The sequence below is a fragment of the Hypomesus transpacificus genome, chromosome 13 (genome assembly GCF_021917145.1).
Source record: "Hypomesus transpacificus isolate Combined female chromosome 13, fHypTra1, whole genome shotgun sequence".
Taxonomy (NCBI): Eukaryota; Metazoa; Chordata; class Actinopteri; order Osmeriformes; family Osmeridae; genus Hypomesus; species Hypomesus transpacificus.
The window spans coordinates 5856458-5988393 of NC_061072.1; the positions used below are offsets into that span (position 1 = coordinate 5856458).

At 42.8% G+C, this 131936-nt stretch overlaps 2 protein-coding genes across 4 annotated transcripts; both read left to right on the forward strand.

The window, feature by feature from the left end:
* The first annotated feature begins 15478 nt into the window (after positions 1-15478).
* smarcd2 (SWI/SNF related, matrix associated, actin dependent regulator of chromatin, subfamily d, member 2) lies at positions 15479-96009 on the forward strand. 3 transcript variants are annotated; one of them, XM_047031620.1, is made up of 13 exons: positions 15479-16032; positions 18333-18520; positions 34798-34840; positions 34955-35077; positions 47186-47305; positions 52613-52708; positions 52819-52920; positions 53144-53305; positions 53646-53743; positions 53878-54013; positions 55124-55246; positions 80460-80561; positions 95340-96009. In XM_047031620.1, the coding sequence occupies exons 1-13, from the start codon at positions 15919-15921 to the stop codon at positions 95391-95393; spliced, it is 1461 nt and encodes a 486-aa protein (XP_046887576.1). In that variant the 5' UTR covers positions 15479-15918; the 3' UTR covers positions 95394-96009. The 3 variants fall into 3 exon arrangements, with proteins under 3 accessions (XP_046887576.1, XP_046887577.1, XP_046887578.1); XM_047031621.1 differs by having other exon boundaries at positions 53691-53743; XM_047031622.1 differs by lacking the exon at positions 47186-47305.
* Positions 96010-97751: 1742 nt separating this feature from the next.
* On the forward strand, positions 97752-111632 carry psmc5 (proteasome 26S subunit, ATPase 5). The gene is made up of 12 exons (XM_047032551.1): positions 97752-98134; positions 100145-100216; positions 100308-100377; positions 100517-100614; positions 100702-100758; positions 100955-101185; positions 104131-104257; positions 104393-104583; positions 110510-110608; positions 110760-110870; positions 110949-111035; positions 111454-111632. Exons 1-12 carry the CDS (start codon positions 98024-98026, stop codon positions 111505-111507), a joined length of 1308 nt encoding a protein of 435 aa, XP_046888507.1. The 5' UTR covers positions 97752-98023; the 3' UTR covers positions 111508-111632.
* The last annotated feature ends 20304 nt before the right edge of the window (positions 111633-131936 follow it).

The following is a 131936-nucleotide window of genomic DNA, read 5'->3' on the forward strand; positions in this document are numbered from 1 at the left end:
TGACAGTTTTTTCAATCCCTCTAACAAGTTTCCTAAACTGTTAACACAGCGAGCACACCATCCGTCTGTGTAGGCTATACAATTAACACATTTCTTGTTGCTTTGACACAAAATGCATAGAGTAAATACACATTTTAAATGCTTGAACTTCTTTTACACACAAGCTCAACCAAGACCAAAACAATCGATTTTTGCTGCCCAATTTACCAATGCTTTCACACTGTCAGCAAAACAGATTAAGAATTCAGATTAAAGTTAAACCATTTATTTCTTCACTTCATCAATTTTTCGCACTTCTCCAGATACAGCGTTCACTGCATGAGTAATAGCATTTTATTTACTGCTTTGTATCCACAGCTGACGCTATTAAATATGACGTGTCGTTTGTTGCTAACTTCTTGCAGCTGTACCTCTACTTCAGAATTATTATTACGTTTTTCTGTCTTTTGTCGAGGCCTCCACCATCTTTACCATGTCATTTTGACATTTCTCTGAGTGTGCACACGGCCCTGCCATATCATGCCCTTTTATGGGAATTAACGGGGCGTTAAACTATGCTAAATAGGAGCAACGGGGCACGAGCTTTCAATTTACGAAATATTGGGATTCATCATTCTAAGAACACACCTGCGAACAATTCTGCTGTTTAAGAACGCTTTTCTTAGTAACTTTTTTAAGAACAAATTTAAGAAATAACTTAGGAAGATATTGGTGAATGAGGCTCAGTGTGATCCTGGAGGAAACATCAGGTCCAGCCAAACATTCCTAAGTGCCGTTGTACTAATTGTTACATTTGTATTTTTTTTTCTATTTGTATTTTTATATTGTAAATTACGGCAACTTATATTTTATTTTGTATTTTATTGTATATTTTATTTTAATTCAAAATACACTTACTATTGTTAGTTTATGTACCCTTAGTATGGTTAGATCTCATATTACATTTATTAATATTCCTACATGTTTAAAGTGGAACTGAACTGATTTATGAGGTATTGGCTCAAATAATTATACATATAAAATCACAAAACTTGATCTGACAACTAAAAGAGCAAAATGTTCCATTTGTTTATAAAAACGTTTAAAACTTTACTATTTAACTACCGGGCGCGTCCATCTTTGAATCGTCATGTCTGTGACGTCATGAGAATGGTTAGGTACTGTGACTGCCGGTTGCTAGCAGTCATCAAGATAGACATTGATAGATTTTCAGAGAGAACAGAGGTAGAAATGGCTTTAAACGAACCAGCTAAAACAAGGTGCAAAGTAGGATCTTACTGGCTGGTTGTACAAACACATTTTGCAAGACAGAAGGCATTCACTATCATGTCCTACCCAAGCGGCAACCGGTTTTACGAAAATGGCTTGTAGCCAGACATCCTGCAGAGACTCATTTCCGGGAGGTGCCCCCCCGCCCCCCCCGGGATGCAATCTGCACGCATGATGTACCCCCTCAACCAGCTCATACAACCCCCCCCCCCCCCACGAGACACAATCAGGACGCGCGATATGCACTTGTTTCGACCATAAATGGCCATCGCGCTCGTTCTAAATACAAAATCCCCGAATTCCGGGAGATTGTATAACATTTGCGGGTGTCCGGGAGCCGCTATTGAAATGCGGGAGACTCCCGGAACTTCCGGGAGACTTGGGATGTTTGTGTAGCAGGGATTTCAAGTTTTGAAGACAGGCAAGAGTGACATTCTCCCCCCCCCCCCCCCGTCTGGGGGTTAAAAGTTAATTAATTAATTAATTGCTTTTTACCTGACATCTTTGAAAGGCAGCAACGATTAATGCATCCATGGCCAGGATATAATAATAAAATATGACATTATTTTAAAAGTTAAAGGAATAGTGTCTGTTTACATCCCGCACTGGGTTCGATCCTGCCACCCTCTGACATCCCAAGCGCCGCCACTACCAACTACGCCAACGAAAAGCTAGATAACCATTGATGCGGGTGGCCTGTTACTTACCTGACGAGTGAGTTTCACCGATACACACCGGCTACATCTATGAACTACTTGTTCTGAGCAGGTGTTGTCAGTGAACAGGCTGTAAAACTGTTGGTTAAGAGACTCGTGAAAAACTGATGCTAATTATCTGCGAAACATTTTAACAGCAGTCAAGTTGTCATTGTTTGTGTCAAACAAGTTGTGAATTTGTTGTAACATTAAAACAGGATATCATGACTGTGCTCAAAGTGATGCTCGAGCTCCAGCGGTTTGCTTTGTAGGTGAACAAAACTTTCGGAAGACGTAGCAGAATCCCGAAAAATGACAGGATATGCTTTTTTCCCATTGTTGGATTAAATCTTACCCAGATACAATGGTGCTATTTTCCGATTGGCTATTGTATAGACCCTTTCTTTTTTTTGATTGGCTGATAAGTGGCAGACTCGACTAAGAATTCCAGGGGAGACGCGCTTGACTGCCGGTTCCATAGTGAGAGTGGGGCGGCCAGAGGAATTTTGGTTGGGTGCTGCGGCACATTAAATATATTAGAAATATTTTTTTTCGCCGTGACAAATACAATGTGTGGCGGGAGGGCGTGACTAAAGACCGAAATGAGTGACTGTCACTCTCAATGCGTGACACTTGAGAGCCCTGGTGTAGCTATACAGCGCCAAAGCCTGCCAGTTTCCTCCGGATTCAGCGTTTGCAGGGATCACTTTACAGAAGTGGATTATATTTATAAACCTGTTAAATACGCTAATGTTACATACCTACAAACACTGGCGTTTTTGACATAGCTACGCTAGCTAGCTGTAGCTCTTAAATTCACATCTTTTGTAGCCAAAGCTAGTTCCGTTAGGTAGGCCTAACGTTTCCTACACTGAAGTTTGTTTAACCTAGCAGCGAACAAGTTATCAACTCAACCAGTGAGCATGTTTCACACAACTTGAAGGGGCTACTAGTAACTGAAACTTTGGCTACCAGCTATGTATAGGGCGCTCCAAACTTATTGTCAGATGCACAGAACAACACAGTGACCGAGCATAGGTATACCTATGATTAGGGCTGGGCTATATGGGTAAAAGATTATCGATATAGATATTTATATTTACATTCGTCAAGTAACTTAAGCTTTTTAAAAACTTGCTTTTTATCAATAGCCTACCTATCAATACCTTGGCGCAAACTCACACTTTCTGCATGTTCCAATGAGTGATTTTGCTTTAGGTGGTAAAAAAGTTTCTTATATATTAGTATTATAATTGGACCAATACGCTGTTCTTATTGGTTCAGAGACGTTCTAAGAAATCCGCAAAACCGTTTGCAGACGATTTACGGACCTAGCGAGCGGTTGCCTTGGAGATGTTGACAACTTGGCGTCTGCTCCAGATTCGTCGTGTTTGATTTGGGATTTTCCTACGTGTTGTTTTATTTATAAAAAAATAAATATGGACTTTCGACAGATCTACCAACACCTTTGTAAGCTGAGATTTGTTAAAACGTTTGTTAACCGAGACCGTAGGTCGAGGTCAACAAGAAGTCCACATTTGCAGTTTGTCGTATTACCAGACTTGGTAGCCACCTGTTTGTTTACTACACCAATTTGCACCAAACATTGCTCTGCTCTTTGTCGGATTTCAAAAACTTCCAAATAACTGAAGAATAAGAAAAGAATGTTTTCAGCAATAAGACTAATTTTCCGCGGTTAACATTAGCTACTCCACTCGAGGTGCTCAGTATATTTTAGTGAGCGTAGGCTAATATTTCTCCGCAACTGCCTGCTGGATTGCTGTTCCTAATTATTCTCTATCGATATTATTGGAAATTAATTAATGTTACGATATTTTTATAGAGGGAAGTCATTACTTCGATAGTTATTTTTATCGATTTATCGCCCAGCCCTACCTATGATAAGCTAACATAAAAGGTATTTCTCCTCACACAGCATTGGAAAGAGCCTGAACGATCATTTTGGTGGACCACCAACACCCAAGTCATGCAGGTCTGCCTCTTTGATCACATCGATTCTGTCTGTTGGCATTGTCTGCAGTTACGACAAGTAGCTAGCTATAAGTACACCACTCAGTGTTGTTCAACCTGTCAGTGTTAATTATATTTATATCATCAGACAAAACCACATATTCTGCATCATATGGAACAACTGCGGTCCTGCGGGTACATAATTACGTATTGGTTCGAAAGCATACGCCATAGGAGGAACAGGGATAGGTATGATGGGTCGATATTCTTCAATTTTTTATGCAGTTTGATGGTTTGAAGTTGAGCGCAACCATTCTCGTGACGTCAGATGTGTACGCAGTTCAGTTCCACTTTAATGTATGCGATTAAAACCCAGTCTGATTCTACCTAGCTTGCCCCGCCTCTCTCCTCCTCCTTAGCATTCAAAGCTACAGACTCAGAAACGGCACGCCCTGAGGAAAGCTCATTGTGGGACTGCTCATAGTGGCTGTAATTCTGCACCAAGGCTGAATTTCGGGAAAGAGACTTCAGATACAGTATTAGGGGACCACTAAGGCCTATTTAAAATCATCCAAAAACAGCATGTCATGGGACCTTTAAGATGGTAATAATGGGACTGCTAGGTGTTATTTAGAGATAGCAAGTTGTTATGAGACAAATTGTTAAAATAAAGTATGAGATTGTCATGATTATGATACAAAATGGAAGCTGGTGTTTGAGAACTGAACGATTAGATAACCAAGTAATTAAATATATGTTCATTTGTGTTTAACCTATGGCTGAACACAACCCTATATTAAACTTTATTACAGGCTCTAGGCCCAATAGCAAGACATACACCATTAAAAAAAAAAACAGAACAAATACATAAACACATACAAACATACTCTTATTCATGACAGTTTTAAAAGGCACCCATACCAATGTTTCCACAGATATGATTGATATCTGACCGAGCTACACCTGGGACTCGTGATCATCATTATAATACAATTTTGTGACTCATCAAGTCGAGACATAAACTTAACCATCAGGTTCCTCAATAGAGCCTGTAAAGTGCTTAGCCCTGAGTCAACAAAGAGCTTACTAGCACTGCTACACCTGGGCTTTTTCAGCAGTATCCTCAGACAGTCATTATATGCTACCTGAAGTTTGCGCAGGGTTTCCTTTTTGTAGCTGCCCCATAAAGGGGCTGCATACATGGGGGTGCAGTAAGCACGAAACAAGCTCACTTTCACATCATCAGAACAGCAGTGGAACTTCCTGACCAACATGTTTGCCTGGACATACAACATTTGTCTCTGCCTATACATGTCAGCATCATCTTCCATCTTGTCAGTGATGATGTGCCCAAGATAATTCGTACAGTTGGATACACAGAGGGATTGCCCTGACAGGTAAAACATTGGAAAGTGTAGCTTCTGATCTTCCTTGGTCCTGCATATCAACACAACACTCTTTTTTGCATTGTACTGTACGTCAAACTCGACCCCATACTCCGAGCATATATCCAACAGATGCTGGAAACCAACAGTGCTGGGGGACATAATAGCCAAATCGTCTGCATACATCAGATGGTTTAACAGAGTGTTCCCTATCAGACAACCTGTCTTACACTTCCCCAACTGCTTAGACAGGTTGTCCATGTACAGGTTGAACAGGGCTGGCGACAGAAGCCCCCCCTGCCGTACCCCATTGCCTACTCTGAAGGGTGAGGATAGGCTGTTTCCCCATTTGACCTGCATTCCTTGGTTAGTATACCAGTAAGCCAGGATTCGTATGATGCATCCAGGCACACCCCTAAGCATGAGTTTAGTAAAAAGCTTATGGTGATTTACTCTGTCAAATGCCTTGGAAGCATCAATAAACCCGAGAAGCATTGTAGAGCCCTGCCTTCTGTAGGATTCAACAGCTTCTTTCAAGGCATAGAGACATAGATCTGTACTGTGCTTAGACTTAAAACCAAATTGATTTTCTGTGGTGCAAATGAACTCACTCAGTCTATCTAGTACCATCTTTTCTAACACCTTTGAAAGAATGCTGGCCAAGGCAATGGGTCTATAGTTGTCTAAACTCCCTATTTTACCTGCCTTGTCCTTAATTACTGGCACTAATATGACTGTCAGCATGGTGTCTGGCAGTCTGCCATGTGTCATCAGCCCTGTGAGGCAGATGGACAGCAGTGCTGCTACTCTGGGACTGGCTAACTTGAGATGCTCTGCAGTGATGTTATCCTTGCCACTAGCTTTGTTATCAGCTAGTTGCTCTATAGCATGATAAACCTCTTTGGGAGTAAAATGAATCACTTCCTCATTTAACTTGCCCACACAATAGGGCTCACTTTTGATACAATTAAACAGAGCTGCATAGTGCTGCCTCCACTGCTCTGCTATATTGTCTGCACCAGATACACCTTCAATGTGGCATGGCAGTACTGTTTTGGCCCTATTTGTGGCTTTAACCTCTTTCCAAAACTCAGTGACATTGTTACTAAGCACGTTTTCAGCCATAGAATGAGCTCTTAAGGCTTGCTCATGCTTCCCAACAAAGCGCACTGCATATTTATATCTAGCATTAGTAAGCTTCTTGTGCTCCAAGTCAGGCCCCTGTCTGGGTCTACCAGCTATAACCCAGGTCCTATGAGCCGCCTTAGCGGCTATAATATCCGATCATTTGAATAATGTGGTTGATCCTGACTTTAGTCAATTGTAATAGTAATAATAAATTTTATTTGTAACGCACTTCTCATCTGAAAACTAATTGTCAAATGGTCCTTGGTGCACTGGGTCTTTATGATTCGAGCGTTTTAGTAATATATATATTTTTTTTAAACACCTGTTAGTTGAAACTGGTTTTGAGATATCTCGTTTGTATTTTACTGCAACTAGAAACACAGGATGGCAGGAGCTTCAGAACTTCAAAACATCACGGGTTAAGCAAATAACACTCATCGTCTCCAAACAAAGTCCTATGTCAAGGTCTGTTTCGTTGGATGCAGAAGAAATTGGCTGGATGAGCGACCTTGACAATCGTAGAATTGTTCTGGCCAGATGACTGGATCAGAGCATCTCTGAAATGGAAAGGATGAGTGAAGGTTGTAAGTTCCTGATGAGTAAACAAGTTATTCAATACTTCAGACATTTATTACAACTGGTAAACAAGCAAGACAGTTTGGAGGACCGGAACTTGACTGACCATAACCCCCGTAACACTAGTCTAAATCATGACCTCTGAAACCCTAACCACTGCACATGTAGACATACATGTAAAATAGTCCCTGGATAGTACACTTACATGACAGTATCTACCACTATTCAGATTGGGCCTCGCACCAGTGGGAGGAACACTCAGCCGGCACTCGCCCGCACTTGTGATCGAACCTGCCACCTCTGACATCAATCGCAACCATTATATACTAGCTAGTAGCTACGCCAACAAAAAGTTTGGAATTTGCTGGCGCGAGTGGCCTGTATAAATACAGGCCAGGTAAATTTTACCGGCTACACCGACAGTGGTCCAAGAAGGGACAACCCACAAACCAGTGACATGTTGTTGGCGCCCCATAGCCCACAGCTAGGCTGTGTAGTCCAAACTGACAGAACTGTGGCACAAGTCACAGGAAATATTAATGATGGTTATGTGAGGAATGTGTCACAACAGTGCATTGCACCCTGCTGTTTATCTGGAGACCCGTCAGAGTGCCCATGATGACATCTGTCCACCATGGAAAGCGCCGACAATGGGCACGTGGGTGTCAAAACTGGACCTTAAAGTAGTGGAAGAAGGTCACCTGGTCCGTAAATGGCAATATTACATGTCCTCATGTGTATTCTTAGTGTATAGATTGTTTCCATAAAGTAAATTACTGTGTATAATTTGTGTAAACAAGTCATTTGTGTTTTGGCTTATTGCTTTTTAAAATTTGAATAGGAAATTGCTGAAATTATGTAATTTCCCCGAGGGGATGAATCTTGCAAAACCAATCATTGAAGCTATTATAGCGGTTTGTTGAGGCCTAATACCGAGAGCGTAAAGCGTCATACTGTAGAGAACTTCGAGAGCGTTACATTGACTGCGAGTGATCAAGGCTGTATTTTATTGAGTTTAGCTAAAAGCTAAACTCATATTTAAGCCTTAAGCATATTTAAGGCGGTTAGCACTACAGAGGCAGCCTCGCCTGGCAGCCTCGGTGCACGAAGACTCAGTCGAACAAAGACAAAGGAGTCTACCTGCGGAGTCCACCGAGGAAGGCCGACGGGGCCGGATCACCTCTTCTGATAAGTATCAACCTATTCATATTCATAATTAGATTATAATCTACCTAGAACATATTCATAGCTAGCATGTGTTTCTTTAGCATTCCTGTTCATTACACTACCCGTAGACGTAGATATGTCACAAAGTATATTCGGTCAACTTCTAACCTTCACTTCACATCATCCAGATCTTCTCCACCTGCCCTCTCTCTTTCTTTAGGGCTCTGGAACTGCCAGTCGCTGTGAACAAGGCAGACTTCATCCGGGCGTTTGCATCCCATGCTTCTCTTCATGCCCTTGCGCTGACAGAGACATGGATCCGCCCAGAGAACACTGCAACTCCAGCTGCTCTCTCTGTCAACCACTCCTTCACTCACTCACCCCGCTCAACCGGGCGGGGTGGTGGGACAGGTTTACTTCTTTCCCCACATATTAAATACACATCCACACCACTCTCTGTTACTGCCAAATCGTTTGAACACCATTATGTGATGCTAACTGAACACCATTATGTGATGCTAACTGATCCTATCAAAGCATGCTTAATTGTTCTTTATCGCCCACCAGGACCGCTAGCTGACTTTGTGGAGGAGCTGGACATCCTCAGCGTCCTCCCGGATGATGGAACCCCCCTGATAGTCCTCGGGGACTTCAACATCCACCTCCAAGGAACGCAGGCTGTCGACTTCTTGTCTCTCCTGACCTCCTTCGACCTGACGCTGCTGAGCACACCGGCGACCCACAAGGCAGGCAACCAGCTAGACCTCGTCCTGACACGTAACTGTATCACTGACTTAACCTCTGTAACCCCACTGCACATTTCTGATCGCTACTTTATCAAATTCTCTGTCTCTCTCCCTCCAACCCCTCCTACCTCCCCTCCCCTCGTAACTTTCCGGCGCAACCTCCGCTCCTATCCCCCTCCCATTTCTCCTCTCTTTTAACATCCTCCCTCCCATTGACGAATTCTCGTCCCACCCCACTAACACTGCCACCAACACCTTGTTAACCACTTTAACTGCATCACTTGACTCTCTCTGTCCCCTGTCAACAAAGCCTGCACGATCTTCTCCCTCCTGCCCGTGGCTTACGGATGTTATTTGTGAAGAACGGTCCACCCTTCGAGCAACTGAGAGGAGATGGCGCAAGTCCAAAGACGGTCTGGACCTTGATAAGTATCACTCCCTCCTTAAATCCTTCTCTTCTCACATAACTGGTGCTAAAACCCTCTACTTTCTTAACAAAATTAACTCTGCTTCAAACCCCCACAAACTTTTCTCTACCTTCTCCACCCTTCTTAACCCACCTCCCCCACCCCCTCCCTCCACCCTGACAGCAGACGACTTCTCCTCCTTCTTTGAGAAAAAAGTCGCCGACATTAGCAGTCGGTTCCCTAAACCCACCTTTCCTACCCTCTCACCCTCCATGACTGACCCAACTAAATGTCTTATCTCTTCTCTCCCCTGTCCGAGGCAGAGCTCTCTGACCTCATTCTCTCTCATTGCCCCACCTCCTGTCCCCTTGATCCTGTCCCCTCCCCTCTCTTTCAAACCATCTCCCCCTCTATCATAACTTTTCTGCTCCATGTTCTAAACTCCTCTCTTACCTCTGGCACCTTCCCCTCTGCCTTCAAACAGGCCAGAGTTACCCCTCTACTCAAAAAACCCTCTCTTAACCCTGCCGTCCTCCAGAACTACAGACCGGTATCACTGTTACCCTTCTTCTCTAAAACAATTGAACGTGCTGTATCTAACCAACTGTCTAAATTTCTTTCTCAGAACAACCTGCTTGACCCCAACCAATCGGGCTTTAAGACCGGCCACTCCACAGAGACTGCCCTCCTTTCAGTCACCACTGCCCTCCAGTCTGCCAGAGCGGCTTCGAGGTCATCCGTCATCATTCTGCTGGACCTTTCTGCGACGTTTGATACGGTTAACCACCAGATCCTGCTCTCCAGACTCTCTGAGATGGGCATCACTGGCACTGCACTCCAGTGGATCTCATCCTACCTGTCGGGAAGATCATACCAGGTCTCCTGGGGAGGCAAAGTGTCAGACCCTCGCCAGCTCTCCACTGGTGTCCCACAGGGCTCTGTCCTTGAACCCCTCCTCTTCTCTCTGTACACCACCTCACTTGGACCAATCATCACCTCCCATGGCTTCTCCTACCACTGCTACGCTGACGACACGCAGCTGTACCTGTCGTTCCCCCCGACCGATCCGGGGATCTCAGCTAGGATTGAGGCCTGCCTCGCAGACATCTCCGCCTGGATGACCGAGCACCACCTCCAGCTGAACCTTGCCAAAACTGAACTTCTCATCATCCCGGCCAAACCCTCCATCTCCCACGACCTCTCAATCACCCTGGGATCTGCGACGGTGACCCCCTCATCCTCTGCCAGGAACCTTGGGGTTACCATGGATGACAAGCTCTCCCTCACGACCCACATTGCTGCGGTCTCCCGGTCGTGTAGATTCACCCTCTACAACATCCGGAAGATCAGGAGATACCTGTCTGAGCACTCCACCCAGCTGCTTGTCCAAGCAATGGTCCTCTCCAAGTTGGACTACTGCAACTCGCTGCTCGCCGGTCTCCCAGCATGCGCAACCTCTTCAGAGGATTCAGAACGCAGCGGCCTGCCTGGTCTACAATCTACCCAGACGCTCCCACGTTACCCCGCTCCTCATCTCCCTCCACTGGCTACCCATAACGGCCCGCATCAGATTCAAGACCCTGGTACTGACCTTCCGAGCAGTGAACGGGACTGCACCCGACTACATCAAGTCTCTCCTGCAGCCTTACACCCCCACCCGCCACCTACGGTCCTCTTCAGACAACCGCCTGGTGGTCCCACCGCTCAAGAGCGCCCGGTCCCAACACAAGCTCTTCTCCTGCCTGGCCCCCCAGTGGTGGAATCACCTCCCCACCTCCATCAGAGACACAGACTGTCTCTCCACCTTTAAGAGAAGGCTCAAGACACACTTGTTCCGGGAGTACAACGGTACTTAGGAATGGTTTGTTGAACCCAACGCTAGTTTCCTCAAGGATCACAAAGACTCTTGCTTAGACTGTTGCCCTTGTTGGTTAGTGGTAGCTGATTTAAACTGTTGTATTATATTTAATCCTATTTTTATTGCTTTCCTACAGGTACACTTGCACTTAGAGATTCATGTTGTGTATTGTAATTTGCTTAACTACATGCTCTTATGGTTTCTTCCCTTTAGCACTTATTTTTGGTTGTTCACAATGTGTACTTCTGTTTTTGGCTACCTGCAATGCTTTGAGGCTATCTTGTTGTTATTATCAGTGACCTATGCACTTTGTAAAGCTCTCTCTTGGAAGTCGCTTTGGATAAAAGAGTCTGCTAAATGAATAAATGTAAATGTAAATGTAATACCTTACTAATAAACGATTGTGATTTTCGTCACTTGACTGTAGATATCAGAATCAGAAGAATCAGAAGGGATTTTATTCGACATGAATGTTTGCACAAACAAGGAATTTACTTTGGCAGGGAGGTGCATACATTAAACATATAGGAATATTGAATCTTAAATATGTGGACTAACTATACAAAAGGAGCAAAGTCTAGCTAATACTAAGGGGGGTCTAGCTAATATTAAGGGAAATAAAAAATAAATTATAGCTGCAAGCAGCAATGTGGTGGCCAAGCAGGTTAGATGACCCAGAAGAAACTTTCGACATCTAGTGACTGCGGTTTACCTGGCTTCCTTTGCAGTGGCTTATAGTCTCGCTAAACAGAGAATCAGAGACATGACAAGCTTGTCAGCTTTGGCTGGATTGGAACCTCTGACGTTGACGTTGCCAGGACACACATTTATCCTAGTGAGTTATTCTCAGTGCTGGAAATCAGATTTCAGTGACTGCGTAAAAATAAAAGGAATTTTTCCTGTGGTTGTCAGATTTGTCCCAAGTTTAAACAGCTGTAATTCAGTCCTATTTTGATATGTCAATGTGATTGTGGTCTGAAGATAATCTGTGTTAAAGTTGGTGAATATTTGATACATTTTGTAGCAGGAGTAGGACAAAAATGTTTTATTAATTCATTCAAAATGCGGCATTCAATTTGGCTGGTATCAAAAGTGAACATGTGTCAGACATGGGATCGCCCCCCTAGAGGTTAGAAGACACATATCTGTAAAGCACAATAAATCTTACTCTTCTCGAGTATAGATCCCCTGAGATTGAAACATTATCATTACCATTATGATTATACTGTTAGACAGCTACTGTGGCATACCTGGCTTCACTAAACAGATAAACAAGTATCATGACATGCGTGATGACTGTGGCTGGATTCTAACCTATGACCTTGCACTTCAGAGGAACCCGTCTTATCCCAGTGGGCTATTCTCAGTGCTGGGAGTTATTGTGTTCAGTTACTGTATAAAAAAAAGTATGCCGTTTCTCCTGTGGGAAGCGTTGTCAGATTTGACCCAAGTATAAAAAGCTGTAATTCAGTCATATTTTGACAAATCAAGGTGATTGTAGTCTGAAAATGATTTGATTACATGTCCATGAAAACAGGAGCAACGGCGAACAAAAAAGTATGTTTTTATGAAAATTCCAATTGTCAGACGCCCGAAATGGTGGACACGGGAAAATGTGCTATATTTCGACTTGGTATGCCACGTAGAATCAGAAGAGACCAATCTTGTGATTTCTGACAAATCTGTTCAGAAGTTATGATGCAAGAAATCCAATGCACTGGCTAGATGAAGCATCATTATATCTACAAAGCACAATACATCTGACTCTTCTTGAGTATAAATCCACAGACATTTAAACATTATCGTGATCATTATGATTATACTGCTAGACAGCTACTGTGGCATACCTGGCTTCACTAAACAGATAAACCAGTATCATGACATGCTTGATGACTGTGCTGGATTTGAACTTTGACCTTAAGACCAAAGGAGCCCATTCTCAGTGCTGGGAATTGCTGTGTACAGTTACTGTATACAAAAAGTAAGCCGTTTCTCCTGTAGCACGTGTGGTCAGATATGGCCCAAGTTTGAACAGCTGTAATTCAGTCCTATTTTGACATGTCAAGGTGATTGTGGTCTGAAGATAATCTTTAGCAAATTAGGTGAATATTTGGTATTCACCAAAAACGTTTAATTCATTCATTCAAAATGGCAGCCACATCAACTCAGCTGGTATCACAATTTAACATGTGTCAGACACAGGATCGCCCGGTAGCAGTTAGATGACACAACCTTTAGTGGACCTCTTTGGAACAGGGTCCCGAGCACCTGTACCAAGTTTGATGTTGATTCAGCAAATATTTCCTGAGACTTCCTGTTTTGGCGGCTTCATCGCCAAATTTGATGTGCTTTACCAAAATGGTTTGTGAGGCTTGATCTGAAGATAAATGCTGCCAAATTTTTGCTTATTGCAGTGCCACCTAGAGGTGAAATGGCATGACCTATTTTGGACTTGTCAATGCAGTAAAGAGGTGCTGAGATATGACCTCACTTCTTTTATGGTGGCTTGGTTGATGACTTTGATTGGCTGTTCCAGTCAAAAGGTTTAGATAATCAAACTAACATGTGATGTCTTTTGTGAGGCTTGCTCTGAAGTTGATCTGTGCCAAATTTGGTGAAGATTGGAAAAACCTTATAGGAGAGGTAGCAAAAAAACGTTATATTCAAAATTGCGGCCACATAAATTCGTAACTAACAAACGGTTGCAAAAATCAAAGCTCCAGGGGATGTTTTTTTTAAGGCTTGGTCTGAAGATCCTTTGTGGCAATTTTGAAGAAGATTCGACAAGAATTGTAGGAGGAGTAGCAAAAAAACGCTTTTCCTTAACATTCAAAATGGTGGAGAATCTGTATAACTGGGTATGATGTCATAGAGTGCGTTGAACCCGTCTTGATCTAGGGAATCCAACAATACCTCATTTTGGACAATGCGGCATATGGTTCAAAGGTAACGTGTATAAACACACCTTCAACTTTGACCCATTGGTGGCGCTAGAGGGTTAGAATGGGAGACATGAAAATTGGTGAAAGTGATGAGGGAACAGGTCCCAAAGAGTGTGCCAAATTTCACAACTTCTGACCATACGGTTCTAGGGGCTGCCATAGACTCCCATGGCAGAAGAAGATGTATAATAATAAGAAGAAGAATACGTAGAAACCAAATATAAGTGGCCTAATTTACAATCTAACCTAAAAAATACAGATAGTGCAAAGAGAACGATACAATAGTGCAATAGTGTGTGTGCAGGATGTCATTGTGCAGATCGTGATTTAAAGTAATTGTGAGTCCTTGGCCTTGTTAAAGTGACCAACAGCGGATGGGAAGAAACTGTTCTTGTGGCGTGAGGTTTTGGTCTTGATGGAACGCAGCCTTCTGCCAGAGGGGAGTAGCTGAAACAGGGAGTGTCTAGGGTGGGAGGGGTCGGCCACAATCTTCCTCGCTCGCCTCAGGGACCTCAAGGTGTGCAGATCCTCGAGGGAAGGCAGATTGCAGCCGATCACCTTCTCAGCAGTGCGGATGATACGCTGCAGTCTGCTCTTGTCCTTGGCAGTGGCGAGAGGAACCAGATGGTGATAGAAGAAGTGAGGATGGACTCAATGATGGCTGTGTAGAAGTGCACCATCATTGTCTTTGGCAGGTTGAATTACTTCAGCTGCCGTAGGAAGTACATCCTATATACCTTTAAGGATTTTGTGTAATTATGACTTATTACAGACATTTCTAGCGGAAACTACAATACAAAGTTGTGTTTTGAAAACCTGGAAGCCACTCAGGGGGAAAGAAAATCAGATTCAAATCAGTATAGCTGCTTTTGATTATTTTGACAGTTACTCGTCAAATAATGAATCTATAATACCCAACAGCCAGTCATTTCAGGCCAAAGTGCAAGCCTACTAAAAGATCCAACGCGTCAAAGTTTAATAACCGGAGAATAAGAAACCAACTTCTGCCTTGTGCCAGAGCTCGAGAGCTCAACATATGAATTCAACCTGAACAGCGTGAACTACAAAATTACGTCAGAGGTAGGACCTCTGGTAATTTGGCAGTAGATTTTAGACTTTAAATTGTAATTGCAGATTCGATTTGTGTGTATTTAGTCTATTTTCTTAAAGGTGTTAAGTTATAATATTTTACTTAAATTGACTAAAAACAATAATAAAATAATCAAAGTTGTGTAGGCTATGAAAACGCATTATCATCCCAAAAAAGAGAAAATAACATTTTCTGCTGGAAGCAAACGTGGTGCTAGTCATAGCAAAAGTTGCAGTGTATTACGAAAAAGTTGAGTCGCGCTGACTACATCACACACATGCACACATAATAATCTAGCTAGAGTTATTGTTTATCAACTTCTTAATAACGAAATGTAATAAATTGCCCAGTCATATCCAACGATTGCAGTGAACAACATGTAGACCTACTCTAGCTACTTTTCACCACAACCTTTCGCAGTTTACGTAGAACTAAGCAAACTGACTCGGATTCTTGCTAACGTGTTAGCTAGCGTCAGCTAACGAACCATCCCGGAAATTACATTTGCTAAAAGTTACAAGCTTCACTACAGCAGCAGGATTAGGTCGTGTAGTGTATTTAGCTGGCATCTATTAGTAAGGAAAATAACTTGATCTGCTCACTGGATAGATCCAGTTTACTAGGGAGCACATTTTTTTGCTAACGACAAAACCAACTTGTTGAATTTGCAACTCAGGTCCTCTCATGAACCCCAGTGTAAACTCGATAATAGCCGGACATAAAAATGCTGCGATAAGGATGCCAACACTGGTCAACACAGGTTTACGATCCTTCAATCCAGTTTCGCAATACAACCAGGTAATTTACATTCCGAGCCACAAACAGTTGTCTACATTACTGGAAATTGGATTACATTTGTACTCAATCTACACGCAATACCCTATATTTACATACTAAAGCAGAACGTTTTTAGTTGTTGTCCTCAATAACATATTTTTGTACAATTAGGCAATCCAAATCCTTTATGACACTCGAAATTGAGAACTTCTACAACATGATGACTGAGTCTGACTGGCAAAATCAACAGATTTGACATGCTTTGTTATGGCTAATGTAAAATCGAACAGTTGTCAGTGGAACAAAATCCAGACATGGCAGCCTGAAATCGATTTGGGATTAATCGAATGCACTCTTTAGCACAGTGTTTATAAATATTCTTTGTTGCTTTGGGTATGATTTGTTAGCTAGCTAGCATTTTCCTACCTAGTCTTGGCCATCCTTCAATAATATACTGTGTGTTATTACTTGATTTATCATGTCATGTTAAATGCTTTTACAGGGCTTGAAATTGCGACCGTTTTGGTCGGACATGCTCCCAAAATTGTGTCCGTGTGAACTCAAGATATATTTGTGATAAGCGACCTGTGTTCATTTCTTTACAAAACGCTCGCTACTACAGTAGTGTATACAGTGACCGGTCCAAAGTTACATAACCAATTAAACTTCCTCTTTAAGTTCTCAACTTTAATGCAGATAAGTGTTTCCCCTAGAATTTGTTTCAGAGGAGGCAGTAGATTGTAAAAATATAGCAAAATTGTGTGTCTCATTCATTTTCATTTGAAGTCACGTGACAGGTCCCACAAGTTAGTGTGAGAAACCTGGCAGCCTGAACAGGTAGCCTAGCAAGAGAAGCGACCCGATTCTATGCGTTTATTAGGGCATTTGTGGACGAGCAACGTCAGTACACTGCCAGTCAAAATGAAAATAGCTATCATAACATAGTGTATGTTACACTATGTTATGGCCCTATGTCACCGATTCTGTTCATTACCTATATGGACAGAATTGCTAGGCGCAGCCAGGGTGTTGAGGGGGTCCGGTTTGGTGACCTCAAGATCGGGTCGCTGCTTTTTGCGGATGATGTGGTCCTGTTGGCTTCATCGGGCCGTGACCTTCAGCTCTCACTGGAGCGGTTCGCAACCGAATGTGAAGCGGCTGGGATGCGAATCAGCACCTCCAAATCTGAGGCCATGGTAATCGACCGGAAAAGGGTGGAGTGCCATCTCCAGGTCGGGGAGGAGATCCTGAACCAAGCGGAGGAGTTCAAGTATCTTGGGGTCTTGTTCACGAGTGAGGGAAGAATGGAGCGCGAGGTCGACAGGCGGATCGGTGCGGCGTCCGCAGTGATGCGGGCTCTGCATCGGTCCGTCGTGGTGAAGAAGGAGCTGAGTCGAAAGGCGAAGCTCTCTATTTACCAGTCGATCTACGTTCTTACCCTCACCTATGGTCACGAACTATGGGTAGTGACAGAAAGAACGAGATTGCGAATACAAGCGGCCGAAATGAGCTTTCTCCGCAGGGTGTCTGGGCTCTCCCTTAGAGATAGGGTGAGAAGCTCGGTCATCCGGGAGGGGCTCAGAGTAGAACCGCTGCTCCTCCGCGTTGAGAGTAGCCAGCTGAGGTGGCTCGGGCATCCGATTAGGATGCCTCCTGGACGCCTCCCTGGTGAGGTGTTCCGGGCACGTCCCACTGGGAGGAGGCCCCGGGGAAGACCCAGGACACGCTGGAGGGACTATGTCTCTCGGCTGGCCTGGGAACGCCTCGGGGTCCCCCAGGAAGAGCTGGTGGAAGTGGCCGGGGGGAGGGAAGTCTGGGCCTCCCTGCTTCGGTCGCTGCCCCCGCGACCCGATCCCCGGACAAGCGGCAGATGACGGACGGACGGACGGAACATAGTGTATGCTAGGATGTAAATTATATTCCCAGCACCATACGGAACCGCTGTTCAACATACATTTTTTGTTGTGGTCCTTAATAGTCAGTGGGTTCTCCTAAATATTTGCTGGTGCGCCTTTCTTTTTAAAGTTGGGAGCACCATTGCCGCCAATTAAAAAATAAAATTTCTAGCCCTTAGGATATTGCTGATTACTAAATTTGTCTGCATATGACATGGGACGTACAGTATGTCAATCAAAGTAAATTACTTAACATTCCTTAATATTATTCTCATAGACGATTAGCACCTCTGAAAATTCCCTTGAGTTTTTCAACATGATTGCACTTCAGTATCTGATGGATGAGATATGTCACTTTATTCGTTTTCGTTGCAATGCTAATGGAAGCTCCTTTCTTTAAAATTAAATTAATCCACTTTTCCTCAGCGTCTTGGACTGATTCCCAAGATAGCGATGGGGTCCATGGGGGGTCATCATCCTGGACCCTCTTTTGGTGGGAACATGCCCTCACGCACCGGAATGGGGCTCTCACCTATAGACGCTTCCAGAAAGAGGTTTCTTCACCAGCAGCAACAACTTCACCAGCAAGTGGGACTTGCAGGCCCAAGGCACGGGTGAGTGGTGCACACAGTTTGTCTAATGTGCATGATTTAAGAAGGTCAGTATTAGGGCTATCAAAATTGCTCAAAAATGACGTTCGAATATTCCCTTAAAAAAAACACATATTTGAATTTCTGGTTGCGCATTAGGTAAGTCAATAACAGGACAAGTTAATATAACGAAACAAAACTACTTGTATACAGTAGGTAGGCCTAATTTATTTCTACTTGTATACAGTAGGTAGGCCTAGTTTAAACATAGTTGAAAAATTACACACATAAAAACAAGTAAATTAACTAATGGCCAAGACCGCAGATCTTGGCCTCTCGCTCGCACACACGCACTCTTTCTTTCTCTCTCTCTCCCGCACCGTCGCGCTCTCTGCGCATAGCGGTGTAAAATGAACGACAACAATAAACAAATGCTGAGTTCTGATCAAAAGTTTTGTGCAAGCAATTTAAGGTTGCGATTCTTGTCCCAAATATGGCAGGCTTCATTCAGTGATTGAAACAAATATTATTAACATTGAAGTTTTACGGTATAGAACCAACATTGAACTAGCCTGGCTCTGCCGTCCTACATACTTCCGCTCAATTTAGATTTTGCTTCTGTTCTCGGTCTGGACATTCAGTACGTAAGTCAGATTTTGCAGGTTAATTTTTAACCGGCCAATCAGCAAACAGAGGGAGTGGCTGAGAACGATGACGTTAATGTCGTGCGCTAGTTTGTGTTGTAGTTCCGTAATGTCGGCGGAGAAAGATGCGAGCGAAGCCATTCGGTCCGTTGTGGCAGCGCTGCCGAATACCCAACAGCTAAAGCCGGAGCAAGAACAAGTTTTGCTGAGTTTTGTTGGTGGATCAGAATACAGTTTAATAGCCAAGTAGTTTACACAACAAGGAAATTACTTTGGTAGGGGCGGTGCATACTAGCCTGGCTCTGCCCTCCTACGTACTTCCGCTCAATTTGGATTTTGCTTCTGTACTAGGTCTGGGATGTCGGTTCTGAAGTCGGTTTCCAGAAACAATTTTTTTGTAGGTCCAATCAGCGAACAGAGGGAGTGCCTGAGAACGATGACGTTAATGTCGTGCACTTGTTTGAGTAGTTCAGTAATGGTGGCGGAGAAAGATGCGAGCAAAACTATTCTGCCGTTGTGGCAACGCTGCCGAATATAGGTTAAAGCCGGAGCAAGAACATTCCTTGCTGAGTTTTGTTGGTGGCCATGATGTTGTGGCCCTCCTCCCCACGGGGTTCGGGAAAAGTGTGATTTTCCTGCTACGGCAGCTAGCTCTGTTACAGTAGTGGTGAAGGAATAGGCTAAGGCGAACGCTATAGCGATTGGTTATGGCATATCAGAGTGGCTCTGGGCAGATCCAATAGTTTTAAACTTCAACAGAGTACCCGCCTGCAAGGAAGTCAACGCGTGTCAATGGAGCGAGGCCAGACTCAGTACAAATGAAATGTACGAGATTCTGGTTAGGACCAGGCTAACATTGAACACTGAGAGTGAGCTTTGCTGTGGTAAACATGGAGATGTAGCCTCAAGTTGCTAGTTGTTGAATGGTAAGCTAACTCTAGCTTACATAGTTTACACACTACTTAAGCTGTAGGCTCAACAAGTTTGCCATCAACTGACCAAAATTCGAAATATTTCCAGACGTCACTCTTTAGCATCTCCCTAAAGCATGACTGGACAGTTCAGAAATTGTCAAATGTGTGTTCAAACCTGTAGTCCTTTCCACAGATCACATCCTTTCAGAAAGTACATGGGTTAGGTGGTTGAATCTAGCCTGGCTCTGCCCTCCTACGTACTTCCGCTCAATTTGGATTTTGCTTCTGTACTAGGTCTGGGAGCTAGGCTCTGAAGTCGGTTTCCAGAAACAAATTGTTTGTAGGTCCAATCTGCGAATAGAGGGAGTGGCTGAGAACGATGACGTTAATGTTGTACACTTGTTTGAGTAGTTCAGTAATGGCGGCGGAGAAGATGAGAGCGAAACTATTCTGCGGTTGAGGCAACGCTGCCGAATATAGGTTAAAGCCGGAGCAAGAACATTCCTTGCTGAGTTTTGTTGGTGGCCATGATGTTGTGGCCCTCCTCCCCACGGTGTTCGGGAAAAGTTTGATTTTCCAGTTAGGCAGCTAGCTCTGTTACAGTAGTGGTGAAGGAATTGGCTAAGGCGAACGCTATTGCGATTGGTTATGGCATATCAGAGTGGCTCTGGGCAGATCCAATAGTTTTAAACTTCAACAGAGTACCCGCCTGCAAGGAAGTCAACGCGTGTCAATGTAGCGAGGCCAGACTCAGTACAAATGAAATGTACGAGATTCTGGTTAGGACCAGGCTAACATTGAACACTGAGAGTGAGCTTTGCTGTGGTAAACATGGAGATGTAGCCTCAAGTTGCTAGTTGTTGAATGGTAAGCTAACTCTAGCTTACATAGTTTACACACTACTTAAGCTGTAGGCTCAACAAGTTTGCCATCAACTGACCAAAATTCGAAATATTTCCAGACGTCACTCTTTAGCATCTCCCTAAAGCATGACTGGACAGTTCAGAAATTGTCAAATGTGTGTTCAAACCTGTAGTCCTTTCCACAGATCACATCCTTTCAGAAAGTACATGGGTTAGGTGGTTGAATCTAGCCTGGCTCTGCCCTCCTACGTACTTCCGCTCAATTTGGATTTTGCTTCTGTACTAGGTCTGGGAGCTAGGCTCTGAAGTCGGTTTCCAGAAACAAATTGTTTGTAGGTCCAATCAGCGAATAGAGGGAGTGGCTGAGAACGATGACGTTAATGTAATACACTTGTTTGAGTAGATCAGTAATGGCGGCGGAGAAAGATGCGAGCGAAACTATTCTGCGGTTGAGGCAACGCTGCCGAATATAGGTTAAAGCCGGAGCAAGAACATTCCTTGCTGAGTTTTGTTGGTGGCCATGATGTTGTGGCCCTCCTCCCCACGGGGTTCGGGAAAAGTTTGATTTTCCAGTTAGGCAGCTAGGTCCGTTACAGTAGTGGTGAAGGAGTCGGCTAAGGCAAACGCTTGCGATTGGTTATGGCAAATCAGAGTGGATCTGGGCGGATCCAATAGTTTTAAACTTCAACAGAGGACCCGCCTTCAAGGAAGTTAACATTTGTCAATCGAGAGATCCCAGACCCTCTGTACAAATGAAATGTACGAGGGTCTGGTTAGGACCAGGCTAGGTTGAATCAGGCACAGCCAAAAAAAGTATCAGCCATATACTCCATTTACCAATACCGAATTTATTATGCACGGGCAGCAAACTAACATGGAGAGAAGGACGTGTCTCTTGTCTCATTAAATAACATCCTGAGGGTATAAGCTTTCAGAGGATATGGTTTTAATGGTTGAATCAGTTTTGCCTTCATGTTACAGCCTAACATGTGGTAATGAAATGCTACGAATTGCCAAAATTACACGGTTACACAGCTCACGGTTGTTATGGCAATAAAAAAAAACACCAGCCATTTTAATTGTAGCTACTTGGAAAAAACATCCTTGTCATCTCTTTCTGCCTGAAACAGACGCGGGAGTTGAATCTGCGTGCGTGATGCCATTTTTCTAGAAAGCGTGGAGTGGAATTCTATTGCTATGGGTATTCTCCCTACTGAAAAAGTGGAACGTATTTGATTGTGAAGCAATGGAAAGATCGCTGGACTAGTAGACCAGTCATGCACTAATATTTTGATCGCAAATGTGGGGGGGTCCAAACAACTTTTTTTTTTAAGTGGGGGGGACTTGACCCCCCCAAGTTACATTGCGGCGTCGCCCATGCGTTGTGTCCTTGGGCAAGGCACGTCACTCTACTTCCCTGGGGGAATGTCCCTGTACTTAACGTAACGGTGCATTCACACTGCAGCAACGCGAAAACATGCTCTCCATTCATTTTCAATGGAGCCACAGAGAATGTCTAATAAAGAGAGAACTCCCACTCTCGGGAAACTTCCGGGTTCTGAACTAGTTGCAGTTCCACTCAAGTTCCATACGAGGGCGCTAACGGTCGAGTGCAGAATGAATAGAGGTCTATGGAGCTATACCCCTCAAAATCCACTTTTCTCAGGATATAATTTTTTGTCTGGTAATTTGAATTCTGAAATCGAAAGGGGAGGCAAAAAAAATACACACCACTGGGTGTTAGTTTTTTTTTAAAGTCGCCTTTTCTGTTCTAAAAAGCCTTTGAAAATGGCATTGACGTCATACACATCGTACGACCAGAGCTACTGCTTGACAGCAAGCTCTGGTTACTTCCACTTTACTCTCGAGGCATCGACAACACAGCTGACAGGTTAGGCTCTCCCTGTCAATACACATGCTAGAAAGAGTTTGGCTTGCTAATGTTGTTGCTAATGTTGCTAATGCTCTGATATTCTGGTTCTGCTTCGGATGCCATCAAGCGGGATCTCTGGTCATAGTCAGTCCTTCACTAACCAATCAACATTCGTTAGCAGAATGCTAGCGTGTTATGGGCAACAACGACTTACCCTGTAAGAAATCAACAGGACATAAGTACTCGTTCATTCAACTTTTGACCTGTAATCCATGTTGAACATGCAAAAACTATAATCAAATCTGAGATTTATCAACGACAATCAGGCGAAAGAGCCGTTTAGCTCCATAGACTCCCATTCATTTTGCACTCGACCGCGATCACTCCCAGTGGAACTCTGGTGGAACTGCAACAAAATTCGATACAATGGGGTATAATAGGGAGTGGGCAGGCTCTCCTTAAACAGGCTCTGGGAGCCAGGTGAATCGCTTGTGTGGTGCATTGTGGGTAGCGACGCAACGCGATCCAAGCGATTTTGAGTTGAGATTTTCTCAACTTGATACGAATGAGGAGCGATTTTCGCAAGCGATGACCAATCGGAGGGTTTCCTTGTTTCTCGTAATGTAGCAACCAGGGTAAACATTTCTAGCTTTCAGTTTTTAAGATGGAGGAGAAACTAATCGCCTGTGTGGCTGCATATCCAGTCCTATACGATACGTCTCTGTATTTGTATCTCTGTATCTGTAAGACATTAATAAAAAGAATGAGGCCTGGCGCAGGCTTGCCGACGTTGTTGGTGCTCCTGGTGGTTTTTTTGTACTTTCAAATTTAGTCTCTCGCCACGTAACTTCGATCTGTGGTAACTAGCTAGCTAGCCCGGCTAGAACTCCCCAGTCGCATCGACAGATTAGCAGAGACTTTGAGTAATATAATAAAATGTTTTTACTAGTGGTGGACCGTTATCGGCGTTAACGTGCTGCGTTAACGTGAGACTCTTATCGGGCGATAAAAAAATATCGTTAATCTATTCTCAAAGTCTATTCTCCACACTGGGTTGGGAGCTGGGTCTATACTATGCAAGCTATGATGACTTTCACCTTGATATTTTAGCGCGGATGTACACCTAGTCGAATTGCACTGTAGGGGGCGAGAACGAGTCTTCGAACCTGTGTGTATGCCTTGTGAATGAAATTATCACATCAAATGTGACGTGCTAACATGGATGCAGCTATGAAGCCGCCTGGTTTGCTTCAGGGAAAATGTATTTTTAAGAAACTTCCCAATGGAAACCTCGACAAGACTAAGGTTGTTTGCACCTTGTGCTATGTGGAATTAGTTTACTGTAGGAGTTCTTCCAGTCTCAAATACCACCTAAACGCAAAGCATCCCTTAGCTAATGCGGAAGATGCCGGGCCTAGCACTGATGTAGCGCAGAGGAAGAGTCGTCGTCAAACTACGATGTTTGAGTGCAACCGAGGCAAGCCCGTCAGCACAGCTCTATCAGCCAAGCCAACTAATCTAATAAACAGTTAATAAACACAAGTACATCTTATTAGATCTTATCTGAAGTTGCCCTTGGTGAGAGACGTCGAGCTGGGGTGGGAATACTGGTTTCCCCTCGGTTCGGCGCCTGTACATTGGGGTTCACCCCGGTGGACGAGAGGGTAGCCTCCCTCCGCATTCGGGTGGGGGGATGGGTCCTCACTGTTGTTTGTGCTTATGCACCAAACGGCAGCTCAGAGTACCCACCCTTTTTTGAGTCTCTGGGGGCGGTGCTGGAAAGCGCTCCTCCCGGGGATTCCCTCGTCCTCCTGGGGGACTTCAATGCTCATGTGGGCAATGACAGTGAGACCTGGAGGGGCGTGATTGGGAGGAACGGCCCCCCCGATCTGAACCCTAGTGGTGTTTTGTTGTTGGACTTCTGTGCTAGACACGGCTTGTCCATAACGAACACCATGTTCAAGCATAAGGGTGTCCATATGTGCACCTGGCACCGGGACACCCGAGGTCTCAGTTCGATGAACGACTTTGTAGTCGTGTCATCGGACTTGGGGCCCCATGTCTTGGACACTCGGGTGAGGAGAGGGGCGGAGCTGTCAACTGATCACCACCTGGTGGTGAGTTGGCTTCGATGGTGGGGGAGGACGCCGGTCAGGCCTGGCAGGCCCAAACGTAATGTGAGGGTCTGCTGGGAACGGCTGGCGGAACCCTCTGTCAGAAGGAGCTTCAACTCCCACCTCCGGGAGAGCTTCGATCATGTCTCGGGGGGGGCCGGGAAAATTGAGTCCGAATGGGCCATGTTCCGGGCCTCCATTGTTGAAGCGGCTGACCGGAGCAGCGGCCGCAAGGCGGTCGGTGCATGTCGCGGCGGTAACCCTCGGACCCAGTGGTGGACTCCGGAGGTGAGGGATGCCGTCAAGCTGAAGAAGGAGGCCTATCGGACTTTATTGGCTGGTAGGACTCCAGAGGCAGCTGATGTGTACCGGCAGGCCAAGCGGAACGCGGCCTTGGCGGTCGCGGAGGCAAAAACCCGGGCAGGGGAGGAGTTCGGCGAGGCCATGGAGAATGACTTCCGAACGGCTTCAAAAAGGTTCTGGACCACCATCCGGCGGCTCAGGAGGGGGAAGCAGTGCTCTGTCAACACTGTATACGGTGGGGATGGTGCGCTGCTGACCTCAACGGGGGACGTCCTGGATCGGTGGAAGGAATACTTCGAAGACCTCCTTAATTCCACCAACACGCTTTCCGACGTGGAGGCAGAGTCTGGGGACATCGGGGGTGGCCCTTCTATCTCTGGGGCTGAGGTCGCCGAGGTGGTTGAAAAGCTCTGCGGTGGCAGGGCCCCTGGGGTAGATGAGGTCCGCCCGGAGTTCCTTAAGGCTCTGGATGTTGTAGGGCTGTCTTGGTTGACACGACTCTGCAACATCGCGTGGACATCGGGGACAGTGCCTCTGGACTGGCAGACCGGGGTGGTGGTTCCCCTTTTTAAAAAGGGGGACCGGAGGGTGTGCTCCAACTTTAGGGGGATCACACTCCTCAGCCTCCCTGGGAAAGTCTATTCAGGGGTCTGTGAAAGAAGTTTTGGGCCTATATGTACAATGAATGTGTTTCAGGAAGAAGCTTGATACAATGTATGTTAATTCAACTCCATTTGGTAGAGATACCACCTGTAGTTTTATAACACCTAACTAGGAGACATGAAGTCTGGGTGACCTGAAAGGGTTCTTGTCACCTGGGGGGGAAGAGACAGTTGGTCTGAAGAAAATGTGGATTCAACTGTATTGTTCTAAGGATTTAACCAATGACAGAAGAGAATTGGTATAGCTTCAGGTCTGTAGGATGGACCAATGGCTTTTGAGAACTGTTGTATCTATAAAATGGTCTGTTGAAGAATGTTTTGGGGGGTTCAGGGCCATCAGCTGGGTAGTGCTGGTGGGCTGGATTCTCCCGGTTCCATTCTAGAATGCTAGATGGAGCTGTATGGAATTGTCTTTGTGTTATTGTCTTATGTTTGTGTGCTGATGATGTTATGTTGGTAACGTTATTATGCTTAAACCTACGTCAAATAAACATTAACTCTATACTTCACCCAACTTCAGCTTGAACAATTGATTGTCTGCAAAAACTACCACGACAGTTTTGGAGGGGGCACTAGGATGTCCATTGAAGTGCGACATGGACTCGTGAGTGGCAAGAACGGGATTCTTCCTCAGGGTCAGGTGGTTCAATGCGGCATTTTGAACAGGGGAAAAGTGGTGAGTTACTAAGATCGATTACTTTGAGTGAAGTTGTGGTGAGGTTGAAGTTGTTGTTTAATTTGATGGGGTTTTGTTTGAATGGTACAATTTTAGTCGGATAAATAGATGTGCAATTCCATCTTAATTCGGGTCCAAATTGTGATATTGCTACATTCCTACTGTAAATCCTCTGTGTTTAGTCTTTGAGTAGTTCAAAGATGCAGTTGTGGTCTGTGTTAAGTCTTTGATGTTGTTCAGAGCTCCAGACGTGGCCAGTTTATGTTGCTGCGCCAGTTGTCATATGCATTGTGCATATGGTTGTCCATCCATGGGTGTGTGGATGAGTGTTTGGGTAATGTGGAATGTTCTTGAAATTCACAGTGGCTGATCTGTGAATGGATTGGTTGAAATTGTCATATCTAGTTACCACATTTTTTATTTTCTCACAAATACATGTTATTGCGATATTTTAGGGAATTGTATGAGCTATCTAGGTCTATTGAAGTCATGTAATTACTAAAGTATACTAATACATGTTAAAGGGTTCGAGACCCGTTGCGTTGAAGTCGTACAAAGGATCTTGAGTCCCATTAGGGGTTACGAGTTCTGCATGAGTTTATTGCTACTGAGATGTGTGTGTTATGATTAATTCTTAGTTTGGTGGTGGACCAATGCGTGGCAAACATTGGTTAATAAATCCTAACCAAATTGACAAGTTGCAGATTGTCGACCAGAACTGAGATGGATGTGTAAACGGCTAATCTGATGTGGTGGTTTCCATGTTGAATTTGAATCCCGACTTTTCTTTTATGTGAGGAAGGAGAAGTTAAAGAAAAAGTGAGGAAATTGTATAAGTTTGTCTTATGTGTTAAATGTTTGTTTGAAACAACAAGGAGTATAAGAAAATAACTAATCCATAAAATACACATAATTTTTTCTTCCGAATGTTGCTAGTTGCTAGTCCGCCGTCTGTTGAACAATGTCTGCTAAAAATTGCCAGAAAGACAGCGCTTGGATCGGAAAGATCAAGGCTGTGGTTTCGTGAGTGTCCAGAGAGACAGGGAAAATTGGCAAAGGGATTTTTCACAGTTTACAGACAGAATCAACAGCGATGGTGGCAAAGGAAGAAATTGCAGTTTCAAAATTGATACTACGGAGGGGTAATTGCCTAACACATGCGCACACACAACCAGAGACGACAACTACACAATGACATTTTGTATCCTGATTAGGAATTGTATTGAAGCTGGATTTTTGTTTTGTTTTTGAAACTGTTGGATGACATTAATTGTACAAAAAGAAAAACTGTGGAAATGTGAAAGAAGTTTTGGGCCTATATGTACAATGAATGTGTTTCAGGAAGAAGCTTGATACAATGTATGTTAATTCAACTCCATTTGGTAGAGATACCACCTGTAGTTTTATAACACCTAACTAGGAGACATGAAGTCTGGGTGACCTGAAAGGGTTCTTGTCACCTGGGGGGGAAGAGACAGTTGGTCTGAAGAAAATGTGGATTCAACTGTATTGTTCTAAGGATTTAACCAATGACAGAAGAGAATTGGTATAGCTTCAGGTCTGTAGGATGGACCAATGGCTTTTGAGAACTGTTGTATCTATAAAATGGTCTGTTGAAGAATGTTCTGGGGGGTTCAGGGCCATCAGCTGGGTAGTGCTGGTGGGCTGGATTCTCCCGGTTCCATTCTAGAATGCTAGATGGAGCTGTATGGAATTGTCTTTGTGTTATTGTCTTATGTTTGTGTGCTGATGATGTTATGTTGGTAACGTTATTATGCTTAAACCTACGTCAAATAAACATTAACTCTATACTTCACCCAACTTCAGCTTGAACAATTGATTGTCTGCAAAAACTACCACGACAGGTCCTGGAGAGGAGGGTCCGTCGGATTGTCAACCTCTGATTCAGGAGGAGCAATGTGGTTTTCGTCCTGGCCGTGGAACAGTGGACCAGCTTTATACCCTCCGCGGGGTCCTGGAGGGTACATGGGAGTTCCTCCAACTAGTCTACACATGTTTTGTTGATTTGGAAAAGGCGTTCGACCGTGTCCCTCGGGGGCTCATGTGGGGGGTGCTCCGAGAGTACGGGGTACCGGATTCCCTGATCGGGGCTGTCCGGTCCCTGTACGACCGGTGCCAGAGTTTGGTCCGCATTGCCGGTAGTAAGTCGAACTTGTTTCCGGTGAGGGTTGGACTCTGCCAGGGCTGCCCTATGTCACCGATTCTGTTCATTACCTATATGGACAGAATTTCTAGGCGCAGCCAGGGTGTTGAGGGGGTCCGGTTTGGTGACCTCAGGATCGGGTCGCTGCTTTTTGCGGATGATGTGGTCCTGTTGGCTTCATCGGGCCGTGACCTTCAGCTCTCACTGGAGCGGTTCGCAACCGAATGTGAAGCGGCTGGGATGCGAATCAGCACCTCCAAATCTGAGGCCATGGTAATCGACCGGAAAAGGGTGGAGTGCCATCTCCGGGTCGGGGAGGAGATCCTGAACCAAGCAGAGGAGTTCAAGTATCTCGGGGTCTTGTTCACGAGTGAGGGAAGAATGGAGCGCAAGGTCGACAGGCGGATCGGTGCGGCGTCCGCAGTGATGCGGGCTCTGCATCGGTCCGTCGTGGTGAAGAAGGAGCTGAGTCGAAAGGCGAAGCTCTCTATTTACCAGTCGATCTACGTTCCTACCCTCACCTATGGTCACGAACTATGGGTAGTGACCGAAAGAACGAGATCGCGAAATACAAGCGGCCAAAATGAGCTTTCTCCGCAGGGTGTCCGGGCTCTCCCTTAGAGATAGGGCTAGAAGCTCGGTCATCCGGGAGGGGCTCAGAGTAGAACCGCTGCTCCTCCGCGTCGAGAGGAGCCAGCTGAGGTGGCTCGGGCATCTGATTAGGATGCCTCCTGGACGCCTCCCTGGTGAGGTGTTCCGGGCACGTCCCACTGGGAAGATGCCCCGGGGAAGACCCAGGACACGCTGGAGGGACTATGTCTCTCGGCTGGCCTGGGAACGCCTCGGGGTCCCCCAGGAAGAGCTAGGGAGGGAAGTCTGGGCCTCCCTGCTTAGGTCGCTGCCCCCGCGACCCGATCCCCGGACAAGCGTCAGATGACGGACGGACATCTTATTAAACATAATTTATTTTCATCACCAATTATCATAGTAGAACAGCTTTTTTTCAATCAATTTGTGATGCAATTTGGAAACAGGAAATTAGCTCTAGTCTAATGCGCCACCTAGCTTGAGAAACCCGTTCTCAAAGACTCGGGCTGTGTCTACTACCGCGCACTTTATGAAGTACACTGCAATACAGTGCCCTGAAAAACAGTGCACTTACATATTCAGTGCACTCCGTCGCTGATTAGTGCTGTCTCAAATGGAACACTTACGTTAAACACTTGGTGGAAGTGACGGACGCAAATCTGCTCGCCACACCCGCAAAACCTGCTAAAATGAACGCGCTTCTCCACTGAAGTGGAAAAAGCTGCCGAAAGGGCTCCTCCTTTTCCGCTACGTAGCCAAGATGGCGCCCGTTTAGGGCGAGTAGTGTCCATCGTTTTACACAGTTTTTTTGGACCGTTTGCAGTGCGCCATCCGGGTACTTTCAGTGCACTGAATTCTTCTGGTTTTGTGAGTGAAGCGCCCTAAGCACTGAAAGTCAGTGCTCGAAGTGCACAAGTGCGCGGTAGTAGACACAGCTTTACTCTTAGTCATTATTTTGGTAGCACACATATTCTGAATGCCTTCGGCGGAATTCAAATGAGCCATTTTAATCTAGATTAATGCCAAGATTACAGGGAGATTAATCTAGATTAAAAAAATTAATCTAAGCCCACCACTAGTTTTTACACAACGTGTCTGTCTATTAAACAGTTTTGTATTTTGATCGATGTTGCGAGGGGGGGGTTGTTTCATGTCAGACCGGCGGGGTTCGAATAATCTACAAAATCAACAACAACAAACAAATAATTTCTGCATATGCAGGTAGCAACGCTAGTGATAAATAACTATTTAACTGGTCGGCTCCATGACGCCGGGTAAGTAGCTCCTGAGACTTCTCATCAAAAGAACGAAGGAGAACCTTCGATCAAGACATGTCTGTAGGTACCTAGCAAAAAGTAGCCTCAACTTTCCTAGACCTTTAGCTACGGCACTAAAGCTGAAGGCTCGCTGATATAGCTGTCGGTCTTACTAGAACGGTGTAGGTATGTATTGTTGCTAACGTTTTGACTGTGCGTATGTGAGAACGCGTAAGTGACAGACAGACGGGGTGTGTCTACATCTGAACACTTTACGAAGTACACTGCAATACAGTGCACTGCACTTACATCCGTAGTGCACTCCGTCGCTGAGTAGTGCTGACTCAAATGGAACACTTCCGTTAACCACTTAGCGGAAAGTGACTGACGCAAATCTGCTCTCGACACCCGCGAAAACTAAACCTGCCATAATGAACGCGCTTCTTGCCATCTTCTTGTTCTTCGTTTACCCGTTTCTCCACCCCATCTGGAAACTGCGGCAGGAGCCTCCGCCTTCTGGCTGAACTCTTATTACTCTACTGGCACTTATTTGGTTGTTCCCAATAAATGCTTCATGTTTTGGCTACCAAAACATTGTTATGATCAGTGACCTATGCACTTTTGTAACGCTCTAGCTTGGAAGTCGCTTTGGATAAAAGCGTCTGCTAAATGAATAAATTACAAATCTGTACATGTCTCTAGATTTCAATGAGTTTTAAGAATTATCCACTGAAATCATAGGCATCATCTGTTGAGCTCACTCAGCAATAGGCCTACCTTGACTGACTGTACTTTTATACACATATCTGTTGTAGTTTTAAGTTGTAGTTAAGTTTACCCTGATACTGGAATCAATTAGCAATGGAACACACAGGCCTATTAATTATTGTTACAAACATGCATCCATTCTAATATAAATTAGAAAAGGCAATGAAAGACTACAAAACCTCAATGACTCAACATTTTGTTGATTAAATGCCACCCAGCCCCAGGCAACGCTGCCGGATCAATGTTTCAATGCCACTGGTGGCATTGTATTTTGATGGCCACAGTGACCTGAGGGTGGACTTCAGGCTCTCCAGAGAATCCTTCAATGCCCTCATGGCTGTGCTGGGCCCTGACTGACAGTTCCTGTGCCTTGGACATGCCCCGGGCCTCCGTTCACTGGGAGGTGCACAAGGGCGAGTGCGCAGATCACTGCGCTCCTGTACACAGTTGTCAGTGCATGATGCCAGGGTCCTGAGAAACTATCAATTACGAGCAGTCCCTCCACCAGGATACTGTATCCTTGGGGATGGTGGCTACACATGCCTATCCCAACCCATCTGCCTCATGACCCCCTTCAGGCAGCCTGTCCACAACCACCTCCAAGCACGCTACAACTGCTGCCTGTCAAAGGCAAGGTGTGTTGTGGAGAGGTCTTTTGGGATACTGAAGACGCTATGGTGGTCCATTTTCTTGAAGGGTCTGGAGGTGTATGTGAGGTTTGTGCCAGAGGTCATTGTGTGCTGCACTGTGCTCCACAACATCTGCCTCACCAACGGTGACCTGCTGGAGCCAGATGCGGATGTGGGGAGGGCAGCAGCGGACAAGCCAGCACAAGAACCAGCACCAGCACCTCCAGGAAACGTCTCTGTGGCAGAGAATAGAAACAGGATAGCCATTCAGTGCTACAATTATTTCTAGAAAGACAAATGGTGGATCCTAGCTTAGATACTGTAGCTATCATAACAGTATTAATTATCGGACAGCGTGTGTTACGGGCAGACGTTTGCGTTGTTATGTTAACCCATTAATAAACTGAGCATGTCGATTGTTTATCCATTATTAAACTTAGCATTTGGATTGTTTAAGAGAACATATCTACTGCTACCTAGCTAGCTAGTCTAGGTTAAGGTAACTGTCGGTATACATCGTTAACTCCACCAAATACTCATGTCGGTGGCTTTAATCTGAGAATGGCATGTTAGTAGAGCTTGTACATTTAATATCAGTACAGTGTTTAATTACCGCTGATACTTACACTTACGGTCTGTAACATCGTGGGCTACTGCTACTGCCACCGGCTCAGTCATTTTCGCCCGCCATTATTTTAGAAATGAAAAGCTGCCGAAAGGACTCGTCTTCTTCCACTACGTAGCCAAGATGGCGCCCGTTTAGGGCGAGTACTGTCCATCGTTGTACACTGTTTTTTTTACCGTTTGCCATCTGGGTACTTTCAGTGCCCTGAATTCTGCTGGTTCTGTCAGTGTAAGCGCCCTAAGCACTGAAAGTCAGTGCTCGAAGTGCACAAGTGCGTAGTAGTAGACACAGCCACGGAGGGAGAGCAGGGAAAGGAAATGCAGCTGAACAAATACGCTGCGTGTTTTTTTTACCAAAATAGTGTAGTGTTTTTTTACGAAACGCAATATGTGGCGGCCGGTGTTGATTCTGTGGCGGACCGCCACAAATTAATCTATGTGTGGGAAACACTGCAGCTAATCTGATAGCATCACGTTGGAAAGTTGGTGTCTGTCACAGGGTTCTCAAATTTTTTTTCAATAAGTTTGGCTTGAGATTACCATCGGCTACCCATCAATGTTTGGGTACAGAAATCCAGGAGATGGGGGCGGGCCATGCTTGCCTCCGTATGTCTGCCTCTTGTCCATTAATTGTAGCGGGACAAGTTATTCTTTAGGCTAGGCTACTTCTCAGCGTTAGAAAAACAAGGTGTTTTAAAATGGACACAATGGAAAAATGTTACGTGGACAAAGCCGCCCACCATAATTACATTCACTATTCATTAGCTATTGTGGTTTAAAACTAGCATAAATAAGCGCAGCTAGTTCAGGCAGGGCAATTGGGCAGCGCGCGTCATCCAGTTATCGGGGACGTAAGGCGTCTTACTCCACCTTCCTTTCTCCGCCCACTACCAAACCCCATGTTAGCAGTGCATATCCATTGGGCCACGTCCAATAAGGCGTCTTTAAAAGACGAGCGGATACGCACACACACGTACACACTCAGCCCATTTGTTGTATGATCAGTGCTGCTGCCGCCCTCCACCATCCCCTTCTCCCCCATGCTGTCTGTCCATCCATCAGGGGGATTATATCTCTATTGCTCCCTGCCTCATATGTCATGTATGCATGTGTTGCATTAAGGATGCGGGGAGTGCTTCCCTTAGATCATCCACTCTTCCAAAGTTAAATCTACATGTCCATGTCATGTAACAATAAATGCTCAAATCTAAGACGTGATTGTCTTGACTGAACTACATATGTGTCCTATCCATAAATACCAGTATAGAATTGTGAGATGTTGTGTTTAGAAATATATTAGTACCATAAGCTTCCCTGCATAAGAACAAGTAGTGACAGGAGGTGCGACGATAACGCTGATCCATATGCCTACCCAAAAAAACTATTTACATAAAAATTGATTGTTGGAAAAAAGAAAAAAGGCTCCGGGTGGCGATTTTTGCTTTTAAATCTATGCAACCTTCATAAATAATAAGTAGGCATTTTATATAAAAAATACACAAGTATCAGTAGTAAATATTACAGTTAATAAACGGACCCATCTGCAACCGACGCAAGTAAGCACACCCTACAATTTCCCTGAAATTGTACCCTCTCTAGATTTTCTTAAAATGTCATGACAATGTAATATGCACCGCTGCGGCTATTCTACCGGATTTGGATGGGGTACGGTAGGTGGGTCGCATAAGTTACATTTTTGCAGTGCTTTTCCATGGAAAAAGAGCTAATATGTAGCTTTCAACAGTACATTTACGGGATCACAAGAACTTAGCTCAATATTTGTATTGAGCTAGATTACAAGTCATTAAGTGGCTGAATATAATTATGTTGGCCTACAATAAACATTTCATCATTCTAACCAACCTGGCATCTTTTCTTGCATGGCTATACTCTTTCATACCAAATCTTTGACGTTCAAGTTTTTGTAGTCTAAATTTCAAACGTTGTGTCATTATGCTCCACTCAATCTGTGCAATACCGGTTACGAGGATGCGTAAGATTGCGATTTTTGCAATAAAGTTCTGGACGGTAATTGTGTGTGGCCTGGTGTTAATGGGTCAGTGACACATTTTATTTCTGGAAGAATCTTCTGCGGTTGCACAATATAGTCCAAATCCATATCGTAGGCCAAATTTATACCGGTTTATTTCTATACTGTTCATACCACCCACCTCTGAATAATAATATATATAATTTATGTATTTGTCTACTGTGTCTTGTAAGTGGAAAAAGGCGCAAGATGGCTGACAAGGTGCTTCCACAAAGGGTGAGTTGAACTTCTTCCCTTTAAAAGAAGATACTGCTAACATGTCTAATTAAACCTACACACTGGAAAAGACAACCGGAGCTCAATTATTGAAAACAATTGTTTTCATCATAGATCAGAGACCTTGTTCCTGAGTCCCAAGCCTACATGGACCTTCTTGCCTTTGAGAGGAAGCTGGATCAGACCATCGCACGCAAGCGCATAGAGATTCAGGAAGCCATCAAGAAGCCTATCACGGTAACGCTAATATTCTAACTACGTAATATGGGTAGGCAATTAAACCTTTTCCTAACTGTTCCCTGGAACTGTCCAATTCTATAGAAACACATTAACCACACGGCTCCAAACAAATTTGATGATTACGTGTATACAAGGGCCATTAGGGCTGACATTAGCACCTGCCAATCACCAGCCAATCATGTTAGGTCTTGTTAGTGGTTTAAAAAATAATTCTTATGAAAATGGAAAATTATGGTAGACTGTGATATAGTGGTAGAATTTGACTGCAGATCAAGGGCTTCCCAGTGGCTCACCAGTCTAATGCGCGCACCATGTAGGCTGTGCCCTGTCTCTCCCCACATTTTCTGTCCAAACACACTGGGCCTCATGTACGTACATTCGCAAACGTAACGTTATTAGCGCCGTTGACGAACCCGCAAATTGCGCACGCTGTGATACTTCAGTTTACGTCGTATTTACGAAACCTGCAGGTCATCGTGTAAACAGTGCCTTTCTCTGACCACTATACCGTACATTGCAAGCATTTAAACACGCAATCTCTTCCTATCCTGGATCAGCCAGCAAAGTCAAAACAGCGATGACTGTTTGAAATGATCATGATGCCAATATTTGTAATGTAGCGAAGAGTTTAACAACTGCTGGAATGGAATGTGAACGCTGAGTCGTAGATTCGATGTAATCTTTGATTTCTTCCAGTAACTGTAATATTGCATGGATGCTTAATCTGTAACGTGTAATGATTTTGTGTAGGTGATACGCGGGTTTTCTATACATAGGCTGTAAGGTGAAGCCGTTTTTCGTTTCATCCCGTTCCCATATTGTATTTGTTGTATTCGCTGTGAAATATTCTATTTTAGTTCATCTTATTTTTATTTTTACTGTTGCTTGCTTTTTCTACAGGTACACTTGCACTTAGAGATTAATGTTGTTTAATTGTAACCTGCTTAACTACATGCTCTTGTGGTTCTTCCCTTTGGCACTTATTTTTATTTATTTATTATATTTATTATTGTTGTTATTACCAGTGACCTATGCACTTTGTAAAGCTCTCTCTTGGAAGTCGCTTTGGATAAAAGCGTCTGCTAAATGAATAAATGTAAATTTTCAGAGATGAGCAATTTATTGGAGTTTTGTTTAAAACATTTTTGAAAATTAAAAGGTTGTGGAAGTAAGCCAGACTTTATTATAACAATCTGGTGTATATGTAAGATTTTTTGACACAATTTTGAAGTTGAGTTGGGATGATACTGATGAGTAGGGATGATGCTGATGATTAGGGATGATACTGATGATTAGGGATGATACTGATGATGAGGGATGATACTGATGAGTAAAGATGTTACTGATGATTAGGGATGATACCGATGAGTAGGGATGATACTGATGAGTAGGATTGTTACTGATGATTAGGGATGATTCTGATGATACTGATGAGTAGGGATAATACTGATGAGTAAAGATGATTCTGATGTGTAGGGATGATACTGATGAGTAGGGATGATACTGATGAGTAGGGATGATTCTGATGAGTAAAGATGATTCTAATGAGTATGTTACTGATGAGTAGGGATAATATTGATGAGTAAAGATGCGTGTTGTATTTTAGGTTGATTTTGAGCTGCAATTAATCTATTGTAGAATTGTCAAATGTTTGACATTATTCAGAATTAAGGGGGACTGGGTAGCATTTTGAGTCATTTCAGCCAACTTCGGCTGTGCTTCTTTTCTTTTTATCTTTCTGTGATTACACTGTGCCTACCGAACATTGTGAGGTATAAAACATCACAGTAATTTTGCTTGGTGCCAATCCGTATAAACATATTTTCTACAAATTCACCATATTTCATAGTCTACATTCACACTTGAGTATACTAATGCACCAATACCTGTCTGTGCCCAGTCTAACCTTGTGTTGCTCTGTGCACCTGACAAATAAAAGACTTGAACTTGAACTGTCTCAAATGTTTAGGTACATGTATAAATGACAGTTTGAGAGGTATTTTGTGTTGCTAAAATGACCCAAAATAAAGTGAGAATGTAAGGGAGAATGTCACTCTTACCTGTCTTCAAAACTTGAGAGCCCTGCATATAGATTGGAGAATGTGCACTAGGGGTGGGCGATATGGCCAAAATCTTCTATCACGGTATGAGTAATTTAATATCACGGTTACGGTATATATCACGGTATAGTATTTGTTCTGTAAATTCAATTAGGAAATGGTACAAAATAACCATACCATACATCATCACACTCTATTATTTATTTATTACAAACAAAAACAACTGCCTCACATGAGACAACACTTGAGTTAAAAACAAAAGACAAAAAAAAAGTTACGAGTACGAGCTTTCCGATTGGCTGATGCGCTCATGCCATCCGCGTGGTGACCTACTCACAGCTCAATACGGATCCGTAATGCCCTCCGACGAAAATTTCAAAATGAGCGAAAGCGATCACTCTGACTTTTACTATCCATGTAACTTCGGTTTCGGCGTACCTCGTTAAAGCTCGGTCAAGTTGTTTGATATTTCCCGGCATGACCTCACTCTCAGTAAGTAGTTAGCCTTCACTAGTCATCCTAGATCAAGAATGCTAGCAACGCCACCAGTGTAATTTTACAACAAGAATTTTACAGCGCGAGACATAAAACTTGAACAACAAATGGAATTGGTTACCTGCAGAATGGGGCATCAAATATATAAGTAATTAGCTTCGGCATGAATGTGGTCCGCTTAGACAAAATACACTCCACATCGAAAATTCCGTCAGACCAACGCAAATGTGCTTCAGGTCAAACGAAAATAGCAAATCAAATAGAAGTTAAACTACAATTCTAAATATCGCAAGAATGCGATTTATGTGATTGCTTATATACAATACAACAACCAGACATTTAATTGACACGTGTAATACAAAAATATAGTATAAAGTATACCGCGGTTGAAACGGTATAGCCAAATCTCTCCCAGTAGACACATTTCTACCGTCGCACGGTATATACGTCATACCGCCCAGCCCTAATGTGCACTTTAACCTTTGGAAAGAGCAACATGCAGAAAATAGTATAAACGATGAGTGATGACCGAATCATTATGTTATCACTGTGCCTGAAGTTGTGGAATGTATACCGTTTTAGGACATGTTTTGGTGGTTACTATATTTGTATGGTCCAGCTCATGTATATAATGTCCATCTGAGAGACATGTTTCTCACTCATGCCAACCACTTTGCCTGTCGTGGTGACCTGATCCGAGCAGCTTGATTAATAAACGAAGTCAACTCTTTTACATTGTGGTGCGTTCCTTGGCCCATCCTCCGACAGAAAATCAACCAGTACAGCAACAACAGTAGGGCTGTCCCCACTCATACCCCTTTTCCACCAACGCATTTTGGGTGCCGGTTCGGAGCCGGTGCCTAATCGCGAACCAGTTCTTCCTCTTTCGACAGACTGGGAACCGGAAAAGTGGTTCATACATGGTTCGCAACAAGCACCACTTCGGAGCTGGTCTAGTTTACGAACCAGCAAAGAACCGCTTGGGGCGGGGTTACCGTGACCAACAAAATGCTTTGGCCGCCATTGCTCTAAGTTTTTACAATTCATATTTCAGCTAAACGTTACTTGTAAATCAGAATCTGAATGAAAATGTATCGAGAAGGGGGCAATGTAGTTGCTGAAAATGTGCTTATTTTATTTATGAAACTGCTAATTTGTAAATTTGCTCCGACTTTTATTCTTCTCGATTGTAATGTAAACATTCGGGATGCGCGCGCAATGTGGCTGCAGAAAACCGGGAAAGGATAGCATTTTTTATGGCAAAATGACCACACGGATAATACAAATAGTTAGATTTAAAAAGACCAAAAAGGTCGAGGAGGACAACCTTTAAAAGAGAAAGCGATTTCCCATTGATCTGTCGCATCAGAATTTTGATTTGGGTCACGAAAGTCTTGAAATTTGAGTGAGAATGTTGCCCGGTACAGACCGCATAGTCGAGCGGCAACCATGTCTTCGTCATGTCACTAAGTTCATAATTTTACAGTTTTACAGTCAATTTTACATTTTAAAAGTCGAGAAGGACAGCTTTCAAGAGATATGGGAATTCTGCTTTTAGCCAGCTGGTCCAATTGTTTTTCTGATTTTTTTTTCAAACTGGCATTCTGAGTAAGACTGCGTCCCCGTTACACGTTTTGACGTTAGCCTCAGTCAGACTGGCTCACTGGCAGTGTGCACAATGTTGTGATTCACTCAATTTTACACCAGAGACGTCCGGGAGGACTGCCTAATGTAGATACGAGCCTGATGAAGATCTCGGATTTCTTTAACCAAGCCTGTTTAATTCGTCATTTGCCTGAGAAAGCGACCTCCGTTAGCCAGGCTAGTTTTGGCCGATCACTTGGTCAGGCTATTTAAGGGTATCGGGGTCAAGTGAATTTTGTGCATAGACAAGTGAAACGTAAATGTATTTGTCCAAAGGCCAAGAGCCTCAAAAAGCCTCAAATATCAAGCCCTGCAATCCAGTGGCCAGAGATATATGATGACCTGATCGACACTCCAAGTGTAATAGACCGGGGAGAAGTTCGTCTTTTACAACCGACATGCGCAGTTGAGACTGCTTGACAGTTGTGTGACGTAGGGTGATAATTGGTCTATATAAATGGCGAGTTGAACAAACACGTCGGATGCGCCGTGTTTGGATGCCGATGTAGGTTTGCATAACCATGAGCAACAACAGCAATGAAACGTCCGCCATTGTTGATGTTGTGTTTGGCGCTACCGCGCTAGCGTTGCTGGGAAATATGAGACGTACAGTGACGTAATGACGTGGCTCTGTGGTGGCTCTCGCCTGTGGAAAAGCAAACCGGTTCTTAGTAAGTTCCGTTCTTGAACCAGCTCCGAACTGGCTCTAGCACCAGCTCCGAACTAGCTCCCGGTTCACGTTGGTGGAAAGGGGGTATCAGTCGACTAGACGATTTTCTGGTCGATATGCTCTTGGTCGACTACGATTTTTTTGTCGAGCTGCCGTATGGCAGTGTGAGATCTGATTCGCGCTTGTGTCATCATTGCTGCATTAACTAAATGTTCTACAGAAATTGTAGATTATATTATTTTAGACACTTAAAGCAACTTAAAAAATATATAATTTAAAAGAAAAGGTGTTACTGTTTTACCTTTCGTAAATCTGCGCTTAGTTTCGGTTTGGTATTTTGCACACGGCACGAGCACAATTGTCTGCAGAACTACAAACTCTGCCATAGCCTACTTTGTCGGTGTTATTAGTCAAAATGGCAAAGAAATCTGTGGTATGGCAGCATTTCATCAAAGTACATTTACAAAGTACCGGGTGACTCAAAAAACGGTTTATTTTTCATAGTTTGACGTCGAATATGATGTAACCTACCACTTGAAAAATTTAAGTTGGCCTAGCCCTACTTCGCTCATGCTAACGAGCTTGGTTGAAAAATCAATATGCCTATTATAAGAATTACATCCAAATCGAATTACATTATTTTATCCGGCCAAGATAACAAAAAATTTCTCTGTTGCACCGTTTCCCACTCAGCTTCTATGTAAGTTCGCATGCTGCAAGTTTTCAGGCAGTAATAAGCGCGCTCTGATGATTTCCATGTTAAACAAACAGTATTTTTAATTTGCAATACATTGTAAGAGATACTAAATACCATCGGCACCAACAGGACTGGTGATACGATTCTTATTATTAGTAGGCTATTAGCGGCTGAATCTGCAATGTCCAGCAGCCATTGAGTCAGATCGTGAAAATGTTTGTACGTTTTTTTTTTTGTGAACAAGTTTCTGTACATACCCCGAAATACATAATTAGGCGCACTTTACGCATCTCCTCCCATCTCTTTATGGGAACTCTCACTTTCACCTTGACCCTCCCGTGAATGCATATGCATGACTCGGAAAAGCGCAATTTGCCATTTTCAGTTCCCGCGACAAGCAGTCTGCGCTTTACCCTCAGTGCGGCATGTTTGTACATACCTGTTTGTACATCGCTCTGGATAAGACCGTCTGCTAAATGACTAAACGTAATACCTCGCCATGCTTTTACGTGCAATTGCGAAACAAATATGCCTGAATTGGGCGCAAAAGCGTTACTACATGAGGCCCACTGTGTCCATCATAAAATACTAAATGTGGCAGAAATGCCACAAAAAAAAACTGTAAAAAGAATTTGACTCACAACATAGGCGTAATTCTATGGGGGGACATGGGGACCCCAATATTTCATCATACTGTACGATTATGCAGGCAATATAAAAAAAGTTTTGAAATGTATTTTCGTATTTTTTTATTCTCATCTGAAACTTTGAAAAAGTTTTATAAGATATAAATATAGTTTAAAAAGTATGAATGTTTCTTTTACAATGTTTTGCTTACACATTTTCATTTTCAAATTTGGCACTATTTCTGTGTCCTTTTGTTGTTTCCAGGTTTGAAACTGAGTATAACACACTCACATTTCAAAGAAATGCCTTGACATGGGCAGATATGCCCAGATGTGCATATTATGTGCTAAACATGCAGATAATCGAACAGCCATGCGTTTGTATGTCTTCCTTAGCCAAACATTTGTTAGCAATGTTAGTTATAGTGCAGATGTCCATACGGTTCGGGGTAGAGTTTACAAGCTATTGTTCCCACCCATTACTCGCCAATAGTGTGTAAAAGTAAAAAATCTTTCATGGGGATTTTCTACGCTTGTTGATTTGAGAGGTACCAACATTCAAATAAGCATATCTCATTCAAATATGTTCTGAATTCAATATATAATAGATTATTTGAAAGCTTACATGCTGCACTTTCCTAATGCTGGGGACACACCACAGGATAATCGGTCCGATTTCGCCCCTTCTGACAATCATAAATATTCAACATGTTGAGATCAGAAATCCTGATCAGAATTGGTGTTTATTCGCCATGAAAGTATGCACAGACAAGGAATTTACTTTGGCTGGAGAGCCTACCCAGGCAGCCATTTACGGCGCCAAATGTGTGGGGGGAACCCTGAGGACAAACCCCGAGTTTATCACATGAAACAAAACAATATCCAATCAGAAAGCAAGCTGAGTAATGGCGCAACACAAAGTTAAATGGAATTGATTTGTGGCAACAGCAAACCCTTTTCTTTTTTCTGTGAAAATAATTCCAAACACTATCATCGCAATTTCTTGCTGCATATACACCGCGTTCCACATTATGATGCAAATTAATTATATTGCTCAGATTTTCCTAAATAGTAATGCACAGTCAGTCAGTATCATTTTCAAGTCATCAACTGTTACGAGTATAATTCAAATTCTATTGAACAAACCCCCTAATGATAACAGTATTTTTTTCAAAAATACAAAACTCTAAATGCAGTGTTCCAAATTATTATGCAGAATTTCAGAGTTTCAAGATTGTTGAAACTCTGTAGGTTGTAAAGAACAAAATTGTCATTTGTTGAATTTGCAGCATTAGGAGGTCATATTTACTGAAATCAAGAAAAGTTTGAATCAAAAACATCTTAACAGGTCAAGTTACATGTTAACATAGGACCCCTTCTTTGATATCAACTTCACAATTCTTGCATCCATTGAACTTGTGAGTTCTTTGATAGTTTCTGCTTTAATGTCTTTGCAGGATGCCATAATAGCCTCCCAGAGCACCTGCTTGGATGTGAACTGCCTTCCACCCACATAGATCTTTTGCTTGATGATGCTCCAAAGGTTCTCAATAGGGTTAAGGTCAGGGGAAGATGGGGGCCACACCATGAGTTTCTCTCCTTTTATGCCCATAGCAGCCAATGCTCCAGAGGTATTCTTTGCAGCATGACATGGTGCATTGTCATGCATGAATATGATTTTGCTACGGAAGGCACGGTTCTTATTTTTGTACCACAGAAGAAAGTGGTCAGTCAGAAACTCTACATACTTTGCCGAGGTCATTTTCACACCGTCAGGGACCCTGAAGGGGCCTACCAGCTCTCTTCCCATGATTCCGGCCCAAAACATGACTCCGCCACCTCCTTGTTGACGTCTCAGCCTTGTTGGGACATGGTGGCCATTCACCAACCATCCACTACTCCATCCATCAGGACCATCAAGGGTTGCACGGCACTCATCCGTAAACAAAACAGTTTGAAAGTTAGTCTTCAAGTAGTCCTGAGCCCACTGCAACCTTTTTTGCTTGTGAGCTTGGTTTAGGGGTGGCCGAATAACAGGTTTAAGGACACTTGCAAACCTCTTGAGCATCCTACATCTTGAAGTTCGTGAGACTCCAGAGGCACCAGCGGCTTCAAACACCTGTTTGCTGCTATTCAATGGCATTTTAGTGGCTGCTCTCTTAACCCTACGCATTTGTTTGGCAGAAATCTTCCTTATTTTGCCTTTGTCTGAACGAACCCGCTTGTGCTGTGAATCGGTGACAAATTTCTTCACCGTCCGATGATCACGCGCAATTCTTTTGGAAATGTCCAATGTTGTGATACCTTGACCAAGGTATTGCACTATTTGCCGCTTTTCAGCAGCAGAGAGATCCTTTTTCTTCCCCATTTTGCCTGAAACATGTAGCTTGCTTAATAATGTGGAACATCCTTCTTAAGTAGTTTTCCTTTGATTGGGCTCACCTGGCAAACTAATTATCACCAGTGTCTGGGATTGATTTCAATCATCCAAATAGCCCTGAGACACAATACCATCCATGAGTTTAATTGAAAAACCAAAAAATGAATGTTTATGACCCTTAAATACAATTTGCATAATAATGTGGAACGCGGTGTAGTCCGTCATGCTTATTCTTAGGTCTCGACAGATTAAGCATGATTTCTTGTGTTAACAGTCGGGACACTGGTTGGAAATCTGTTTGTGTGTGGTGTGCTGTCTTTGTCAAATCATGGCACACCACACACTGTAGGAGAAAAACGGCTAAATCTAGGATTTTTTGTCCTCATGTTTGTGGTCTCTAAAAGTTTGAAAATCTTATAAGGTAAAAAAAATAGTTAAGTGTGTCCCCAGTAGTAGGTGAAACGGTACATACACATATCAAGCTACTTGATATGTGTAGTGAGCTAAGCTACCAGCTACTCTACTATAAATTTAGCTTCACTACACAGAACCTACCACTCATAAAAATGAGTATGTGTATGCGTGTATTTTGCTATTATATAGTCAGACTGCCGGCGCAGGCGCTGTGTGAGTGAAGATGAGACGATGACAGCCCTCGCAGTACTCAGCTCTCGTGAGATCGGTTGTAACGTGAACTACAGAACGGGATATGAGATGCTTTTAGAGGGCTTTGTCAACACAATAATCCACCAAACTTATGTATGAACATCAGAAATGTCCAGGAGAAATTAGCTTTCGAGGACGCTTCTGCGCTACTTGATCAATAAAAGAGCTTAGCTACTAAAAAGTTACTTGGTTTCATAAATAGAGACGTTACCGCCAAGCTACTGACAAATGTAGTTAAGCTGCCCTCACTGCGCGCGCTACGCTGGTCGACATAATGACACCGCCATTGATTAGGGGAAGGTGTTAACGTAGGTGGACTGTTCAATTCAGTAGGCTGAGAAAAAGTGAAAATAGAACTTGTGAGCAGAAAAAGCGTTGTTTGGCAGTACTTTCAGTCAAAAGAAGGCGATTCAAGTTGAGCTACATGTTCAATTTGCAATGCCGCTTTGTCTCGTGGTGGCAAGGACCCTAAACGATACACAAAATCTCCGATGTTAAAACATTTGCGTTATGAAACATCCGACAGAAATTCAAGAAATCTAAAAGGTTAATATTTTGGATATTGATTGGATCTTGAGATAGGGTAAACATAGGCACATGGTAATTGTCTAAATAGTTTTTCCCACTTGTCTTCCAGGCATTATGTTGCCGATTCTATTTTTTTGCCGTAAAAAAGAAAAAAAAGAAAAAAACACTGCTGTGGAAGTTGTTTACTTCATTTATGTGTTTACTGTGTTAATGGACTGAGGATGGGAGTAGGATTCGGTTTCGGAATCTTAACCAGTGGATTCGGTATTCGGCCGAACCCAAAAAAATCTGGATTCGGTGCATCCCTAACTGAAACAGAAACAGCTGTGTAGGAGGAATAAAACTGGGTGAGGAACTCACCTAACTCAGCTAACAAGGTGAGGTTGCTGAAGACAGTTTATTTTCAAAAGTCATACACCATTGCAAGACTGAGCTCAGCAACAAGACACAAGGTAGTTATATTGCATCAGCAAGGTCTCTCACAGGCAGAAATTTCAAGGCAGACAGGGGTTTCCAGATGTGCTGTCCAAGCTCTTTTGAGGAAGTACAAAGAACAACCAAACGATTTGTTTGGTTGTGAAAAATGTGTGTTAGGCTACATTGGCTTACCTAATATGTTCATACTGAGCACCCTGGAAGAGGGAGAGTGTTGTCAACTACCAAATCATTTGTGACTGAAAAGGCGAGCTGCGTTTGCCTACAACAAAATTGAAGACATTGAAGTCGGATATAATGTTGAAATTTGATTCAGTCTCAATCTGCCAAATAGCATAATTTAGCATACAATACAGTTTGTACATTTCAAATTCAAATACAACTAAAAAAGATTCTAAACAAAACAAGTACATTCAGTAGGGCTGTAACTAACGATTATTTTAATAATCGATTAATCTGTCGATTCTTTTTTCGATTAATCGATGAATCAGATCAAAAAAAAATAATCTTTTAATTCCAACCTTTTATTCAAAAACAGAACTGACAGTGCAAATTCACAGTGCAAAAATCTTCTGAATGTGCAATTTATTTTATAATAGTTATTTACATTTGCGTGGATTTAATTCTATATTCAGGGATGAGCAATTGATTTGAGTTTTATTTAAAACTTTATTGTAAGATGAAAGGTTGTGGAAGTAGGCCAGACTTAAAAAAAAAAAAAAATCTGGTGTATATTTAAGATTTTGTGACACAATTTTGAAATAAATTAAGATTTGCGAGGATTAAGCTATTTTCAAAGATGTGTGATGTTCTATCATTTTATTTGAAACTTCACTGAAAAATTTAAGGCTGTGGAAGAATACCAGACATTGTTAAGATACTCTGGTGTCTGTTTGAGGTTTTATATTCATAAAAATATTATAAAAGTCTATAAAAGAAAATGGTATGGGTAGTTTTCATCCGGTCCCTACCGCAACGCTGCAAAGTAGCGTCTTTCGAATGTGCGACGAATGTCGTATATGAAACTAACTTCACCTCGGTCAATGAACACACATTGTCCATGTATTTAGTGTGAAATGCTCCCACACTTAGGTCGTACTGATTTCTCTGCCTCTGCCATGTGTTTCAGAACAACGTTACTCAACAACGTCTCCCGATGGTCTCTCCTCTACCTCCGCTCTGCTCCGCGCTCAACTAAACATTTATTTTTTATACTCAAACATCTCTGCGACTTATTGAGTAGCGTAATAGTCGTACGACACAACGAATCGATAATGAAATTTGTTGCCAACGCTTTTAATAATTGATTTTAATCGATTAAAATCGATTCGTTGTTGCAGCCCTAACATTCACATTACATTTGAGCTGGCACTAATATTGCTCTGTATTGTCACTTAGAACAACACATCTGTATACTGTATTGAATATTGTATATTATTTGTATATTAGGAGGTTTACTATATTTGATCTTATCATAGATGTAATCTATGTTCTGTGTACTTATATGTTATGTTATGCCAGGTTGTCTTGTCTTAGGAATTTCCGTGCCCAGTCTGACCCTGTGTTACTCTGTGCATCTGACAATAAAATACTTGAACATCTGAAAAACCAGTGTGGCTCTTTCTATAGACTTAAAACGCTACTTCTAGATGCAAGTTCAGCCCAGAAAAAAAAAACTGGAAAAAAAGAACCCATATTGGAACACAACGCTCAAATTAAATGAGGAACATCTGTCCAGAATCCCTTTCACAAAGACTTTTGCTAGCTAACTAATTAGCCACTTGTTTGTATTAAACTTGTTATTTAAAGTGCCATGGCCAAGGAGGGTTACTATGTTTTGTTACTGTGACGCTCTGTTCACATGGTCTGGTGTTTGTTCTATGACTGAATTCCATCCACTACAGCAAAAACGCAAATTGAGGATTTACATATCCAACACCTGTACTCCTGGCAAGCCAGAAGGTGAAGAAATTGATCAAGTTTCATCCTGGGAACTAAGGATGGAGGGCAAACTACTAGAGGATGTAAGTGTTGATGAAAATATAGCGGTATTAACCATTGAAATATTTTGTTGTCTTGTGACCTGTAAGAACATGCTTTGTTTCAGAGTACTTGCATATGGTGGTGTCCATATTAGCCATTTTGTGTAGAAGGTATTTGAGTGTTAAAATATATGTACAAAACTGTGGTGCATGTTCCTTCTTGAAAGTTGCTTGTTAAATTTAAAGTGTGACAGAATCTAAAGGCTTTTCAAATGTATTTCGGATGATGTTCATTTGTAAGAAAATGCCTCTTCAGAATCTGAAGGAATTCCCTCAAGTCCCTGCATTTCAAAAAATTAATTGGCCTTTGTCTTCCACCATGCAACCTGATGTCTATACAGATCAGTTTCCCTTCAAAATAAGGAACTGAAACTGCCATTTGTAAATTTTCTTCAGTCTGAAGAATAAAAACTTTAGACAGAAACTATATGACAAACGCTATAGGACATTTCAGCCTGACGTCACAACAACAAATATCTTACTTCCGGGTGGATAACATCGATCTTGGCTGGCGATAGTAAACCTTATTATAAAACAATAGGGGTTATGCGGAGCGCTCAGTGTTTGAACCGGAAAACAGATGTAATCGTTTCCGCTTCTCACTTCTGTACACATCTGCGGCGCTAGGTGATCCAAATAACTTATATTGACAGGGAAGTTCAAGGATTTTATAAGTTGTATTACTCTCTACATTAGGCTAAGTGTGACAGGAATAAAGTGATGAGTTCATATAACGTTATAATAGCCTAACGTTAGACCGTTTCCCAGGAGGTAGCACGTTCACTAGCTCTACACATTAACTACAACGTTACAGTAGGCTACATTGCTACACAACTAGTGCCAAGTTATCAATGAAATATATGAATTCAGCAAATTAGTTTAAGAAGCTCATTTTAATTTAGTGTCATATCCATATCATTATTCTGGTTTCTATAGCTAGGACCTAGATCGTTCCTAGAAGGATTTACGTTTACTAGCCTACTACTAGGCCAAAAAAAACGTTAAAGTTAGCAGGTGTATAAGATTACACTACCGACAAAATTGACCTGTAAATAAATACTGTCACACTGGTAGTTGTTGCAGTTGATTGCCAAGCACTGCATTCTTTGAGTCCACTTGGACTTCTACAGGTAGGCTACAGTCTTAGTTTGACTGTTTTAATTGTCTGCGAGCAAAAAAAAAGGGTACTCCCCAGGGTACTCGGGGCTCTGGAAGTCAGTTCGGCAATCCTGTGTACATGGGAAATTGTAATTAAGGGTAGCTCCTTTAAACACCGGCTATAGTAGGTGGCCTTTACTACGCTGTGTTTACCTCAAAAGCGGCCGGCCGGAAGTAGTTACATCTGTTTTGTAGAACCCGGAAAAATGTTACGCATAACCAGAGCCTGTTTAAGGAGAGCCTGCCCACTCCCTATTAAGCCCCATTGTACCGAATTTGGAGTCTATGGAGCTAAACGGCTAAATGTGTCTCTTTGGCCTGATTGTTGTTGATAAATCTCAGATTTGATTGTAGTTTTTGCATGTTCAACATAGATTACAAGTCAAAAGTTGAATGAACGAGTACTTATGCCCTTTCGATTTCTTACATGGTAAGTCGTTGTGGCCCATAACACGCTAGCATTCTGCTAACGAATGCTGATTGGTTAGTGAAGGACTGACTACGACCAGAGATCCCGCTTGATGGCATCCGAAGCAGAACCAGAATGTCAGAGCATTAGCAACATTAGCAACAACATTAGCAAGCCAAAACTATTTCTAGCATGTGTATTGACAGGGAGAGCCTAACCTGTCAGCTGTGTTGTGGATGCTTCGAGAGAAAAGTGGAAGTAACCAGAGCTTGCCGTCAAGAAGTAGCTCTGGTTGTACGTTGTGTATGACGTCAATGCCATCTTCAAAGGCTTTTTTTGAGCAGAAAGGCGACTTAAAAAAATCCAACCCCCCGCGGTGTGTATTTTTATTGCCTCCCCTTTCGATTTCAGAATTCAAATTACTAGACAAAAAATTATATCCTGAGAAAAGTGGATTTTGAGGGGTATAGCTCCATAGACCTCCATTCATTCTGCACTCGACCGTTAGCGCCCTCATATGGAACTTAAGTGGAACTGCAACCAGTTCAGAACCCGGAAGTTTCCCTAGAGTGGGAGTTTTCTCTTTAATAGACATTCTCTGGCATAACCCCTATTCGTTTTTTTCCGACTTAAATAGCTGTTTCTGATTGGACGAGAAACGTTCCATGAGTTGAATTTTCTGACAACAACCCACTCTGACTTTTCACTCCAATAATAAATCAGTCCGCGATGAAACATTCGCGTTGATACAAATAAGTAACCATATCAGAATCAGAATCAGAATGGGATTTATTCGCCATGAAGGTTTGCATAGACACGGAATTTGCTTTGGCAGGAAGGTGCATACAGTAAACATATAGGAATCTTAAATTTAAATATGTGGTCTAACTATACTAAGGATACATAAACTAGCAATACTAAGTGGAATACAATTTAAATAAAATATACAATAAGTAAAATATAAGTTGCCAATTTGCAATATAAAATACAATATAAAATACAAATATTACAGGAATGAGTGTAGTGCAGAATGTAAAAAGATTTTAAAGACATTCAGTCAGTGTGAGCTTTAGCCTTGTTGAGGAGGCCAACAGCGGAAGGGAAGAAACTGTTTGTATGGCGTGAGGTTTTGGTCCTGATGGACCGCAGCCTTCTGCCAGAGGGGAGTGACTGAAACAGGGAATGTCCAGGGTGGGAGGAGTCAGCCACAATCTTCTTCGCCCGTCTCAGGGTCCTCGAGGGGTGCAGGTCCTCGAGGGAAGGCAGATTGCAGCCAATCACCTTCTCTGCAGTGCGGATGATACGCTGCAGCCTGCTCTTGTCCTTGGCAGTGGCAGCAGCGTACCAGGTGGTGATGGAGGAGGTGAGGATGGACTCAATGATGGCTGTGTAGAAGTGCACCATCATTGTCTTTGGCAGGTTGAATTTCTTCAGCTGCCGCAGGAAGTAAATCCTCTGTTGTGCTTTCTTGGTGAGGGAACTGATGTTCAGTTCCCACTTGAGGTCCTGGGAGAGGATAGTGCCCAGGAAGCGGAAGGACTCCACAGTGTTGACTGGGGAGTCACACAGGGTGATGGGGGTGAGTGGGGCCGTGTTCTTCCTGAAGTCCACAACCATCTCCACTGTCTTGAGAGCATTGAGCTCTAGGTTGTTCTGGCTGCACCAGGTCACCAGGTTGTCTGCTTCCCACCTATAATCAGACTCGTCTCCACCAGAGATGAGCCCAATGAGGGTGGTGTTGTCTGCAAACTTCAGGAGTTTCATGGACGGATGACTGGAAGTGCAGCTGTTGGTGTACAGGGAGAAGAGTAGAGGAGAAAGGACGCAACCCTGGGGAGATCCAGTGCTGATGGACCGGGAATCAGAGACTTGTGTTCCCAGCTTAACGCACTGCTTCCTGTCAGACAGGAAGTCTGTGATCCACCTGCAGGTGGAATCAGGCACGTTCAGCTGGGAGAGCTTGTCCTGAAGCAGAGCGGGGATGATGGTATTAAAGGCAGAGCTGAAGTCCACAAACAGGATCCTGGCGTAGGATGCTGGGGAGTCCAGGTGCTGTAGGGTGAAGTGGAGGGCCATATTAACTGCATCGTCCACAGACCTGTTGGCTCTCTAGGCAAACTGCAGGGGGTCCAGTAGAGGGTCTGTGATGGCTTTAAGGTGTGCCAGCACCAGGCGCTCAAAAGACTTCATTACCATAACAACGGGGACGAGTCAAAGCCTCCATTTACAATTTTGAAAGACTTTAACAAGATAACTTGTATTTACAACAATGAGTGACTTCAATATTTATGTTAACATATTTAAAAAATGTTTCCTTTCAGAATGTACTGTGTCAGTGTCACGTAACCGCTCATCTCACATCCCATTTGCTATTCACCTTGCTAGTCAATCTACTTCAGACAGGCTGCGGCCAACACGACAGTAGCAGCAACTCTACACATGGCCAATTATTTTCTTCTTAAAAATCTTGATTTTATTTGGGGACAATGACATGGTCAATGACAATGAAAAGTCAGCTTTGATGCGGTCATCTCACATCCATTTGCTATTCAACTCGCTCCACAGGCTGCTGCCGTACTGTATTGCCTAGTACTAGTATGGCCGATACTTTGTTTGTGAAAATCTTGATATTGATTTTGGGATAGTGACATGGCTGGTTAGCTAGCAGATCTTCTTGTCAAACATACTGTAAAATTATATTTACTGTTTGTCAACCGTACACAATGTTATTGCATTTGAATCTTGCTAGCAAAAACAGCTATCAATAGCTGTATTTAAATGTTAATTGGTTGACTATAAAATTGTTTATAAAAGCAATATAGTACGAGTGCGAGTGGGGTTGTTGAGGAATACACCACGGGTGGTGTTCGGCCGTAGCCACGAGGCCGGAGGCCGAGTGGAGTAGTACTATATTACTCGTACTATATTGCTTTAACAAGCCATTGAAGCCAACAGGATTTTCCATGTCATTTAACCACAAACAAGTTTTATGATTATTAAGATTATAACACGTTTAATGATTATGATCTTGTGAACTGAAAAACGAGACGTTCCCGATGTCGTTGCTGTTGATATTGCTGTTGTATATTGTAACGGTGAATCAAACTCATACTAGTGACCGAGATCGTCTGCTAGCTAGTTAGCTACTGCTGTACTGTAGCTACAATATCCAACTTATCGATTAAAGATTTTCTGGACTGCGTGAGCTTTCTACCTATCTGTCTGCCTGGACACAATAATTTGCGTTTGGGGGTTAATAAAGTACCTATCTATCTTATCGACTATGGAAACTTTATCATATGGCTTCACATTTTACAATGAAGAAGCTAATTACTAGTTACTTGTACCACTAGCAGGAAGTAGCATTGCTGCCAGTGTTATGCTAGGTTGCTAGGTAACGGAAGCTAGCTAGCTTTTTTAATGAATGCTAACTATGTATTTGTAGCCTACTTATCATTTTGATAGTACGCTAATATAGGTAATATAGACACTTAGTGCATGTGTTGCCTTCATTATAAGGCTTATATAAGGCTTTAAATATTTTGCAGCTCCAGACAGAATTTGTTTTTTTTTGGTCAAATATGGCTCTTTCAACATTTTGGGTTGCCGACCCTGCTCTACACAAATGACCAAAAAAATTACTAAATGTCATTAAATCATTCAACTACAAAATAATGCTCATAAACTTCTTTCTCTCTCATCTCTCACATGTCTGTTGATAGATTGGAAATCAAAAACGGAAGTTTTCATCTTTTTTTAAAAGTCTGGTAATTGAGCTTGACAAGGAGCTGTATGGGCCGGACAACCACTTGGTAGAGGTATGACATGCTTGATAAGGATATACAATATCATATGTAATTGCATACATTATAATTGGCTCAATTGTGTAATTTAATTGTTCAAGCCTGAACTAATTATTTTGTCTCAGTGGCACAGGATGCCTACCACCCAGGAAACTGACGGCTTCCAGGTGAAGAGACCTGGAGATTCAAGTGTAAAATGCACTTTACTACTCATGCTTGATCACCAGGTAAATAACTAATTATACAATTTATGAATCTTACTATTATGCAATTTGTATTTTTAAGACGAAAATTAAAGCGGCACACAGGAGTTCACATTCTAAGAAAAACTCAACAGGGCAATTAAAAACACCCACTCTAATGTTGGAAAATGTGGAATGAAACATGTTGATCAAGTCCGATAAATGAAGCCAGCCTCTGTCTTCTTTCCAAACTCGTCCACTGGTACAGCCACCTCAATATAAACTGGACCCCAGGTTGGCCCGACTGTTAGGCGTCCACACTCAGACACGTGCCAGCATCATGCAGGCTCTGTGGCTCTACATCAAGGTCAACCAGCTGCAGGACAGCCAGGAGAAGGAGTACATTAACTGCAACCACTATTTGAGACAGGTACCAACATGAGACATGCAACCAGGCAGAAAACAGTTGTGTATTAGAATGGGTTCCTAAATCTTATCTTTTGTCAAACAATGAAGTTTGTACTGTCAGTACTTCACATTCATTTGTTGTGTTTAATATGCTCCTCTTACTGTAAATACAGAAAATGACTTGTATTAGCATTGCCTCTTTATTAGGAAGTGATCCGATTAGCCCCAAGAAACAACAAAATGGGTGCAATTATAGAGGGATTGAATGTTGATTTCCATAGAATACAAAGGTAATATTGTTTGTGCATTGGTAGGGCTATGGTTGTGGTGATCATTTGATGGTTTGTCTGATGGCCATGTAGATTTTTGTCTGTCCTCGTCTGAGATTTACTGAAATTCCCATGAAGCTGGCTGGGCTACTGCAGCATCCTGACCCCATAATCATCCATCATATCATCAGGTTTGTCCATGGGCACATGTGTGCGTATCCTAAGTCTGTCAATATATCAACATTACATGGTGGTTGTGATTTTGAAAGAAATGATCAAAATCAAATGATTGGTACTTTTCTGCCAAATTCTCACTATTGCCTAGTGTTGACCCTAATGACCTCAAGAAGACCGCATGCTATGACATTGATGTGGAGGTGGACGACCCGCTCAAAGTTCAGATGAACAGCTTCCTGTCCTCTGCAACTAATCAGCAGGAGTTTGCTACTCTTGAGATGAAGGTACAGTTGATTAAGCCAACCACTACAGTGATGTCATAGTCCGCTTTATTTAAACTTTGGCATTGACAAATCCAGATAAACTAGCCTTTTCTTTCCAGGCTAGGTCCATTACATTGATTCTTTCATTGAAATGATTGAAGACTTACAGTTTACCTCACACTTAAACTGGATTTTCCTTAAAGTAGGACCACACTACATGATTTTAATTGTCAGATTTGGGAACAATTTGTTATTAGACTGATTTACGGTAGTCCAGGGTAATCATGCTGTAATGATAGTGTGTGTGTGTGAGTGCAAGAATCAATCCCAGTTAGCTAGGTCACAATAGATTTTCTCAGGGCTCGTCATTTGATGTTATGCACTTTGTTTGCAAAAGGAGTTTAGATTTTTCGATTGTTCACATTTTCTCAGGGTGAAATTGAGCTAATCACTAAAATGTACATTTTTTATAACCCTTTTTAGTCATATTTATCAGGGTTGCCAATAATTCCAGAGTAAACATACTGAACTTAGTTGAAACCTAAGGGAAAAACTGAAACAGTTTGAGACAAGAAATGCACAATGCAAAACACAAAGAAATTGACTAGTTGGCAAGTGTGGACTATGAAAAAGAGGATCAATGTTAGGATTTGTGGTAAATTATTGTAGAGAATAATGTCAGCACGCTATTAGAATTAAAATTACAATACATGAACAACAGTGGTTGCGAGCTGTGGCGTCCATGTTTGTTTTGGTGTCAAAATATTGCAGGAAGTATATTCCCTCAAAAAGTATATGTACCACAAAACTCTGTCCTTCTGTACTATGACTTTAGATTTTTGATTTGTGCTCCTCAAAGACACCAGTTGTGTGTTCAGAATAGTCTGAAAACCTATAGTAAGACGTTAAATGGATACTACTCAGTCTTTTCATTGTAGTCCAAGATAGAAAAATTTGTAATGTGGCCCAAAGTTTTTTCAATAATTTCATTTCAATCATGTCCCATGTTAATTGGTTAATAGTTTATGTATAGATCACACTGAGGCCGTTGAACTGTTCAAATAAAAAAAAATACAAAAGAGGTGTCTGAATTTGGTCTCACAAGGCTTGCTTTAACTCAACACCTCACAGATCCATGAAACCATAGAGTCTATCAACCATCTGAAGACTCAGAGAGACTTCATGTTGAGCTTCAGTAACAACCCCCAAGACTTCATCCAGGATTGGCTCAAGTCCCAAAGCCGAGACCTTAAGGTACTTCTTGACTCATATTATCCATGCATATGTTCCAGTTACAGACTTCAGATATATCCAGGGGCGCCATCAGGAATTTAAGGCCCCCAGTGCGCAGTTGTTGTCGCCACAAATATAGGACCTAGCTGTCCCATCCAAAGCTTTACATAACTCTAATTAAAGGCTTGCAACTGTCTTTGTTCTTGTACTTCAATACTAGTACTACCACCATTTTTACTGCTGGTGATTTACATTTGCATTTAGTCATTAGCACAGTGTTTTTCAAAGTCTGGGGGATGAAAATTGGGTCGGCAAATATGTTTTCATAATTATTTTGTCATAGGCAGTGCTCGAAGTGGGCCGGTACTCACTGGTACGCAGTGTTGACAGTAATCAAGACATCATTTTAGAAAATTCCATGCATTTTTCGGAAGGGAAGATGCATTTGAACTGTTTGATATGAAAATGTTAGCTACCTTAGCTAGCTAGCTACTGGCAAGTAGCTTACATTAGCTAAAGACGTTAGCTACCAACTGAAGGTTGTCAGTGCAAGCTAGTAAATGTTAGCCAGAGCCTCATTATGGCTCTGATGTTAGCTCTAGCTACTGTACACTCACATAACGGTTCCCATTCAGCACACCAGGATGACAGTCACAACCTATAGACAACGAGCCTCTCATCGTCAAATAAAAATCCCAGGGTATTTACTTTTTTATATTTGCAAACTTGCTGTTAAATGCTTTGAAGGTGTAACTAGTACTGGTGCAAGTTCAGGATTGTATGCCGCACAAGACGCGGAATATGAGGTGCTGCGAGATGATGTTATTAGAAATATCACAGCACCTGCAATTGTGCTGCACGGCAGTCGTGTCTACTATAAGTTTGTTGAGGTATACCAGTAGTCATGGCATGTTTTTTATTTGACAGCTTTGTAACTATGTATTTCCAAGCTACAGGCATTGAAGCATTTTCCTAGCAATGCTTTATTTGGTAGTGGTTGTCATGTTGACTGTAAGCTGTTTTAGGAGAAGTGATAGTACTAGTACATGTATGTTTGTAACCTGACAGCCTCTTTTGTGAAATTTTCCAACAATGATTATGTATTTCACAATCATGTATTTCCCCCTCCTTGAGTCACCACCTTACCGCGGTGGAGGGGTTTGCGTGTCCTAGTGATCCTGGAAGCTATGTTGTCGGGGGCTTCATGCCCCTGGTAGGGTCACCCAAGGCAAACAGGTTCCAGGTGAAAGACCAGACAAAGAGTGGCTCAAAAAACCAACCATGAAGAAATACAACAATGGTTCTCAGTTGCCCCTGCCCGGAAGCGGGTCACCGGGGCCCCCCCCTGGAGCCAGGCCCGGGGGTGGGGCTCGATGGCGAGCGCCTGGTGGCCGGGCCTTTTCCCATGGGGCCCGGTCGGGCACAGCCCGAAGAGACAACGTGGGACCCTCTTCCAGTGGGCTCACCATCCGCAGGAGGGGTCATGGGGGTCGGGTGCAGTGTGAGACGGGCGGCGGCCGAAGGCGGGGGCCTTGGCGGTCCGATCCTCGGCTGCAAAAGTTAGCTTTAGGGACGTGGAACGTCACCTCGCTGGCGGGAAAGGAGCCTGAGCTGGTGCGCGAGGTAGAGAGTTTCCGGCTAGATATAGTCGGCCTCGCCTCGACGCACAGCGTGGGCTCCGGAACCAGTCTCCTTGAGAGGGGCTGGACTCTCTTCCACTCTGGAGTTGCCCTTGGTGAGAGGCGTCGAGCTGGGGTGGGAATACTGGTTTCCCCTCGGTTCGGCGCCTGTACATTGGGGTTCACCCCGGTGGACGAGAGGGTAGCCTCCCTCCGCCTTCGGGTGGGGGGACGGGTCCTCACTGTCGTTTGTGCTTATGCACCAAACGGCAGCTCAGAGTACCCACCCTTTTTGGAGTCTCTGGGGGGGGTGCTGGAAAGCGCTCCTCCTGGGGATTCCCTCGTCCTCCTGGGGGACTTCAATGCTCATGTGGGCAATGACAGTGAGACCTGGAGGGGCGTGATTGGGAGGAACGGCCCCCCCGATCTGAACCCGAGTGGTGTTTTGTTGTTGGACTTCTGTGCTAGACACGGTTTGTCCATAACGAACACCATGTTCAAGCATAAGGGTGTCCATATGTGCACCTGGCACCAGGACACCCGAGGTCTCAGTTCGATGATCGACTTTGTAGTCGTGTCATCGGACTTGGGGCCGCATGTCTTGGACACTCGGGTGAGGAGAGGGGCGGAGCTGTCAACTGATCACCACCTGGTGGTGAGTTGGCTTCGATGGTGGGGGAGGACGCCGGTCAGGCCTGGCAGGCCCAAACGTAATGTGAGGGTCTGCTGGGAACGTCTGGCGGAACCCTCTGTCAGAAGGAGCTTCAACTCCCACCTCCGGGAGAGCTTCGATCATGTCTCGGGGGGGGCCGGGGACATTGAGTCCGAATGGGCCATGTTCCGGGCCTCCATTGTTGAAGCGGCTGACCGGAGCTGCGGCCGCAGGGCGGTCGGTGCATGTCGCGGCGGTAACCCTCGGACCCGGTGGTGGACTCCGGAGGTGAGGGATGCCGTCAAGCTGAAGAAGGAGGCCTATCGGACTTTATTGGCTGGTGGGACTCCAGAGGCAGCTGATGTGTACCGGCAGGCCAAGCGGAACGCGGCTTTGGCGGTCGCGGAGGCAAAAACCCGGGCATGGGAGGAGTTCGGCGAGGCCATGGAGAATGACTTCCGAACGGCTTCAAAAAGGTTCTGGACCACCATCCGGCGGCTCAGGAGGGGGAAGCAGTGCTCTGTCAACACTGTATACGGTGGGGATGGTGCGCTGCTGACCTCGACGGGGGACGTCCTGGATCGGTGGAAGGAATACTTCGAAGACCTCCTTAATTCCACCAACACGCTTTCCGACGTGGAGGCAGAGTCTGGGGACATCGGGGGGGGCCCTTCTATCTCTGGGGCTGAGGTCGCCGAGGTGGTTGAAAAGCTCCGCGGTGGCAGGGCCCCTGGGGTGGATGAGGTCCGCCCGGAGTTCCTTAAGGCTCTGGATGTTGTAGGGCTGTCTTGGTTGACACGACTCTGCAACATCGCGTGGACATCGGGGACAGTGCCTCTGGACTGGCAGACCGGGGTGGTGGTTCCCCTCTTTAAAAAGGGGGACCGGAGGGTGTGCTCCAACTTTAGGGGGATCACACTCCTCAGCCTCCCTGGGAAAGTCTATTCAGGGGTCCTGGAGAGGAGGGTCCGTCGGATTGTCGAACCTCGGATTCAGGAGGAGCAATGTGGTTTTCGTCCTGGCCGTGGAACAGTGGACCAGCTTTATACCCTCCGCGGAGTCCTGGAGGGTTCATGGGAGTTCGCCCAACCAGTCTACACATGTTTTGTGGATTTGGAAAAGGCGTTCGACCGTGTCCCTCGGGGGCTCATGTGGGGGGTGCTCCGAGAGTACGGGGTACCGGATTTCCTGATCGGGGCTGTCCGGTCCCTGTACGACCGGTGCCAGAGTTTGGTCCGCATTGCCGGTAGTAAGTCGAACTTGTTTCCGGTGAGGGTTGGACTCCGCCAGGGCTGCCCTATGTCACCGATTCTGTTCATTACCTATATGGACAGAATTTCTAGGCGCAGCCAGGGTGTTGAGGGGGTCCGGTTTGGTGACCTCAGGATCGGGTCGCTGCTTTTTGCGGATGATGTGGTCCTGTTGGCTTCATCGGGCCGTGACCTTCAGCTCTCACTGGAGCGGTTCGCAACCGAATGTGAAGCGGCTGGGATGCGAATCAGCACCTCCAAATCTGAGGCCATGGTAATCGACCGGAAAAGGGTGGAGTGCCATCTCCGGGTCGGGGAGGAGATCCTGAACCAAGCGGAGGAGTTCAAGTATCTCGGGGTCTTGTTCACGAGTGAGGGAAGAATGGAGCGCGAGGTCGACAGGCGGATCGGTGCGGCGTCCGCAGTGATGCGGGCTCTGCATCGGTCCGTCGTGGTGAAGAAGGAGCTGAGTCGAAAGGCGAAGCTCTCTATTTACCAGTCGATCTACGTTCCTACCCTCACCTATGGTCACGAACTATGGGTAGTGACCGAAAGAACGAGATCGCGAATACAAGCGGCCGAAATGAGCTTTCTCCGTAGGGTGTCCGGGCTCTCCCTTAGAGATAGGGTGAGAAGCTCGGTCATCCGGGAGGGGCTCAGAGTAGAACCGCTGCTCCTCCGCGTCGAGAGGAGCCAGCTGAGGTGGCTCGGGCATCTGATTAGGATGCCTCCTGGACGCCTCCCTGGTGAGGTGTTCCGGGCACGTCCCACTGGGAAGAGGCCCCGGGGAAGACCCAGGACACGCTGGAGGGACTATGTCTCTCAGCTGGCCTGGGAACGCCTTGGGGTCCCCCAGGAAGAGCTGGCGGAAGTGGCCGGGGGGAGGGAAGTCTGGGCCTCCCTGCTTAGGTCGCTGCCCCCGCGACCCGATCCCCGGACAAGCGGCAGATGACGACGACGACGACGACGACGATTATGTATTTCCAAACTACAAGTGTTGAAGTTTTTTCCTAACAATGGTATATTTGCTGTCCATTTAAATTCCTGATTGCAAGTGACAGTAAAGGATGCACACTTAAACTGGAAGGAACACATTTTGATAGCATATGGACACAGTTTGCCTGCTGATTTGGCAATTTCCCGGGGGGTACTTTTATTAGATTTTGGGGATTTGTCCGGGGGGTACTTTTATTTGGGTGATAATAGTATGAACGTGCACAACGCTGTCAATGATGATGGTTTATATGATATATAATATAATGTAATTTCATGAGTTTTTTCTTATGAACAAAAGTTGACCTCTGTTGATGTAGATTTAAATAAACCACATTTCTAATAAAAGACATCAAACTTCATCTACAAAAGAGGTAAAAAGAAGGGATGCACCAGTATCGGACCCGATACCAAGCTCAAGTACTTGTACTCGTTAAAATACCCCCGATACCAAAGACCGATACCTCATGTTTTTATTTTTATTTATTATTATGACAAGTGTGTAGGTGAGAAATGAAATATTTATATAAAGCTGGTAGGTGCATTTTGTTCGGTCCCGGGGTGTCTGTTAGAACACAATTCTCGGACACGGCTTTCTTTTGTAGCTCTAGATTTATTGCTAGGAAATTGAACTGAACTGAGTTTTTCTTTTCTTAAACTACATGAATGAGTGTGGTGGTGCTGAAACAACACAGAACGTAGACAATTAACATCACACTCATGACACAGCATATTACAGAATATACAACAAATAATATTAGTGCTGTCAGTTAAACGTGTTATTAACGGCGTTAACGCAAACCCAAATTAACGGCGTCAATTTTTTTATCACGCGATTAACGCTCTTTTTGACCTAGCAAACTTTTAATTTTTTTTCACATTCTGTTGCAACAACCACTGACGTTAGAAAAACTACAATACCCCACCGGATCTAGCTAGACCGGAAACAAAACAACAGGCACGCCACACACACTTGTTTGGGCTTGCAAGCCGGCTAAAGAGTAGTAGCAGAGCCCGTTTACGGATATTAGACATTCTCTGGTAGTAGGCTAACGTTACGTTTTGAGTTGATTGCCAGCGCCAGACGCCGAAATAGATGCCAATAAGATTCTGAATGGAAAGTTTACTTTTAAAAGGTTGCCAAATGGTTCCATTGACAAGACCAAAGTGATCAGTATGTTCTGTCGTTGTGAACTGAGCTATCATCGCAGCACGTCGTGGAGTCTAAAATACCATTTTGATGGCCAAGCACACAGCTGATGCGAATTCTCCGCCCGCTCGTCAAAGCCAGGCGATTGCAATGTTGTTTTCAATTTAAAAAAAACATTTGCACAAAGCAATCTGAACCACTTTTCCATGTTAATAAGAGCAACATAAAATTTGAAAAAATAATGGATGAAAAAGAAATCAAGGGACATTTAGAATAGATTAAAATGTGCAATTAATTGCGATTAATTGCGAGTTAACTATGACATTAATGCGATTATTCGCGATTAAATATTTTAATCGTTTGACAGCTCTAAATAATATGTTAACAATGCCTTCATAATTAAACACATATTATACAGTCTATTAACATTATATTAATAAAATCCGACAACTGTCGAAAACAAAACTAAACATTCCACAGCGCTGGTCCAACCGCTACATATACTATTTATAAACTTTACAGAATTAAATAAGATCAACCAATCAGAGGACTAAGAACAACAACCAAACAACTTACTTTTATCATGAACGCAGCATTTCACTAAATTCAAGATTGCGAGTATAAAAAGATAACTTAATGTGGTATTAGCCTACTGTAGAAGACCAACCGTCATTTCTAATAACTCTAGCTGATAAAAGTCTGTTGACAAGCATAGTCGGTCTCCTATTGGCTGATCCCACCAGCCTTTTTTAATTGTAATAATGCCCTTTGAAGGTTATTGGACACTGAAATTTGTGATTTTGGTTTGTGATAAGCACATAAAAAGAATGTTTTTTTATTCAAGTAAAAATAAAGAAGCTGTCTTACATCATTTGTATCACTATGTTGTGCTTGGAAAACTGCCACATCACAAAAAAAAAAAATTAAACCCAAAATGTTTTTTCATACCAGAAAAAAATATTTTACTCGTACTCTGCCCTTAAAAATTGTATCGGTGCATCCCTAGTAAAAAGTTGTGTTTCGCAGGACACACAACTAAATCTCTCGAATACTGGCAAGAATCTGTGTGTGTTTGTTTGTTTGTGTGTCCCACCTTAGTGAGAGAGAACTGGGCACTCTGCTTAGTTCGAAAGGTCGCAGGTGTCCTCTGTGTAATCCAACAGACTTCAGTGCCGCTAATGGTGGCTAACTAGCTAGCCACAGTCACAAACATCACAACGTCACAAACCTGTGTGCTCGTTAACTTCTGGGAGATGGGTAGCAACCTAGAACTGCAAAACAGCTGCAGAAACGTCACAGGCAAAGGCCAGGGTGATAACTATTTGCTAATTTATCAATGTGATAAAAACACAATTGTGAAATGTAACGTACAAAACTATAAACACTGATATTATTAGTACATCTACAGAGCTGCCAACTCTCACGGTTTCGCTATGTGACACGCATTTCAACCATTTCTCACGCTCTCACGCTCTCACGCCACACCTTGTATATCTCACGCTGAAAAGGCAACGCCAAACAAGTAGCCAATCTAACGTTGTAAACAGTAACGGACGACGCGCAGGTTAACGGAGTGAAGCAACATTGACGCGCAAACAGCCGTGTAAACTCGCATTGTCTCTCCCGCCACTCCATGGCGAGAGTTACATTGAGGGGGGGGGGGGGGGGGGGGAGGTTTTGGAAAAAGTTGGCAGCCCTGCATCTACTTTTGGAAATAGTAGTCTGCTATTTCACTGAGGCGTTAGCATCATGACATTAGCCTCTGTAGGACGACACATGACAGCGGTCTGTGATACATCTGTTTTTAATCGTTAAAATAACAAACATGCCTCATAAATACATTTTAGTTTTAGGATTTATGACATTAGATTATAAGTAAATGATTTGTTGGTGAAATTATCGTTATATACTTGAAGTTTTAAACCAGTGTAGCTCACTGTAGCGCTGTATGCGACACTGGTAAGAATTTTTTAAACTCCACTGCTGTTTAGGAATCCAAACGGCAACAGAACATTTTCGGCACTTCCCAGGGGCGTTGTTAGACATAAAGCTATACTGGGGCACAGGCTTCATATCCCTTTTTATTCTTCCAAGCTTGCTGCCGGAATGTATGATAGTTCGAATGCGGGTCTCACAGCGTAACCTCGCATATATGCAATTTCGAATATTCCAACTGAATATTTTCCGATGGACAAAAACTATGCCACAAACGCTTTAGTATGGCTTCAAAATGTACTAATAACAAGACTAACAAGTAACACTAGCAATTTTTGTAGCATTGCTATGAATATTATGCTAGCTAACTTAGCCCGGGAGGTAACTAAAGTTAGCTAGCTACCGTTTCGGAAAAATAACTTAATAATAATAATACATTTTATTTAAAAGTCGCCTTTCTCGGCACTAAAGGACACTGTACAGCAGGGGTGTCAAACTCATTTTCACCGAGGGCCACATCAGCATTATGGTTGCCGTCAAAGGGTCAGTTGTAACTACGATGTAACGTCAGTAACAATGTAAAAACATGGTGTTTTTGTTGTAGCTTTTGTGAACATTGGGCCTATTATGCTGCAATTGAAGTCCGCCTTTTAATTCTTGGACAATCTGCTGTTTTTCTTGGAGGATACATTTGCAAATTTTTCTCAGTGTTTGGTGAAAAAATGCAAGCGCGCATAGCGCAAGAGCAAAACCTTTTTTGCCCTTCATTTGAACACAAAATAGCTTTTTGAGCTTTATGTAAAATAAACATTGCCGTTTTCCAATTGGTAAAACCTTGTCTAATGAAGGTGATGTCTTCATTTCTGGCTCCAAATTGTCGACAAGGGAAGCAGAAACATGCTAGCTTGGTTGAGTACTCTAACCAAGTTCGAGAGCGATACCAACTTGGGTTGAATGCCCGAGGACCTTGGCTGAAAATGCACATGGGGTACGTTCGCAGAACCGGCTGCATTGGAGTGCTGTCATTCAAACCATGCTCGCCTTCACCCAGTTAAACTTTGCGTTTAACACTGATGTGCATACACTGCTTTCTAGAGGCGGGATGTCGTCACTTTGCCGTAACACAATCGAAATGCATGGTGAGAGATGTCGTTTATGGTCAATGCACGCTGTAAAGCAGCGTAGACTTATTTCAATAGCCCATTAAGCTTCCGCGGGCCACATAAAATGACGTGGCGGGACACATTTGGCCCGCGGGCCTTGAGTTTGACACCTGTGCTGTACAGGGTACATAATATATTTTAAAACAGCAAAATAAAGAATACAACAACATTAAAAACAACAGAAGAAGGCTGAGTAATTGATATTAAATGGAATAAGCAGTTTTAAACACATGGGTTTTGAGTTCCAATTTTACATTGGGGAACAAATCAATATTTCTGAGTTGGGGTGGTGGTGAATTCCAGAGACGGGGAGCAGAGCGGCTGAATGCTTTGGGGCCGTCGTAAATATGAGTTAATTCCCAATTTAAATAGCAATAGAAAACATACATTACGCACTTACTTACTTTAGTTTTCAAGGGTGTGTTACACAACGGCATTCTGTAAGATCGCCTATACTTGTGCATTGCTTGGTATCATTGTTCCTGTATCAAGTGTGGCATGTATTCCAGTGCGGTTTATACTCAGATTTACAAACACAAAGCTCCCATTCTGTGGGGCACAGTTTATAGAAAATGCGGCTTATTTTCCGAAAAATACAGTAGGCTATAGAAACTCCCCTTGCTTAACCCACTATACAACAGTTCATGGACGCAAGTTTGATATCAGCTTTGGCAGGGACATCAATAGTTAATGCGCGCACATTTTTTGCATTTGTTTGAGTGCAAATAGCCTACTGTTACTTGAGCTTCATGTAATATTATTTGTAATATTGCTGTCAGTTAAAAGCATTATTAACGGTGTTGATGCAAACCCATTTTAATGGCGTCAATTTCTTTATCGCGAGATTAACGTTCTTTTTGGCCTAGCAAACTTTGTCGATTTTTTTACATGCTGTTGCAACAACTAGCAACGTTACAAAAACTACAAGACCACACCGGATCTAGCTAGACCAGAAACAAAACAACAGGCACGCCGCACACACTTGTTTAGGCTTGCAAGCCGGCTAAAGAGCAGTAGGCTAACGTTACGTTTTGAGTGGATGGCGAGCGCAAGACACCGAAATGGATGCCAATAAGATTCTGAATGGAAAGTGTACTTTTAAAAAGTTGCCAAATGGTTCCATTGACTAGACCAAAGTGATCTGTGTGTTTTGTCGTTGTGAACTGAGCTATCATCGCAGCACGTCCAGTCTGAAGTACCACTTGATGGCCAAGCACACAGCTGATGCGAATTCTCCGCCCCCTCGTCAAAGCCAGGTAATTGCAATGTTGTTTTCAATAAAATAAAATAAACATTTGCACTAGGGATGGGCATAATTAATCGATCGATTATCTATGGGCATAATTAATCGATCGATTATCTATCATTAAGAATTTAGTTGATGATATTATTTGTTCATCGATAAAACTAATGCGTGTTCTGTTGCGTAGTGTTAGTCTTGAAAGAATGCAATGGATTTCGCTATGTGGCAGCAAGTAAACATTTTACCAAAATGCCACATATGCCTACTCAGTTACCGGCGAGTTTCCATGTATTTCAAAAGTAAACATGAAGAGTTCACGGCGAAGTGTAGCGTGAGACCATATTGACTAAAACATTACTTTGTTCACTGCCAACACTGCAAAGCTGAGTATAAATACAACTCCTCCACGACTCAAATGATGTACCACTTGAAGAACGTAAATCCGACCCTGGTTAGTGGCGGTGCATCCTGCTCTCGGTGCTAGCACGGAGGAGCTGCGATGCACAACGAGCAAAGAAAATTACCCAACGGATCTGCAAGTCCATCGAGATGGATATGCTACCCTTAAGTATTGTTGAGGGCAAAGGTTTTTATGAAGCTTTGTTAATTAGCCGGGAAAAAAACGAGGGACAATTGTGTTTGAGCACAGGCTTCTAGCTGCCTCTAGGAGTTACAGAAATAGTTGTTTTTCTTGTAATAGCCACAGATCTCAATGCGGAAACACGCTGTTTTTTTCTACTTTCACTGCATTTTAATATAGCCTATAAATAGTGAATTTTAATATAAAAATGTTAATGATTAATCGAAAATTGATCGTTAATTCTCCCGACGATCGATTAAGACAATTTAGTCGAATGTCCATCCCTAATTTGCACTAAGCAAGCCGATCCACTTTTCCATGTTGATGAGAAAAAATTATGGGACAAAAATAAATCAAGGGACATTTAAAATATATATATTTTCCTCAATTAATTGCGATTTAACTATAACATTAATGCGATTAATCGCGATTAAATATTTTAATCGTTTGACAGCACTAGTTTTTATGCTTTATTCAAAATAAGATGATATGTATGCCTATCATTTAGAAACTTTCTTTAGTTTTGTAATGTTTTCTTAGCCTACCTCAAGTCTGACTTCTGTGTGCGTGCTACGGTGGCTATTTGGTAAGCTCAGAATAGTACGCTGACATGGAAATCTGTGGGCATCTTGTGATTTCGGTTAGACTGCTTTGATTTTACAAGCGTTGATTGATACAGGGTTAATTTTTTTCCGGGATCATCTAAATGAATGCACTGAGTAATAGGTAAATTTTTCAAACTCAAACTTTAGATATTACTGGGGCACGTAACCCGCTAAAATATATATTTTGGGGTTAAGGGAAAAATATTTCAACCCGCAGGGCGGCTTGCGGTTCAGAACTAATATATTGTGGGTCGGAAAACATACATAAACATACATCTCTCACAATGCATTTTGATTATGTTACGGCAAAGTGCACATCCCGCCTCTAGAAAGCAGTGTAGCCTATATACACATTGGTGTATATAGCATGGTTTGAATGACAGCACTCCAATGCAGCCGGTTCTGCAAACGTGCCCCATGCGTATTTTCAGCCAAGGGCATTCAACCCAAGCCGGTATCGCTTTCGAACTTGGTTAGAGTACTCAGCCAAGCTAGCATGTTTCTGCCTCCCGTAACGACAATTTGGAACCAGAAATTATAAAGACATTACCTTCACTAGACAAGGTTTTACCAATTACAAAGCGTCAATGTTTATTTTACATACAGCTCAAAAAGCTATTTTGCGCTCAAATGAAGGGCAAAAAATTTCGCTCACGCACTGTGCGCGATTACATTAACTGTGCAAGTCCCTATCCAGCATCACACCAAACCCAGCATACGTCCTAGGTTTGGGCTAATCCCTTAATGTTTACAACGCCTGGCTTCTCGCCTGATTAACACTCGGATCGATAAGCAGTTTCCAAAATTGTATCAATATAAAAAATAATACAATCCCTTTCCGTAGTCATGATACCCCCCATAAATGTTCACAGCACCTCCAGTCAAAGCAGGCTGCATCCGGCCCTGGATGGAAGGCAGTTTAAAGAAATATTGAAAAGGGAATAACCAGGGGTGAATTAAGGTGGTCAGGGGCCCCTAGGCTGCATTTTGTGTGAGCCCCCCCCCCCCCCTTTTAAACATTGTGCTTTACCCCAAAAAATGTATTAGTTCCATACATGGTCCACATGCAAATCAGGTGAACTGACATACACACATATTGAGACAGCCAACTCTACAGTGTTTTCTTTACATTCCTACAGTGCTAGAATCAGCCCTAACACGTGAGTTCTAAATATTTCCGACGCTTCAACCACAGTGAGTTATTTTTGCGAAACGGAAGCTATCTAGCTTTAGTTAGCTTCCGTTACCTAGCAATCTAGCATAATACTCGTAGCTATGTGGCCAACGTCGTATAGACATCGTTTGCACATTGGCAAGACGTCGCCGAGACGTCGGCAATTGATCGAAACCGACCTCCAGACGATGTCTAGACGATGAATCGAAACTGTACCAACCGGCCGATATTTCCTCTCAACTACTACATATATTTATTTAGTTTGGATCCCTGACAGCAAATATTTCACTATCTATCTGAAATGTCTAGCAAATGAACATACAATGGGCTACTAGCAGTAGCTACCTACTTGATTCAACCTGGATTTTCTGTGTGTGGGTATTATAATGAAGAGACACAATTCAAGTTAATGATCTTTTATTATCAGACTGGATGATGATGCCATCAAGCTCTTAAAAGAACTCCAACACAGAAAAGAGAGATCAACGGAACAGGGAAACATAAATATACAGCTTTGCCTACAGTTCTGCGTCTTCCATTGGTCTCCGCCGCCCAGTCTGAATGAATTGACTGCCATGGTTACAGTAGCTAACTGCCGAAATTAGAAGAAAAAAAATCTGACATATCACTGTGAAATAGGGCTGTCCCCACTCAGTCAACTAGTCGATTTTCTGGTCGATATGCTCTTAAGATTTTTTTGGTCGAGCTGCCGTATTGTAGTGTGAGATCTGATTCCCGCTTGTGTCATCATTGCTGAATTAACGAAATGTTCTACAGAAATTGTAGATCAACATATTATTTAAGACAAATAAAGCAACTCTAAAAATATATAATTTAAAAGAAAAGGTGTTACTGTTTTCCCTTTCGTTAATCTGCGTTTTGTTTTGTTTTGGTATTTTGCACACGGCACAAGCACAATTGGCTGCAGAACTACAAACTTTGCCATAGCCTACTTTGTCGGTGTTATTAGTCAAAATGGCAAAGAAATCTGTGGTATGGCAGCATTTCATCAAAGTACATTTACAAAGTACCGGGTGACTCAAAAAACGTTGAATGCAAACTCTTGCCAACAACGGTTTATTTTTCACAGTACGATGTCAAATATGATGTAGCCTACCACCTGAAAAACATAAGTTGGCCTTGCCCTACTTCTCTCATGCTAAGGCACTGGGTTGAATATGCCTATTATAAGAATCACATCCAAATCGAATGACATTATCTTCTTCGGCCAAGACAACAAAAGCTTTCTCTGTTGCACCGTTCCCCACTCAGCTTCTACGTAATTTTGCCAGTTGTGCTGCAAGTTTTCAGGCAGTGCCAAGCGCGCTCTGATGATTTGCATGCTAAACAAACAATATTTTTAATTTGTAGTAGGCCTACATTAGCCTGACGTTGTCATACTCATAATTCTAGTCAGAATGTGACTACGGGGCGTGTTTCAACCGAACTCGTAAAACAAATGCCTCTTCGCTCAATTGGATAGACCAACAACCAATCAGAGCAACGTAATATGTTGTTTGTTGAAAACGAATTCTACCCAAGCGCTCTTTGGTGACGTTGTTGATTACGTTATTGTTGATCATCTGTCCATCATCGTATAAAGCTGGGAGTCAGATGGCTGAGCGGTGAGGGAGTCGGGCTAGTAATCAGAAGGTTGCTGGATCGATTCCCCGCCATGCTAAATGACGTTGTGTCCTTGGGCAAGGCACTTCACCCTACTTGCCTTGGGGGGGAATGTCCCTGTACTTACTGTAAGTCGCTCTGGATAAGAGCGACTGCTAAATGACTAAATGACTAAATGTAAAGCCCGCCCTGACAATTTCATTGGTCCGAACAGCTCGGACATAGTTTTTCCCCAAATGTGCCCTCCCCCCCTCAGACCCAACTTCCCGACAATTTTTTTTGTGGGCGGGGATAAGTTGGGCTGGCAGCCAGGCTTACATTGTAAGAGATACAAAATACCATCGGCATTCGGTTACAACAGGACTTGTGATACGAGTCAGGGCTCTACAGTGCGAGCATTTCACTCGCATTTGCGCCTAAAAATAGGTATGTGCGAAATAATTTACGAGCATAGTGCGCGAGTGACAGGCTGTTGTCAATACACGGAACAACAGTGTGACGAAGTAAAGCATACCATTGATTTCACATGGAAAGCAAGTGACGGAGTCGCGACTGCACGATGTGAACATAGCATAATGACGCACGAGCGACGATTCGCAACCAATGGGCCAGAGCCATATAAAAAGAGAGCTACAACACTCTTTGATCTCGCCGACACGTGATCACTTGGTTCAAGTAGCTTGCAAAAAAAACACTGCTGGCAACCTGTTTGAATGGTTTTCAACTGGACAGACATTAGCAGCATCTTGATTTACTCTCATTTTCGGTATATTAACACATAATGGCCGGGTTTCCCGGATTCGTTTAGAAGCTCTTAACGCTAAGAGCGTCTTAAGAACATTCTAAGGGCACTCTCGAACGCTCTTAGAACGTTCTTAAGAAGATCTTAGCGTTAAAGAGCTTCTTAACGAATCTGGGAAACCCGGCCAATATCAATTGGTTACTGGTGTGTTGTATTATGTATATGTCTGATACTTTACTTACATGTATGTATTACATTAACTCATAACACTAGGCAGAAATATTGTGAAGCAGAGCTATAAATGGCTATGCTAGCTACCATACTGTAGCTCACACCAGCTCAATTTAAGACAAGAAAGGCGTTTGGTAAATAGAACAGAATATACAAGGCAACCAATTGCATTCAATAAAACATTTCATTATGCAATATGTCCAGTGAGAGGGTCAAGTTAGTTTTTAGTGAGTGGACCTGAAATTCCTGCCGAGCATCAACAGCTAGGTTTTACGTAGGGGTGAACTAGCCAGTGAACTATCCAAATACATTTTTTAGGATGTAGGCCGAAAATGAGCTTCCCCTCTTTGAAAGACCAGCAGCCGCCACTGATTACAATGTAATCAGTGGCGGCTGATCAAAATATTTTGTAATATTACAAAATATTTTGCGTGGTGGTGGTGGGGGGGGGGGGGGGCCTCGGGGAGGCTTCTGCCCCGGGCCCCAGATGACCTTAACCTGGCCTCTACCTAGCTTTGACTACCAAGCCTTTTAATCTGTGGCGTGCCTACTTAGTCTATAATGTCCCAGTATTTTAATAAATAAAACCTACGTGCTACTACTGGCCCAAAGAGGGCAACATTTTTCCTGATCCTCCCTGTCTGTCTCTGTGTCTGTATCATCTGAGCCTCCTGCATCATCTTCCTCTTCTTCAACATCTTCTATCCCAGGCTCAAACTCATCCTCATCTCTCTCATCATCTGACAGCTCCAAATCTGAATTTCCCTCAACCATCTGGAAAAGAATCCTCTCTGCTTCAGTTCTGTTTTATACAACAATTTTACATTAAGATGATCTTGGTGTCCACTATTATTGACATTCATGAAAGGGCTATTAATTCAAACAAAAAATAATTTAATTGCTTTCAAAACATAAAATATATTTCCTCAGAAGTTAATAAACAAGAAAATATACAATTATCATAGTAAAAACGAAATAGATAAACAATATTGACTTGTTTCTCCTATTTCCATAAAATGTGCTTGCGGCAATGGTGGCCATTTTGGATGGATAGAAAAAGGAAGTTACTTAAGTCCCACCCTATTACACGACATATCAATGGAAAGCCCAGGATGTCCTCTTTCGAATACAACAGGGATTGATAGAGTAGCTCATAAGAATAAAGCTAGATGCATGTGAACAAAATGTCCAGTATAGAGCACAAAAGTTAATGGGCGGGGTCTCAGGAGAAGGATTTACTAAGCCGCTGTTGCTGAAAAGAGGTGCTGTTCCAACCGTATGCTCAACACAAACGCAAGCTGTAAGTATGATTTTATCGCAAACAGTTAGACTATTAGCAATGCTAACATCTCCTGTATCTATAGGTAGAATGCTAAATTCTACCTATAGATATCACACATTTACATTACATTTATGCATTTAGCAGACGCTTTTATCCAAAGCGACTTCCAAGAGAGAGCTTTACAAAAGAGCATAGGTCACTGATCATAACAACGAGGTAGTCCCAAACATTGCAAGCAGCCAAAACATGAAGCATACATTGTGAAAAAACTAAACAAGTGCCAAAAGGGAAGACCCATAAGAGCATGCAGTTATACAAGTTACAAATTAAAACAACATGAACCACAAAAAAGTGCAGGACTGTATCTGTAGAAGAACAATCAACAGTAAAATATTTCACAGCGAGTACAAGACTTAACTTCGTTATAACTAACCTACAAGAGCAACAGGTCACTCAATAAGAGTCATTGTGATCCTGGAGGAAACTAACAACAGGTCTAGCCAAGCTTTCCTAAGTGCCGTTGTACTCCCGGAACAAGTGCGTCTTGAGCCTTTTCTTGAAGGTGGGGAGACAGTCGGTGTCCCTGATGGAGGTGGGGAGCTGGTTCCACCATTGGGGGGCCAGGCAGGAGAAGAGCTTGTGTTGGGACCTGGCAGTCTTGAGCGGTGGGACCACCAGGCGGTTGTCTGAGGAAGACCGTAGGTGACGGGTGGGGGTGTAAGGTTGCAGGAGAGACTTGATGTAGTCGGGTGCAGTCCCGTTCACTGCTCGGAAGGTCAGTACCAGGGTCTTGAATCTGATACAGGCGTTGATGGGTAGCCAGTGGAGAGAGATGAGGAGCGGGGTAACATGGGAGCATCTGGGTAGATTGTAGACCAGGCGGGCCGCTGCGTTCTGAATCCTCTGAAGAGGGCGGGTTGCACATGCTGGGAGACCAGCGAGCAGCGAGTTGCAGTAGTCCAACTTGGAAAGGACCATTGCTTGGACTAGCAGCTGGGTGGAGTGCTCAGACAGGTATCTCCTGATCTTCCGGATGTCGTAGAGGGTGAATCTACAAGACCGGGAGACTGCGGCAATGTGGGCCGTGAGGGAGAGCTCGTCATCCATGGTAACCCCAAGGTTCCTGGCAGAGGATGAAGGGGTCACCGTCGCAGATCCCAGGGTGATTAAAAGATTGTGGGAGATGGAGGGTTTAGCCGGGATGATGAGAAGTTCTGTTTTGGCGAGGTTCAGCTGGAGGTGGTGCTCGGTCATCCAGGCAGAGATGTCTGCGAGGCAGGCCTCAATCCTAGCTGAGATCCCCGGATCAGTCGGGGGGAACGATAGGTACAGCTGCGTGTCGTCAGCGTAGCAGTGGTAGGAGAAGCCATGGGAGGTGATGATTGGTCCAAGTGAGGTGGTGTACAGAGAGAAGAGGAGGGGGCCAAGGACGGAGCCCTGTGGGACACCAGTGGAGAGCTGGCGAGGGCCCGGCCTGACAGTTTGCCTCCCCAGGAGACCTGGTAGGATCTTCTCGACAGGTAGGATGAGATCCACTGGAGTGCAGTGCCAGTGATGCCCATCTCAGAAAGTCTGGAGAGCAGGATCTGGTGGTTAACCGTGTCAAACGCTGCAGAAAGGTCCAGCAGAATGATGACGGATGACATGGAAGCCGCTCTGGCAGACTGGAGGGCAGTGGTGACTGAAAGAAGGGCAGTTTCTGTGGAGTGGCCAGTCTTAAAGCCCGATTGGTTGGGGTCAAGCAGGTTGTTCTGAGAGAGAAAGTTAGACAGTTGGTTAGATACAGCACGTTCAATTGTTTTTGAGAAGAAGGGTAGCAGTGATACCGGTCTGTAGTTCTGGAGGACGGCAGGGTTAAGGGAGGGTGCACTGCAAAACAGTGCACTTACATATTCAGTGCACTCCTTCGCTGATAAGTGCCGTCTGAAATGAACACTTACGTTAAACACTTGGCGGATGTGACGGATGCAAATCTGCTCGCGACCCCCCGAAACCTGCCAAAATGAACGCGCTTCTCCACCCCAAGTGGAAAAAGCTGCCGAAAGGGCTCCTCCTCTTCCGCTACGCAGCCAAGATGGCGCCCGTTTAGGGCGAGTAGTGTCCACATGTCGTTATACACAGTTTTTTTGTACCGTTTGCAGTGCGCCTAACCCCAGCTGACAAGGTGCCCCTTGAAAGACACCATAAAAATACTATATGATTGATAATAATACAAATCGATTAAAAGTCATAACTTTCCCCAAAAGAATCAAGAAAGGAACAGAGCGTTCATTCTATTTGTGTCAACGCAGGCTTCCCCTCTCACCCGATACTACTGTGGACTATTCCATCGATTGCAGCTACTGCGCAGCAAAGCACATCATATCAGTTGATTTAAAATGAGACAGTAGAAGAGTGAAGTGAATCAAAAAAACAATTTGCTAAATGAAACGCAACTCCTCAAACGGAGCACCAAGGATAAAGACAAAGGAGGAGAGTAAACAAGTAGTTGCCAAACTGAAACTACAGAAGGAAACGTCATTTTCTCTCCACTGGTATGATGCGGTAGCTAGCACAAGTGCTGCTCGGTGAAGTTTGGCTAGCTACAGCAGCTAGGCTAGCTTGCTCGTAGTACAATTTACCAGGGTCAGCTTCTCCACCCAGGGCTCTCGACTGAGACCAAATTTGGCATTGTTAATGATCGCTTCCAGTAAACTTTTTTTGAATTTCCCCCTAAATAAATGTCAAACTTATTTACGTTTTTGTGGGCATATTTTCAGTTAGCAGATGGTACTGTCTGAAATACTGCGGGTGATCAATGTTACAATAGCTTGTTTCAAAGGGGGTTCTAATGAATTATTGCAATATGAGTAGGCTAAATGCTTGAAAATATCACTAGAAGGGAAAAACTTAAGGTGACATAGTCATAGAGGTTAGGACCGTTTTACACCGGATTGCCAAAATCTTCGTTTGATCCAACTTTTCAACTGAGGATGCTATAGCTTATCAATATTCCCTCTTGCAGGGGAAATGAAAAGACAACCGTTTCACTCTACAATTCAGTATTTGTATTTTGAACTGTAAATGAGCAGCAACAAATTTATGCTTTTAAATCTATGCAATATTCATAAATAGTAAATACGAATTTTTATATAAAATATACAGAAATATCAGTTGTAAAAATTACAGTTAATAAACTGACTCATCAGCAACTGACGCTAGCAAGCACACCCTACAATTTTCCCAGAAATTGTACCCTCTCTAGTTATTATTATTATATTAATAATTATTATATGGATTAAAAATAGTAAGAATAGGAGTTAAGGGGGCCCCATGCCTGTCTTCGCCTGGGGCCCCCAAATCACAAAATCTGCCACTGAATAAAGCGCCCTAAGCACTGAAAGTCAGTGCTCGAAGTGCACAAGTGCGCAGTAGCAGACACAGCTAGTGATTCTTTCTAAAGTAATTTAAAGTGTAATTTAACTAAAACTGGTTTGTTTTTAAACATGTTGTCATTTATATTGTTATTATTATTGTTATAAAAGTAATTGCGGAGCTCTGGTAAGCTACCTGTTGCGCTGTTCGTGGCTTTACTAACAACCAGACTTGGCTAAATCTGTGGCTTCAACGACAGTGTGTTGAACACACACCCACAACAGAAAGGGATTGTTCTTGAGACAAACGTTACAGTTTCCATCGCCTGCCAACAGATGAGGACTACTAAAGAATGTAGCTGAAAAACCTAGCCTTGAAAAGACCACCCAAAACACTATCGTATGCGTATGCTACTCTTTTCATTTTGTGGACAAAAAATTGACGGAGGAAATCCTTATCCTACTTTGTGTTTGGGCTTCGAAAGACCTCCACAGATTTAGTCCCAGTTCTGCCATTAAAGGTGGGATGGAAGTGTTCATATAGGAATTTTTGTGGGTTAGTAGTGCCTTGGTCCAGCAACACATGAGCACCCAGCCGTTTGTATTTCACCTGACGATGAAACTAAAACCCAGGACCGTTGATGTGGGACTTTGAGGCTCTGACTAGGCTCTATGTCTGCTTTAAGGTAGACAAGGTTGTGTCCCACCTCCTTTATTAAAACGCAACCAACTTTATTGCTGTGGAAGTACCTACTGATAAGACTCAGAGCTTTCAGGTTACAGTTGTCATCGCTTCACCATCCGTACCAACAGAGTTAATAAAGTAGCTAAATATGCTATTGTACGTTATTTGAGGCCACTTTTTATCAATGTACCCAAAAATTTCTCGCATTAAGTGTGGAATTCCTTTCTAGCAAATCAAACTCAGAATACGTTGTTGGTTTGGGATAAAGGCAGAAATATGCGTCTGCTTCTCCTTTTACGGATGGGCAGGGGCACGGATACGCACGGATACGCACGGATACGGACGGATAGACTGCGTTTATGGTTCTCCGTAGGCTGTGAGTGCTGAAAACAATTCACCGCTAGAAGAGTAGGTGGCGCAACGGTTTTTTGTTTAGACGTCGTTGAGTGTTTATTTACCTAGGTTACCGAGAAGTCGGAGCAAATTTACAAATTACCCGTTTCATCAATAATACAACTACACTGCCCATTTCTCATTTTAATTTAGATGCTGGTTTACATGTACTGTTTAGCTGAAATATGAATTGTAAAAACTTTACAAGCAATGGTGATCAAAGGATTCTGCTCGTCCTGTTATCACTGCAACCCCGCCCCTGACGCAAGCGGTTCTTAATACTGACCAATCACAGCCAAGGGGGTCTCCGTAGCTCTCCGTAGCTACGACGGATAGTTAGAAAATTCAGGAGGTGCACTTAAAGCGCTCCGAGGCTCTCCGAGGGCTGACGGAAAGCTCGTAGAGGGCGTTCCACGGAGACGAGGGCGTTCCCATGTGTCCGTTTTTCGAAAAACACAGAAGCGTATACCGGCCTTTAGGAATCAGAATCCTTTGACCGCCATTGCTTGTAAAGTTTTTACTGCTGCATTGGTGCCAGCTGACATCACAAACCTCACCAAAGCAGGGCTCGATAGCATATGGTCGCATATGCGACCAAAATTTGTACGGGTGCGACAACATTTTTGTTCCTAGGTCGCACCGGTGCACCTAACCTCCGCTGCCTCTCCAGGAATGAAGCGTTTCTTTCTTCTTTGACGGAACTCACACTCATGGTTGGATCATATCGTGGTCTAAACTAATCAGAGACAGAGATGGGCGGGTCTTTGCCTCTGATTGGCTGTGGTCCAGATATTCCTGTAGGCTTGCACTGATCCGTGCTGCGTGATTGAAATTACGACCTGAGCACCAGAGAATCAGTTATGGCAGACCTGGGCATTGTACGGCCCGTGGGCCACAACCGTCCCACAGGCTGTCCCAATCCGGCCCGCGTGAGGTAGATCATAAATAAATACATGTGTTGAGCTGTAGTAAATATGTAGTCCTGAAAGACTAGTGATCAGGCGATTTACAAATGTGCGCTTGCGCAACCTCACCAACAGTAGAGTTAGCTGTTGGTTAGCCCTCGAAAAAACAAAAGGTTGATACAGAATGTTTTTAACAAGACATGGGCTTCTAAGTATCTGTTTACTGAGATCAAAGTCAAAGCTGTGTTCTTAGTTTTGGAGAACAGGTCGCTGTTTTGAAGGATTATAATTTGAATCGGCACTAAGGGACTAAAGAAAAAAAGTTACGCGGACATAATAAGAACTTGACTGATTCAGTGGGCGCGGGTTGATGGTTAATGGTTTGCTAGTTAAATTGCAGACCCGGATCATCAGCTGTCTTTCGCATATCCACCTCAGACATTCAGCCAGATTTTGATGCATTTGTTCAAGCCCACTGGATTCCTCTCACAGAACAAAATTAACTGGAAAAAATATATAAAGTTGATCAATTACATATCTTTAACATACTGCAAAACAACTCTTCAGTGTTTGTAAAGATTAACTAGTTACAAATAAAATGAAACACTGATGTAATGATTATTTTAGTTTTTACTGTTACTTTTACTGTTTTTACTGATAGTCTTTTCCTAGTTGACCAACATGTAAAATATTTATATAAATATTTACAGAATACCCTTTTTCTTCTTGAGGCCTGCCTCTCAGACATCTCCGCCTGGATGGCCGAGCACCACCTCCAGCTGAACCTCGCCAAAACAGAACTTCTCATCATCCCGGCTAAACCCTCCATCTCCCACAATCTGTCAATCACCCTGGGATCTGCGACGGTGACCCCTTCATCCTCTGCCAGGAACCTTGGGGTTACCATGGATGACGAGCTCTCCCTCACGGCCCACATTGCCGCAGTCACCCGGTCTTGGAGATTCACCCACTACAACAACATCCGGAAGATCAGGAGATACCTGTCTGAGCACTCCACCCAGCTGCTAGTCCAAGCACTGGTCCTTTCCAAGTTGGACAACTGCAACTCGCTGCTCGCTGGTCTCCCAGCATGTGCAACCCGCCCTCTTCAGAGGATTCAGAACGCAGCGGCCCGCCTGGTCTACAATCTACCCAGATGCTCCCATGTTACCCCGCTCCTCATCTCTCTCCACTGGCTACCCATCAACGCCCGTATCAGATTCAAGACCCTGGTACTGACCTTCCGAGCAGTGAACGGGACTGCACCCAACTACATCAAGTCTCTCCTGCAACCTTACACCCCTACCCATCACCTACGGTCTTCTTCAGACAACCGCCTGGTGGTCCCACCGCTCAAGACTGCCAGGTCCCAACACAAGCTCTTCTCCTGCCTGGCCCCCCAATGGTGGAACCAGCTCCCCACCTCCATCAGGGACACTGACTGTCTCCCCACCTTCAAGAAAAGGCTCAAGACGCACTTGTTCCGGGAGTACAACGGCACTTAGGAAAGCTTGGCTGGACCTGATGTTAGTTTCCTCCAGGATCACAATGACTCTTATTGAGTGACTTGTTGCTCTTGTAGGTTAGTTATAACGAAGTTAAGTCTTGTACTCGCTGTGAAATATTTTACTGTTGATTGTTCTTCTACAGATACAGTCCTGCACTTTTTTGTGGTTCATGTTGTTTTAATTTGTAACTTGTATAACTGCATGCTCTTATGGGTCTTCCCTTTTGGCACTTGTTTAGTTTTTTCACAATGTATGCTTCATGTTTTGGCTGCTTGCAATGTTTGGGACTACCTCGTTGTTATGATCAGTGACCTATGCTCTTTTGTAAAGCTCTCTCTTGGAAGTTGCTTTGGATAAAAGTGTCTGCTAAATGCATAAATGTAAATGTAAATACGTCCTGCTGTGCTGAAAAGTCGCTCACTATCTACACTTGTACAAGTTGCGGAGAGGAAGACTTGTGCTGCTTGTGCGAGAGCAGGAAAGCGGTCTTTATTGGCCTTCCAAAAAGCAGTGGCTGTCCGTGACTGTTTTCGTTCTAATGCGGGTCTCACAGAGTAATGTGAGATTCAGAAAATTCCAACCGACTATTTTCCGATAGACAAAAACTATATTACAAACGCTATAGTATGGCTTCAAAATTTATAATTAGGAGGCTAACAAGTAACACTAGCAGGTAGTAGCATTGCTACGAGTATTATGCTAGGTTGCTAGGTAACGGAAGCTAACTAAAGCTAGATAGCTTCCGTTTTGGAAAAAAAACTCACTCTGGTGGAAGCGTAGGAAATATTTAGAACTCACACATCTAAAGGTTAAAGAATCATTTCTTACCATTGGAAACCTAAAATGCCTATCTATCCCTAACGTTTTATTGAAACGTTGTTGATAGTAGTTCTCGCAGATTTGATGTCATCTGATCGGCCATGTTTGATCGACCGTTTTGAGAACGCCGATCAAAACCGATAATGGGAATATCGGCCGATATGGATCGGCTCCGATCAGATCGGATTATCCCTAATTTTCAAACCAACCAATGTTCCATACCCTATTCAGAGACCTCAAGGAACAGTGTGAAATACCCCAAAAACCCAGTCAATCACCCCTTTAATACTTTTTCGGTCATTCTGCCACTATGCCATCTAGCAAAAGCAGTGAGTAAAGAATATGATTGACATGATTTGACCAGCAGCAGCTGATTGGACAGATGTGACCCAAGTCACATCTACCCAATCACTTGATTATTAAAAAAGACAAAATTTCGTATGGGCCAATTAGGGTCTTTATTTTGTTCCCGCTGAAGTACATTTAAAATATAAAAAAACAATACGGCCAATCCGGGGCCCCCTGCACTCGTGGGGCCCCTAGGCTTCAGCGTAGGCAAGCCTGTGCATTAATCCGCGCCTGGGAATAGCTTACATTTTTGTTCTTCAAGGAGAATAAACGGTATGTATTTTGTGTTATGAGGAAATGTCGGTCGTTAAAGAGTACAATCTCCGTCAGCATTTTGACACCAAACACAGAGATAAATATGCCAAATTTATCTTCCAAGAAAAACATCAGATTGTCCTAGAATTAAAAGCCAGACTGCAATCGCAGCAGAATATGTTCACAAAAGTTACAGCTAAAAACAATGTTTTTACATTGTAAACATTGTTACATCGTAGTTACAACTGGCCCTTTGAGGGCAACCATAATGCTGATGTGGCCCTCGGTGAAAATGAGTTTGATGCCAATCTGTTCACAAAGATCTCCTCTACAGGGCTGTGAAAATAGCAATTTTCCAGTTGGGACTTTTGAGAATGAGCTTATGTCCAATGAGTGCCCCTGTTTTAGAGCTACATTCGTAGTGTTGACAAACTGCCAGGGTTTCCCGCAGCACTTTTCAGTTAAGGCGGCCGCCTAAGCAACACATGCCTGCCGCCTTAACCATGTTGTCCCATTTTTTTTAGCGATATTCAGTATTCATTTTTATGTACTGTACGAGAGCACACCAATGTTAGATTGAATGAATACAACTAAAATAACTTAATGGTTGCCCGTTAAGTAGGATTTGTTAAGTCCTCTTTACAAATGTAGGCCCTACTGCGATTGCATGACATCATGTGGTCTGGTTTTAAACTACATATTGTCATATTTGTGTTTGTTTTCCAGCTGATGATGGATGTTGCAGGGAACCCAGAGGAGGAGAGGCGGACAGAATTTTACCACGCCCCGTGGGTTCCTGAGGCTGTGGGCAGATACGTTAGCGCAAAGGTTTGCTTCTAGAAGAACATTTAGCCATGAACATAAAGTATTCAGACCTTCACCTTTCAACATCTCATTGTTTTATAATGTGCAAATCCACCTATTTTGCTTTTGTGTGAGTTGGTACCTCAAATCAATAATTTCAAAACAATGCAGCCTTGCCATGGCCAACCACCATTCAACAGTACTTATCCAAGTCTTGGTTTGGTGGCTTGTTAATAATTTATCAAATGTTACCGCATGATCACGGCCTAGATTTGTTTTTTGATTTATATCATATACACATGATACCCTATTATGACAAGTTGAAAACATGCTTTTAGCTATTTTTGCTTATACATAGGCAATCAGTAGGAGGGAATGCGTCTTTAAAACGTTCTAAAATGCAAAGGTTAAGTTTAGCAGATTGAGTTAGGTGTACAGAAGGGTTTTGAATAGGGATGTAGCAATGCACTCTGAACTGATTGATATTCGATTTGTGACAATTCAAGTCGGTTGAAATGTTAAACAAATCGTGCCACACATTTCAAACAGCTGTGATAGCAGTGAGCAAGTTGTAGCATTATGCCTGGGACACACTGGCTGTGAAGCGCCACGAAGCGCCACAATTGGCTACGAATGGTGCTAGGCTGTTCGCGCTAGACGCGCATTTCTCTGCGCCGGTCACCAAGCCTTTCACCTCCTCTGAGATTTCCTTTTTCGCATTGAAAGCTATCATAAACATTGTATAGGCTTTATTTAGGCAACTTGTTGCTCCAACAGCCATTGCAAAAGCATCCCAACGTAATGTGGCAACATTTGTCTTTTTTTCCGTAGGCTAGTCTTTGTAAAATGGTTGGGCTGGAAAAGGTAACGCGTTAATCTGAGCAATTAATTTGAATTGTTTAATACATTCAAAATACATTTAGCACTATTAACGCAATACCTTTTTTGCATCTCAAACCATTATTATTTGCAACCGGAAATGTTCATTCCTCCTTTTTTAATTTTTAATTTCTCTTTTTTTACCTTTATTTAACCGGGAAGGTCCCATTGAGATTAAAAATCTGTTTTTCAGGGGAAACCTGGCCAAGACAGGCAGCAACATAAGAACACAGTTACAGACAGAAAAACAGAGTGAGACAAGTAAAAAAATATATATAATAATTAAAAAAACAGTTTGAGTCAATTACATAACCTGGTTGATGTCAAAACATTGATATTTTGGGGAACCTGCCTCCATTTCTTTCATTTTAGATTTAAAAGTGGTATCAGTTCTCTAAGTTTTAAATCATTCTGCAACACATACCATGATAAGGGTGCACAATACATAAAAGCCCTTTTTCCCATTTCCGTTCTGGCATTTGGGACAGCAAGCATAACAAAGTCCTGAGAACACAAGAGTATTTTCTGGCACTTTTTATGCAAAATGAAAACACAGGTATTTTGGGAGCAGACCAAGTATTGCCTTATAAATGAAGGTGTACCAATGACAGAGCCTACGGGTGGCCAAAGCAGCCCATCCTACCCGAGAGTATAACTCACAGTGGTGAGTAAGAGCTTTACAATTTGTAATGAATCGCAGTGAAGCATGGTAAGCTGTGTCCACCATACGAAGACAGTTATCAGAGGCATGCAAATATAAAAGTTCACCATAGTCCAACGCAAGGAAAAAAAGGAGCAGCAACTAATCGCTTTTTTACAATAAATAAAAAGCACAGTTTATTTCCACCCAAAAAAATCCAGTTTTAATCTAAACCTTTTTACTAGGTACTGCACATGTGGCTGAAAAGTGAGGGAGTCATCAATCAAAATACCCAGATATTTATAAGAGTCAACAACCTCTATTTCACTTCCTTCAAGAGTGACCACCGAGGGGATATTCTGTGGCCTATTAATAATCATGACTTGGATAAACCTCGTAGGCTGCGTCCATTCGATAGCCTTTTGCATCTGTCCTGCGCTGTAACAGCCTGGCTAGCGATCTAACTTGCTAACCATCACACTCAGTGTGAACAATAGAACTAAGCAAACTAACATCCAACACAACACATACCAAAATAAACACAAGTTTAACAATATAAATTTAAACGATGCTTCCGTCAACAAAATTAACCCCCCAACTGACCCCCGTTCTGTCCTACCGCAAGCCATGCTGAAAAACAAGACCACATTTGCGACCCTACATGAACACCGGTGCGAATACAACATAAAAACTACATTTCCCATTAATGAGTAGTTTGAACCCATCCACCAAAGAGGACCTCATTCAGATCAGTACAGAGGCCCCCTCCCTGGAAATGTTTGATGCCTCTAAATGTGCTGAAAGCTGGCTGTTAGCTGGAAAAAGATCAATCAGTTTGAAACAATGTTACAATGAATAGAAAAAAGTAATAAATGAACATGTAATGAATAAATAAGTAACCAATCCAGTTTCCGGTACATTTTGTGTAATTCATTCAATAGTCTAATAATGATGCAATGTTTACATTTACATTTAGTCATTTAGCAGACGCTCTTATCCAGAGCGACTTACAGTAAGTACAGGGACATTCTCCCCGAGGCAAGTAGGGTGAAGTGCCTTGCCCAAGGACACAACGTCATGTGCACCGGCCGGGAATCGAACTGGCAACCTTCAGAACACTAGCCTGATGCTCTACCCTCTCAGTCCCCTGACTCCCTCAATGTTTAAACTTTTTAAAAACAGAAACTGACTGTGCCCCTACATTAAAGTTTTTCACCTGGGGGCACATGTGCTCTCGCAAAAAACAGTTAGCGTAGAGCCCTGTCCAGTATTTTTGATAACCTACAGGATTTAAACTTTAAATATTCAACGTGCATTTAAACACTTTGTTGTTTATAAAGTTGCTGCACATATTTGATGGGAATGACTATACTGTAGTTCCCTGTCTTTACAGTTCACGAAATGTAAAAAAAAATATATATATATATACTCAATTGTGTTAATTGATTTAATTCAGTGTTGTACATGATGATAATGAGCTTGGGAAAAATGCGATTAATCACACCATATTGTGCGATTATTATTATTATTATAATTTGTTATCAATTCCCAGCCCGATAAAATAGGCTACGTGCTGTGGGTCATAGCCTACTACACTTAGTACACTCACTATTAACTTTCGTTGTCAATCTTCCAAAATGTCTCAGTTGGTTTGTGATGTAGCCTATGGGTTTCAGTGTCTCTTCTGCTTGATTGTTTACATTTATACATTTAGCAGACGCTTTTATCCAAAGCAACTTCCAAGAGAGAGTTTTACAAAAGTGCACAAGTCACTGATCATAACAACGAGATAGCCCCAAACATTGCGGGTAGCCAAACATGAAGCAACATTGTCAAACCAAATAAGTCCCAGAGGGAAGAACAATAAGAGCATGTAGAGCATGTAGACGAGTTACAATTAAACAGCAAGAACCTCAAAATTGCGTGTACCTGTGGAAAAACCAAGCAACAATAATATATTTCACAGCGAGTACAATAATTTTAAGATAGTTACGACAAACCAACAAGAGTTGGTTCTCTCAATAAGAGTCATTGTGATCCTGGAGGAAACTAATATCAGGTCCAGCCAATCATTCCTAAGTGCCGTTGTACTCCCGGAACAAGTGCGTCTTGAGCCTTTTTTTGAAGGTGGGGAGATAGTCAGTGTCCCTGATGGAGTTAGGGAGTTGATTCCACCATTGGGGGGCCAGACAGGAGAAGATGTGTTGGGACCGGGTGCTCTTGAGCAGTGGGACCACCAGACGGTTGTCAGAAGAAGACCGTAGGTGGCAGTTGGGGGTGTAAGGGAGTCAGATGGCTGAGCGGTGAGGGAGTCGGGCTAGTAATCAGGAGGTTGCTGGATCGATTCCCCGCCGTGCCAAAAAAATGAAGTTGTGTCCTTGGGCAAGGCACTTCACCCTACTTGCCTCGGGGGGAATGTCCCTGTACTTACTGTAAGTCGCTCTGGATAAGAGCGTCTGCTAAATGACTAAATGTAAATGTAAATGTAAATGTATGTAAGGCTGGAGGAGAGACTTGATGTACTTGGGTGCAGTCCGGTTCACCGCTCGGAAGGTCAATACCAGAGTCTTGAATCTGATACGGGCCGTGATGGGAAGCCAGAGGAGGGAGATGAGGAGCTGGGTAACATGGGAGCATCTGGGTAGATTGAAGACCAGACAGGCTGCTGCGTTCTGAATCCTCTGGAGAGGGCGGGTTGCACATGCTGGGAGACAGGCAAGCAGCGAGTTGCAGTAGTCCAACTTTGAGAGGACAAGTGCTTGGACTAGCAGCTGGGTGGAATGCTCAGACAGGTATCTCCTGATCTTCCGGATGTTGTAGAGCAGTGTTTCTCAAACTTTTTCAGACCAAGGACAACTTAGCCAATAAAAAAAAAAACTTGCGGACCATCTAACTAAATAGTATATCCCTGGAACAACATGCCGACTTGGCGCCATACAATTGTTAGCGACACATGATTTTCGTGGGTGGGCACTCCTTTTTTACATACCGGTAGGCTAGTTATAGATATGACGAGTTTCTAGTTGACCACAACTGCGCTTAAGGTATATAGATATATTGAAAAAAAAATATAGGGCACTGAGGGAAGTCAACACACAGGTTGCAGTTTGGGATCCACCCTTTTATTACAGTGTATTTAATAATAAAATAAAGTTACTAGAAATAACTTAAATCCAACCTCAGCACACCCCCACCAGTCGTGCCGGTATTCCCAAGTCCCAAATAATAATAAAGTCCAGATTGCCGCACCGCGTCTCCGACTCTCAACCCTTTCGGCTGCTTGGTCTGTCGCCGCTCGGTCACCGTCATTCACTGCGGGAACAAACACACAAAGGTTAAAAGCCATTTAGAACATCACCACTCCATGTCCCCCACAATCATAAAAAGTTTTATATAGCACAGCTTACTCACCCATCATCCTCTGACTTAGTGGGAAGAATGGCACTGCTTCTGCTGAGACATGAGCCGAGTGATGTCTGGCTCCAGACTGAAGAGTTTCAGTCTCATATTTGACTCCACGTTGATCTGGTTGCGTTGCTTTGTTTTCAGACCAACAATTGTGGAAAATCCAGCTTCACAGTTGTAGGTGGTTGGAAACGGCATCAACAATTTAAGAGCTGAGCCAGCCAGCTCAGGATGCTCAAGTTGGACATGGACCCAAAAGTCTGTCAAATATTTCTCTCTGAAAGTCGCCTTCAGAGTCCCATCTGATGTGATTTCCACAAGGCTGTCAGCCTCTCTGGGTGGACGCATGGAGCAGACATGTTTGATGTGTTCTTTGTCTCCGAATGGACTTCTGATCCCTCATAGCCTGCATCTAACTCTGGGAAATATCTTCCCAACTGCAAGTGAAAGCCTTGCAGATGTTCCTTGAAGGCTGCAACAGTGTCGCCATCCAGCTGCTCTTCGGTGGTAAGAAGAAAATCTGCGAGTGTCGGAAAACTGTTATATTCCTGGCCTTCGAGATGGCCACACCACAATTCCATCTTGAAGTGTGCAGATTTTGAAGATGTTGACTTTTTCCTGGACATTGAAGACTGCAACAGTTTTTCCTTGCAGTGCTAAGTTCAAAGCATTGAGAGTGCTGAAAACTTCAGCCAGGTAAGCCAACTTTGCCAGCCACTGGAAATCGTGCACTTGGTCATACACTTCATCACTAGGATGGAGGAATAACATCACCTCGTCGCGCAGTTCAAATAAACAGGTGAGGACTTTCCCACGTGACAGCCAGCGAACTTCAGTATAAAAAATAAGTTTTTTATGTTCGCTTCCCATTTTTTCACACAACACTTTAAAAAGACGTGAGTTCAGAGCTTTGGCTTTGATGGTGTTAAACAATTTCACAGACTGGTCCAGTACTGCCTTGAGACACGGGGGAATCCTCTAGAGCAGAGGTCGCCAACCTGTCGATCGCGATCGACGTGTCGATCTCGGAGACTTTCCCTGTCGATCTCCAAAATAATTTCAGAAATACTGATCTCCGACTAATTCATGAACGCGGAGGATTCTTAAACTGAACGCGCGTTCTCTTGTACCTGGATTTGCATATTGGCCTGTGCGTGTTGCAAAGCAATTCACCGACAGAATAAATGGGCGTTTTTTCCCGAAGACGACCTTTGAGAGACCTGCTATCCCAGGATACCTGTGGGCGTGGTTGCCGTTGGTTTGTTTATTTACCCGGCCGTGTTGTCCACATAGTGTTAGCAAGCATGGCAGAGGCACCACGAAAGAGGGCGAAAAACTACAGTTTCCATCATGAATGGGAGGAGGAATTCATCTTTACCTTGGTAAAAGACAAGAGTGTGTGTATGTTGTGCCACCAGCCACAGGCACTGTCTAAGCGAGGGAATTTGGAGCGGCACCACAACACTAACCATCCGAAATTCAAAGACTGCTATCCACCAAAGAGCGCAATCCGCGCCAAAAAAGTTCAGGAGCTGAAAGTGGAGTTGAAGGCTCAACAGTCGCTTTTCTCACAACCTACGTCTCAAAGTAAGGCTGCAACTGAGGCGTCATTTCGTATTAGCCACATTTTGGCTAAACACAAGAGACCTTTTACAGATGGGGATTTGTTTAAGGAACTATTGACCGTCACCGCAGAGACTGTTTGCAGCACCTTCAAAAACAAAGAGGACATAAAAGCTGCATTCCGTGCTGTGCCTCTTGGTCCTACAACAGTGACACGAAGGATCGAGTTACTGTCGGATAACGTTGGTCAACAGGTGTTGGAGGACTTGTCACTCTGTGAATATTTTTCACTGCAGTTTGATGAATCGCTGGATGTAATGGACACGGCTCAGCTTGTTGTATTTGTCAGAATGGCTTTCCAGGACTTTACAACAAAGGAGGACTTCCTCACTCTTCTCCAATTAAAAGAGAGAACGAGAGGTGAGGATATTTACAACGTTTTTAAAAGCTATGTCCGTGAAAAGAACATCCCCATTCAGAAACTGGTGGCAATCACTACCGATGGGGCACCGGCAATGTGCGGTGTGCACGCTGGTTTTATAGCACTGTGCCGTAATGATCCGGATTTCCCCGACTTCATGAAGTATCACTGTGTGATTCATCAGCAAGCCTTGGCTGGGAAAGTTGTGGACTTTTCTCATGTCATGTCACTGGTGGTCAAAGTGGTAAACTCGATTCGAGCAAAAGCGCTTCAGCATCGCTTATTCAAGGCGTTATTGGATGAGCTCGATTCGGCGTATGGAGACCTGCTTCTGCATGCTGATGTCAGGTGGTTGAGTCGCGGAAAAGTGCTGCAGCGATTTGTTGACTTGCTGCCTGAGATTAAGACGTTTCTGTCGAAAAGGAACGAGGAGCACGAGGAACTTTCAACGGATGCGTGGCTACTGGACCTGGGGTTTCTGACGGACCTAACCGGAAAACTGAACTCGCTCAACCACGAACTCCAGGGAAAAGACCGGCACCTCCTCCACATGATCAGCGCAGTGAATGCGTTCAAGGCCAAACTCTGTGTCTGGACCACGAATCTGAGGAAAGGGACGCTGACACACTTTACAAACCTGGAAAAAATGTCACAGTCCATCAAAGACTCTTCTGACTTTCACCCTGAGCAGTACTGTGTGCACCTGGACAAACTGGCAGCGGAGTTCAGTCGACGTTTTGGTGAGTTAGAAATCATGAAGGATATTGCTGCATTTCTTTCAAACCCATTCCTGCCTATTAATACAGAGGAGGTTGCAGACCAATTCGAGAAAGCATTTGCTTTGCCAAGTGGAGTGGACATGGAGATGCTTGATTTGCAAAATGACATTGAGCTGAAAGCCAGGTCAAGGGACAGTGACTTTTGGGGACTTGTCAGCCGAGAGAAGTTTCCTCTCCTCAGTGCATGTGCACTAAAAGTGAGTGCCTACTTTGGATCGACCTACCTCTGTGAAATGGCATTTTCACAGATGAAAATCACCAAATCCAAGTACAGGAGCCGGCTTACTGACAGACACCTCACAGACTGCCTCAGACTGGCTGTCTCTGCTTATGAGCCAAACTACAAGGCACTCACAGACAGTGTTCAGTCACAGCCATCACACTGACTTGTCACATGAGAAATTTGTCAGTGTTGTGTTGTAACTTCAGTTTATAAATAAAACCGTTCATATCCAGCCTGCTCATTGCAAAAGTGTTTTTTCTTGTTCATATTGTTCACAAAGTGTTTGATTTCATTCAATTACAATAAGGCCAAATATAAAGTTAAGTTGTAAGTTCAGTCTGGAGTCTGTTCTGTCTCTCAACGCCTCAATAGGTAGATCTTCGGGTCACCAAGGCAAAGGTCGGTGATCTTTGGCCTAAAAAGGTTGGTGACCACTGCTCTAGAGAGCCAGCTGTTCTCTGTGAATGCAACAATGTGTTGCCGTGGCCAATGGTGCTACTGCGCGTACTCGCGCTGTTAGTCTCTATGTTTCCCAGTCATCGCAGTTGCACCGTCTGTACAAATGCCAACGCATCTTGTCCAGTCCAGGTCATTCTGTGTAATGAAATTGTTGAGTGAGTCAAAAATAGCTTCTCCTGTTGTGTTCGTCGGGAGGGAACGACAAAAAAGAAAATCATCATGCACTTCTCCTGCATATATGTACCTTACATAAGAGAGCAGATTTGCTTCATTCCCGATGTCGGTGGACTCGGCCAGTTGTAGAGAAAAAAACTGGCTTTGGCGTATGCGTGTTAACAGCTGATCTTCAACGTTTTGAGCCATCGATTCTATTCGCCGCTGGACTGTGTCATTAGACGGTGGTATTTTGTGAACTATATCACCTGCTTTTTTTCCTCCTAACAAAAGCTCAGCTATGTGCTTCGCAGCTGGTTTAACTAATTTTTCACCAAGCGAATGAGATTTACCCAGTTTTGCCATCATCAAGGATATGTCGTATGAAGCCTCTGTAGTCAACGCATTTTCCCCGGCAAATAAAAACTGTGAGGGCTCCTTCTTCATCTGTTTCTTCAGTTTATCCCGTTTTCTCTCAAAAAATCCTATAGGTTTCCCCATGTACTCCTTGTGCTTATTCTCAAAATACCGCTGGAGCTTAGCAGGTTTCATGCATTCATTTGCTAACGATTCATACCACAAAACACAATGTGGTTTAGGATCCTCTTCGTGCCCAGTCCCCAAAAAATCTAAATTGTATGTCCTCCTTATGGTATTTTGTTTCACTTTAGCAGTGGAGTTTTCATGTTCAGGCTGAGGCAAACTAGCACTAGGCCTAATAGCATCCAAGGGCTCCACGATCGCCACTGCGGCTGAATCTCGGCGTTGCACCTTCTCCCTATCTTTCTCTTTCTCATTTAATGTCCTTTTCATTGTCCCTGTCTTAAGCCACTGATCCATGACCTTGTTCATATATTAGGCTATGTAAGGGATAATGTATTCCGCTAATTATGATTTCCACTAAGATTTTTTTTTGGGTTCAAACAAATAGAATGTTCAGGTGTTGCGTAGCAACCCATTACTTGATGACTTCAAATCAACGTAACGTTTCCGTTTCTTTTCTGAAAACTGGGCCTGACACCAGCGCTCAAATGTCTTGTACTCTCCATAAACATTAAAATTGACGGTCAAATCTTCCATGTTATTTCCCTGCAAGGTGCTACCAAATTAATGCAGTTATCAATGAACATTCTGAAGAGCCGTATAATAATCTTTAATAGATTGGATTATTACTGACTCTGTTCTCTTCATTCTGAGTTGTATGTTAGAAATGTCGCAATAATTTACTTGTGGCCGTCGCGGACCACTAGGGGGCACTGGCGGGCCACCAGTGGTCCGCGGACCACACTTTGAGAACGACTGTTGTAGAGGGAGAATCTACACGACCGGGAGACCTCAGCAATGTGGGCTGTGAGGTAAAGTTCTTCATCCATGGTCACCCCAAGGTTCCTGGCAGAAGATGAAGGGGTCACCGTTGCTGATCCCAGGGTGATTGAGAGATTGTGGGAGATTGACGGTTTGGCCGGGATGATGAGGAGTTCTGTTTTGGCTAGGTTCAGCTGGAGGTAGTGCTTGGTCATCCAGGCGGAGATGTCTGTTAGGCAGGCCTCGATCCTAGCTGAGATCCCCAGATCAGTCGGGGGGAACGACAGGTTACAGCTGCGTGTCCTCAGCATAGCAGTGGTAGGAAAAGCCATGGGAGGTGATGATTGGTCCAAGCAAAGTGGTGTACAGGGAGAAGAGGAGGGGTCCAAGGACGGAGCCCTGTGGGCAGGGCTTGAAATTAACTTTTTGGCTTACCAGCCAAAATGTCTGGTAGACGAATAAAATTACCAGCCAATTATATTTTTTATTGGCCAAAATTAAACCTGGCATTTCAGACGTAATCTGAAATTGTTTGATATAAACAACCTTTACCTACGATTTTAATATCATTGTAAATCACTCTCAGAATGGATTAAACAAAATCAACCAAGTTTACTTTTTGAAATAATGTATTAATTCAGGTGGTTCCAGGGGCCTACTACTCCTCTTGCTCAATGTGAGATGGGTTGTCCTTGTTCATGAGGTTTGGTCTTTGCATCACCAGCTGGCTAAAAGCATAATTGGCTTGAAATGGCCTGCTTGACTTTTGTGGTGTAAAATTTTTGTTGTAGAATTGACCAAACTGTAAAATTATGAACTTTGTGACATGACGCGACCAAGAAAGAGACATGGCTGCCGCCTAGTAATGCGGTCTATCTGGCGACGCACTCACTTAAATTTCAACTTTCGTGACCCAAATCAAAATTCTGATGTGACAGATAAATGGGGAATTCTTTCTCTCTTAACCTGTTAATTAGTAGCGTCACACAAATGTGATCGTTCGAAAGCGGGCCCCACAGAGTACCGTCACACGGTACTCTGTGATTCTGAACATTCCAACCGACTATTTTCCGATAGACAAAAACTATATGACAAACGCTTTAGTATGGCTTCAAAATGTACAATTAGGAGCTTAACAAGTAACACTAGCAGGTAGTAGCATTGCTACGAGTATTATGCTAGGTTGCTAGGTAACAGAAGCTAACTAAAGCTAGCTAGCTTCCGTTTTGAAAAAACAACTCACTCTGGTGGAAGCGTCGGTAATATTCAGAACTCGCTCCTTAACTTAAATGCTGTCATCCTCGACCTTTTTTGTCTTTTCAAATCTAACTATTTGTATTAACCGTGTCATTTTCTAGCTGTTATAAAGGCTATCTTCCCGATTTTCTGCCAACTAGATGCACGCACAACTGTTCGTATTGGCGTTTTTTAACCATGACGGGCGCGGAAGTAGGGAGCTGTACGCTGCAATTTCACTCGCCAAATGGCGGAGCATCGGACACAATTTAGTCGCCAGCCCAAAAGTGTACACTCCATTGGCGCTTGGCGGGTGCCAATTTCGAGCCCTGCCTGTGGAACACCAGTGGAAAGCTGGCGGGGGCCTGACACTTTGCCTCCCCAGGAGACTTGGTAGGATCTTCCCGACAGGTAGGATGAGATCCACCGAAGTGCAGTGCCAGTGATGCCCATCTGAGAGAGTCTGGCGAGCAGGATTTGATGGTTAACCATATCAAATGCTGCAGAAAGGTCCAGCAGAATGATGACGGATGACCTCAAAGCCGCTCTGGCACACTGGAGGGCAGTGGTGACTGACAGGAGGGCGGTTTCTGTGAAGTGGCCAGTCTTGAAGCCCGATTGGTTGGAGTCAAGCAGGTTGTTCTGAGAGAGAAAGTTTAACTGTTAGTTAGATACAGCGCATTCAATTGTTTTAGAAAAGAAGGGTAGCAGTGATACTGGTCTGTAGTTCTAGAGGACGGCTCGGTTAGGGGAGGGTTTTTTTTGTGTAGAGGACTAACTCTGGCCTGTTTGAAGGCAGAGGGGAAAGTGCCGGAAGTAAGAGAAGAGTTAAGGACATGGAGAAGAAAATTCATGATGGAGGGAGAGATGGTTTGAAAGAGAGAGGAGGGGACTGGATCAAGGGGACAGGAGGTGGGGCGATTAGAGAGAATGAGGTCAGAGATCTGCCTCTGACGGGAGAGAAAGAGTTTAGACATTTAGTTGGGTCAGTCATAGAGGGTGAGTGGGTAGGAAAAGTGGGTTCAGGGAACCGACTGCTAATGTCAGCAACTTTTTTCTCAAAGGAGGAGAAGTCGTCTGCTGTCAGGGTGGGGGAGGGGGGATAAGAAGGGTGGAGAAGGTGGAGAAAAGTTTTGGGTTTTGACATTTTGATGTGATCATCCACATTAATGATCAATGTGTTTTTTGAATAGTCATTGTCATAGACGTATGACAGTAACTGTAGTGGAAACTTTTTTTGATAATATTTGGTGAGTTTCAGCACTTTTCAGTTAGAATTCGCCACGTTACATAGCCAGACGAGACTTTGTAGACGGCCCGCACATTCTCACGTCTGCTCAAAAGTTTTCGTGACGGCCCACACACAAATTTTTATATATCCCACCGTGTGCGTGAAATCCAGCGTACGCAAGCTTTTTGTGCATACGCAACGTTTATACATGAGGCCCCTGGACTTTTTGGATGTAATTTTTTTTCCTATCCCTATCCTCCCCCCTCCTTACTGGACTGAGCTACATATGTCAAAAGAATACCACCAACATTGTTGTTTGGCAATAAAGTTTGGATCTATTGTGTATTTTATTATCCTGCAGCCGAATTCGCAAGCGGCTCGCGGAAAGATTAGACCAGCTGCCGAAACGATCGCTGCAGAGCGCGAGCCGATCGCGGCGCCCTGTAGCGTTACGCAGCCTGTTTGGTCGGTCCAATTTGAAGTGCAGCCCTTTTCCTTTTGGCGCCCATGTTATCAAATTGGACCGGCAAAACAGGCTGTGAAACGCTGCAAGGCGCCGTGATCGGCTTGCGATTGGCTCGCGCTCTGCAGCGATCGTTTCAGCAGCTAGTCAAATCTTTCCGCGAGCCGCTTGCGAATTTGGCTGCAGGAAGATAAAATACACCATATTATAGACTATCCACTACAATATCTATAAAGATGCACTAACCACCTTGAACAAAACCATCCGTCTAGCAAGGAAATAATATTTTTCCAACATTACAGAAAATGTGGGTGCGGGTGTTTGATGGTGTTTCAGGTCCGGTGCTAGAGATTATAAACACGTCCCTTAAAACTGGCGTTTTGCCAGATGCCTTAAAAACAGCTGTTGAAAAGCCCCTATTAACAGTAGATAACAGTATACTTGCAAATTACAGACCAATATCAAACCTTCTATTTATTAGTTAAGTATTGGAAAAGATAGTATTAGTCCAATTAAATTATTTTCTTGAAGAACATTACACATTGGAAGTCTCTCAGTTTTCAGGAAATATCACAGTACTGAAACTGCTCTCACCAAAATAATTAGCGACCTCAGACCAAACTCTGATGCAAATAAAGTCTCTATCCTTATCCTGTTAGATCTTAATGCAGCATTTGATACCATTGATCACGACATGCTAATCAATAGACTGGAAAAGCTTATTGGTTTCACGGATAGTGTATTAAACTGGATGAAATCATATATAAGAGGAAGGAGGTTTTATGTTTGTTTAGGAGACATAGGTCTAAGAAACATTAGAACTGCTACGGGGTTGCTCAAGGAAGCTGCTTAGGTCCATTACTTTTTTCTCTTTATATGTTACCACTCAGCGACATAATCAGATAACATAATATAGATTTCCATAGCTATACACACAACTATATATATCTTCTTAACCCAACGATGCAACAGTCATAAATTCCATTACCAACAGCTTGTCTGCAAATCTTAAATCTTAACTTTCTTAAATTAAATGAAGACAAAACTGAAGTCCTACTATGTGTTCCCAAATCCAAAAGAGAGATGCTAACTAATAATCTAGGAGGTTTTACCCCCTGGCTTAAACCAGAGGTGATAAGTGTTGGTGTAATCCTGGACTAGATTTTAATTTCAACTCTCACATTCATAAAGTGACCAAAACAGCTTTCTTTCACCTCGGATATAGCAAAAGTACGACCATTCATAAACCAAAAGAATGCAGAGAAGTTAATTCATGCTTTTATATCCAGCCGGCTGGACTACTGTAACGCACTTTTCACTGGTCTTCCCAAGAAAACCACTGAAAGAATACAGCTCATTCAAAACTCTGCAGCTAGATTATTAACCAAACTAAAAGGAGCTACTTTACACTGGCTCCCTGTTACCTTCAGAATTGACTTTAAGATAATTTCCCTCACACACAAAGCTCTAAACGGACAAGGACCTAGCTACATTGCTAACTCTCTTATTAACTACACACCAGCTAGAACACTGCGATCATCAGATGCAGACCTATTAGAGGTCACCGGAAGTCAGTTACATTTGTATTTATATTGGGAAACCACAAAGACTGTGGCTCGAGATACCGCAAAGACTGTGGCTTGTGTGTTTTGGATTCCCGCAAAGACTGCCGCTTGTATTTTGTTGAGTTACATTTGTATTTATATTGGGAAACCACAAAGACTGTGGTTCGAGATACCGCAAAGACTGCGGCTTATGTGTTTTGGATTCCTGCAAAGACTACGGCCTGTGTTTTTGCTGAGTTATATTTACATTGGGAAACCACAAAGAGTGTGGCTCGAGATACCGCAAAGACTGCGGCTTGTGTTCAGAAGGGTTTAATACTTTTTAAATTATTTTTATTAATTTTATGTAAAGCACCTTGAACTTCAGTTGTATGAAATGTGCTTTATAAATAAAGTATTATTATATTAGAGGACGCACATGGTGAGTACACCATAGTTCACCTGTAGAGAGGCTGATCACCTTTTTTCATGTTTGCTAAGGTGCAGCAAAGAAGACAAGAATTGGAGCAGGTCCTGGGAATACGGCTCACTTGAGCCTTCACAATCATAGATCTGCATGTCATCCACAGAAATGGAACCGGCTAGGATCTTAATGTTTACTCACATCCTGACACACCAAAAGACACCAATGGGTTATAATGGCTGAGGTGTAGGGTCAAATGTAAGTCTTCATCGCACACATTATGTAACATAATACATTTGCATCTGCTTTTTCTTTATCTAATTTTGTCTACTGTCCACCTCCAAACCCAAAGTGTGTCCACAGCTGAGGGGCCAGCCAAGCCCCTATATAGATTTCACTAAGGGAAAATGGGACATCCCCGATGCTGTTGGTACACTGCATCAATAAAGAAGGGGCTGTGCCCTCAATTAGTTTGACATGGCCTATCTGAATTTGAAAAAATCATCACAAAAACATTTAGCTTGAAATTAACACCTAACTAACACACAACTTAAATGTTCACAGCCATGTCCGATGTAGATATTTTCATCCTTTGCCGTTGTGCAGTGTAGAAAATGCAAATATCTTGTTAGTTTCTTTGTAAATATTGCATGTGAATGTGTCACTGTGCAGGTAGTTGCATTGTCCAGGCCAAAAACAAAAACAAAACTTTTACTGTCAAGTCAGCTAGTTGTTCTCTTAATCAAATCAAAGTTACATTTGGGGGAAGATTCAACATGTTAAATATGTCTGTGCATACCAAAGAAAGGGCAACAAAGGTATTTACCCACCGTTGTTTCTGACAGCCTTGCTGGTCTCAGCCTGAACAATCTAGCCAATATGTCTTGCACTGTATCTGCCAAAAAGTTCATCCAAAATTTCTGGTATGTATTCAAGGTCAATTTGTATGGCAGCCATGTCTTTAATGTTTTCCCCTTTCTTCAGACCTTAAGTGTGTGTTTAACCATAACATTTTGGTTATTTTGTACATTACTTGTTTCAAATGTTTTGTAGCATTGTCCTTAACATGTTGCTTCAATTGTTTTGAAACGTGTTTGAAACAGCCCTGTAAGTTGTGTAAGTGAGTGCCATTTTCGAAGTGGTTAAGACAATCTTTCAAATCAATACTTACATTCTGGTTGATTGTTAAAAGGAGGAATACTAGAATCAGTTTTGGACAGGGCACACAGGAAATCTAAATTCTGAAAGGAAACCAGACCATGTGCCTACTGTTTAAGAGTATGTTTATATTTACCCCTTGAATGTTGTATGGATGTTTGTGTTTTTCACTGTCTGTATGCCATATAAGGGTGTACTTAAAAAAAGGAATACATATCATTTAGAATGGCTTAACGACCCCACACAGGTTTAATAACCAATGTTGGCATTGTAAATCTCCAATATCTTGATGAAAATGTATGATTCGTACAAGCATTTAGATCAACACGTAACTTTATTTACATGTTTAGCGGAGTAATTCTTTGTTGTTGATCTTGAAATGGTGTAACTGTCAGTTTTTTGTTAAATGCATGCGTTCAGTGTTTTTTATTCATACACAAACATTGACTGTCCTGCTTGCTGAACTGGGAAGAGTGTGGCGTGAAGTTGCATACAATATCTGGATGCTTTTTTGGGGGGCTAATCAACACAAAGAGTTGAACTAGTGAAGTGATTATCGTTAAATTTGAATTTGTTATTGCTGAAACATGAATTCATACCATAGTAGGCTACTTAACAAAGCAGAAAGTGGTTGTATTAAATTATCATTTTGTCAGATACATTTTAATAATCAAAAAGCTTTTACTGGATTAAGATCTCCAAATGCTCAGTAACATTCCAAGTATAAATTTCGGACAGTGCCAAAATTCTTGCCTTGACAGTGGTGCTTAGGTCACAGGAAATTTCCAGCTGAAACACTTGAAATATGTTTTGCTTGTTTTATATTTTTTATCAAAAGCTTTCATTTTTTATCAATTTGTAAATGTGGTATATTTTGAAAATTAAACCTACTTTAAAATCATTGTTCTTGCTTTTGTGTTCTTAGAAACTAACCTTTGTAAAATGAATATCTTATTAATATCAATATCTATTATGATGAAAATATATACAACTACATTTAAAAACCCTGGGACGACATATCTTTACTCCCTATATTTTACTGACCTTTAGTAGGCATGACAGTCATCTACTAAAGGTCCCACTTTCACCAGGTCAGGCCTTGTAACATTGTGAGGATCTCTCAGTGCTCTCAACACTCTTGTATCTGGGAGTCACCTCCTAGTGTATTTATTTACGTAGGGTGAATTCGGGTATTCTGGGACATTTTGTGCATGCATTTTCCCATAGAGCTTCCTGATTGACTCATGGCCTGCCCCTTTCTGTGACACCACACCAGTTCACCCTATCCATTTATTCAATAAATCTTTTCACGCAACACCCGCCCAATTGGTTGCAGTCAAAGACTTACATACAGGTTGCAGTAGCCTACTGAACAATTTGAAGATGGCTGACAACTGCCACTTTAATTGCACAAAATTAGTTATTTAATAACACCCAACTTTTGGAGTGAATTTTCCTTTTAGCAGCAGGGAGATGTGTAGGGCTTTCTTCACCGTCCGTCGTGAAACAGGGGTGAGGATATAGTTTAGGGTTTTCTGGTTGGTAGGTTTCTTTTCAGACTGTGTAGGACCGACCGTACACTCCCCTACGGTAGGAGACGGCAATGCACCTCATAAACGTTCAATCGTGCAATCTGACACAAACTCAAAAGAAGAAGATATCCGCCTCACCGGAAGCTGAAGAACTCAACATGGCGTTGGACGGAATGGACCATGTAAGTCATTTTCTGTTGTTAATTCTAGCTAAATTCTTAGAGTTAAACAATTTGTTTAAATAGTAATAACATAAAAAAATTGCCAAAAATAAGCATTTCTTTAAATTGGTGTACGTAACATGATTGGTTTTTGTGTCTAGTGTGAGGATAGTGAACATGACAATGGATCCTGACGGTTTGCTGTCTCATTGTAGCTTGACTAAGCTAAGCAGCTAGCACTAGCTAGTTCTAGTACTGTAGGCTAAGCGTTCTAGCTAGCTACAGTAGCTATACATTGTTGTGTTACTGGATGTTGTCACTCACTTTCTAACTTTCATGCATGATTGTGGAATATTGTGATTTTCATAGTAGTTGGGTACATAGGTAGCTAGCCTAAATGTTAAAGCCAAACTAGCTCTACGTAAGGGACGAAAAACAAGTTTGAGAGAAATGCGGATTTTAGTAATTCCCAGAGAAACCATGTATAATGTAAGTTAACTAGCTCTACGATAAAGTAACTACAGATCTTACTCTAGCTATATAACAAAACAAAAAAAAACAGTTGTTTTAAAAGATATTGAGTTCACTTCCGTCGAATATAGACTTAGATGGGCACCTGACGTCGTCATCCGTTTATTCATTTAAGCGAAAAAACACTTTTTATTTAATAATGATAAAAATCCCTTTACTATGTATAACTTATAAAAAAATGTCCATGTAGTCTAGACGACTCAAACGTTGTCGATTTTTATTGAGCGCTCGTAATTCCAAGACGCTATTAAACGACAGGGAAAACTGTCTGTTTTAGCTAGTTATGCTACTAGTGTTTCTGTGTGTGCTTTCTGCTACATTTTCTTAAACGAAAAGCTGCATCTGTCTAGTCTTAAATATGCCTTAGGATACAGGTACAATCTATGACCAAGGGTCTCCACGCCAATATTACTGCAGTGAGGGTTAATAACACTTTCATTACCGCCCCCATATTTGTTTTATAAAAATAAAATAAAAAATCTTTCTTATTTTAAATCTAAATGTGTTAATTTCTCTTCCTAAAACCCACTAGAGGACACTATTTAAAAATATATTTTCAAAACTTTCTTCTAGGGAACATGCCCCCAGACCCCCCTAGTTTTGCTGGTTCACAGAAAAAATTATAGGTTTTATCTAGGGGAACCTAGATTCGCCCCTGGTTAACAACTTATCTACAAAGTACCCATTTCTAAGTAAACACAGGTAAAAATATGTTTTAAGTAATCACAAGGTGCAAGATAGACCTCTAGATAGACACCTAAAGAACACCTACATGAACTGGGTTGTTAAAATGTTTGCCCGTGTCATCTCAGGGGTACCATCTATGGTAGAAATTTCTCTCACAGATAAGTGTAACCTTATTTGGACATTTGTGACAACTGATATAATGCTGATAGGGTACAGAATTTGATGTTAAAATATAATTTGTCAATGGAAACTATTTGATATAGTGTACTTTGGGTCTTTCAACATCACGCACCCACCTCCAGGTGACCCAACCAGGCTGATCCAATCCCAGATCAAGTGTCCAGTTGGCTACTTAGGACTATGTGGGATTCACAGAGATGTTCATCAAATCAAAATTTATTTGTACAGCACTTTTTACAAGCAATATCACAGAGGTCTTCACATACACCCATAGAACTGCCCCTCAACCAACCTAAACCCTCAAGGAAGACAAGGAAAAACTCCCATAAAAACTCAAAAGAGGAGGAAAAAAATTGAAGAAACCTTGGGAGGAGCAATTCAGTGAGGGATCCCCTCCTCCAGAGATGGTTGGTGAAAGAGAGGAGCTGAAGTCAGACTTAACATAGTCATACAGCAGGGAAGTGTCAATGGGTGTGGAAACACCAAAATAAGAGGGGAGCAGGAATTAGAGTGCCAGGAGCAGCTAACAATTACAGTAATGTTAGAGTGAGATCCCCACCGGTCAAGTGTTCATAAAAAGAACAGCCACATTAGTCCACTTATAAACTCTGTGGACCTGATTTGTATTGGCAGATGGAAATGGAGGACAATAAAGGTGGTTCTGGTCTCAGGCAATATTATCTTTCCAAAATTGAGGAGTTGCAGGTAAGTTAACAGGTTTTACAAAACACGTTTTTGCTGTGCAAAATAACTGTTGAGATGAGAAAAACTTCCCTCATGTGTCTCCATTCTGTAGTTGACCGTGAATGACAAGAGCCAGAATCTGAGACGTCTGCAGGCCCAGCGGAATGAGCTTAATGCAAAAGGTGAGCATTATATATACTCCATTGTTTAGATTAGTTTTGAAATGAAATAAGAAAAAACATAATAGCTACCAATTGCTTATTTAAGGTCAAAATGACTAATAAAAAACAAACTAATTGGTCTTGTGTAATATGTTTCCAGTGCGCCTGCTTCGTGAGGAGTTGCAGCTGCTACAGGAACAAGGATCCTATGTGGGAGAGGTAGTGAGGGCAATGGACAAGAAGAAAGTGTTGGTCAAAGTGAGCTGTTTTTTTGTGGCTACTTATTGTTCAAACTATTTTTCATTGTGCACAATTCAAGTCTGACTACAGTTTTGTCCATTTTAGGTGCATCCAGAGGGAAAGTTTGTTGTTGATGTGGATAAGAACATTGACATCAATGATGTAAGTATGTGTTCTTGGGAAAACCTGCTAGGTTTAGGTAGTTCTTCAATTCTTACTTGAAATTATCAAGCTGTATAAAATAATGTGGAGAATCTGTGAATGTTTTTTTGATGTTTTTAAGAAGAAACTAGACTGTTTGATAAAATATTTATAACAATTTCATGTTTTTTTGTTGTTGTTTTTTTAATCACTCAAGGTTACTCCAAATTGCCGTGTGGCTCTACGCAATGATAGCTATACCCTTCACAAGATCCTGCCAAATAAAGTTGACCCTCTGGTGTCACTTATGATGGTAGAAAAGGTGCCTGACTCCACCTACGAGATGATCGGTGGGCTTGACAAACAAATCAAAGAGATCAAGGAAGTGATAGAACTGCCAGTCAAGCACCCAGAGCTCTTTGAGGCACTCGGTATTGCACAGCCAAAGGTGGGTAACTGGGCCAGGCAGTCACTGCATTTCCATGATGGTATCAATTCGAATCGAGCCTTATTTGGACAATGCTATTTTTTGGGGCAACTGCTATTATCCTAATATATATGGCAGTGAATAAACCGAATCATTGGCCGAAAGCATGTCATATCCCAGTACGATACGTGGCGCTGTTTTCATTACAACTAGTGGTGATACAGCCCTTTCCGCTTAACCTCTTCACCACTACCAACAACAACGTCAACATTTCGAGAAAGACGGAGAGGAAGGTGAAGCCACGTCCCTCTACATTTCGTGCATTATGACAATAGGATTACTGCGAATGCTCGCGTTGTTTGTTTCTGCCGGGCCGGATCAACTTATCGTCTCTTTCGACTTCAGGTCACGACCTGGGAGGGAGGGATGGAGGGAGGAGGGCGGCGGCGGGATCTCAAGCATGCTCATAGACGCTGAGTCCAGTTAGTAGCCCAATTCACCGTTTACAAGCATGCGATGTCCGACTTGTCAATCGACTCTGACCGAGTTATCTTGGGGTGTCGGTCGGACCGCAATTATTCGAACAAAGGTGTTTACAAGAAAGGGATAATTCTATTTCAGTCCAAAATGGGGTTACCATGGATGACGAGCTCTCCCTCACGGCCCACATTGCTGCGGTCTCCCGGTCGTGTAGATTCACCCTCTACAACATCCGGAAGATCAGGAGATACCAGTCTGAGCACTCCACCCAGCTGCTTGTCCAAGCACTTGTCCTCTCCAAGTTGGACTACTGCAACTCGCTGCTCGCCGGTCTCCCAGCATGCGCAACCCGCCCTCTTCAGAGGATTCAGAACGCAGCGGCCCGCCTGGTCTACAATCTACCCAGACGCTCCCACGTTACCCCGCTCCTCATCTCCCTCCACTGGCTACCCATAACGGCTCGCATCAGATTCAAGACCCTGGTACTGACGTTCCGAGCAGTGAACGGGACTGCAACCGACTACATCAAGTCTCTCCTGCAGCCTTACACCCCCACCCGCCACCTACGGTCTTCTTCAGACAACCGCCTGGTGGTCCCACCGCTCAAGACTGCCCGGTCCCAACACAAGCTCTTCTCCTGCCTGGCACCCCAGTGGTGGAATCAACTCCCCACCTCCATCAGAGACACAGAGTGTCTCTCCACCTTAAAGAGAAGGCTCAAGACGCACTTGTTCCGGGAGTACAACGGTACTTAGGAATGGTTTGCTGAACCCAACGCTAGTTTCCTCATAGATCACAATGACGCTTGCTTAGACTGTTGCTCTTGTTGGTTAGCAGTAGCTGATTTAAACTGTTGTATTCTATTTTAGTTAATCGTATATATATTTTTTGCTTTCCTACAGGTACACTTGCACTTGGAGATTCATGTTGTGTAATTGTAACTTGCTTAACTACATGCTCTTATGGTTTCTTCCCTTTAGCATTTATTGTTTGGTTGTTCACAATGTGTACTTCTTGTTATTGGCCACCCGCAATAGCCTGGCTGCCAGCCCAACTTCTCCCCGCCCCAAAAAAATTTGGTCGGGAAGTTGGGTCTGGAGGGTCTCGTATTGGGGACCAACTACAGAAAACCAGAATCTGGGCGAACCAATGAAATTGCCAGGGCGGGCTTTATACGGTGATGGACAGATGATCAACAGTAACGTAATCACCCACGTCACAAAAGAGCGCTTAGTTGAATTCGTTTTGAACAAACATGGCTACCGCTGGAGATCTGGGATGTTATGATTCTGCCATCGAGTCTGTTTTAGAAGACATCGACAGCGCATTAATTTTGAAAGAGGAACAGAGAGACGCAATCAAGGCATTTGTCGATGGAAAATATGTTTTTGCCGTCCTTCCTACGGGATTCAGTAAAAGTTTAATTTATCAGCTGGCCCCGATGGTCGCGAAGAAGATGGGACACAATGAAAACCCAGTGGCCATTGTGGTTTCTCCTTTTCTTTTGTGGAGTTGTAATTCTAAACGGAGAACTTGTTCGTATATGCATTGCCCTTTATTGTTTCGCTCAAAAAGGTTGACCGTGTGAATAAATACTCCCCCTACCCTTAAATTAATTTTACAACACCGGCAAAAATCGTTTGTATTCATTCTTAAAGCATACTTCAAGTCTGCTTGTAGTTTAGTTCTGTTGACAACAACTATGCGGTGCTTAACATACGTCACATACTCTGTTGCTCTGATTGGTTGTAGATCTATCCAATTGAGTGAAGAGGCATTTGTTTTCATTTGAAACACGCCCTGTAGTCAAAGCCCAACGGAGAGTGTTCAGACTCATATTCTGACTAGAATTATGAGTATGACAACGTCAGGCTACACCCGCAATGCTTTGGGGCTATCTTGTTGTTATTATCAGTGACCTATGCACTTTGTAAAGCTCTCTCTTGGAAGTCACTTTGGATAAAAGCGTCTGCTAAATGAATAAATGTCATTGTAAATAAGCCAGTAATTCGAATCCATGTAACCACGCTGAGTGAGTTCTAAGCTTTGCATTTTGTGTGTTATACTTTGTTGGTTCCACTAAAAAAGTTAAATTGGCATAATTTGGGCTTCAACAATAATGGAATCCTTTGAAAATATAACACTTTGTTAATGTTTCTGCCTTTTTATGGTCCGAAAAGTCCTTATGCCCAGTGAAGTAATTATATTGAATACTTGATTCCATAGAGTGTAATCAGAGCTCGACAGTAAGCTATTTAGACACTTATCCTTCAGAAACCCCACCACCACTACCGAGTTGAGCCATACAGTTGTTTGAATTATATATATATATATATATATATATACACACACACAGGTTTTCTGACATTTTGTAAGTATTGGAAATCATTTAAATAATAACATGCCAAAAATGGCCCAGATTAAAACAGAAGGTGTGGAACTGAAAGGTAAATGATTTTTACATATCTGTGTGTTTGTATGTCCAGGGTGTGCTGTTGTACGGGCCTCCTGGCACAGGGAAGACTCTGCTGGCCAGAGCTGTGGCCCACCACACTGACTGCACCTTCATCAGGGTGTCTGGCTCTGAGCTGGTGCAGAAGTTCATTGGCGAGGGTGAGTCACAAATCCACAATTATGACAGGCAACCTGCATTGTTATTGTGATTGAAGGTACCGCATACCTCACGTAAGCATCTTTGATACCAATAGACTAGATACATATTGTGTGCCTTCACTACTTCCTGCCCAGGTGCCCGCATGGTAAGGGAGCTGTTTGTGATGGCCCGGGAGCATGCACCCTCCATCATTTTCATGGACGAAATTGACTCGATTGGCTCCTCGCGTTTGGAGGGTGGCTCTGGGGGTGACAGTGAGGTACAGAGGACTATGCTGGAGCTTCTGAACCAGCTGGATGGCTTTGAGGCCACTAAGAACATTAAGGTGCGTACACACATGGGGCCTGTCGTTCCATGTAAGGAGGAATGTGAGTAAACATGGAGCAGTGTATGGGGGATGGTGGAACAGAAATTGACATATTATTTGATACATCTTGCTATAAAGGCAATATTACACATCATGGCTTACTATAAACAGGGTTCCTGCGGGGTCTTAAAAAGTCAAAAATTCAGAACTTTAAATTCAAGGCCTTAAAACATCTTAAAAACTGCCAGATTTTAATCTAAGGTCACAAATTTAATTTAGTCAGGTCTAAAAAAGGTACCCTCGTTCATTTCCAGAAACGCTGGCCGCGGAAAATTATTACAAAGTAGCAAAAAAGTATTGTGTTGTAGCCAGTGTTGGGGGTAACGCGTTACAAAGTACATACAAAGTAACACGTTACTGTAATCAGATTACATTTGTCTGTGACGCAGTAATGTAAAGCATTACTGTTGATAACTTCAGTAATCGCGTTAGTTACTAATAAATAAATACAATTGCGTTACTTGCATTACTGCAATCTGCATATCGGGAGGAGAAAAAAATCTAACGTACGTGTGTTTGCGTAACACGCGTCAATTGACTTAGCCCCAGAGTTCGAAAGGCGAAAAACAAAAGTGGCAGTCGCTTAGGACGTCTTTTGAGGGATGGAGGTATGCACATTACTTCATATTAGTTGCGCAAAAGGACAAACGCGTAACTGTACAATGTATATTGTGCCCAACCAAAAACACCTCTCCACCGCCGCGAACACAACCTCTAATCTGTCAAAGCATCTTGAACGGCAACATGCCAACTCAAGACTAGTAGCTAAAGATCCCCGGACCCTGAGTGACTGACGCCGATAAAAGGTTGCCGTTGCCATTGTTGCCGACACCAGCCAAGCAGCCACGACTTGACTTTCAACAGCAGGTTACCAAAAAAGAGATAAACAGGCTTGTAGCAGCATACATAGTAGAGGAAATGTTGCTATTTAAGCGTTAATTTTTTTTTGCTTACTGCCAGTACTGTAGCCTTGTTATGCTTGACAACTTTTAGGTTGATGTTCACAACTTTTTTGTCGGCTTAGTGGTTTTAAAAAGCATAAAAGAGAAATCTTGTATGTAGGGCTGTCACGATAACTACTTTTTGTTGGGCGATATATTGCACCAAAATTAATTGCGATAAACAATATTATTGTAATTATCAGACCATTTTATGCGACTGATTACATAATGACCCCCCCCCCCCCCCAGGCGAGTTTTCACGCCTGTTAGCAAGTCTGTCGCTTCACTCCGTGAACCTGCGCATCATCCGTTATTTTTTACAATGTTAACAGGGCTACTTGGTTGATGTTGCCTTTTCACCGTGCGATATACCAGGTGTGGCGTGTGAAATTGTTGAAATGCAGGAGAGTTGTCAGCCATGTGTTTGTCAAAAGTTTGCAGCATATTTGTAAATGCTGGTCTTTCAACCGTGTTTAATGGCTGCATCTCTTTGGCTATATAGCGAGTTACGCTATCCGTGAGTGTGTGCCATTTCACACTGTCACGTTTATATTTGCACAGTTGGGAAAAAGCATCTGTAACATATACCTGTATGAAAGACCCTTTCCAGCTCTAGCTGCAGTTGTTGTTCACAGGTTGAACAACTGGGTGGGATAGTTATGTTTTAGGTGAGATGTTAGTAGGTCTGTCCCCAACTAAGATTTTATTTGGTCGACTAAGACTCTACTAAGACGTCTGAAAATCGACTAATCGAACTTTGAAACGCTTTAAAAAATTAAAAAAACGTTCAAACATTTTCGCGATCTGACTCGATGGCTGCTGGACATTGCAGATTCAGCCGCTAATAGCATACTAATAGTAAGACTCGTATCACCAGTCCTGTTGTAACCGAATGCCGATGGTATTTAGTATCTCTTTCAATGTACTACAATTAAAAATATTGTTTGTTTAACATGCAAATCATCAGAGCGCGCTTATTACTGCCTGAAAACTTGCAGCATGCAAACTTACGTAGAAGCTGAGTGGGGAACGGTGCAACAGAGAAAGATGTTGTCTTGCCGGAGAAGATAATGTCATTTGATGTGATTCTTATAATAGGCATGTTGATTTTTCAACCCAGCGCGTTAGCATGAGCGAAGTACGGCTAGACCAACTTATTCAGGTGGTAGGCTACATCATATTCAACGTTGAACTATGAAAAATAAACCGTTGTTGGCAGAGTTTGCATTCATCGTTTTTCGAGTCACCCGGTACTGTAAATGTACTTTAATGAAATGCTGCCATACCACATATCTTTGCCATTTTGACTAATAACACCGACAAAGTAGGCTATGGCAGAGTTGGTAGTTCTGCAGCCAATTGTGCTCGTGCCGTGTGCAAAATACCAAACCAAAACAAAGCGCAGATTAATGAAAGGGAAAAAAGTTACACCTTTTCTTTTAAATTAGATATTTTTCGAGTTGGTTTATTTGTCTTAGATAATATAATGTACAATTTATGTTGAACATTTTGTTAATTCAGCAATGATGCCACAAGTGGGAATCAGATCTCACACTGCCATATGGCAGCTGTACTAAAAAAATCTTAGTCGACCAAGAGCATATCGACCAGAAAATCGACTAGTCGACTAAGTGGGGACAGCCCTAGATGTTAGGTTAGTTGCCTCTTTTCGTTTCCACTGTTTTCTAACAAAGTCGGCTTTGAAACCAAGTCAATTTTTACATGTTCTTCCTAACTAGCTGTAGATGTCATGAAACAGAACACTTTATAACACAGTGAGCTCACCCCTTCTCTTTACCTGTCGGTTTGTGTGTGTGTGTGGAGACGCTAGTCCCGCCTACGCTTTCGACACAGAAAGCAGACAAGATGACAGAGGCAGCATGATTGACAAAAATGTTGGTGACATTCGTTTTTATAAAAAAATGTAAACAATAATAATTTTTTTGTATAAAATTATCAGTTGATTTTCTGCCGTGACAGCAATCAAAACAAAATCACGGAATAAACTGGACATAAGGAACGCACTTCGGGAGTCACTGTTGTTTGGGCTTGCTCATTATACCCCCAGATGGGACCGTTTGCTTGCACAGAAACAAGTGCAGGGCTCCCACTAATACATTGTTTAGGTCAATTATGTTTTCATGCATTTTACATTTGTTTTCATATCATAGGCTTTATATTATTAGAAACTTGTTTTCATGCTGGTTGTATCATTTGATTTTGTTGTGTTTATCCGCCACACCTTGAAGACCGGTCCGTAAAAATGTCTTACATGAAACAGGTCTGTGGCGCAAAAAAGGTTGGGCACTGCTAATGTAGCCCTCAAATTTCAGTCTTTATGGTCATAAAATGTCAAATGTCTTAAATTTGACTTACTGAAACCTGCATAAACCCTGTATGAATTAAATGATTCTAGACCAGCTGGGTCAGACCTTGCAAGGGTAGCAGACACGGCCCTGATTATATTGTAAGCGCATTTTTATATTGGATGTGTTATTTGAATGAAGTTTGTGTTATAAGTGTTTTATTTGCTACTATAGAGTGACACTTGGATAGTGAAATGCTTGAGATGAAACTCTGATCAACAATGTTGCAACAATTAAATAAATATCTAAAGATGCAAATACTATTAAAGATCCTGTAAAATGGAATTAAAAATTAGTTTCAAGTTCACCACACCACAGAATAATGTGTTATTAACTACCCATCCAAATTCGAATGAAAAAAACACAGACAAGAATGTTAAATTAGGCTTTGAAATTGTAAGAAAATTTGCAGTCTTTTCTGTTCGAGACTGGGGGGGGGGGGCGTGTCACCTGAAGGAGCTGAAGGTGTAAATACGGTATAGAATTAGAAAGTATTTGTTCAATGAGTGAAACATACAGATGAATATAAATGAAATATTCCCCTGAGCTGTAACACAGGAGTAAACATTTACAGCAGAGACAGCAGTCAGTGAGCTCTCCAACTACTTCTAGCACATTAGCAACCATTTCACCAAAATACCATCATTCTATACCGAGTAGCCTAATATCAAGTTAGCGGTTTGCACTAATTATAGCAGAGATACCTCTGGAAAAGTGATCTAGTATAATTATAACAAGCACACAGAACTGAGTGATGAACTGCTGACGGCGGTGGATGGTCCAGGTGCGACCGGAGGATGAACGGCCGGGGGGGCGATGCTCGGTACGGCTCCGCGCTGCAAGAGAATCCGTGTGTTGGTGAACCCCGTCTGTCTCTGGTCCATGTTAAAACTGTCCGCCGTGAAATGGTCAGTGGCGCAGAGAGGCGGCTGTTGGAGTTTATCCGAAGCTTTCCATGAGCGTGGCTCTTCACAACATCTATCCACCAATTTTTCCTTTCATCATCAACAGGGAACTTAAATGGCGTTGCAGTGCAGCTGGAGGGAGACATCCTGAAGCTAGCTAGCTAGCTAGCTGATGTAAGCTACAATAACAGTACAGCAGGAAGAGCCATTCAGTGATCTGACATGGATGGGGCGAAATTACGTAGATAGGGCATTTTTTGGCTCCGCCCATTAAAACCTGATCTGAAAACGGAAGAGAAGCTGTTTATTGGTTTAACTCCACATTTCAGTGCAACGTTTTATCGCTTTGCACATGCTTTCAGGAACTCATTTTTACACATATATAATGTACTTGGAAGAAACACATGGAATTTACTTGACAGGATCTTTAACATTTCAAGGTAACTAAATCAAGTATTCTAAAACTGGTTGTTCCCATCCTTGATTGTGATTGGCTATATCGCATTCCATGCCATTGTAAAATCCAGCATAACCTCACAGGTTGTCCTCATAACATTCTTTAACATTCCATATTACTGCGCATCGAATATTTCAAATTGAAAAAGACGGCAAAGATGTCCATCTGGCTGTTGCGTGGCAACGATTTATGTAGGAACTATACTTTGTAGTAGCGGAAGAATGACGGTTTATTATTAAACTATTTTGTTTCTAATTGTTTTTATTGATGAAACCATATCAAATATTTGTAGTAACAGTTTTAGAAAAGCAATAAGCCCCGCGAGTCCGCTTCGCGTTGTGCCTAACAACTCCCCTTACCTGTTCTAAAATCAGCGTAAACCACGGCCTCTTGGGGCTTATTGCTTAAATATTATAAATGCATTTAAAGGAAAATAATGTGTGTTGTGTAAATTAATAATGTGCATAGGGACTTGAATAACAACAAAGGGCAGAGACATTAAATAATTATCATAGGAAGCACTGCTAGCGTAACAAGAAAAAAAGTAATTGTTAATGGCAAACCGTACACCTGAGGTAAATCAAGACTGTGCTTAACAATGACATCACAGCTCACATAGCAGTTTGGCAGTCGCCTTTTGGACATAAACCTGCCTCCTAGTAAACGTCTCAATGCTAAGCTAACTAGTGGGAAATATGTAGGGAAAGCAGAACTTCATAGTTTATTATTAACTTCCGTTGACCTCCATCATTATTTTTGATATAAATGTAGTTGAATCATTTGTAACTATTGTGATTGCTTAATTTTATTTATTTTCCAAAGTAATAAAATATTTAATTTATGAATGAATGAACGTAACATCTGTAATGTTACCTGATGCTGGACCTGATGTTAGTTTCCTCCAGGATCACTGACTCTTATTGAGACTTGTTGCCCTTGTTGGTTATTTGTAAAGGTTTTTAAATTCTTGTACTCGCTGTGAACTATTTTACTGTTTTTCTACAGGTACACTCTTGCACATTTGGAGTTTCATTTTGTTTAATTGTAACTTGTTTAACTGCATGCTCTAATGGTTCTTCCCTTTGGCACTTGTTATGATCAGTGACCTATGCTCTTTTGTAAAGCTCTCTCTTGGAAGTCGCATTGGATAAAAGCGTCTGCTAAATGCATAAATGTAAATGTTATGTTTGTAATTATCACTTAATTGTCCTTTAGGTTATTATGGCCACCAACCGCATTGATATTCTGGACTCCGCTCTTCTGAGACCTGGACGCATTGACAGGAAGATTGAGTTCCCCCCTCCTAATGAGGAGGTTGGTACAGTCCAGACTCTTTTTTTATTTTGGATTTATATTGTATGGATTATCTAATAAAATCGGCTTGTGTATATGTATTCAGTTCTATGAATCATGGCAGGTATAATGGTTTTCATGACTCCATGTCATTTCTCTGTCCCCCTCCTAGGCCCGACTGGACATCCTGAAGATCCACTCACGTAAAATGAATTTGACTCGAGGTATCAACCTGAGGAAGATCGCTGAACTCATGCCAGGAGCCTCTGGGGCTGAAGTTAAGGTACGATGCTGGGGACGAGACCAAGTAGGATAAAAAACAACACACAATCTCCTGTCTCACTGTGTTGGTGTTTCTTAGGGGGTGTGCACAGAGTCTGGGATGTATGCCCTCAGAGAGAGGAGAGTGCATGTCACCCAAGAAGATTTTGAGATGGCTGTTGCAAAGGTTTGTGTCTTGTTCATTATATTTTAACAGGCTGGGATGAATTTTCCTAACTGGTGTAGTGATCTTCTAAAACGCATTGTTGACTGGTGATGTAGAAGGTGAACTGTGTGCAAAGTAGTGGTCAAATGCACACCACAGGAACTACTGGCTATTTTGACCATGTTTTAAATTATAATACAATGCCTAAATAGACACTCTTCTTTCTCATTGGTGCATCAGTAGCCAACTTGCTTGTTAATTTAGGAATATGTCTGGGATGTCTGATGGTTATGTGCAAAATGTTATAATTATTTTTTATTTCACACATTCCATACTTGAGTCATTGTTCCTGTTGCATTATTACTGCCAATTTTCATCATGAGCCTGCTAACTATGATCTGGCCGACTAATAACTACACTCATGTTGTATGTGCTGCAGGTGATGCAGAAGGACAGTGAGAAGAACATGTCTATCAAGAAACTGTGGAAGTAAATACCTTTGGTCAATTTCAGCTCAGTGCTCATGACCTATGTCGCCAAGTCTCTCAAACCTGTATATTTTTCTTCTTTTGATTTATGTACCAAGATTCATTCTAAAATAAATGTCTGTACTGAGAATCAGTGACCTTGCATTCCATTTTATTTTTGTTTAAAAATTAAAGTTGAACCTACATAGCAATTTATTCAGTAACAATTGTATTTGGGCACCCTATGAACCCCAGAGAGCAGGTTTGTCACATCTGGTTCACACTTCAGAGGTTTGGTGGTTATTGAGAAATTTGCTGGTGGTACATATTGATATGCAGTGCCAGTCCTAGCACATTTGGCGCCCTAAGCCCACCGAGAGCGCAAATCGGGGGTTTCCTGACTGTCTGCGGAATTGGGCTACTTTTGAAGTGTTGCCGCCGGTAGATTTTTTTTTTTTTGTCCGCTGGTTCGGGTAGACCTATTTTGCATGCAAATTACATTAATATCTTTAAATATTTTATTTTATTTTAAATGAAATAATTTATTTATGCCCAAATCCTACCAAACTGAATCCAGATCAGCACATACACACATGGACATGGGGCGTGCACACGTGCCTAATGCACTCGTGCCTAACATTTCCTGAAAACTGGTTTTAATGCTGGCATACTAAACATTTGGTGTTACTTTGTAGATATTATAATAAATTTGGCAATTAAAGCAATGTATATCGTTTGGCAGGGGCATATTTTGAGTTCTGATATTGGGCTGGTTTTTGGGCTGGTTTTATTGGCTATTGGGCTGGTTTTGGGCTGGGTTTTATTGGTCATTGGGCTGGTTTTGTCACACAGACCTGGCAACCCTGGCTGTGTGATCGGTCCGTATTAGGAACCCCTTGCGTCAGCGGCGGGAGCAGGGTTGTCGTGATCAACAAGACGAACAGAATCCTTTGACCGCCATTTCTGTAAGTTTACAATTCATATTTCAGCTAAACAGTACATTTAAATCAGCATCTGAATAAAAATGTGACAAAAAATGGGCAGTGTAGTTGCTGAAAATGTGCTTGTTTTATTGATGAAACGGCTACTTTGTAAATTTGCTCCGACCTTTCGATAACCTAGCTAGCATCGCAGTGCCACCTACTTTTCTGGCAGTGAATTGTTTTCAGCACCCACAGCCTAGCCTGACGTTGTCATACTCATAATTCTAGTCAGAATATGAGTCTGAAAACTCTCAGTTGGGCTGTGACTACGGGGCGTGTTTCAACCGAACTCGTAAAACAAATGCCTCTTCGCTCAATTGGATAGACCTACAACCAATCAGAGCAACGTAATATGTTGTTTGTTGAAAACGAATTCAACCCAAGCGCTCTTTCGTGACGTTGTTGATTACGTTACTGTTGATCATCTGTCCATCCTATAAAGCCCGCCCTGGAAATTTCATTGGTCCGTCCCGATTCTGGTTTTCTGTAGTTGTCCCCAATACGAGACCCTCCAGACCCAACTTCCCGACCAAATGTTTTTGTGGGAGGGGAGAAGTTGGGCTGGCAGCCAGGCTACCCACAGCCTTCAGAGTACTATAAATTCACGATGGAAAACCAGGCTAAGAAACGTAAGGGTGGGGCTGAAAAATTCAGACAAAAATACATCACCTTCACTAGACAAGGTTTTACCAATTGAAAAACTGCTATGTTTATTTTACACAGAGCTCAAAAACAATTTTGCGCTCAAATAAAGGCTTGCATTAACTATCAAACTCCCGAACTAGCATCACATCAAACACAGAATGTGCATGCATTAGCAGGGCAGCTGTGGTGGCATATACGGGGGCCGGTTCTGGTGACCTGGTCTGGATCAAAGTCCAGGGCCTATTTTTACTCCCACGTATACGTAAACCACCTCCGTAGATGCGGGGCTCGCGAGTCACTGGCACCATTATTTTAGATGTCGTGGGCTACAATGTGTGGGAACCCCTGACCTAGCCTCTTAATTTTTCTCTCAAAGTGCACCAGATTGATGCGTTTAACTTTAAAATTGTATACATTTTCCTTCCGAGGGAGCATGCCCTCTTGAGGGTCAGGGTTCGCCATATCCTTCTCACATTTTTTACCCCTGACCTGTTTGCATGCCTGCATGTAAGTCCAAATACTCCAAATGAGATCTTGGAGGCCAAGTCAAAACCCTCAAAATGTCCCTCAAAATGTTTCAGATAAATTTTTGCTTTATGGTAGGGTACTACCTTATCCTAGACTGGCTCTGCCCTCCTACGTACTTCTGCTTAATTTTCATTTAGTTTCTGTACTTGGTCTGGGCTTTTGTTATATTAGTCGTTTTTTGCCAGACACATTTTTGGTGGTCCAATCAGCAAACAAAGGGAGTGGCTGAGAACGAGGACGTTAATGTCGTGCCCTAGGGTGGCTCTGGGCAGATCCAATAGTTTTTAAATTCAACACAGTACCCGCTAGGGTACTAGGTATATACCGTGCAACGGTAGAAATGTGTCTACCGGGAGAGATTTGGCTATACCGTTTCAACCGCGGTATACTTTTCAGTGTTTCCCACACAGACTAATTTGTGGCGATGCGCCACAGAATCAACACCGGCCGCCACACATTGCATTTCGTGAACATTTTTTAACACTAGCGAATTCTTTCAGCTGCATTTCCTTTCCCTGCTCTTCCTCCGTCTCTCTGTCACTTACGCGTCTTTCTCACATACATAGTCACAACATCAGCACACGTTAGCAACGATGCATACATTCGCCGTTCTAGTAAGACAGAAAGCTATATCAGCGAGCATTCAGCATTAGTTTAAAGGAGACATGTAATGCTGCTTTTTTATGCTTTTATATAGGCCTTAGTGGTCCCCTAATACTGTATCTGAAGTCTCTTTCCCGAAATTCAGCCATGGTGCAGAATTATAGCCACTACGAGTAGTCCCACATTGAGCTTTCCTCAGAACGCGCTGTTTTGATGTCTGTAGCTTTAAATGCTAATGAGGAGGAGAGGGGCGGCAACATGCGCTAATGTTTACAACGGATGTATGCAATGGCTCGTAGCCCCCGTTGCTGTAAGATGCCTTAAATTGAGTCATTCTCATCTGATCACCCCATAGAGTTAATATAACTAGAGACAGCTACTTCTGTCTTCCAAGATGGCGTCCCCATTCATTTCTATGAAAAGTGCTCAGTGGCGCAGTGAGGCAAGCGAGAGCGCTAAACGGACCGCGCCATCTTTCCAGACCGACACGTCCGGTCTTGCGCATAGCTCCGAAACTCGTGCATGCTTGCAACTAGCTGTATACGTCATACTTTGCGACAACCACTCACGAGCTTGTGAGTTGGAGCTAAGGCATAGCAGAAAACTGTCAAAATGTGGTACAAGTCCGATCAAATCGAAGCAGATGCATGTGAACGTTACGAAGATCAATACTATTACTACTGTAGTATTATACGTGCAGGGCCTATACGTTGTTCTTTTTGCTTAGTGTTTATAGTTTGACTGCTGTATTGTGTCGGATAAATAAACTGTAAACGTATATATCTGGCTCCGTCGTTGTTCTAGCTTTGCAAAGCAAGCTAAATTAAGCCTATAGCCTACCTATGTTACTATTATAATGATGATGAGTGTTGTTTACTATTACGAGCTTATTGTTAATGCCATCGTTGTTGTGTTGACAAAGTTAACAATATAACAACCATATTGTGGCTATCAGTATGATTTATTCATATTCGTCTTTGCTCCAGAATAACATGTCAACAATCAATATTGACGCCGTAACATGCCACGATATTACAACTAATTGTATGATGCTACAATTACGTTTGTCATGCCGTGAGCATAATAATTCGTTCATTACGAAATGGTTAAATCTGCTTTAAAATAACGGACATAAACTCTACAAACAACCGTCATGTATGTGTGCAACCATTTGTAAAACGTGCTACAATAAAGGCAGGCAACTGTAGATTATCAAGCTCTTTCTCCTTGTTCTCATTCAGCTCAGGTAAATCAGCGATTTGCTGATGTTCCCTTTTGTGCTCGTCCCCTGTTCGTATCCAAGAACACGTTTCCAGGCAACTTTTCTTGACGTAAGCAAATAAATGAGCTGCTAGTTTACCCATTTCGGATTGGTTTCAAACTTAGCAAAAATCTGGAAAAATTCTTCTATGAAAAAACTAGTAGTATGAGCCAGGTTCGAGAATCGAACACAAATTATTGGGGGAGATAGTTTTAGATATGTTGACTGGAGTTAATAGAATAAAAACGACCGGACGAGTCGGGTAGAAAATCGGAAATGCAATACCACCTACATCCACCGGGGCTGTTGCCTCAAGCCGAGAGGCGAGGGGTGGGGGCTTGGATCACCCTGGTTTGCAGAGGTGCATACTCATAGTCATTTCAATGAAGAGAAAGGCGGATATCGCGCGCCTTAACAGCAGAACGGTTATCCAAATAACAAAGAAGTGCACAACACTGGCGTTACAGTGTTTGTATTCACACACATAGCCTACTTGATGCCATCTATCTTTACATAAGCAACAGTAACTCAGCTGTTAACTGCAGAGCTAATGTTACAGCCACATTCTAAGGGTAGCAAGCTAGGTAGGGAGTACAACGGCACTTAAGAATGCTTGGCTGGACTTGTTAGTTAGTTTCCTCCAGGATCACAATGACTCTTATTGAGTGACTTGTTGCTCTTTTAGGTTAGATATAACGAAGTTAAGTCTTGTACTCGCTGTGAAATATTTTACTGTTGATTGTTCTTCTACAGGTACAGTCCTGCACTTTTGTGGTTCATGTTGTTTAATTTGTAACTTGTATAACTGCATGCTCTTATGGGTCTTCCCTTTGGCACTTGTTTAGCTTTTCACAATGTATGCTTCATGTTTTGGCTACTTGCAATGTTTGGGACTAACTTGTTGTTATGATCAGTGACCTATGCTCTTTTGTAAGGTCTCTCTTGGAAGTCGCTTTGGATAAAAGCGTCTGCTAAATGAATAAATGTAAATGTAATGTAGGTAACCATATACAGTAAAGCAACAAAATGATATGGCGTTAGTTAGCTTACTTGTCCAAGGTTTGTAGCTTGACCAAGGAGAGTTAGTAATGATCCAGAATTTCATTTCAGCAAGGCCAGTTTTGTATTGGCTCAAGTTGAGGAAACAGTAGAGGCTGAAATGTTTGGCGCAGACATACAAAACCTTGTGAAGTTGTGTCGGCGCAATTCCAGCAAAAATCAAATTAAGATACTGGTTGTGCAGAAGCTTGGATGAAGGAACTAAAAAAATACTTTTGTTTTGATTTGCACATCCAAGCAATGAGCAACTGTTATGCTTCGTTTGTTTGCTCGCCATGATGTCTCTCCAGGAAAAACCGATATCGCACTCGCCCTTGCACGGTGGCAGCTCAGTTTGTCATGGGCGGGCCGGATGATCTGAGCGGGCAAAGCAGAGAGAGGGGAGGTAACCTTTCTCGTATCTACGTCACTTGGAGGAGATTTTCAAACAGAGCGTTTGAGCCTTCATTTTGTCAAAGGCGGAGAAGAACACGCAGGGCTTGGTTTACAATTCTAGCCATTGGGGGACCAAAGGCAGGCTAGGGGAACTCATATTAATGTTAAATAACCTTATAAAATGAAGTTTTCATGACATGTCTCCTTTAAGATCTATGAAAATTCAGGCTACTTTTCGCTAGGCTTCGTTCTTTTGGTGAGAAGTCTCAGGAGCTAGATACCATAACTGTCCAATCCCGACCGCTGTAAACTACTATTCTCCAAACCCGAATCAATGCAATCGCTAGCAAAGTGTAAGTAATATTATTTTAGGCATACCAAACAATCTACGTGTCAAATTTCATAAACATATATGGACGTTTACATGTCTAAATAATTTAGGAAAGTTACATTGATGACAGAAAGCCAAAATACCACTCGGGCGACGCTCGGGCGACGATCTCTACTCTGACATGAGAATAGTTCAACAAAACATCCAGCAGGTGGTGGTAAACAGTTAAATTGAGATTTTATCGCATAGTTTGGAGATGTTGAAGCGTAATATCTTATTGTCCCCGGATATATTGACAGCATTATGGTCAGTTTGCTGACCCTGGATCAAGTTAATATCCCCGGAAAAACGGCAGCAGCGAGTGTTTACTACAAGTATAAGTGTGGTCGGGTTTGGACAAGGGTAGCGCACTGCTAATTTACCGGCGCCAGCGTCTTTTTACCGGCTCCAGTAAAGGATAAGCTAACTCAATTTTTTTTACAATATTTAGCTCGAAAGGTAAGTTGAAGCTGAACGTGAAATCAGTACATCAGCTGAAAACGTGATACATTCATTTTTATCAATATTTGAAGTGGCATTTTATCAGAATGTTAGCTAAAAAACGGTCGGGATTGGACACAGTGAAGTTACTTACCGGGCGTCATGGAGCCGACCAGTTAAATAGTTATTTAGCACTAGCGTTGGTACTTGCATATGCAGAAATTATTTGTTTGTGGTTGATTTTGTGAAGGTGTGAACAATTTGGAATTATTCACATATTTAATCAAATAAAGTTCTGTGTAACAAATTATTAACGAAGGAATTATTTTTAACCCCCCCCCCCCCCGTTTGTCTGAGGGCATTACGGATCCGTATTGCGCTGTGAGTACTAGGTCACCACGCGGATGGCATGACTGCGCATCAGCCAATCGGAACGCTCGTACTAGTAACTTAGTCTTGTTTTTAACTCAAGTGTTGTCTCATGTGCAGTTGTTTCTGTTCATTCCCAGTTGTTTTTGTTTGTAATAAATAATCAAGTGTGATGATGAAGTACGGTATGGTTATATAGTAACATTTCTTAATTAAATTGACTATATTTACTATATCAATTACTACACCGTGATATAAAATTACTCAAACCGTGATAGGAGATTTTGGCCATATCGCAATTTGAGCTACAGTATCTCTTTTGTTGATAGGCATTGACCACTGCAGATTGGGTAATTTACAAAAAAAAATGTATCAACCCTGCCATTAACGTAGCATGTGTGCAGTCGATAGCACTGATTACATTTGGGAAACTGTTTTAATGTTGGACTCTCAACCGCGGTGAAAGCGAATCTAATGTACCTTGGGGACAGGCGGATCATGTCATCCCACACCTCGGGCATCACATGACTGAGGGTGGATTGTCTTTTCCCCGACCTGTCTGCCAGTTCCAGCTGAAAAGTCCTAGTTGCAGATAACTTTTACAGTTGCTGGGCTTGACTTTAACTTGGGCATTCCAACACAGGGCCCAGCTCACTCAGTACAGAGGTGCAAAAGAATGGATTTTCGGATATCCTCAACGATTTTTCAACCAGTCATCATTGTGGGCTGATAAATCGGCTAGATCCCTGAACTCCCTCTCACCTTAATTTCCCATTGACCTCCTAAAAAGCTAAGCACTGTGCACCGACAGTATATGACAGATACAGCTCTTGAAAAAGACCACTGCAGTTGAGGACAATTTTGAGTGAGGAACAAAAAGGAAAAAAACTGGGTTATTTGGAGTGGGAAATTACCTAACAAATATTCTGAAAATATAATTTAAAAAAACTGTTCATGTTGATTGTTGCCTTTTTTATATTTTTCTTATTTGTAGTTTTTTTTGTCAATGTTTGGTTCTGGTCTAAATGTTGCACATTTAGTGGTGCCTTATTGATATGCAATCCCGAATGTACAAGAACTGATTCAATATCTTCAGAGAAAGAATTCAAAGCTTTTGACTGAAAGACTATTTTGTTTTGCCCTTATATTACGGGTTCATTGTTATCAGATGCTGCTTTAGCTTGGCTGGCTGCATGGCTTCATTTGCTAGCACGCTAGGACATGACGCATTTAGGTCTCCCGTCGCTGTTCTCGATAAAAGAAAACTCAATATAACCAACTTATATTCAGACATGAAAATCCCTCACCTTAGGCGAAATTTGCCGTTTTGAAACCAAAATAGGTGAGCTAACGTCACTGTCCAATCCCGACCGATTTTTAGCTAATATTTTGATAAAATGATATTACTGATAAAATGACACTTCAAATCTTAGATTTTCAGCTGATTTACTGATTTCACGCTAAGCTTTAACTTCTTACCTTTTGAGCTAAATATTGTAAAAAAAAAATGGAGTTAGCTTATCTTTTACTAGAGCCGGTAAAAAGGCGCTGGCGCCGGTAAATTAGCCGTGCGCTACCCTTGTCCAAACCCAACCGCACTTATCCTGGTAGTAAACACACGCCGCTGCTGTTTTTCCGGGGATATCAACTTTATCCAGGGTCACCAAACTGACCATCAATGCTGTTAATATATCCGGGGACGTAGTTATTTCCTCCACAATAAGATATCACGCTTCAACATCTCCAAACTTTGCGATCAAATCTCAATTTGACTTTATACCACCACCTGCTGGATGTTTTGTTGAACTCTTCTCATGTCAGTCCCTTGCCCCCCTCCCTTCCTACCCTCGACTACAGATCACCTCACACATGATGGTGTATTTTGGCATTGGCTACACAAAGTCATGTTAAGCTAGCGTTCAAAAAACCCCACTTGTGTGCTAACCCAAATACAAAAAAACTTTTCAGAGTAAATGTAACCCACCCAAAATCTGAGGGTTGTGTTCAGAACTTAAACAATAATTAAACAAAGTATGAGTACAATTGTCATTTTTTGGTCATTATTCAGACACAAAGAGCTCAAGTTATGTGACTTTGCCTTAATTGAGTTATTTTACTTTAGCAACACTTTTCAACAGTGTCAAACACTTTGCGGTAGTGACCACTAGGTGGCAGCTGCTCAAGGCATGTTATTTTCTGAACATGCTGCAGAGAGAAGCGGCGAGCATTTAGCTCTCAGAGAACTAAAGACTAAATATTCTGAAGTGTTTGATTTTGTATTTTCTTTTGATTTTGTCGTGTCACAAAACCATCTGTTGCTATAGGTAAGGTCATATACTATGTTGAGTTCTAACTGTTATTTTGTACAAATTTGAAACCACTATGTTAGCCGCTGCTGTTTTTCCGGGGATATCAACTTTATCCAGGGTCACCAAACTGACCATCAATGCTGTTAATATATCCGGGGACGTAGTTATTTCCTCCACAATAAGATATCACGCTTCAACATCTCCAAACTTTGCGATCAAATCTCAATTTGACTTTATACCACCACCTGCTGGATGTTTTGTGGAACTCTTCTCATGTCAGTCCCTTGCCCCCCTCCCTTCCTACCCTCGACTACAGATCACCTCACACATGATGGTGTATTTTGGCATTGGCTACACAAAGTCATGTTAAGCTAGCGTTAAAAAAAACCCACTTGTGTGCTAACCCAAATACAAAAAAACTTTTCAGAGTAAATGTAACCCACCCAAAATCTGAGGGTTGTGTTCAGAACTTAAACAATAATTAAACAAAGTATGAGTACAATTGTCATTTTTTGGTCATTATTCAGACACAAAGAGCTCAAGTTATGTGACTTTGCCTTAATTGAGTTATTTTACTTTAGCAACACTTTTCAACAGTGTCAAACACTTTGCGGTAGTGACCACTAGGTGGCAGCTGCTCAAGGCATGTTATTTTCTGAACATGCTGCAGAGAGAAGCGGCGAGCATTTAGCTCTTAGAGAACTAAAGACTAAATATTCTGAAGTGTTTGATTTTGTATTTTCTTTTGATTTTGTCGTGTCACAAAACCATCTGTTGCTATAGGTAAGGTCATATACTATGTTGAGTTCTAACTGTTATTTTGTACAAATTTGAAACCACTATGTTAGCGTAGGCTACAGTTGAAATGAGGGAGACACGCTAGCTAGTTCTGGAGGAAACTTGGTCTTGTTTTCAATGGCAATGTAATTGCTAAATTGTTATCAATGTGTGATAACGTAGTTTCCATTAAATGAGGATTCAATCCAGATGATCATGTTCAGTATTTAATATAAGAACTACAGAGGTTGTAGATGACATACATCACTCAGGTTAGGTGTCTGCTTAATCTACTGTTAATGTCTTGACCTTCAGGGTTAACTGTACCTCCTGATGGAGTGGGGTGGTATTGCAATAGTATCTATATGAACTAGATAATCACGATACCACATTCCTCCCCCCTTAAGAGTAAACTACTCTGGTGAGCTTCAACATTAACTGTTACCAACATCCGGAAGATCAGGAGATACCTGTCTGAGCACTCCACCCAGCTGCTTGTCCAAGCAATGGTCCTCTCCAAGTTGGACTACTGCAACTCGCTGCTCGCTGGTCTCCCAGAATGCGCAACCCGCCCTCTTCAGAGGATTCAGAACGCAGCGGCCCGCCTGGTCTACAATCTACCCAGACACTCCCACGTTACCCCGCTCCTCATCTCCCTCCACTGGCTACCCATAACGGCCCGCATCAGATTCAAGACCCTGGTACTGATCTTCCGAGCAGTGAACGGTCCTGCACCTGACTACATCAAGTTTCTCCTGCAGCCTTACACCCCCACCCGCCACCTACGGTCTTCTTCAGACAACCGCCTGGTGGTCCCACCGCTCAAGACCGCCCGGTCCCAACACAAGCTCTTCTCCTGCCTGGCCCCCCAGTGGTGGAATCAACTCCCCACCTCCATCAGAGACACAGACTGTCTCTCCACCTTCAAGAGAAAGCTCGAGACGCACTTGTTCCGGGTACAACGGTACTTAGGAATAGTACACTTGCACTTAGAGATTCATGTTGTGTAATTGTAATTTGCTTAACTACATGCTCTTATGGTTTCTTCCCTTTACCACTTATTTTTGGTTGTTCACAATGTGTACTTCTGTTTTTGGCTACCTGCAATGCTTTGGGGCTATCTTGTTGTTATTATCAGTGACCTATGCACTTTGTAAAGCTCTCTCTTGGAAGTCGCTTTGGATAAAAGCGTCTGCTAAATGAATAAATGTAAATGTACCTTAACTGCTCACTATATACTATAGACAGTAACAGTCTGACTAACCATCCTGTATGCTATAACTATCAAAATAATCTACATAAAACCATAACACTATTGACTATCTTAAAATAGTGTTCCGATGTAAACTTTTAACTGAAAAGTATAATTAGCCTATACATCAATGGCAATGTTTACAGGTGTTGTGCATATTATAATTTTTTTCTACTAAGGTAGTTTTCTGGCCATAATATATTTTATTTCTTTATGTTTTGATATGTGAAATGTGACATGCATTGTTGAACAAAATGTCAATAATACAATTTTCTCTTGAAGAGAGTTACCATATGTTTGTGTTGTCATTCTTTGTGTGAAATCAATCATCTACAGCCAAAGACAAATTTGTTATTACATATATTTTATGTGTATTTTATCTTTCTCTCGAACCAGGACATTACTACAGGTATTTAAGTAGTGATCCCAGACCTTGAGATATTTTTGCAAGTAATTTATGGAGGCTGATTAGAACCTGGTTACATACTGTGAAAATTTGGCGCCCAACTTGTGGCTGTGGGTGATTTGATTTCACAGGAGAAGTGACATACATTGTGTGGTTAAAGGAAATCATACATAATGTATATTATAACAACAATATAGAAGTATTTATACCAGTTTAGTACAGTCATGGATATTTGTGAAGATCATAGTTTTGATCCTGAGCGGTCTGTAATATTAAGGAATATTAGAAGCTCAGTGACCCTTAAGGAGGTCCGTAAAGCTTTTGCGGAGGAGGACAAAGTGTCTCAAATAGTATGGATAGGAGATGAGTTATGCGGCGGAATGCTATGTGAATTTTATGAATCTATCACTCCATTATTGCTAGATGAAGAACACTTTAATGCAGAAGGGAATGGCTATTGGAAGGTTGTTCAAATAGATGGTCTTTATAAACTCACTGAGAAACAAAAGGCCCCAAAATCCTCGGACAACATTTTAGATGAGTTATTATACCACATACAGAATGTAGCTCAACAAAATATGCTGAAGGTTGGTGACTTTAATCAGCTTGTTATGCAACGCCTTTCACCTAAAACACCTAGCCTGGCTGCCAGCCCAACTTATCCCTGCCCACAAAAAAAATTTGGTCGGGAAGTTGGGTCTGGAGTAGCCTGGCTCTGCCCTCCTACGTACTTCCACTAAATTTGGATTTTGCTTCTGTACTAGGTCTGGGAGCTTGACTTTGAAGTCGGTTTCCAGAAACACATTTTTTGTAGGTCCAATCAGCGAACAGAGGGAGTGGCTGAGAACGATGACGTTAATGTCGTGCACTAGTTTGAGCAGTTCAGTAATGGCGGCGGAGAAAGATGCGAGCGAAGCTATTCTGCGGTTGTGGCAACGCTGCCGAATATCCATAGGTTAAAACCGGAGCAAGAATATTCCTTGTTTGGTTTTGTTGGTGGCCATGATGTTGTGGCCCTCCTCCCCACGGGGTTCAGGAAAAGTTTGATTTTCCAGCCACGGCAGCTAGTTCCATTACAGTAGTGGTGAAGGAGTTGGCTAGGGCGAACGCTTGCGATTGGTTATGGCAAATCAGAGTGGCTCTGGGCAGATCCAATAGTTTTAAACTTCAACAGAGGACCCGCCTTCAAGGAAGTTAACGTTTCTCAATGGAGAGATCCCAGACCCTCTGTACAAATGAAATGTACGAGCGTCTGGTTAGGACCAGGCTAGGTCTGGAGGGGCTTGATTGCGGAAAAACTATATCCAAACAGGAACTGTCTATCCAATTGAGCGAAGAGGCATTTGTTTTACGAGCTCGGTTGACACACACCCCATAGTCACAGCCCAACGGAGAGTTTTCAGACTCATATTCTGACTAGAATTATGAGTATGACAACGTCAGGCTATCAAACACCAGCAGTGAGGCCAAAACTAGCAACCTCTACTGCTTACTCTCACATCCCTCAGCCAAAGCCTGATGTTGCTTTTCCTTCTCCCAGTGCTGGAGCTTCTAGCCTGAAGGGCAACAAGGATGTATTTCCTAGATACCCCGGCTCTGTGGACTCAAAGGCCAATTCCAGGAATGACAATAGTGCAGCTAAGTCACAGTTAACATTCACCATTCCTGATGGGGTACAGAAAATAATAGTGGAGCATGTTGTTAAACATTATCTGAGCCATACAGATCATCTCTCAAAATACGAAATCCGGACTTTCTCTGGCAGGCATCCAAAGAGCGGTGAGGTGGATTTTAGCACTTGGAGGCTCCATGCAAAGCAACTCCTGAGAGACACATCTCTAACTGTTAGTCAGAAGCGGAGACAAATTCTCAAGAGCCTACTGCCCCCTGCTTTAAATGTAGCTCTAAGCGCTGGTGACAATGCTCCACCCAAGTTCTATTTGCATGAATTAGAGAAAGCATATGGAAATGTGACTGGAGGAGAAGAGCTCTACATCCAGTTTGTTGAGACTCACCAAAAGGATGCTGAAACAGCTTCTGACTACTTGCGCCGCCTCCATGTTTTCATGCAGGAAGTGGTTGAGAAGAAAGGCATGGCTGGCCGTCACTCTGACACTCAACTGTGTAACTGTTCCAGTTACGCCTGAAACGGATCCTGTCTGACCCTGCAATGGAGATCATTGGGTGTTCAGACCTGCTGTTCAAAGTGAGGTCTTTTGAACATGAGAGAAAGGTAAAGGAGAGCAGGAAGAGTCGGTGTTTGGGGCACACACCAGTCAAAGCTCGCAGCCACATCCAGCACAGTGTCGACCCACCAGACCTAAACACTAATAAAAATGCTAACTTAATGGAGAGAGTGAAACAGCTGGAAGATGAACTGGTACAAGCTAAGATTAAGCAAAGTCCTCCTGATGTGAGAATGGTGTATGGGAAATCTCAGTCTCCCGTCCAAGGAAAAACAAACGAAAAGAGTTTCCAGGACAACAAGGAGCTGAGACTTGAGACACAAGCAAAAGAAGATAAGCTGAGAGGTTTCTGTTACAACTGTGGCGAAGATTCACATTACCTAGCAAACTGTAACAACTCTGCTAATGCTGAGTTGGTGCAACAAAAGCTACTACACAGACACAAGCAGCGGTATCCAGCACAGTTGGACAACACTACCCCAACTGAACATTTAAACATGAAGTCGCTACTGTTGTGGAACGAACAGTAGCTGATCTTGGAGAAAGTTCCACCTCAATTTCAAAACGAAGCACAGAGAAAGTGCAGGCAAAGACTCAAGAAGTACAAGAGACCAGAATACCTCCAGGCCTAGTGGGGGAACCCTGTGATGAAGCAACAGCATGGCTAAATGATGTCCAGTGCCAATGTCTCCTTGATACAGGGTCACAAGTGACTTGTATATCTCAGTCGTTGTACCAGCAGTGTCTTTCGCATCGTAAGCTACATTCGATTAGTGACGTCTTGGAAATTGAAGGTGCAGCAGGGCAGCTTGTCCCGTACCTGGGATATATTACAGTGGATGTGAAGTTTCTCAAAGAACAGTGTGGCACCAACGCTATCCATCACAACGTTAGCCTTGGTCTGTCCTGATCAGACATAGTACCAAAACACCTCTTCTTGTGGGTACGAATGTTCTCAAACGGCTAATGGGTGATTGCAAAAGAGTGGGTGGATACAAATATGTTGAGAAACTGTCCATCCATGCTAACTTTGTCTCTGCGTATTTGGTTTGTGAAGAAAAGACCAAAACTGACATAAGAGAAAGCCCATTCCTGTACACCTTATTGGAAGGAAACCATTGAAAATCTCCAAAAGTGAAATATGTGAAGTAATGGGTAGATTTCATGTTAAAACATCAGAGAATGAAGTCACTGGCCTGATTGAAGAACCCAAAATACAGTCTCTCCCAGGGGGACTCCTGGTCCGTAGTCACCTCATACAGGTTCGGCCAGGGTCATGTGCAAAAGTCAAGGTACTCATTCACAATATAGCTGAACATGCCATCACTTTGCAGCCACAAAGAGCCATTGCGGAATGTTCTTTGGTTGATTGGGTTAAACCTGTCAAAGTCAATGAGAGTTATGTTCCTGACAAAGCCAGAATGTTAATCACCAGGCTTCCGGAATGCAACGTGCGGGGTAGACGTGTGCGCAGCTCGCTCCCACAATCACACTTTTCATCTACCTGTTTATGCTAGCCTTTTAAAAGAAATATTATTTCACAAAAAGTTTTAGAAATAGTGTTGACCATACAGGCACCCTCATAATGTCCAAACCTGAGGGCAAAGTAGATAAAAGCCATCCTGCACTGTCTTCTGTGTCTGCTAGCGCTAGTATTATGCGTGGCAAAGATTAGCTCCCTACTGGAGGAACACAGGCTTGCGCTTGCTGCTGACTTCAAAGAATCTTTCGATTCGTTGACTTTAACACTGGAAACCCTGCACACAAAGGTCACTGACCATGGGCAACGAATATCCTCTTTGGAAGACAATGCCACCGACACTGATCACCGCATCCAACAACTGGAGACAGCGTGCTCTGCTATGCATCGTGACAACGAGACTCTTAGGACCAAAGTGGCTGACCACTTCTGACCACCGGCTGCTGACCCACTGAGGGTCGTAGCAGACGACAGAACATAAGGATAATCGGCTTACCTGAGAACACAGAAGGCCATCGTCCGTCCACTTTCTTTTCCCAAATGCTCCTGGATGTCTTTGGCGCAAAGGTGCTTGGCTCTCTCCCTGAGCTGGACCGAGCCCATAGAAGCCTTGCTCCAAAACCTGCCCCTGGCGAGCGGCCACGACCTGTCATCATACGGTTCCACCGTTTCCGAATCAAGGACCTGGTTATTCGCGAGGCACGTAAAGGAGGCGACCTGCTCTACAATGGCCACAAGATTCGCCTTTATGATGACTACAGCCCGGACCTGTTGAAACAGCGCGCCGAGTTCAAAACCTGCATGTCTGAGCTCTACCAGCGGGGCTACAAGCCTGCTCTTCTTTATCCTGCCAAGCTACGCGTTACCCTGCCTAATAGAGAGAGAGCATGGCTACCTACTGTCGCAGATGCTACCAAATTTGTCCATGGTTTGCAGGTGGATAAATAACACGTAAGGGACTGAACTTTGTACTCGCTATACTTTGTATTCACTGAGCGTAAGTGCCCTTTTTTGTGTGTGTGTATTTGTCAACCAGCACAATGCGTTTTATTTGTCTCGTTACTGCTCTATTAACAATGAGGCTAGCTTTGATTTGCGTAGCCTTCTATGCAGCCGTTATACTGTCTTATGCTAGGTTCGTTGGTCTGGGTTTCTGACAATGTTTGTGCTTGGCTTGCACGCAATTGCTTAATCTAAGCCTGTTTATACCTGTTGCAACTTTTTTAGTTTTATTTGTTACATTAACACAATCAGAAACATTAGTTATTCTTTTATGTTTACTTCCATTACTGTGGGAGCAGCGCGTTGACGTTAGGAAGTGTGGAAAATATGCTGATCAGAGAATCGGAATGTTCCATGTTGCTGCGTGTCAACGCAGTGGCGGGAATTATGGGGAGGGGAGGTGGGGCGGGGTTTCGGGTTTATGTAATCTCCGTTCGTTTTTATGTGTTTTATGTGTATTTTCTTTTATCCTGCGTGCATGCTGCTGTTAAAACTTTATGTGCTCAACTAAGTCAAGTGTTTTACCTCTCATCTCTGGTGCTGGGATGGGAACAGGCGTTGTTTCTGGTGGACGAATTAATGAGTGTCATTCGTACACACCCCTAAAAATACCCTATCAAATGATGGCAAACACAAATACCCTGCGTACACCTGGTGGAGCTTTAAGATTTGTTAGTTGGAATGTTAAGGGTATGAACTCCCCTGTCAAACGAAACAAAGTGTTTAACCATCTTACACATTTAAACACTAAAATAGCCTTTTTACAAGAAACTCACCTCCTGCCTTCAGATCACCTTAGACTCCGGAGGGGGTGGGTGGGTCAACTCTTTCACTCCTCTTTTTCAAGTAAAGCCAGGGGGGTTGCAATTCTTATTCACAAATCAGTGCTATTCTCCGTGACCAAAGTAGTGTCTGACACAAATGGGCGCTATGTCATCATCACAGGCAAAATAGGAGGTCATAACCTGATTTTGGCAAATGGGTATGGCCCAAACTGGGACAATGATAATTTTTTCAAAAACGTTTTTTTCTCTCTCTCTGACTTGAAGTCCCACCAACTCATTCTTGCTGGTGATTTCAATTGCTGTCTTGACCCATCACTTGATCAATCATCTAATAAAGCCCTCTGGTCTATCTAAATCATCAAAAGTAATTTAGATGTTTATTGAGCAATATGCAGTGGCAGATGCCTGGCGCTTTCTCAACCCTAGTACTAAACAGTTTTCTTTCTTTTCTCCTGTCCATGGCACATTCTCCCGAATTGATTACTTTCTCATTGATAGCAAACTCCTACCATCTGTCAGTTCATGTTCCTACAATCCCATTCTGATATCTGAACATGCAACAGTGGTTGTGGACATCTCTCTTCCTGGTAGATCTGTGAAACGCTCCCCCTGGCGCTTTAATTCTTTATTGCTTTCTGACCCAAACTTTGTTTTGACTATTAAGAACCGCATTGATCTTTTTATCTCTACTAATGTTAACCCAGATACATCGGCAGCAGCCATCTGGGAGGCATGCAAAGCTTACCTGAGAGGAGAGTTAATATCTTACTCAGCTTATCAGCAAAAGATCAACTCAGAGAAAAGTGCTAGCCTTGCAAGAGATTTATCAGAACTTCAGTCTAAATGTGTTGACTCGCCCAATGCAGATCTTTCAAAAGAATTACTCATGAAAAAGGCTGAATTTGATCTCCTGGCTTCCAACGAAGCTGCAGAGTCACTGTTAAAGTCACGTCATAAATATTATGAGTTTGGAGATAAACCTAGTAAATTGCTTGCGCACCAACTCCGACAAGCATCTTCATCACAACATATAACTCAGATCAGTTCTACTGATGGGACAACTATTGACCCACAGGTAATTAATAACTATTTCAGAGACTTTTATGCCAAATTGTACACCTCTGAATGCGTGGCTGATGAGGAAAAATATGACGGTTTTTTTTACTCTTTAGAGATTCCCTCAATTGACAGCGCAACATCATCTAGACTGGATGAACCCTTTTCGATTGGTGAACTCAGCAGTGCTTTAATGCTGATGCAGAGGGGGAAAAGTTGTGGGCCAGATGGCCTGCCGGCAGAGTTTCATAAAACATTCTCAGATCAATTAGCTCCAATCTTACTTAACATGTTAAATGAATCTATGCAAAATGGCAATATTCCCCCCACGTTCAGACAAGCCACTATTTCTCTGCTTTTAAAAAAGGACAAAGACCCACTGTATTGTGGTAACTACCGCCCCATCTCTCTGCTATGTGCAGATGTCAAACTCTTGGCCAAAATGTTGGCTAGGCGTCTGGAGACTGTACTACCAACTATTGTAGGTACTGACCAAACAGCCAGAATGGGAGACGTGATGAAAAGTCTGTTGTTTTAAACTTTGAAGACTCTCCTGTTTCTGAACAGTTTAAGGAGCACATCACACAAATAATAAACAGAGAAGCAGCAAATGCCTTTGCCCTACATGATCTGGACATAGGACATATGACAGGTGTTGACCATGCTATTGAGCTAATGGAACATATCCCCTTTAAAGAACGCATTAACCGTGTTTCACCGGCAGATTTTGAGGATTTGAAACAACATTTGAAATATCTCCTAGCTGCTGGAATCATATAGGAATCTAATTCCCCGTATGCAGCGCCAGTGGTTTTAGTGAGAAAATGCAATGGTGAATTGAGGATGGTAGTTGGCTATCGTAAGCTCAACAATCTCACCAAAAAGGATGCTTATCCTCTCCCGTGGATTGAGGAGACCTTTACCTTGTTATCCGGATCTAAGTGGTTCACTGTCCTAGATCTAAAAAGTGGCTACTATCAGCTTGATGTGAGAGAGGAGGATCGTTCTAAAAGGGCCTTCACAACCCCTTTTGGAACATGGCAGTTTCAGAGACTACCGCAAGCGCTGACAAACTCCCCTGCTACATTTCAGAGGACTGTGGAGAAGGTTATGGCTGGCATTAATTTGGAGGAAGTCATTGCATTTTTGGATGATCTGATCATTTTTTCAGACACTCTAGAGCAGCATGAGGAACGTCTGATGAAAGTCTTAAACTGAATCTGAGAGTTTGGGTTGAAATTGTCACCGTCCAAATGCAAGTTTTTCCAAATGTCTGTAAAATGTCTTGGCCATGTGATCTCTGCCGATGGTGTACAGCCAGATCCCGACAAGATAGCGGCGGTTCGAGATTGGCCAGTCCCAACGACAGTGAGAGAGCTTAGATCCTTCTTGGGATTTTCCGGATATTACAGGAGATTTGTGGAGGGATATTCGAAAATTGTGGGACCACTAAATGAACTGTTACAGGGACAATTTGCCACCAAAAGAAAGGATGAGTCCCGTACATCTAAAACACAGTCCCTGGTTAACAAGTGGAGCCAAACATGCCAAGCAGCTTTCGAGGCCGTGGTGCAGAAACTGACACGTGCTCCTGTCTTAGGGTTTGCTGACTGGAAGATCCCATACATCCTTCAAACAGATGCCAGTGTCAATGGTGTAGGTGCTGCTTTGTATCAGATCCAGGATGGGAAAACACGGGTCATCGCGTATGCTAGCCGTGGACTCTCCCGAAGTGAAAAGAACTATCCGGTGCACAAATTAGAGTTCCTGGCACTTAAGTGGGCTATATGTGAGAAGTTCCATGATTATCTGTATGGTGTGTCATTCCAAGTCCTAACTGACAACAACCCATTGACCCATGTTTTGACCAAAGCCAAGCTGGATGCTGCTGGACATAGATGGCTTGCTGCACTTTCATTGTATAACTTTGACGTAGAATACAGGACTGGGAAAGCAAACATTGACGCAGATGGCTTGTCAAGGATACCACAAGTGCCTTCTGGATGATGAAGAGACAGAGGATTTGGACAAGAGGGTGAGTCAGTTGATGGACAGGGCATTACACTCACCGGAGGATTTCAAAATGCTGAGCCAAGATGTGAAGAACACTGTATGCCTGCGGCATCGGGTGGTCAGTAAAGCTACTCAATCAGCAGATGACACTGGGGATGATCACTCATCAGAAGACGAGAATGAGGAGTACATAACGTCGGTAGAAACTCTTCTTTGTCACGAAAATGCAGTACCTAACTGTCTCGAGGAGCCTGATCCGTGGCCGGGGAGTTCCACCTTACCAGGTTTAAAAGCAGCTGACTGGCAGAGATTTCAAAGGCAGGACGCCACTATTAAACGTGTCATGTATCTGATGGAGTCTGGCACAACGTTGTCAGGCATGGAAAAGCGCCATGAGAGTTGTGATGTGTGTCTCCTCTGGAAAGAGAGACCTCGACTGAAGTACATCGACAGAGTCTTGTATCGTCAAGTGTCTAACCAAGTAGGGCAGTGCCATAACCAGTTGGTGATTCCTGAAATCACAAGGAAAGGGCTTTGGAGGGAGTACATGACCAG

Bases quoted from the DNA above. Each gene is read 5' to 3' on its own strand.
- smarcd2 (XM_047031620.1), top strand. From the start codon at position 15,919: ATGAACCCCAGTGTAAACTCGATAATAGCCGGACATAAAAATGCTGCG. The intron at 53,306-53,645 runs GTACCAACATGA...ATGGCCATGTAG, and splicing joins GCAACCACTATTTGAGACAG to ATTTTTGTCTGTCCTCGTCT. The intron at 55,247-80,459 runs GTACTTCTTGAC...TTTGTTTTCCAG, and splicing joins CCCAAAGCCGAGACCTTAAG to CTGATGATGGATGTTGCAGG.
- psmc5 (XM_047032551.1), top strand. From the start codon at position 98,024: ATGCACCTCATAAACGTTCAATCGTGCAATCTGACACAAACTCAAAAG. The intron at 98,135-100,144 runs GTAAGTCATTTT...TTGTATTGGCAG, and splicing joins CGTTGGACGGAATGGACCAT to ATGGAAATGGAGGACAATAA. The intron at 100,615-100,701 runs GTGAGCTGTTTT...TGTCCATTTTAG, and splicing joins AGAAGAAAGTGTTGGTCAAA to GTGCATCCAGAGGGAAAGTT.